Raw genomic sequence first — 139,676 nt, 5'->3', positions numbered from 1 at the left:
CCTGTGCCCCAGGGCAGTGGGGTGTGGGTGCCCTGTGCCCCCAGGGGAGTGGGGTGTGGGTGCCCTGTGCCCCCAGGGCAGTGGGGTGTGGGTGCCCTGTGCCCCCAGGGCAGTGGGGTGTGGGTGCCCTGTGCCCCCAGGGCAGTGGGGTGTGGGTGCCCTGTGCCCCCAGGGCAGTGGGGTGTGGGCGGCCTGTGCCCCCAGGGCAGTGGGGTGTGGGCGCCCTGTGCCCCCAGGGCAGTGGGGTGTGGGCGCCCTGTGCCCCCAGGGCAGTGGGGTGTGGGCGGCCTGTGCCCCCAGGGCAGTGGGGTGTGGGCGCCCTGTGCCCCCAGGGCAGTGGGGTGTGGGCGGCCTGTGCCCCCAGGGCAGTGGGGTGTGGGCGGCCTGTGCCCCCAGGGCAGTGGGGTGTGGGCGCCCTGTGCCCCCAGGGCAGTGGGGTGTGGGCAGCCTGTGCCCCCAGGGCAGTGGGGTGTGGGCGCCCTGTGCCCCCAGGGCAGTGGGGTGTGGGCGGCCTGTGCCCCCAGGGCAGTGGGGTGTGGGCGCCCTGTGCCCCCAGGGCAGTGGGGTGTAAGCGGCCTGTGCCCCCAGGGCAGTGGGGTGTGGGTGCCCTGTGCCCCCAGGGGAGTGGGGTGTGGGTGCCCTGTGCCCCCAGGGCAGTGCGGTGTGGGCGTCCTGTGCCCCCAGGCAGTGGGATGGTGCCCTCCCCTCGGCCGTGCAGGGACCGGAGGTGCAGAGCTGCACAGGCCCCAGCTGCCGGCCTCCGTCCACCGGCTGCCCTCTCACCGGGAACAGGGAGCAGGGAGCAGGCCTTCTGCTCCTCCCACCATAGCCAGGGGGCCGCGCCGCCAGGAATCGATGGCTGCTTCTCGCAAAACCATTAGCTGTTGGGTCTGAGGGCCGAGGGCGGGCGGAGGCACGTCTGCAGGCGGCAGAGACACCGCAAGGTCTGCACCCCCAGGCTCAGGCGGGGGAGGGGACAAGGCCTCGGCCACCTGGCACCCCTGGAGGTGTTACCACTGGCCCGGAGCAGCACCCGGAGGGCAGGAGGGACGAAGGCCCTTTCCAGCCATGGCTGACATGGTTGACCTGCTCCCAGCTCCTCTGCCCGCTGTGGGCGCCTCCTCGGAGCTCTCAGCACCGCCCCCCACCCCCCACCCCGGGGAACAGGCTCTGGGTGCAGCGAGGAGGACAGGTGAGGACCGCCAGGCAGCCACACGCACTCAGGCCGTGCACACACACAGATACACGCACAGGCGCACACACGTGCCCGTGCACACGCCCCGCACACCCCAGACGGTGTGTCTCCACCTGCCAGCTCTCCCGCCCTTTCTGCTGCGGGCGGGTGGCCCCCATCACTGATGCTCACAGATGCGACCCCTACGCGCCCTTTGTCACGCGGAGAACATGCTGTGGCCCCAGGCAGGTCGGTGGAGAGGCTTTAAACAGGCTCATCTGCACGGAGCAGAGCAGGTCCCTGTGTCAGCGCCCAGCACAAAGCCTCTCTCCTCCTGCCCCCCAGGCTCCGACCAGACACCCCGCTTTTCAAAAGGAAAACCGTGGCATCAGCAAATTCTCCCTCTCCCTCCTCCTTCTCTCTCTCTCCCTCCCCTTCCTCCTTCTCCCTCCATCTCCTTCCCTTTCTCTCTCCCTCCCTCTCCCTCCCTCCCCCTCCCTCTCCCTTCCTCTCTCCCTCCCCCCCCCCCAGGCTCCGACTGCATAATTGAAGCCGAGGGAACGGAAACGCACAGCAGCGAACGCACAGATGTTCCCGTGGCAGGTCCCTCAAATGGCTCCAGAGGGCCTCGCCGCCCCGCTAGATCTCATGCGTGGCTCGCAGAGGGAGCCCTGGAAGTCCTCGCTGTGCGGGGAGCTGGATGCATTTCCATCGGCAGGAAGCCGCGCTCCGCCCCAGCTGTCAGTGCAGCCACGTCCCTGCAGACACCGTCTGCGTCTGCGAGGCCGCAGGGGCCGGCGTGTCCTTCCCGACACAGCTCCTCGCCCCTCACGGCGCTGACAGCCTCCAGCGCGGCCTGGAGACATGGGAGGGCCTGCCAGCCGTGGCCGGCCGGGGAGGGGGGAGGGTAGCCTGCTGGCACCTCCATGAAGGGCCCGGGAGGAAAGTGGGTCAGAGGAGGCCTGAGACCCGTCCTCCTGGGACACCCTGTCCCTCCTCGCCCCGGAACAGCGGGTGCCGGGCCTGGGCCGGTTTCTCCTGCTGCATTTTTCCAGATGCCGATTCCGTCCCTACTTTTAACCCCGTGCAGACACCACCAGCGTGGGGAGGGGACGCAGTGCGGTGGCCTCTGTAAGTCTCCCACCAAGGAGGACAGCCCCTCGTCGCCCTGCAGGGGGCGCTGGGCAAGGTTCTGAGCCGGCGACACAGGGACAAGCGCCTACTGTGCGCGATGGTGTTGGAGACAGGCGAGCAAGGCCTGCCGCCTGCCAGGGGTCGCCCTTCATATTGGGAGACGGAGGGCACAGGTATGCATGCGGGCTCTCTGTACACGGAGCACATGCATTCACATGCAAAAACATGCATGACACACGTGTGGTGCTTGGAATCAGATCAAGGATGGAGTCCACTGTCATCGGTGAGGTGGTCTTTCTGAGCCTCAGCGTCTTCACCGCTCAGCCAGCCACCACCCCCCCGCCTCCAGGCGGAGCCGGAAGAGGGGCTGCGTCTCAGGAGCCCCCCCAGGACCCCACTTTGGCACTGAGCTAGAGCACTTAACACTAACATGTCTTCATCATTTTGTTCAAATGAAAATGATTGAAAGCACCCTCCAGAGAATTCGGCCAGGAGTCTCACGTGAGGGAACATTCCGGGGGAACGGTCACCGGGAGGGGAATGAGGGGGCGCCCGAGGTCAGAGGAGAAGCGGACTCGGCACCAGGGGACCCCCACACACTCAGTGAGCACCTGCCCGTCTCCGCTCAGCCTCCCCCTCAGAGGCACCCCGTCTCCGCCCACCTGTCCTGTTCCTCCCAGGCCATGGGGGTGCACTGGGGCTCGCTCAGGCCGGACAGGCCCCCCCAGCAAGTACCCCATCCCCCCCTGCTCCCCCCAGTGTGAGCTGGACGATGACGGAGCGAGGCTCGGCCCCTGCGCGTGTCAGGGACGCCCCGGGCACCCTCACCGCCCGGGGACCCCTGGGAAGGAGCCGAGTTTGGAATCGGGCGTGAGGTGTGGAGAAGCAGGATTTGCTGTGGCCTGCCTCTCAGCGGGCAGCCGAGCCCCAGAGTCGCGCTTGAGACGGCGCCACGGGGTCTGGGAGCGAGGAGAGATGCTGTGAGAGTGGCCCCTGCGCAGCCGTTCCAGGTACTGAAAGGTCGGCAGGGCCGGCGAGGGAGGCATCGGGGAGTTTACCCCACTCGGGGCGAATGCCGCCCCCCCCCCCGCCGGAGCCCAGCCAAGGAGAGTCCCTCTCCACTCCTGGCCCCTGTGTCCTCGGGCCGTGTGTGTGGAGGGAAGTCGTTACCGAGTAAGGATGGAGGGGAACGCACGCAGCCTGCGGGCCTCCTGGGGACCCAACACTGGATTGAGGAGCAGCAGCCAAAGGAACTCCCCCCCGAGAGGGGCCCCGAGACCTCCCCTTGGACCCCGGGGCCTGGGTGTGAGTCCTGGCTCGGCCCCACGAGGACTTTGTGACTGTGGGCAAGACTGCACCGTCCTGGGCCTCCGCGTCCGCACCTGTAACAACACGAGGGGTTTCCTCGGCTCAGTCCCCCGTCAGTGGTGACTCCGTGCGATGCGCCGTGAATATGTTCTGGTGGCGCGAGTCGCCTGTGAAGTCACAGGGCTCTTATAACTGCGAACACACGCACCCACCGCACCCACCGCACCCACGCCAGCCGGTGAACGCGTGGGACCCTGAGTGCCGGGCGGCGGGGACCAGCCGACTCCACAGCTCCCCCCTCGCCCGCCCACAGCCCACAGCCCACGCCACGATCCCGGGAAATGCACGCCCGGGAAATGGGGGAATATCATGAGACACAGCGAGGCCCTCGGTGCGCAACTAGCTTCCGTCGCTCCGCACAGCTACCCGAGAGCCTCCGGACGGCGAACAGGGAAACACCACAGAGAAAAGGGAGGCCACGTCCCGGTTCCTTCACCAGCGTGACAACAGGAGGCTCATCGCAAGTCTGCTGAGTTCCGAGAATCCGGTGAATAGATTTTTATGAAATAAAAGCAAGTATGAGAGCAGGAGGCGTCCTCCCCGGCCATCCTGAGCCCGGGGTTCTACGCGGCACGGCTGCGCCCCAGGGGCTGCGACGCCCCCGTCACGCGCGAAGCCACGGCGCGTGAGCGGGAGGAGACGGAGGCTCGGCGAGGCTGACGCAGAGCCTGGCACACGTATGTGCAAGGCTCGGTGAGGCTGACGCAGAGCCTGGCACACGTATGTGCCGGGCCCTGTGCTCAACGCGGCTCACACGCTCGTGTACCCGTGAGAAACCCTGGGGGGCGCTGTCTCGCCACCGCCTGGGTGTGGGATGGGTGGATGGGTAGAAGGGTGGATGGACAGACGGACGGATGAGACGGAGCAGGCTCACGGGAGTGGAGTCGTGGGCCCAAGGCAGTGCCACGCCAGTGTCGGAGCCGGAGCAGGAATCCCGGGACCCAGCGCAGCGCCTTTTCTAAAAACGCACGCTGCCCGGCCGCCTGGCTCAGGGGTTGAGTGAGCGTCAACCGATGAACCAGGAGTCACAGCTCGATGCCGGGCCTGTGCTGTGGGCTGGAGCAGTAGGGGGCGGGCAGGAGGCAGCTGGTGGAGGATTCTCCCTCCTCATGGATGGTTCTCTCTCTCTCCCTCTCCCTTCCTCTCTGAAATCCATGAAAATACGTTTAGAAACACACGCAAAGCAGAGAGGGAGGTGTGAGCAGATCCGTGTCAGGCAGAGCCCCGAGGATGCGTGCCCGGGTCACGATCGCCTGTCCTCAGAGGAGGGTGCCTCAGGTCGCCTCGCCCAGGTGCTCCCACAGGTGCGGCCCAGCTCTGTGTGCGAAACCCACGGAGACCATCCCGCCCCCAGGAGCGACTCCGGACCATGTCAGCCCAGGGCACCTGGTCCCGGGGCAGGGCCTCGACAGTTGCAGCACCGGCTACAGCACGCGTGTCCAGCCCTCGTCCCTCCTCCAGGCCTGAGAGCGCCGGTGTCACTGGGCACAGAGGCCAGGGCTTGGCGATGTCTGTAGGTCGCCCTCCTGGAGCCTTTAAACGCACACAGCAGCGTCGTTACCCAAAAGCAGTCTGCGCTCCCCGCCCCTGACCGGGTGTGAGGTCGGTCCCGGGAGGCGGGCGGAGGAGCCGGGCTCTGTGCAGCGTAAGGAAATCAGAACGGCGGGGAGGAACATTGGCACAGCCCCGTCCCGGCCTGCAGGCGCCCCCCTGCCCGCACGGTGCTGGGCGCGGGTCCGGGTGAGGCGGGGTGCGAGCAGCGGGTCCCGTCCGCACCTGCCCAGGTGCTCGGAACCGGTGGCGTTGGCTCGGTCCTGTCGACTGGCTGCTGTCTGAAAGGATCTGAGGAGCAGGCCGACTTTACAGGTCCTGGTGGGGACGGAGCCTTCACAGCAGAACACGCAACACGGACACAGGTCTCGGTTCCAGGATAGTCTCCTGCCTCGGGGGGCCCCTCCTGCCCCCCCCCCAGGAAATGTGCAACTCGATCAGCTCCCTCCGCACCACTCCGCCCCGTTTCTTTCTTTCTTTCTTTTTTGTTTCCTTGTTGGTCTTCATTGGAGGATATATTTTTTCCATTGAGTTTTAGAGAGTGGAAGGGAGAGGGAGAGACAGAGAGAAACAGTGATGTGAGAGAGACACATCGATCGGTTGCGCCCTGAGTGGGGCTGGGGGTCGAGCCTGCAACCGAGCTATGTGCCCTTGACCGGCATCGAACCCGGGCCCTCAGTCCATGGGCCGACGCTCTAACCACTGAGCACCAGCCAGGGCTCAATTTCTTTTCTTTAGAGTGAAGGCTTGGTCTATGACACCCTTTCCCCCCGGACAGCCCACTGTTTGCAAAGCCAAGAGAGAGATGAGGGCCGCAGATGTGGCAAAGCCTCCGTCACAGGCACCGGCGCAGCCTGCATGCCATCGGAGCAGAGCCAGCTCCCGGGGCCTTCGGCACGTCCTGGGGAGGGGGGGGGGACAGTGAGGACAGTGACGGGACCGGGACAGACATGCTGGGCCGAGAGGCGTCTCCCTCAGGGGAACGAATCAGGGGCTGCTGTCAGCAGCAGCTAATGGCGACTTGCTCCAATTTTCCCCGTGACAGTGAGTCCGCCGCACACACTCACTCCGGCATGAATATTTAACAAGAAAATATGTCATTAGGACAGGCCCCCACAGCAAGCGCATTAATATTAATGGGACGAAACTGAGCCTCCTCTTGAACCCGGAGAGGACTGCGGGGGCAGCGGTTATTAGAGAACGCGGACGCGGCGGCCTCGGGACTGACCTTGGCCGCGCCGGGCTCTGCAGGAGCCGCCTGAGCAGCAATTAACTCTCCGGCGTGGCCCTCCCTCTGGCCCGGACCCGGCATCTGGGGCGCAGGAGCTCCGACAACTTGCATTTAAGGCTGATCTGTCTGGAGGCTGACAGGGCAGGAGGAGGGGCCGGGGGAGCCTTGATAAGGAGCAGGGAGCCGCGGGCCAGCGGGGCCCAAAGACGGATCAGCACCGGAGTCCGTCCTGAGCCCTCGGCCTGCGGGTGCGGGATCTGAGGCGGGGACCAGGACCCCTGCCCTCAGCAGCAGTGGCGGCCACAGACCGACAACCAGCCCATCTTCCCAAGGCCACATCGTCCCAGACGAAGTGGTGCCAAGGGGAGGTGAGCTCGCCCCTCTGAGACCTCTGACCCCCTGCCAGCGAGGGCGGCTGGCAGGGCCGTTTGCCTCCTGCAGCAGCACCAGGCCTCCCGTTGCGGCATCAGGGTGTCTGGGCTCTCATCACGCAGCCTGGGGACCGCACCCTCCGCCCGCGTGGGACGAGGTGTTCTCGGGCCAGGAGGACTGCAGGTTCGCTTGGTCCCCCAGCAGGTGCTCAGCAAATGAAATGCTCCCATTCGCTAACGTAGTCACTCGATGAATAAGCCGTTATCATATATAATTACTGATCTGGATTCCACACAAACCAAAACCCGCTGCCGCATTACGTGCGGGGTGGGCGAGCGGGACGTCACGCACGCACACCCCTCCTTCAAGGGAACTGGATAAAGCAGGTGTTCGCCGCAGGATGAAGGCAAGTCAGCGAGGAAGGCTCTTCAAAGGAGAGAGAAGTAACTCTTGTTTCTCTTCTAAGGGAAACACAACAGAGAGGGGGGACCGACGGTGCTGGAGTCAGCGTGAGAGTCTGGAAAACGGTGTCTCGGAGGAGGTGAGGCATGTGAGGTCCGAAGAACAGTGGACGGATTGCACTTAGCCAGACAGAGAAAGGCCATGGTCAGTCCAGGAAGAAACATTGTTTGGATGAATGAATAGATGGACAGATGGATAGGTGGGTGGACAGATGGGTGGGTGGGTGGATGGACGGATGGGTGGGTGGGTGGATGGATGGATGGATGGACAGACAGATGGACAGATGCATGAGTGGATGGATGGACGGACGAACAGACAGATGATGAGTGGATGAGTGGATGGATGGATGGACGGATGGATGGATGGGTGGATGGGCGGATGGATGGACAGACACAGATGGACAGATGCATGAGTGGATGGATAGACAGACAAACAGACAGATGATGAGTGGATGAGTGGATGGATGGATGGATGGATGGACGGATGGACGGATGGATGAGTGGATGGATGGGCGGATGGATGGACAGACAGACAGATGGACAGATGCATGAGTGGATGGATAGACAGACGAACAGACAGATGATGAGTGGATGAGTGGATGGATGGATGGGGCAGGCCTCTGGGGATGCAGGTTCATACAGTTTGTTGTCACCTTCACCACATTCTAAGGTCAAGCAAGGTGAGTCCAGACTCAAGGGTGGATGTGGGGGCTGAGGGGCATGGGCCCTACGCTAGAAGGATCGCTACAAAGTCAACATGAGAAGGCTGAGGACACAGGACGGGTGGAGACTTGGGACGTGTCTGCACCAGCCTAGCCCAGCATCCCACCAGGCACCCGCCCACCTCATGGTCACCCCCACCTTCTTTCTCTCTCCCCCTCGCACCTCACTGCTGTGGGTGCCTGTAAGACGTCTTTCCCACACTCCTTCCCCTGGGGCCACAGACCCTCGAAGGACTGTCCTCCCTCCAGGAAGGGCCATGGTTGCCCTGGGCCTGGGTGAGCCCCAGGCACTTCCTCTCCAGACCCTGCCCAAGGCCCTTCCCATCCATGTGAGGTGTGTGTTCCTATCTGTTTCAGTAAACGTTCTCATGACAATCTCATGTTTAATAAAGATGTTGATCTTATTTCAGTCGGCAGCTTGCCCACGACTTTCATCTTCTCTCTCCTGATTCAGTCCTCGTTGGACAAAGTGAAACCCCAGCACAATCTCCTTTGAAAGGGTTTTATACCGATGGACTGTGGTAGCTGGTGCCTAACCCGGTGTGGCCGCCACACTGACCACAGACGTGGACGGCTGAGGGTGATGGGGGCCGGCATCGGCACCGGCACCCTGGGCTGCATGCAGGTTGGGCTGATCTCACGGACCCTGCTTCCCTCGCGAGGGGACAGGTGTGCCCACGTCTGAGGGCTGGCGGCAGCAGGTGCCGGAGCCTTCCTCCCTGCGCTCACCCAGGCACCTGACTCCCGCTCCTCAATCCACCCGCGGCTCAGCGACGTCCTGCCCGTGCCCACTCGGTGGCAGTGCAGCCACTTCAGGGACAGCCTCCGGTGGGGAGACACCCAGTTAGCCGCAGCGAACGCCAGGCCGCCTCGCCCCCGGCAGGGCCACCTGCGTCCTCTCCCCGGCGAGTCCCTCGGGGGAGCAGTGTCCTCGCTGTGACTCCCCCGCCCGCACGCACCTGTGCGGCCTGTGTGTTTTATGTATGTGTGTGTGTGGCATGTGTGCATGTGGCATGTGTGCATATGTGGCATGTAGGGATGTGTGTTTGCATGAGTGTGTTCTGTGTGTTTCTGTGTATTAGTGTGTGTCCTGTGTGTGTGTGCGTGTGTGTTGTGGTTTTTGTTTGTGATGTATATGTGGTGTTTTTTTTGTGTGTGTGTGCGTGTGTGTGTGTTATGTATGTATGTGGGGGGTGTGCATGTGTGTTATGTATGCATGTGTTGTGTGTGCGTGTGTGTGTTGTGTGTGTGTGTGTGTGCACACGCGCGCGTGTGTGTGCTTGGTGGAGTGTCCGGGTGGACATGGGACATTTAGCCACGTGTTCCGTGGCCTCCCTGACCTGCCCAAACTGAGCTTGGACACTCTGCCTGTTCAGCTGACCTCAGTCAGCAGAGAGGGAGGGGACCAGGCTTGTCTGCCTCCATGAGCCCTCTCAGACACATCCGTGAACATCGTGGGGACCTGAGAGACACGGCCCGTGTCACCTGTTTAACATTCCGGACAAGGAAACGGCTCCGAGATGCATCGCCCAGCCCCGCAGGGCCCGCGTGCGGCCGGGGAGGCGTCCTGGGTGCAGGTCCCCGAGGCCGCGGATTACTTCAGGGACACAGCCAGGGACGGAGACAAGGAGAGGGGAGCCAGAGGCGGCAGAGGCGGGAGATTATCTGAGAAAAGCATCATTGATCCCTCCTGCTCCCCTCGACCGCGTTACCATGGAAACAGGAAATCGGCTGGATTTTTCCAACATGCGCTGCGCAGAACTGTGTCCCCTCAGGAGCCCCTGATGTCACGAGGTCGGGGCTGCGGGAGGGGGTGCGGGGAGGGTGCGGCCGTCTGTGTGGGAGATGGGGGGGGGCGGGGAGCGAGGGAGGACAGGGAGAGGGGAAGGACAGGGAGCAGGGGGGACGGGGAGCAGGGGGGACGGGGAGCAGGGGGGACGGGGAGCAGGGGGAGGACAGGGAGCGGAGGGAGGACGGGGAGTGAGGGAGGGCGCAAAGGAACCTAATGTGCTGCCAAGTGCCAGGGGCCCATCTGAGGCAGCCAAGTCTGCAGGCTCCACCCTGATGGTCGGGAGAAGATGCAATGGGAAGACGGGGCGGGATCGGGGTCGCTGGGGGTGGGGGTGATGGGTGAACAGTGGGGCGCGGAGGGCAGTGAAGCCACACGGTGGGTGTGCGCCATCACGCATTTGCCCAGAGTGAGCGCCAGCGTACCCCTGGACTTGGTTACTAACGACCTGTCGGTGGCTCAGCCCTGCACACCCACCAGGCCCCCAGGAGTCAGTGGGGGGAGGGGGAAGGGAGGGGGATTCTCTGCAGACTTAACCCCGACCTAGAAATAGTCTATTGATTGAAACTTGATTGAAAATGCGAATGTCACTGCTGATAACATAAAAGCCTCCGTCCCATGACGGCCCCGGCACCTGACCCAGGAAAGGCGCTCCCTCGGCCAGGAGCGATGCCCGTGTGCCCAGCGTGTGCCCAGCATGTGCCCAGCGTGTAACCAGCGTGTAACCAGCATGTAACCAGCGTGTAACTAGTGTGCCCCAGCGTGTGCCCAGCATGTAATAGCATGTCCCAGCGTGTGCACAGTGTGTAACCAGCGTGTGCCCACCATGTGCACAGCGTGTGTCCAGCGTGTCCCAGCGTGTCCCAGCGTGTGCCCAGCGTGCCAGGCAGCCTTTGTGAACTTCCTCCGTTTTCACGTGGACAAGCAGGTTCAGAGCAGAGAGCAACGGCGAGACTTCACCCGGTTTCCCCAGCTCAGAGCCCACGGCTGCCCCTGCGGACACGCACCCTCAGGCCTCCGGCCAGGAGCGCCTGGGGACCCGTTCTCCCTGGCACCCCGCTATTTCACCATCCAGGCCTCCAGGGTCTCTGCGATTGTCTCCACCCTGTTCCTGGCCTGCGGTGGCCCCCACACCCGGGGCTCTGGCCTGGGCGTCTGGGCTGACTTCCCCCATGCACAGGAGAGCCGCTCCTTCCATTCCAGGCTCATCTCCGTCCTGGCCGCAGTCCTGTCCCTGCGGCGGGAGGAACGCCAGGCCAGGTGCCGAGAGTGACAGAGACGAATGAGATGCCGCCGGTCCCAGCAGCGGTGGCCTTGGCAGACACGCAGGCGGCAGGTGACAGGTTGGAGGAGACGAGGGCCCCGGCTCCCGCGGTGGCCGGCACCTCTCCGCCTGCCAAGGCCCCTCCCCGACGGGCAGGTCCTGCCGTGGGAGCGGCCCACAGCCAGCCTCAGGGCAGCCACTCAGGCCAGGCTGTCGTGGCTCCGTTACCTATGGCTGTGCAGCAAATTCCCCCAAAACTCAGTGACTCAAAACACGTGGTCCCATGGTAGCTCGAGGCTTTGTAGCCCCGAATGCGGGCAGGCCGGGCGGGGCACTGACTGGTCCCGGGCATCCAGCCGGCCGTCCGGAGGGGCTGGGCCGCTCACCCACGGCAGGTCCGAGCAGCAGCTGGTCCCTGGCCCTCACCCTCCCTCGGCGGCCCCCCACGGTCGGAGGGGAGGGGCAGCCAGAGGCAACGAGGCGGAGCTTTGAGTGACTGGTGAACTAGCCTCAGTGGCTCCGCACCTGAGGGATGAAACAGGGAGGACAGAGGGCCAGGAAGGGGAGATCGCCCGGCGGCCTGGCTCAGTGGTGAGCGTCGACCTAGGACCCAGGAGGTCACGGTTGATTCCCGGTCAGGGCACAGGCCCAGGTTGCAGGCTCCGTCCCCACGGTGGGGCGTGCAGGAGGCAGCCGATCCATGATTCTCTCTCATCATGGATGTTTCTCTCTCCCTCCCTTCCTCTCTGAAAGCAATAAAAATATATTAAAACAAAAAAAAACATTTTTAAGAAGAAGAAGGAGAGAATGAGACCCGCCTCGGGGAGGCGTTAGGAGCCGGAACGGGGGTGCAGGAGCCGGGTGGCCGCTCCGAGGGCCGCGTGCTGTGACCTCCACCAACCTCGCCGGGGCCTGGGCGCCGCTGCCTCTCCCCTCGCCCCTGCTCATTTCACAGACGGCTCCGGCCGGCACCTCTGACCTCGTGGGAAACAATTCCCCTGCCCGTCCCGTTCACAACCCACAGGAGGCGTCTCATCAGCCCCGCCAGGCCCCGCGCCCCCCAGCGCCCGGCACCGAGCAGACGCGCTGTGATGGGCGGAGACACACGAAACACGCATGTTTGTGGCCAGTCTGTCCCCTAAAGGACCTGCTTAGGAAACCCCACAGCGTGCCACCCGGTCACCGCGTGGGAACAGGCGTGGGCCCCACGGGACAGCGGGAGGCCCGGGACGGAGGCGCAGAGGCCGCGGGGTCGGCAGCGTCTGAGGAAGAGGGCGGTGTCGCCATCTGTCCCAGAGGCCAGGCCCCCACAGGGCGCCCGGGCACAGCGTCCACACCAGGAGGGCCCTCGGGCAGGGCGTGGACACAGGGACCCGGCCCACGGGGGGCTGCACCGACGGGGGGTCTGAGCAGGGCATCTTATTTACTGATTGATGTCAGAGAGGAAGGGAGAGGGAGAGAGAATCATCATCGGTTCCCTCCCGCACGCCCCACCCTGGGGACCGAGTCTGCAACCCAGTCCTGTGCCCCGACCGGGAATCACACTGTGACCTCCTGGTTCCCAGGCCGACGCCCACCACGGAGCCGCCTGGCCGGGCTGAGCACGGCCTTTTAGTGACGTCCTAGAACCAGCAGCACACGCGCGCGGCTCTGAAGTCGGAGAAAAAGCCGCGCATCAACCGAGCAGTTTCCCGAATCACCAGACAAGAGTGAGTCGAAGAACCTGCTGCCTAAGATCCTGAAATGGGCCGAGCAGACCAGCGCGTGTCCGCCACGTCCTCACCGACAGCAGGAGGCTCACTGAAGGGTCGTATCTGTCCGACGTCCACGGAAATCCCTGCCCACAGCCACTGGGAACGCCCGGACCGCCAGGGAGGCCTCCCGCCCACTGTGGGCTGAGCTACGACCTGATCACACTTAGACACGCGTGGCACACGCCGTCCTCTCCACACTTAGACACGCGTGGCACACGCCGTCCTCTCCACACTTAGACACGCGTGGCACAGGCTGAGTCCTCTCCGCACTTAGACACGCGTGGCACACGCCGTCCTCTCCACACTTAGACACACGTGGCACACGCCGAGTCCTCTCCGCACTTAGACACGCGTGGCACACGCCGTCCTCTCCACACTTAGACACACGTGGCACACGCCGAGTCCTCTCCGCACTTAGACACGCGTGGCACAGGCTGAGTCCTCTCCGCACTTAGACATGCGTGGCACAGGCTGAGTCCTCTCCGCACTTAGACATGCGTGGCACACGCCAAGTCCTCTCCGCACTTAGACACGCGTGGCACAGGCTGAGTCCTCTCAGCCGGAACTGGTTTCCATTCGGGGCTCACAGCCGTGTCTGTAACGTGTCCACAGGCTCAGGTGTCATCACGCACAGGAGGCAGGTGTTTGACGGAAAAGAGAGGGAAGCTAGTGGTGTCACCTTCCGGAAACCCAGCCCGAGCCGGCACCGCCGCTCAGGCCTCCGCGAGCCCCCGCCACACGGTCCACCCCGTGGGTCACGGAGCCCGCCTGGCCCACACCTGGGCCCGTGGGCCTCCTAGAGGCCCCGCCTGACACCTCCGGGAGGCGCCCACACAGAGGGCCCCCCTCACGGCCCATGGTGGCGAGGGCCTTGCAGGAAAGGGGGGCGGCCCCCCGACAGGATGTGGGCTCCTCTGAGGATTAGAGCCAGAGGCCTCTGGGAGACGCTTCCTCCACCTTCCCCTCCCCTCTCCTCCCCTCCCCTTCCCTGCCCCTCCCCTCCCCTTCCCCGCCCCTCCCCTCCCCTTCCCTCCCTCCCCTTCTCCTCCCCTCTCCTCCCCTCCCCTTCCCTGCCCCTCCCCTCCCCTTCCCCTCCCCTCCCCTCCCTTCCCTGCCCCTCCCCTCCCCTTCACCTCCCCTCCCCTCCCCTCCCCTCCCCTTCTCCTCCCCTCCCCTCCCCCGCCCCTCCCCTTCCCCTCCCCTCCCCTCCCCTCGCCCTCCCCTCCACCTTCCCCTCGCCTTTCCCTTCCCCTCCCCCTCGCCCTCCCCTCCCCTCCCCTCCCCCTCGCCCGCCCCTCCGCCATGAGTGCCCGCAGCCGGGAGATGATGCATTAACCTATTTCTGGCCGAGGCTCCGGTCACTCATCAGATTGGCTCTCCTGCCGCCAGGGCAGCGGCTGCACACAGGGCCCTGGGCCGCGGGCGACTGGGGTCCGGGCCAACCCCTCATCCCTCTGAGCCTCAGGCCGTGACTCAGGAAGGGGGGGGGCCCCGAGCTGCCGGCCCTGTGCCTCCTGGGAGTCTGTCATTTTGGAAAAGGGCCCGTGCGTCTCCCTCTTCAGAGACAACCCCCGGGGGGGGGGGGTTTCATGCTGAACCATCGAGGGCCGGCAGGAGGCTGTTCCGAGGGTCCGTCGGCCGCCCCGCCTTCCCTGGCTGGCGGTCGGGGAGGTGACAACCCAGAGGTGGCGAGTGGGAGGCGACAGGACGAGGGCGCCCCTGGCACACAACCCTGTCCTCAGCTCCCGGTGCTGGGACCCACCTGGCTGAGGGTCCGGGCCAGGCCCTCTGCCCTGTGGGCGGATGGTGACAGGGGGACACCCGCCCTCACAGGCCGCTGGCTCCCTGGGGTCCCTCCCGCCCCCCAGCCCCCAGCAGGGCAGGCGGGTGACCTGAAAGTGCCTCCCGCAGCCGGTCGGGTCCCAGAGAAGGTTCCAGAACTGCTCCGGGGCATCTACCCACAGTTGAGGTCACGGACCTCCCCTGGCTGCTGCCGGCCACAGGCAGCGCGAGGGTGCGCCCACCCAGGTCAGGCGCACAGCGGCGGCGCCCGTCCTCTCTGCGTCCCCGTGGATACCAGAGCGGGGATCGGCCGGACAGGGAGCCGGCCTCGTCCATCCGCGGGACACTGACCACCGACTGCACCCACCGCCTCTGCACCGGCCTCCCCCGGGACAGCGTGTAGCCACGGAGGCCTGGTCACTCTCGGCACCACGGCCTGTGGTCGTGTAAATAGCGCCCTGACCCGGTGCGTGTGGACGCGCCGCCCCGGCTCAGCCGCTGCAGGACTCAACAGGCTCGCGTGTTCGCGGCATCTACTTAACTTCCAGCGATGCCCGTCTTGTTGAAAAAAATCACCATCTGTAACAATTACACGGCTCACGTGCGTCATGGGCATAGACTTGTCATCACCTTCCTGCTAAGAACGGCGTTCCCTCCGGAGACTGCGCCGAGCGTCCGTGCAGTGCCCCGGGGGGGGGACACCCTCCTGAGTGTCCCCCACACCACCCTGGGCTGCCGGCCTCCACCGGGCGGCCTGGCTCCAAACGAGCTTTGGGGGGTTCGTGGGAGGTGGACGCTGTCGGAGGGAAGTGGCGAGCGGCTCCATCCTAGTGAGTGAGACGAGGGGCCGGGTTTAACAATTCAGTGTGCGGCCTGGCCACATGTTCAGTGGCGAGCGTCGACCTAGGAACCAGGAGGTCAGGGTTCGATTCCGGTCGGGGCACAGGCCCGGGCTGCGGGCTCCATCCCCCGTGTGGGGCGTGCAGGAGGCAGCCAATCCGCGATTCTCTCATCATTGATGTTTCTCTCTCTCCCTCCCTCTCCCTTCCTCTAAAAATAAATAAATAAAATAAAAACCTGTTGGAAAGACGTCCGTAAAGACGCAGGCGCATGTGCAATGCTCCGACCCTCCTGTGCCAGCCGCGTTTCAAGCTGCCAGTTTACTCGCCTTGTCTGTCCGACCATCCGGCCTCCTGGCCCACGGCCTGCCCACAGCAGAGCCCTGGGGGACCGGGAGGGAGGGAGAGGGAGTGAGGAGCAGCCTCTACCCGGCAGGGGAGGGAGGTTTCCACAGCGAGTCTAAGGCGGCGCTTTCTCCCGGCCCCAGCGACGCGTGCCAGCGACACAGGGACAGGGAGGCCACGGCCCCTGCGACCGACAGCGTTGCTGAAGGCCGTGTGTCATCTCAGGACCAGGCTCCCTCGTTCAGTTTGGGGCCCGTGACTGGGAAGCCGGGATGAACGCATCCTGTCTCGTCGGCATTTCTCAGGAGCCGGCGGGACGCTGCCGGAGACGCGGGGCTCGCATCCACGCGTCTGGTTTTCATGGACACAGCCTTCCGCCCCCCACGTCAGCTCCCGCCCCCGAGAGCACTTCCCCGAAGACGGGCTTGGAAATGAAGGAGTCCAGAGCCCACCCAGGGTGGGGCGAGGTCTCTGACCCAGGGGAGCCTTTAAAAAATAATTTTTAAGACATTTTTATTCATTTCAGAGGAAGGGAGAGGGAAACATCGATGATGACAGAGAAGCATGACTGGCTGCCTCCCGCACGCCCCACACTGGGGATCAAGCCCAAACCCGGGCCTGCGCCCCGACGGGAATCCAACCCTGACCTCCTGGGTCATAGGTCGACGCTCAGCCACTGAGCCACACGAAGGGGCTCATGGGAGCTGCTCACTGCCCGGCTGTCGGGGCTAAAGGACAGGGCACAGCCATCCAGGTGCCAGTGGGGCTGTGGGCAGGTGGGCGTGCACCTGCCTTCCCGCCCCCAATGCCACGGAGAGAGGAAACCCCATGCCTGCGCCCACGGTGAGGGCAACCCTGAGACCAGCATCGCGCTGCCCGTGGCCGACCTCCGACCAGGTTCAAGGGCACTGGAGGGGCCACCCCGTGGTGCCTCCTGTGCCCCCAGCACTGACTGGCCGTCAGCTGTTTCCCAAATTCCATTGGTGGGCGTCCCCGTATTTCTGTACCGCACCCACCCCTAACGGCCCCATCCCCATCACCCTGCGTCTGCGTCTGCGTCGCCCCCACCCCGACGGCGGTATCATCTGTCCGACGGGGCGACCTTATGCAGCGATAGCATCTGAGGCATCGGCAGCTGCGGGCGGCCCTCTGAACCGGCAGAGAATGCGTTTCCTGTCAGCCACGCCCGACCCGTGCTCGAATTTCATTTAGACCCGAGGGAGACGGAGACACGGGAGGTGGTAGGTCTTCGCGGAGCCGGGGCCGAGGGCAGGCGCAGAGGCGGGTCTGGCTCCAGCCAGCAGGCGAGCAGGTTGACAGTGAAAAACCCGAACTGGTGGCACGACCGGCAGCACTGACAGCACCGGCAGCACCTGCAGCACCCCGGCAGCACCGGCAGCACCGCGGCAGCACCGGCAGCCCCGCGGCAGCACCGGCAGCACCAGGCGGCACCGGCGGCACCGGCAGCACCGGCAGCACCAACAGAACAGCAGCACCGGCAGCACCAGGCGGCGCAGGTGCAGGGCTCGCAGGGCGGCCGAGCAATGGCGCTCAGAGGACGAGGAGCAGGGACGGGCACGAGCGGGCACGCGGCCCCATGGTGACCGCAGCCTAAGACGTTAAATAGACTTGGAGGACGTGAGCCGCCACCAGAGCGCAGGGGGCCTGGTGCTCTCGTTACCTGGAAACCACGCGCTCTTGTCTCACCCCTGCACCCCCCCCCGCACCCCGGCATATCCAGGAAAAGTCCAGTGTTTCTTTTTATTGATCTCAGAGAGGAAGGGAGAGGGAGAGAGAAATAGAAACATCAGTGATGAGAGAGAATCATGGATCACCTGCCTCCCGCTCGCCCCACTCTGGGGATCGAGCCCAAACCCGGGCCTGTGCCCTGACGGGAATCGAACCGTGACCTCCTGGTTCAGAGGTCGATGCTCAGCCCCTGAGCCAGGCGGCCGGTCACACGGTCTCCTTGTACTGACCGAGGCGTCCAGGCTTGGGGGGCTGAGTGCCAGTCTCCCCCGCTCCTCTCCCGCGGTGCAGGGGGCACACCTGGGCGTGCGCGGGCCTCCTTTCTGCACCCGGGGAAGGGGTGGCCCCCAGGCTGCTGGGGCCGTTGGAGGAGGTGAGAGGGTGGAGCACCCGGCAGGCGGCTCTGGGCTCCCATAAGCCCCCCCCAGCTCAGCGTGGGCTCCAGCCTGGGCCCCGCCCTTCGTGGCTGACCGGGCACGGCACCTGCCATCCCACCGTCGTCCTCTGTGTCCCGTCACATTCTGTGCTGATCAGGCTCTAAGCAACCGCTGATTTTGGATGAAAACACTCTTGTACTTTCGGGCGAAATCCTATCAACGTGGACAGTGAGCATCTGACCAGAATCCCTGTAAATACGTGGACGGAGCGCGTGGGGAAGAGGAGCTAATCGTCGTTAGTCACGGGCCAGTCGTCACTCCCAGCGCGCTCGGCCCGAACCTTAAGGAGCCGCAGCCCCACGGAGCCCGCGCTGGCGGAGGCGGCGTCTCCGGCCCTGACAGTGACGGATGGACCGCCGCACGGGCACGCTCACGCCCATCGCCCGGCGAATGAGGCCGATCATCGTCACGGGCGGGTTGTAATTCATCCTGAGACGCGACTCCACGCTCAGAGGTGAACAAAGGGCCGGGTGCAGGCGCCAGGACGTCTGGCTCAGCCCCTCACCTTGCCCGCTGCCCACTGCTGCCCGCCCACTGCCCGCCGCTGCCCACCCACTGCCGCTGCTGCCCGCCTGCCCCTGAGGAAGCTCCGGGCGGCGACAGGGCTATGCCTGGTCTCCTGATGCAGAGGAACCCACTCATTAAATGCAAGAGCGACACGGGGGGGGGGGGGGGGCGGGGAGGGATTGCCTGGGGGCAGAAGGAAGACTAGCAAGCCCCTCCTCCCCCACCGTGCGCACAGCTGGGGGGGGGGGGTGCAGCACGCTGTGGGGTGGGAGCTGAGGGGTCCCCCAGAGAAGTGCCTGGGATGAGGGAGCTCAGCTGTGGCTCCAGGTGTAAGAGGAGGTGAGGGGAAGGCGGACCCCAGGAACAGAGGCTGGAGGTTCCAGACCATGAGCCGGGAGGGTCATGGACGCTGCCCCCTACCCCATCCCTGTCCTTGCGTACTCTACCCCCCCCACCCACCCTTGCACAATCTACCCCCTCCACCCCCACCCCCGCCCTCCCTGCCCCCTCCACCCCCCCACCCTCGCGCACTCTGCCCGACGCCCCTCCATGTCTCTCCTCCCGGGGTGATGGGGGACGACACCGTCTCTGGCTCAGGCCCTGAACAGCCTCTGCCCGGGTCCCCCTGGCTCCCGGGTAACCCGCCCCCTGTGATGGCCGCACGCCTGACACGCAGGGCTGGTCACCGCTCCCCACACTCTCCGGGGACTCCCAGGGCCTGCACAGACACAGCCACACCCGCAGGCCAACCAGCCGCACCCCAGCTCTGTGGCCTCCATCGTCCCCCCAACAGCCTCCCCGTCCCCCCCGGGTCAGGCGGATCGGCACACCCGGGCTCACGTCGCCCTCGCTGCTCGCGGGTCTGTGCCAACAAGTCCTCCTGCTCCCCGGGCCTGGGAGTCGCCCTCGTCCTCACTCACGCTGCTTTACCGGGAAAGTCGTGGAATCTGGGACGGTTAATGGTACGTGTCGACGTGGCTGGGCCTGGTGCCCACGTACCTGGTCACGTTACCACGTGAGTTTCCACTTCATTTAAACCGAGAGACTGAGGAAGGCAGATTGCCCTCCTGCTGTGGTGGGCCTCCCCTAACCTGGTGACGGTCTGACCAGGAGAACAGAACGGACGTCCCCCTCCCCGCCCCCCCCCCCCAAGAGAGAATTCTCCGGCAGGTGCTTTGGGCCCTCTGGCCACATGGCCCCTCCCTCAGGCCCCCGCAGAGCGGGCTCCGGCCTCCATAGCTGTGGCGCCGATTCCTTCTGTCCATCCGTCCATCCGTCCATCCGTCCATCCGTCTCCATGCTGCCGGTTCTGTTTCTCTGGAGAAGCCGTTCTGCTTATCGCACCTTCAGTTCCGTTCATGGCGAGAGCTCGAGGCCTGGCTCCGCCCAGAGGTCGTCACTAAGGACTAGCATCTCCTCCGGGCCCCCCTGGCCAAGGGCGGCTGAGGACACAGGAGGCTCGGCCAACGCCATCGCCATCGCAGAGGACGGGGCGAGACAGGCCGTCCCCGGGCACAGCGGGCGGAGGGCTGCCTGCACACGACCTCGGTCACACGGACATCGGGCCCTGCCGATCCCCCGCCTTCTCTCTCCATCTTTGGGACAAGAACCCTCTTCCTTCGTGTCTGGTTATCCCGTTGGCCCCACACTTCGCAGTGCGTGTTCGTTCTTATCCTCTTTGCGCTGCTGCTCCAGTTATCTGTTGGGGATGCCGAGCCCCCGTGTGAGGAAGGGCTGGTGCCTGAGGTTCGGGGCGTGTGGTAACGGGCGCTCAGACGCCGCCTGAAGGTGGGGGGGCAGGCTTCTGTTCACTCTGCCAGCAGCTCCGGGGCCCAAGCACACGGGCAGGCGTCACCTGCCCCTAGCGGGCCTCTCCCAGGTCCTGCGGCCACGGGTCCGGGTTTTGTTCATTCACAGCCGCTGGGCACTGCCTGTGGCCCCTGCCCTTCAACGGAAACCCTCAGATGGCGGTTTCACTGGGTCTCCGCCAGCGACCGCGGGTCCTTGTGAAGTTAGGGACCTTCCCGGACGCGGAGGCCCCCGGCGCTCACGGGGAGGTTCATTTCTCACTCGGAGCGGAACTGGGAGCCGACAGGCGGGCGGCCCGTGCAGGTCTCAGGCCGAGGCAACTCTGCGTCTCCGACAGGGGCCCCCAGGGAGCCGGCCGACTCTGTGTCGGGGCGAGGGGGGACTGACGGGGGGGGCATGCTGTGGAGTCCCCCGGGGCCAGGCCAGCCCCGGCCACAGCACTGTGCTCACCTCCAGAATTAACGTTACACCCTGGCCAGTTGGGCTCCGTGACAGAGTGTTGGCCCGAGGACCGAAGGTCTCGGGTTCGTTTCCTGGTCAAGGGCACACACCTTGCTTGCAGGTTTGATCCCGGCCCCAGTCGGGGCGCGTGCAGGAGGCAGCCTGTCCATGTGTCTCTCTCACATCGATGTCTCTCCCCCTCCTCCTTCCCTTCCACTCTCTCTAAAAATCCACAGAAAAAATACCCTGGGTGACGATGAACAAAAACGCATTAGGTCGCATTGCCGCGCCTCGCCGCAAGGGAGGCTGGGAAAGGTCACGGGTCGGGCAGGACTGAGTCTTGGTGAACAGCCAGAAACCTCGCCGGGGCTGCTCAGCCAATCGGGGACGTCCGCCTTTCGTCTGATTGCTGGGGGGACGGGGACGTCACGACACAGAGAAGAACCCGACGCACAGGCAGGGGCCTCGGAGCGGGACCAACGCGTGTCTCCTGGTGGTCTCAGCGCTCGGGGTCAGCGAACGGGGTGCCTGCGTTGCTCGCGGGGTCCCTGCAGGAGACGAGACTGGGCTCCCACGGGCTGCGTCGCGGACCCACCACGCAGCTCACTAGCCAGGACATGCCACCGCTGCTAAGAACCCTGCAAGCTCGCCCGGCCAGCGTGGCTCAGTGGGTAAACGTCGATCTATGACCCAGGAGGTCACGGTTCGATTGCCAGTCGGGGCACATGCCCGGGTTGTGGGCTCCATCCCCAGTGGGGGGCGTGCAGGAGGCAGCGGATCCATGATTCTCTCTCCCTCTCCATTCCTCTCTGAAATCTGCAAACTCAGAGCGAGGAGCCTATGGGAGAGTCTAAGATAGAACCGAGATGTGTGGATAGAGAAAGGGGAACACATTTGGGGTCACAGGACTGGCTTCGAACCCCAGTTCTGCCTGACATTCTTCTAGCATTCATTCATTCATTCATTCAGCACATACCAGTATTGTCAACCACACTCTGGAACCATTTCAACACTAAGACCAAGTCCCTGGTTCTATTGAGTTGACGTTCCCATGGCGGCTAAGACGGTAACAAGTAAAACCAGAAAAGGGGGGGCAGACGCACATCCAGTCCCTGTCTGTCCCTTTCCCTCCAGAGACCCCCCTGCACTCCATCCCTGTGATGGGGCTCTGGGCGGGGCCTGCGAGCGAGCACTGACCAATCAGAGCTCCGCGTCATTCCATCCAGGCAGCTGGGTGCCAGGGGAGCCCAGACCTCACTGCCCAGTGGGACTCTGCCCGGACCTTCCCGCAATCCCAGGGAAAGCACGGCTCCGACACCAGCTGCCAATCAGGGCAGTGAGGGTACGGTCCTGAGCCCTCCCCCCCACCCCCACCCCCCGCCCCCCGCCCCCGTGGCAGGGGGACCAGGCCAGCACCGAGGGCCCAGCAGGAGATGGCGGGAGCCTGTGAGCCTCGGTCCCCTGGGCTGTGCCTCCAGAACAGCGGCCGGTGGCCCAGCTCCTGAAGCCTCTGCAGGTGGTGGTTTTGTAATTTACAAGCAAGAGTTCCTAACACCCCAGAGGGGGGCGGGGAGGGCGGAAGTGGAGACACCTGAGGATGACCTGGCTGGAAAGCCTTGGGGAGGGCATCGTAAAGAAACAGCAGGTGATGTCATACAAAGGCAACAGATGATGTCATACAAAGGCAACAGATGACATCATGAAGAGGCAGCCGAGTGACATCGGGAAGGACATTCCAGGGCACAACAGAGGTGACCGGGAACTGGAGGAATCTTGGGGTGCTGGGGGAGCAGATAGGAGCAGGGAGGGGGCCTGAGCTGAGTGGGAGGAGCCAGGGGAGGCAGGCGATGGAGTCACCGGGGACTCAGGCCAAGGAGAGCTCTGACCTCACTTCTGTTATTAAAGGGTCACCGTGCCGAGCAGAAGCAGAAACACGACCCAAAGATGGACAGCAGCTGCGCAGGGTGGTCCTGATCGGGTTGGGCAGAGGCAGAGGGGGTGGGTGCAGGCGTCCCTGTGAGGGACAGACAGCGGGACCTGCTGGTGGGAGGGGAGGGACCAGGTGACGCTGAGTCTCCGTGTGAGGACCCGGTGGCTGACTGTCCGTCCCGTTCCCCATCCGCAAACTGATCGCTTATCCATCACTCTGGGTCTTGGTCCCCAATAACAACGATATCGGCGCTGCCGTGAGAACCAAGTCGAGGCAGCAAATCCAAAGTGACAAAGAGAGAGAGCCGGCCGGGCAGGTCACGGAACACGCTGGGGCGGCGCTCAGGGCGGTGCACAGCGGCCGGGGGCGGGGGGGGGGGGGGGTTGCGGGGACACCACACGGAGTCAGCCTGTCAGAGCCACAGGCGCCCAGGCCCAGCCGGGCACCCGCTGCCTGGAAAACCCACCTGGGGCCTCTTCCCTCCCAGCTGCTCCCCAGGTGCTGGGCCCACGGCCCCGAGGCCCCAAAGTGGGGTGGGGTCCCCCGATGTCTGAGGATGGAGGCCTCGCTGCAGGCCTTTCACACCCTGACCCAGCCCTGGCTGTCGCCACCCACCCGTCAGCCCGTCTCGGCGCGGGCAGGGCCTCTTACCGTCCCTCGGTGACACCAGGAAGCAGAGGGACGAGGGCGCCAACGGGGTGTGTCCTGGCATCAGGATTTTCAGCGACGGCCCTTCCGCTGGGGTCGCTTAGGAACACGCTTGGCACCATTTCTCAAAAGTCGCGCCCTCAAAACGTGGTGTTTGCAAGGAGCCGGCTGCAGGCTGACGGACGGTATTCACACGGCCCCACCCCGTCCACGTGCCCACTCTTGTGTGATCACGTGGCCACGTCCCCTTGTTCATGTGACCGCTCCCTCCTGCTGGCACGGCCACACCCCGTGTTCACATGACCATGTTAACGTAAAAAACATACAAACCTGTAAAGAATTTTTGTGCGTTTATTTGATCCAAACTGTGGGCAATCGCTGGGAAGCAGGATCTCAATGGATTGGGATAATGCTCCGGAGAATGGCGGTTTTTCACCTATTTTTATAAATTACAGTCACAGGAGGAGATGTGAGTTACCTGAAATCCATGGGTGATAGATTAGGGAGGCAGGAGAAAGCAAAGGGGAGGGGGTGGACCTCTGGGGTTGGATAAAGAGTGAAATGATAGACACACACTTCTTTTAGGTGAACGCAGTATAGTTAACAGTCAACAATTAACACAACAACAACGAGGACGAGGAAGGAATGATGGTTTCTGTGCTGGTACAAGCCCTGAGGGGTCCGGAAAAGGGAGTTACCAGTTACCCTGACATTTCACAGGTTATCTTAGCTGCAAAAGACAATAGGCTCCATTACAATAAAGACTGACCTTGTCAGGGAAGATGGCGGCCTGGCACCCGACTACCCACCACCACGGCTTTTAGTGAAAGTTTAACGCAGATCACCCTCTGTGGTGACTTCAGGTCTGAGTCTGCAACACAGCCATGCAGGCCTCCCCTGAGCTGTCAGGTGAGCATGTGCTAATTTTGACACAGTTCTGATGAGCCCCTAACTTCTCCGACACCCGGGGACCCAGAACCCAGGCACCCAGCACCCAGGCACCCAGTACCCAGGCACCCAGCACCCAGGCACCCAGTACCCAGGCACCCAGCACCCAGGCACCCAGTACCCAGGCACTCAGCACCCAGGTAACCAGCACCCAGAACTCAGGCACCCAGTTACCCAGGCACTCAGCACCCAGGTAACCAGCACCCAGAACCCAGGCACCCAGCACCCAGGCACTCAGCACCCAGGTAACCAGCACCCAGAACTTAGGCACCCAGTTACCCAGGCACACAGCACCCAGGTAACCAGCACCCAGAACTCAGGCACCCAGTTACCCAGGCACCCAGCACCCAGGCACCCAACACCCAGGTAACCAGCACCCAGGCACCCAGCACCCAGGCACCCAGCCCACAGGCACCCAGGTAACCACCACCCAGGCACCCAGCACCCAGCACGGTCTGTGAGGGGCTCCTCTCTGCCTAGCGGGTGCCCCGGGAGCACAGGGACCGGTAGCCTGGCAGGTGTCAGGTGGGTTGGAGCGAGGCCGGTGGAGCAGAGATGTTTTCTTGGCTTTGGAGCGGGGGCTGCTCAGCAGTGACCCCGCCTAGAAGTGGGGCGCAGGCCCCGAGGGGTCACGGCAGGCGGCCTGTCTGCACAGGCTCTGGGTACCCCTCCCGCCCGCAGGCAGACCCCTGGGTCCTCTCAGAGGCTAACGGACGTGATGTCTCCCCGAGGACAGGGACACCCCTGCCCAGCCGCCAGCAGCCTGGGAGTCCTCCCGCCCGCCCGCCCTCGGCACGGCTCGGACGGACGCCCTCGCGGCAGGGACGGGACGGGCAGCCTCCCCTGGCTCGCGCTGCTCTCCTGTCGTCCAGTCAAAGAGCCGACGGGCGTGGGCAGGCCGCCAACTTGGCCCGGACTCCACTTGGCGGCTGGACTGGCAGATAAACTGGTCCTGAGGGGGCGCCCGCGGGAAGGCCTCCCACTCCCGTCTGCGAAGCCAGCGCCAGCTCGGCGGATCCACAGCTGCGGCCGCTCAGGCTGACGGGCGCCCGCCGGGAGCGGGCAGATGGTGTGGCAGGGCCGTCGGGCCGGACGGAGCAGCCTCCTGGGGAACAGGCCTGTCCACCTGGGAGCAGTGCATTCCGGCGCATTCCGGTTCCATTCTGGCTCTTGGGAGCCAGAGTCGGATCCCAGCTGAGCAGCACTGACCCTCGTCCTCTCGCTGCGGAGAGGACGTCCCCGGCCAGGTGCTCGCACAGGCCCAGCGGCCTGACCTCCCCGCTTGACAGACGAGTGGCTGGTACCAGCAAGACCACGTATGACCCAGAGAAGGCGCGTGGACGACGCAGAGAACGGCTCACGGCACGTGTGTCTGCCAGGCCGCTCGGAGCTGCCTGGGCCTCCTGTCCTGGGGCCCGGACAGAGGTCAGGGGCGCCGCACGCTCTCAGGGGCTGGGCACGCGCCCGGGGTCCGCCCTGGGTCCCCCCGGGGGGGCTCAGTCACCCCTGTGAGTCCGCGGTGGCTTCTCTCCATCCCAACGGATCCCAGGGGCCTCGCAGGGCCATGTCCTGACCCCTGACGGGGGGCGCCTGGCCCTCGCTCACCGACAGCTCCTCCCTGAGGCTGTGGCTGGCCTGGGCCCTGGGACCCACACCCGTGCGGCCTGCTCCCCGAGGTCCGAGGTCGGCCAGAGGGCTCCTGGGCGTCTGTCCACCTGAGTCCCGCCCTCAGGGCCGCCTGCCTGTACGGCCTCTTAAAGGGATGCCGGCCGCGCGGGATGCTGTCCAGGTTGGCGGCTCCCACAGCGGCTGGGACGGGGCCGTGGCCCAGACCTGCCCGATGAGCCAGGTTAAGCCGGAGGGGAGGGTCGCGTGTGCCCACGGGTGACCCACGACCGGGACAGCACCCGGGGCTCCTGCAGGGAGGGTGACCGGCCAGGGGTCACAGGACTCCGGCCGCTGGCCATGCGCCGGCCTGACTCCGCGTCCCGGACTCCCTGAGACCCAGCGCCAGGCGGGAGGGGCCCGGCCCGTGGGCGTGAGGTCAGACACCAGAACAGGGCCTGCAGCGGCGGCCAGGCGGTGCCCACAGCCGGTTGGTGCTGCCGTGTGCTGTGCTCTGTGTGCTGCGTGCTGTGTGCCGTGTGCTGTGCGGTATGTAGTATGTGCTGTGTGCCGTGTGCCATGTGCTGTGTGAGCTCTCCAGGAGCAGATGGCAGGTCTGACTCTGTCCCGTGAGCCACAGGAAAGTTACTCGGCACCGTGACAGGTCCTGACACAGCCAGCGTGCGCGCGCGCGCACACACACACACACACACACACAGCCAGCGTGCGCACGCACAGACACATACATACACTCTCATGCACACGCACTCACATGCACACGCGGCTCTCAGCAGTGTGCAGGGTGGACTCATGGCTCCCTGCACAAGGCGGGCACCTCGCAGATGCACTCATGTACACATGTGCGCACACACGGACACAAGCACACAGGTACACACGAGCATTCATGTGTGCGTGCAAGTGCGCGCTCACTCCCCATCACAGGTCCTGTGCTCCGAGGAGGCTGATTGTGCTCCGGTTCTGCCTGAAGCATCCCAGCCTCCCGCCCTCGTCCGGTCCCCACCCCCTGCAGCAGCTGCCTTTCATCTCCTCCCTCTCCTGCCATCGCTGGGAGCTGGCAGGCAGCCAGGGCGGCAGGGACAGCAGGAGGAGGACAGATAAAAGGCTCCGCCGCTGAGACAGAGCTGGTCACATGTGGAGACAGATCACCAGGTGCTGGCACTGAGCTGGGACTGAGCCAGGGCCTGGGGGGGAGGGAGTGGGGAGAGGGAGGAGGGCGGGAGAGCTGGGAGGAGGAACCCACAGGGGTGGGAGGGGAGATGAGGGCTGCTGGGAGGGGGAGGGGAGCCAGGAGGGGCCCCCCTGGGTGGTGGGTACTCACCCTTTCCCTCCAGACTGTGCTGCTGCCTGGGGAGAGCATCCTGAAGCCCAGGGCCCAGCCCCTTCCCAGGCCATTCTGTTCACCCCTCACTGCTGAGCACAGGCCTGTCCCCCCCCCCCCCCCCGAGTGTGGGGCCACACAGGGCCCTGGCTGTGCCCCTCCCCCTTCCTCCTGCACCCCTCAGCTCGGCCTCTGCTGGCAGCCAGGTGTCGCGCTGTGGCCTGGGGGGTCTGGAGGCAGCCCCCTGCAGCCAGGAGGCAGGTGGGTGTGGGTGCTGGGACCTGCCCCCTCACGCCCCAGGCCGCCTGTCACCCCAGCCTACATGACAGCTAGCAGCCACTGCTGGTGCCCGGGGGCCTGCATTTTAAAGAGCCAGGCCCTGATGGTAATGAGCCTGCAGACTGCCCTCCTGAGCTGGGGAAGGGAGGTTTTAAAGGGGCCGCTTCCCTACAGTCACCCCAATTCCAGGCCATTGTTCCACGGGGAGGTGGGGGGGGGGGGAACCCATTGTGAAGGCATTTTTTCACTTTAAACCTAAAAGGACACTACACAGGCCTGCTGTCCTCCTAGGGGTGTGGTCAGTGAGGGCCTCTCACCCAAGACCAGGGGCCTGCACCCACCCCAGACCACGGGGCCTGCACCCACCCCAGACCAGGGGCCTGCACCCACCCCAGACCACGGGGCCTGCACCCACCCCAGACCACGGGGCCTGCACCCACCCCATCCAGGGGCCCGCACCCACCCCAGACCACGGGGCCTGCACCCACCCCAGACCAGGGGCCTGCACCCACCCCAGGCCACGGGGCCTGTACCCACCCCAGGCCACGGGGCCTGCACCCACCCCAGACCACGGGGCCTGCACCCACCCCAGACCACGGGGCCTGCACCCACCCCAGACCAGGGGCCTGCACCCACCCCAGACCACGGGGCCTGCACCCACCCCAGACCACGGGGCCGGTACCCACCCCAGACCAGGGGCCTGCACCCACCCCAGACCACGGGGCCGGTACCCACCCCAGACCAGGGGCCTGCACCGCGGGGGCAGAAGTGCCTGCATCTCACCTGCGGTCACTTCAGAGCCGGTCATTCCTCTCATCAGCAGAGGGAGCCTCACCTCCCGCCACCCCCTCTCCTCACGCCCCTCGCTAAACCCCCAGCATCGCCCTTTGAAATGCATACTTTTATGTCTCCACCCAACACCCGCCACGGGGCAGACGCGATGTTATTTTATTCCAAAGACGTGGGTAAGGACTTCAACAAGTGGCAACTGCCGTGGAAGCGGCCTCAGGAGGCCGCAGGCACCGACTCGGCCCCTGGGGAGTGTCCGCCTGACGTCCACCTGTGGTTTCTGGGCCACGGCCACGGCTGTGCAGACCGCGAGGCTGAGGCACCCACATGCCCCGCTCACATGCAGACACGCCGAGACAATTCTCGATGCTGCCACTTGCACACGAAACAGCCGAGTTCCCATGATTTTTTACAATTCACGCTACGCTGATACGGCTCCAATTGCCGACTGGCACATATGTCCACCCGTGAACATCAGTAAAGGTCTGGTGCCTTGACCTTCAATACGTGGGGGAATTCCCATCTTATTGTTACTATTTTGGTGGATTTTTTGTTGGATTTTTTAATACGTTTTCATTGATTTTTAGAGAGGAAGGGAGAGAGAGAGAAGGATAAAAACATCAATGAGAGAGAATCATCGATCGGCTGCCTCCAGCACGCCCCCTACTGGGGATGGAGCCCGCAACCCGGGCCTGTGCCCCGACCGGGAATCACGGTGACCTCCTGTTCATAGGACGGCCCTCAGCCACACCAGCCGGGCAGCTTTGTGACATGATGGTGCAGAGCTTCTGGGAGGGGCACCCCCCCCCCCACCCCGTGTGACCCACCCCTGTGGGCGGCGGCCCTGCCGGGGGCCTCCTGACTGCCTGACCCGAATCCTCTGGCTCAGCCTCCGTGGGTGGGGCGGGCAGAGCATGTGGTCACGCAGCTGAGCCGTGGCCTTGAGGAGGGAGGCGTGGCCACAGCAGCAGGGCAGCTCCTGGGCGCTGGGCGGGGGCGGGACCGGCCTGCAACGGGCAGCGACTCTCAATCCAGGCGGGTGACGGTCAGTCCCAGAGACGTGAGCAGAGGTTCGCCTGCGGGAGCCGGGAGGCGGCCTGCAGCCACCACAGGGCTCAGCGGGCACGTGAGGCGGTGAGGACCGGGGCCTGGCCTGGCCTCTGCATGGCCCCAGGCAGAGGTCACAACCAGGCAGAGGTCACGACCAGGCAGAGGTCACGACCAGGCAGAGGTCACAACCAGGCAGAGGTCACACCCAGGCAGAGGTCACAACCAGGCAGAGGTCACAACCAGGCAGAGGTCACACCCCAGGCAGAGGTCATGACCCCAGGCAGAGGTCACGACCAGGCAGAGGTCACGACCAGGCAGAGGTCGGGCAGTTCGATCCTGGGCACGGGCTGGGCGTCCGGACATGGTGTGTCCCCCTTGCTCTGCGCAGAGGAGCAGACACAGGGCTCAGGGCAGTGGGCACCCAGCCTCACAGCCCAGCCCTCCCGTTCCCCACCTGGCTGGGGGGGAGGTGCCGGAGCAGTAACGGTCCCCCTGCCCTGCAAGGGGCCCCCAAATGCAAATCCTGAATAAACACGCTGCTGAGCCCTCGCTGGGTGGTTACCAAAGACCCGAAGACATCAAACAAGAACGTGTGGCTCTCCCCGGAGGGGACACGCAGGGGCACGGCCGTCGGTGGGCAAGTCCCCCAGGCACACGGGCAGCGCGGCCCCGTGGCGCCCCATCGTCCCTGCTGCCTCCTCCCTCCCAGAAACCTCGCTGGGTGTGGAACTGGCCTCTGTTATTTTTTTCTACTGAGAGGCGTTCAGACGTGGAGAGCTGATCAGCATTCCAGGCAGCAGGGCCCTGCCAGCAGCTCGGGGCGTGGAGGCCAGGCTCCCGCGCTCAGAGAGCTCCGCCGGCCGCCTGCCTTTAAAAGGGTCCTGTCCTGCTGTGCGTCCTCTGGGATAACACAGTGGCTCCTGCGTGGAGAGGAGGTCGGGGATCTCCAAGGAATTGCATCCTGGGCCCTTCCCTCGCACAGGCACGCCATTTGCATACATTTGCATAAGCTATGCATCTGTGTACACTCCTCGTTAACCCTGCAACCTAATGAGATCACTGGGAGGCACAGAAGCCCGATGAACGGGAGGCGGACCCTCGCCGGGGCCAGTCCTGTGAGTGATGGTCCGAATGCATCTGCCCAGCGGACGGACGGTCACACGGCCCTGCCCGGGGTCCCAGGAGGAATGGGGCACTGGGCTGCCTCCGGGGAGTGGGCACCTGCCCGCAGTCCCCGAGGCCTCAGGGTCAGGGCCGCGGCGTCCCCGGGCAACGCCAAGCCTTAGGCCCGTGCTCGGGCACACACATGCATTTCCCAGCCTTCAGCGTGGACAGCGAGTCCCTGCCTTTGTAGAGACATGAGGGGCAAGAACGTTACAACAAGCAGAGTGGTGCCAGCCCCCAAGCACGCGGGGTCCTGATATAGAAGAGGTCGCCTGCCCTGGCCAGTGTGGCTCAGTGGATAGAGCGTCGGTCTGCGGACTGAAGGGTCCCGGGTTCGATTCCCAGTCAGGGCACATGCCCAGGTTGCAGGCTCGGTCCCCAGTAGGGGGCGTGCAGGAGGCAGCCGATCCATGATTCTCTCCCTCTCTCTTCCTCTCTGAAATCAATGAGCATATATTTAAAAGAATAATAATAATAAATCAATACATAAAACAAGGCCCCCAGGGAGGTGTGCTCACCTCCCGAGACTGCAGGTCCCCAGCGGCCAGACTGGAGGCGCTGGGCGGGCGCTGGGCGCTGAGGTCAGAAGGCGCGAGCGGCCCCGCTGTCCTGGGTGACTCCGGGGTGACGCTCCCCAAGTCGCCAGCTCAGCCCCGCCCTGGCCTTGTGTCCTGCAGAGCGAGCGGCACACGGCTCGGTTCTCGTTTGCGCTTCGTGAAAACCGTCCATTCGCCGAGAGGGCTGGCCACGCAGATGTGGCTGCCCCGCTCCACTGCAGCCCCAGGCGCCCCCCCCAGCCCCCAGGCCCACCCTCCAGGAGCCCCCCCGCCCCACGTGCTCAGGGAGCGGCCCCCTGGCCGGGAGCCCTTCTCGGGGCAGCGGGTCCTGGGCAGGGCCCTGTGGCTGGGGGTTCGGGCCATTGCCCCGTGTCCTCCCCGAGCGAGGGCGGTCCGGCTGCCCCGTGGGTCGCCCAGCCCAGACGTGGGTGCCTTCCTACAGCCCAGACATGGGTGCCTTCCTACAGCCCAGACGTGGGTCGCCCAGCCCAGACGCGGGGGCCTTCCTACAGCCCAGACGCGGGTTGCCCAGCCCAGACGTGGGTGCCTTCCTACAGCCCAGACGTGGGTGCCTTCCTACAGCCCAGACGTGGGTCGCCCAGCCCAGACGTGGGTGCCTTCCTACAGCCCAGACGTGGGTGCCTTCCTACAGCCCAGACGTGGGTCGCCCAGCCCAGACGTGGGTGCCTTCCTACAGCCCAGACGCGGGTGCGTTCCTACAGCCTAGACACGGGTGCCTTCCTACAGCCCAGACGCGGGTGCCTTCCTACAGCCCAGACGCGGGTGCCTTCCTACAGCCCAGACGCGGGTGCCCAGCCCAGACGTGGGTGCCTTCCTACAGCCCAGACGTGGGTTGCCCAGCCCAGATGCGGGTGCCTTCCTACAGCCCAGACGCGGGTGCGTTCCTACAGCCTAGACACGGGTGCCTTCCTACAGCCCAGACGCGGGTGCCTTCCTACAGCCCAGACGCGGGTGCCCAGCCCAGACGTGGGTGCCTTCCTACAGCCCAGACGCGGGTTCGCCGCCCCTGCCAACACCAGCACCACCAGTGCTGTCAGCCAGGCCAGGCAGTTCCATCCCCAGCTCAACCAAGGCCCGTGCCCATGACGGGAATCGAACCCGGACCCTGCGGCACACGGGCCGACGCTCTGTCCACGGAGCCACGGGCCAGGCAGCGCCGCCGGTCTGTCCCCGAGGCCCGCGGGTGGGAGGCAGGTGCAGTCTCGGGGGGGACGGGGCCTCGGCGTCCGGCTGCGCCCCCCTCGGCGTGCCGCCCCCACGCGCTGGGTCTGCAAGTCGCCGTGAAAAGCGGGGCCTTGACGGGGAAGGTCCCTGCACCAGCGGCCTCTGTGGGCGCGTCTCCATGGCGACCAAGGTCGGCTGCTGAGCACCAGGCCAGCTTTGCACACGTGATGGGGGGAGACGCGCTGCCTGGACTCACGTGAAGGACAGGGCGGCAGGAACCCGCGTGGGCTGTCCCCACGCCCTCGGAGCCACGGCCCAGGTCGCAGGCCCCGCAGTGGAGACTGCCCTCCGCTCACGGCCCGCGTCCTCCGTGAGAAAGCGCGGCCTCGCCTGGGGGAGCGGCTCCCAAACAATCAGCTCAGAGCAGCTCTTGCCAAGCGCCCCAGCGAGGGCGGACCACAGGCGCCCGCACCCAGTATCTGTTCATCGAGCCCACGGGCCCCAGGATCCCCCCCCCACCCCCCAGGTTAGACAGCCAGGGCGCTGGGTTCTCTGGTTGTGCTGGGGAGGCCTGGGGCGCCTGAAGGGAGGGGCAGATGGCCCAGGGCGCTCCTGGGCACCCACAGCTCCCCACGTCCTCTCTCCTGAGGGAGAGCCCACAAGTACCTCCGGGCCCAGGACCAGAGGCGCCAAATTTGAGGGAGTTGGCTCCCTCCTCCCCCGGGGAGACAGACCTGCCCAGGTGATGGGAGACAGACGCTGGGGGGCAGGAGGGGGGGAAGGGGACAGGTGCCCCGTCCCAGGCCAACAGCAGCCGGGCTGGGTCTGCAGGGAGCTGCCTGGGGTTCACACCGTGCTCAGCGGTCCTGTCCCCCGCAGAGCAGCCGAGCACGCCCCACCTGCCTGTCTCCTTGCCAGCCCAGTGCCTCCTGCTTTCTCATCCCCACTTGTTACCAGCGCCCCAAAAACACTTTGCTTTTGCCCCGCCGGCGTAGCTCAGTGGTTGAGCATCGACCTATGAACCAGGAGGTCAGGGTTCGACTCCCTGTCAGGACACAGGCCCGGGTTGCGGGCTCCATCTCCAGTGTGGGGCGTGCAGGAGGCAGCCGATCAGTGATTCTCTCCCATCATTGATGTTTCTCTCTCTCTCCCTTCCTCTCTGAAACCAATAAAAACATATTTTAAAACAACAACATTTGCTTTGAACATGCTGCTCCCCATGCAGCACCTACAGCTCCCACTCCTCCTGCTCCTGGCACCTCCGGACCCAGGGACCACCCTCTCCTCCAAACCAGTCCCGCCCACCACCCTTCATGTGGTTGGACGTGTTTTCGGACCATCAGGACCTGCATTGCCTCTGCCTGGTGCCTGTCTCCCCCGGGGCGGGGGGGGGGGGGGCCTGAGGCGGGGACCGGCTGCCCCTCTGTCCCAGGACCGCACGCAGGGCTGGCATGGAGTCGGTGCCCAGAACCCTGGGCCCACGGCCCTCACTGCAGCCCACGGAGCCCTGCCCACACTCACCCCGCTGGCTCCTCTGGGCCCCTGCACGCTGATACCCACCTAATGCAGACACACCCCCAGGGCCGGCCACCCACCACCTCAACCCACTTCTCAGCCATCAGCCCTGAGGTCAGAGTTTGCTCACTGTGGGTGCTCCAGACCCTGCGGGTGAGTGATGGGCGGTCTACGGACCACCCATGTGTGAGCTCACAGACTCCCGACTGGCAGCCAGAATGAACCGGAGCCCGAGCCCGGGTCCAGCTCACCACGGCCAGTCCTGTGCCCCTGGTGCCGCCTGACAACCTGGCACGTCACTCAGCTTCCATGTCTTGGTTTTCATGTAAAAGTGGGACAATTACCAGTGCACGTTTCTTTGGAGTTTTATGTGAAATTTAATGCAAGACCACTTGTGTGAAAAGTCTAGCACTTTATTCATCCATCCATCCATCCATCCATCCACCATCCATCCACCCACCCATTCATTCATCCATCCATCCATACACCCACCTATTCATCCATCCACCCATCCACCATCCATCCACCTACCCATCCACCCACTCATTCATTCATTCATTCATTCATCCATCCATCCATACACCCACCTATTCATCCATCCACCCATCCACCATCCATCCACCTACCCATCCACCCACTCATTCATTCATTCATTCATTCATCCATCCATCATCCATCCATCTACCTATCCATCCATCATCCATCCATCCATCTATCCATCCATCCATCCATCCATCATCCATCATCCATCCATCCATCCATCCATCATCTAACCATCCATCCATCCATCTATCCATCCATCCATCCATCCATCATCCATCATCCATCCATCTATCCATCCATCCATCCATCCACCCACCAACCATCCACCCACCCATTCATCCATCCATCCATCCATCCATCCAGCCACCTATTCATCCATCCATCCATCCACCTACCCATCCACCCACTCATTCATTCATTCATTCATTCATCCATCCATCATCCATCCACCTATCCATCCATCATCCATCATCCATCCATCCATCATCCATCCACCCACCAACCATCCACCCACCCATTCATTCATCCATCCATCATCCATCCATCCATCCATCATCCATCCATCCATCCATCCATCCATCATCCACCCATCCATCTATCCATCCATCCATCCATCTATCCATCCATCCATCTATCTATCCATCCATCCATCCATCCATCATCTATCCTTCATCCATCCATCCATCCATCATCCATCCATCCATCCACCCATCATCCATCCATCTATCCACCCATTATCCATCCATCCATCCATCCATCTATCCATCCTGCCTCAGAGGGTCCCCTCCAGGGGGAGACCTCAACAGGCCTGAGGCTGAGATGTGTCCTGAAGGATGAATTGTTTTTAAAAACTGTGACTTGGCCAGTTTCCAAAGAACAGTGTGAGCCAAGCCGCTGGGGAAGGAGGGACAACTGGTCCCTGTGGTCTGGACCCGGACTGACTGAGTCTCAGTGGGAAGAACAGCAGGTTTGGAGCCAGAAAGACCTGGGATGTGAACCCTGGCTCCACCTCTTCCTTCCAGGGCAAATCATTTAACCTCCGGGAGCCTGGGGTTTCTCGTCGACAGAGCAATGGGAATGGGTGCTCCCACTGTTGAAAGATCCTCACAGAGACGAAGCCCCCAGCAGGGCTGTGGACCCACGTCCACGCTTAGCAAAGCGACCTCAATACACCCCGACTCCTGAATTAAGGTGCTTTCTTAAATTGTACAGCAATGTCTTCTCTGATTAGCACAACAGAGTGTTAATAGAAAGGTTCTAATTTTAGGTTTTTAGTCTGTGGATTCCCTTGAGTTTTGTAGAGCCTGGCACTGGTCTTCATGCCTCACGTGGTGTAAGACTGTGACTTCACCTGAAATTACAAGTCACGTGCAATCCATGGGGCGGGGGCACCCTGACCCCAGCGCCCGCTCCCTGGACGAGTGTGAGCCTCCTTCTGAGTGAGGGGACCAGCACCAGGCACAGGGTGCACGGCCACGTCGGCTCTGACCACCGATTTGTCCCAGGAAACTGGTTGGATGCATTGGCTGTGACTCCAAATTCACTTCCAGGGCAGCCCTGTGTCACATGGAGGGCTGCTGGGGTCCCCCAGGGGAGGGGCGCCCCGGCCACTGCGCCCCCCATCCCCTCGTCTAACACACAGGTGCCCACTCCCCACGCCCACCCCCATCCGCTCATCCATGAAAATGCTCCCGCCCCCCAGGCAGCCCCGCCTTCCTCGCCACTGCCTCCCGCCCACACTCAGCCCGTAGAAGAGTCTTCCCCCCAGTGCGCTCCCCGAGGCGGCGGCTCGCTGTCTCCGAAGTGAGTTTAGGTTTGGGGGGCTCGGGTCTGCTCCACGTGAAGCCACGTGTGGAACGTCATCGTTCAGTTCCTGTCGTTCAAAACCAGAACTCGGACTCACATGACTCGGAGGCCGCTGAGCAGGCCCAGCGCCTTGGGAACCAAACCTCTGGGCAGAGAGACAAGAACCCGCAGCACGACTTTCCGGAACTTTCCCTCCCCCGGCACCCCCATGGTGAGAGCCCTGGGCGCTCCCCCCCACCCAGGAAGACGGAGGAGCAGGACAGGGACAGAAGCAGGATGCCGGGGGCCCGCCATGCCTGTGAGAACACGCATCCTGCTGTGAGCCGTGGCGGCTGTTCTGACTAGAGAGGCGCAGGCTCACCTGCTGGGAGCGCCCCTGGGAAGGCGGCCGTCCTCCCGTCCGGGAGCTGCCTGTCACCGTGGATGGAGGAGCCACTTGGTGCAGAAGCCAGAGCTGCCAGCCCTTTGCAGACCGGCCCAGCCTGTGCGAGTCTCCCGGCCTGTGAACGGCCATGTGCGCACCCTCTGCCTGCTTCCCATGGAGTCTTTGTCCTGCTACCCAGTACAAGCAGCGGCTGACGGGGTGTGGGGGGGCGGTGCAGATTTTCGTGGGTGACCTGCTGCTCTCCCTGCTGCTCTCCCTGCTGCCGGCAGGACTGGAATAAACGCGCACAGGACTCAGCCCCGTCTCTGCTGAGTCGGCTCAGGTAGTGACAGGCGGCCGACCCCTTGGTTGTCCAGTTACAATCACAGTGAGCGCTGCGGCAGAACCCCCTCCGCGTAGGGCCCTGGGCTGAACCCGGCCTCCCTGCTGGACCCTCGGCGCCTTCAGAGCCCCTGAGAGACGGGCTGGCCCTGCCCGGGCAGCCAGCTGGAGACTGGGCCTGAGGCAGCACAAAGCCGATCCGGGCAAACCCTGGGCCCCCCGGGGAGGCCCCTGCGCAGCGCGAAGAGGCTCCGGAACCCACAGATCAGGAAAACGGGCCCAGAGAAGTAAACCCACCACCGGAGGCCGGTTCCTGTTTAACCAACGTCCCTGCAGAAGGAAGGCCAGCCGCCACTCAGCCTCCAGGCGCCGCGCCCCGCAGGCCAGGAGGCAGCCCCTCCCGCGGTGGGGGGGGTGGTGGGAGCGGGCGGGGAAGTGGGGTGAGGCCCCCCCAGCCCAGGCTGCCTTTGCTGAACGTGACCTTGTCAGCCACCTCCTCCAGGGCCCTATTTCTCTCCTCACCATCAAGGTGTTGGGTTTGGACGTGGGAGGGGGCCCGGGAGAGTGCAGGGGAGAAGGCGGACGCAGGAGTCCAGTCTCCCGGGGCCTCCGTGCCTCACCTTCCGCGGCCCGAGCCCCCAAGGCTCACTCCATAGCCTCCCTCTTCCCCTTGGGCACCTGGTCTGGCGCGTTTCTCTCTTTATGTATATTTTTAATTCCTTCCTCCCCGCAGCCTGCATCACCATGACCAGGCCTGGCTCCTGGCGTGACCCCTCTCCCCGATCTGAGGGCGCTGGACTCAGGCCAGCAGTGGGGTCCTGGGGGGACACTCTGTCCTCCTCCGACCTCCACCTGCTCCCCAGCCTCCCCTCCCCGGGAGGTGGTAGGGAGACCCGTGCACACAGGGAGGCACCCCCTTTGCTCACAGCAGCCCTGGGCAGGGACCGCCAGCCGCCGGCTGGGAAAGGGTTAAGGTTCGTTCGCGGGAGGAACCCCTCCTCCTCCCAGATGAGCTTTGGGCCAAATGCTCCTTTGATTTCATTTTAATTACAGCCCCTCGGCTCCCGGCTCAGTGACAGGGACGGTGGCCCGAGAGGTGACACGGCGACACATTGGGAGCAGCCGCAGCCGCGCCTCCTCCTGCCGCTGATGAGAGCTCAGCGGGGCCCAGGGCGCTGAGCCAGGACCTCAGAGCACACCCTGCCGCCTCGGCCCACCCACCTCCCGTCCGATCCAGGCAGGACCAGGGGTCACGGTGCCGGGGCCGTAACCAACGCCCCACAACCACCCAGCTCAGGCCTGTGCACCTGTCACCGTCAGGAGCCATCACCTGTCCCCACGAAGCAAACAGGCCCTCACCCCGCCCCGGGCTCAAGGTGACTGCACAAGGCTGGAGCCGCCCGCCTGCTCTGGCAGCTCAGGCAGGGGCAGAGCGTGAGGCGCGCACGCCCTGGGGCCCTGTCACTGCACGGGGAGCATCCACCACCTTCTAACAGAACCGGGAAGCAGCCAATCAGCCGACGACAGGCTAACGCCAGGAGGCTGCACGGAGGCGCTTCGGTGAGGTTCCCGTGACCCCCCTGAGACAAGCCCTCGGGCGACAGAATTCATTACGCCGGACGGGCCGTCCACAGCCGCGCGGGAGGATTATAGCGTCTTCCCGGGAACCGGGAGGCCATCAATTACCGATGCACCATCCCTTCATGAACAGCTTTTCAGGGGAAGGAGGAGAAGGCCGTTAAAAGCAACCATCAATTACAAGCTGCGTTTGGAGTTCAGAAACACTTGCAGGTGAAAAATGCACGTGAGGATCGAGAAACGTGGCGTTTTCGTGCAAAGGTCATCCTCAATTAGTCCTCTTAATGGACCTGAGCGAACGTGCTGGAGTGAGGTCGCCCCGCAGGCAGGCAGGGCCCCTGGGGAAGCGTGGGCTCGCGGGTGAGCCAGGAGGGAGGGAGACAGAGGGAGGCGGGAGCATCTTCTGTGACTGTGCCTGTCCCTTAAAGCTGTCAGACACATCTCTAGGCCCAGCTGGTGTGGCTCAGTGGTTGAGCGTCAACCTGTGAACTAGGAGGTGAGGGTTCGATTCCCAGTCAGGGCACAGGCCCAGGTTGTAGGCTCGATCCCTAGTGTGGGGCGTGCAGGAGGCAGCCGATCCATGATTCTCTCTCATCATCGCTGTTTCTCTCTCCCTCTCCCTGCCTCTCTGAAATCAATAACAATATATTTTTTTTAAAAAAAAAAACAATAAACAAATGAATCATCCTATAGAATAAAAGGCTAATATGCAATTGTCCCCACGGGCGGGAGCAACAACCTACCGGGTGTTAGACGTGCGCTGACCACCAGGGGGCGGCACAGAACATGGCGGGCGTCAGCCCCGTGGTGCTGGCAGCGGGTGGCAGTGGAGACGCTGCCGCCCCGATGGGCCCGGAGGAGAGAGAGATCGTGGCGGGATGGTGGAGCAGGTGAGCGGGCGGCGCCAGGCCAACGCACAAGCGGGGGCCGTGAGCACCCCGCTGGTCACCCCGGATCGGCCCTGATGGCCAGCCAGGCCTAGGAACCCGACTGGTGCAGGAATTTCGTGCCCGGGCCTCTAGTCGTCCAATAAGATCTATCCTGTGTCCCTCAGGCAGCAAGTCGTGTTCGGGGGAGCCTCCCGCCTGCAGCCAGGACCCCCAAACCCTGCAGGCGCTCAGACACCAGGACTGAGGGCGAGGACCTGCCCACGGCTGCCGAGCAGCCATGAGAGGACTGAAGTCTCGGACGCCGGGCCCCTGATCCCCGCCTCACACACCGTCCGGCACCCCAGCCCGGCGAGGAGAGGCTTGGCTCACGTTGGTCTCCAGCCGAGGGCAGTTCCCGCTGACGACCCACGTGGGCGGCGAGCACCCGCCTCCAGCCTGACCCGGTTCCGGACCCAGAGGCGACCAGGGGGCCTCTGGTCCCACCGAGAGGGTTTCTGGGTCGGGGAGGGAGAGAAGCGACTCCGGCTGCTGAGCATCCAGATGGCGCCGCTCACGCGCCAGCGCTGCTATTTTAAACACGGGGAACATTCTTGGCAAAGATGCCGTCAGTCCTATTGGCAGGCAGAGCGACGTCGCCCGTGGTGTCGAACTCCTCTCACATTAACGTTATTATTTCTATCAGGAAACGGACAAGGTAGGGAAGGTCACAACGTTTCCGCTGCTGCAGCCTCCACGCCGCCCGGGGCCAGCCCAGCGGGGCCTCGACACCCTGCACGGCCGAGGCGAGACGTGGTGGGGCCACACTTTAAAAATCAGAGGATTAGCCCTGGCCGGTGTGGCTCAGTGGGTAGAGCGCCGGCCTGTGGACTGAAGGGTCCCGGGTTCGACTCCGGCCAAGGGCACAGGCCCAGGTTGTAGGCTCGGTCCCCATGGGGGGCATGCAGGAGGCAGCCGATCCATGATTCTCTCTCATCATCATTGTTTCTCTCTCTCTCTCCCTCTCCCTTCCTCTCTGAAATCAATAAAGAAATATATTTTTTAAAGTATTTAAAAATCAGAAGATCAGAAGTGAGCTTTCAGGTTGGAGAAAAGCGTTAATATATAATATCCACATAGTACTCATCTTTGCACCAATAAAGATGCAGTTGGGCCTGCAGGTCCAGTCTGATGGCTGGACGAGAGGGGGTGGGGGGGAGGGGGGGAGAAAGAGGGGAGCACAGGGGACGAGGAGACAGCTGAACAGACAAGAAGAGCACCAAAGTGAACGTTCAAAACCGCCTCTCGCCTGCCCGGAGCTGAACAGCAGGTGCCGCCAGCCCCTCGACGCCCCAAGCCCCAGGCGCGGCTGCTGGAGCTGACGGAGCAGGAGCAGCGGAGGCTCTGGCCGGGCCCAGGCTGCCGGTGCCCCTCCCTGGTCAGAGGCCCCAGCTGCGGGGGAGGGGGGTGCAGCGCAGATCAGCCCGGGAGGCGGGCAGCACGGCTCCCCCGCGGCGCCCGGCCGGCGTGATTGGCCCGAACACGTTCCCCATCCGAGCCGCCCTGACACGGGCTGATTGATGACCCGCCGCCTGACAACAGGCCCACGGCCGTGCTGGGCGGTCATTTCTCAAGCTCCCTGCACACGCGTGCCTCCCCCTCCCCCAACGCGTGAGCCGCAGCCGGCCGGAATGCTAAGAGGCTCCTGGCGGGGGTTTAAGAGCTGAATGAAGAGCCTAATCGAGGGCAGCCAGGAGCTGCCCTGCCGCCCGCAGGTAGACACCGGGATGAAGGCGGCAGCGCTAGCGGGCGGTGCCGGGCCGGGGACCCCGCCAGGCGGCAGGAGGCGCCTGAAGCCCACGGGGACACCTGCCCGGGTGGGGGTGCCCCCACACGTCTGACCTCACAGAACAACACGGCGGTCACGGCTGCAGCCTCCTCGACTTGTGTTTGCGGTAAAGCTACCCGGGTGGACGTCGCTAACTCAGAGCGGAGGTCAGCGTGGTGCGAGCGCGAGTCTCCGGTCAGCGAGGAATCGGGAGCGTGAGGCACAGAAGACAAACAGCTCCTGGGGACGCGGTGTGGCGCTCACAGGTGCCCCTGAGGCGGGAGAGTCCGGGAAGCCCCCTCGATGATCCCTCCCGGGAGGGGCGGCTCTGAGCCAGCCCAGCCCGAGGGTCAGGGAAGCCGCCTGATTCAGGCGGATCCTGCCCCAGATGCAGCCAGGCCCCCACGCGAGTCCCGCGGCCGCCTGCAGGGCCTGCTCCGTAGGTGGGGCCTCAAGGTGCCCGCAGTTCAGTGCTCACACACACGGAGGGGCCCGCCCGATGGTGGACTCGAAGGGCCTGGTGAGGGGCAAGCCTGTGCGAACGCTGGTGACGGGCGAGGCAACGGCCCCCGAGGATCTCTCATACCGCACCCCGTCTCCCCCGACGGGGGCCCCTCCGTGGCCATCTGCTGCCGCATGTTGTGGGCAGCCCCTCCACAGGGCATGGACCTGCTGAGAGGGTGGACACAGCTGCAGCAGCACAGCCTGGAGCCGGCCGCGCCCCACGCAGGAGACAGGGCTGCGGCCGCTCGGCCTCCTCCTCACTTATCTTTTTTTCTTAATTTCAGAGAGAGGGGGAGAGAGAAGGAGAGAGACATCCACGATGAGAGAGAATCAGGGATCGGCCTCCTGCACGCCCCCAGCGGGAAATGAACCCTCAACCCAGGCCTGTGGCCTGACCGGGAACTGAACCGGTGCCTGGGACGATGCTCACCCACTGAGCCACACCAGCCAGGGCCACTTGGGCATTTTAAACAAGTACCACCCTCCAGCTTTGGGATAAGAGTGAAAAAAACAGAAAGAATGAGAGGAAGACTATTCCAGAAAGACCTTCGTGAATCCCCTTGTCGTTCAAATAGGACCCAGAGGGGCCCCCCCCCCCCCCCCCCAGTGCAATTAAAGTTATAAATATATTTTATTGCTCTCAGGGAGGAAGGGAGAGGGAGAGAGAGAAACATCAATGATGAGAGAGAAACATCACGGATCGGCTGCCCCCTGCACGCCCCACACTGGGGATGGAGCCCACAACCCGGGCCTGTGTCCTGACCGGGAATCCAACCAGGGACCCCTTGGTGCACAGGTCGACGCTAAGCACTGAGCCGCGCCGGCCGGGCCGACCACAACTTTTAAAGAGACATTTAATCTACAAACAGTTTCCTTGAGCCCAACCCGGAGACGTGAGGCCCAGACGGGGATGGGGCTGTGGCCGTGAGAAAACTGGTGAATCCAACAGGCAACAGGACAGAGTGATCCAGAGATCAACCATTCACCTGCGAGGCAAAGCCTTGGTCGGAAGGCCGCGCTGTGAGCGAGAAGCTCTCCATCGCCGAGCGTTCTCTCTGGGCCTCAGTTCGCGTCTCTTCCAATCAGGAGAAGGCACTTCCGTTTCTCATCGCCAGGCAAACACGGCAAAGCGACTCCCTGCGACTCGTCTGGAACGCGGCCCTTCTCTGTCCTCCCGGCAGATCTATTCTCACGACGCCGCTGGAAACCCGGCCCCTGAGCTACACACGGTCACACGTGGGGACCGAGAGGCCCGCGGCCCCGTGGACGCGTGGCCCCTGTGGCGTTCACGTTGTCCTTTGAAGCGAGTATGTGTAACTGCCCAAAACACACAGGGAGCCCTGGCCGGCGTGGCTCCGTGGACAGAGCGTCAGCTTATGGACCCCAGGCCCCGGTTCGGTTCCGGTCAAGGGCACGGACCTCGGATGCAGGCTCCTCCCCAGCCCAGGCCCGGTCGGGCTCGTGCAGGAGGCGACCCATCGATGTGTTTCTCTCCCATGGTGTTTCTGTCTTTCCCTCTCCCTCCCACTCTCCCTGGAAACCAATGGAAAATATCCTCGGGGAGGATTAACCAAGAGCCACACACACTCCAGAGGCACGGCAGGCGGAGCGGAGCTGGGCAGGGAGAGACCTGGAACGAGAACGTCTTATTCGGACCCAAGGCAGCGCCAGGCGAGGGAGAAGCCGCAGTCGGGACACCAGGATCTCAATCCGCGCTCGGCCCCCTCCCTCACCCGGGAAACGGACCCCCTCAGCCCAGGTCTGGAACCCCGGCGGGCGCCTGGCAGCCCCGGGCAGGGGGTTGTCTGTGCGGACGGCAGCTCGGGCGCGCTCGGGACACGCACAGCAGGTGTGCGGGGAAAGAGGCGTGAAATCCGGGCTGCATCTCGTCACCCTCCATTTCACCAGCCCAGACGGCGCTCCCGCCCGAAGCAAAGCGGGGACATAATCCAGCAAAATTGGATTCCTGAGCCTCGCAAACGCACTCTGGGTTCCAGCGGCAGCCGTGAAATCTCAGCTCACGGAGCACGCGTGACCAGTTCCGGGGAGGGCCTGTCTGATGGGGCTCCCGGGTTAGGATGGAGCCGCCAACGCGGAGCCAGCGACACCAGGTCCTGGGGACAGTGTCACCTCCTACACCTCGAACCGCTTGTCTGGGTCCCACAATCTCAACCAGCACAAGGAGGCTCCTACCATCTCCCCCGCAAGCTCCTCTCCGCACGGACACCAAGCAAGGTCGTGGGGGGGCCATGAGGGGTCCCAGAGGGAGGGGTGGGGTGTGCCCCATGAGGACCGTGGGCCCGGAGGGGGCGGGGTCGCCCAGCACCTCAGGAAGATCGAAGCTGACCTTTGTCGGGGAAGATACTGGCCTGGGACGTGACTCCCCACTATCAACTGCTCTTTAATTAAAGGTTTTAATCTCAGACCATCCTTAGTGGTGACTCTAGGTCTTTGAGTTTGCTAAACGGCTACACGGGCCTCCCCTGAGCTGGTCAGGTTAGCATGTGGCCTCTTTTCATCCACAACCGCAACCCATGGTCATGACCACACATGACCACACCTGTCCACACCCCGTATTCATGTGGCCCCTCCTCCATCCTCACCTGGCCCCTCCTGTGGTGGGGAGACCGGGTGTCAAGCAAGGTCACCAAGCAAGGTCGTGGGGGGTATGAGGGGTCCCAGAGGGAGGGGTGGGGTATGTGGCTCCGGGCGTCCTCTGTGCCCCATGAGGACCGTGGGCCCAGAGGGGGGGGTCACCCATCACCTCCAGCAAAGCCTCCTGGGGTCCCAGGCCCTCAGGAAGGCAGGGCGTGCACTGAAGTCAGCCTCTTGGGCCCTATGGGCTCCACACCCCAGTCCTGCCCGCCCAATATGCACATGTGTGCATGCACTCACTCGCTCACACTACCCACACACATGCCCTCTCACACTCACACTCACACTCACACTGGCCACTCCTTAAAGCCATTCGTGCCAGACACCCTCCCCTTCCCCATCCAGGCAGCAAGTGTTGAAACAGCCCCTTCCTGGAGGCAGGACCTCCCTTCCCCTGCTGCCCCCTCCCCTCCCTTCCTCTCCCCTGCTGCCCCCTCCCAGCTGAGCGGTGAGTGGCCATCAGCCCATCACAAAGCCTGTGGGAAGCAGGGACCCAGTCATGTCCTCACCCTCCGCCCCCCAGGGCTGCCCACGCCTTCCTCCCTCCAGAGGCTGACAGTGCTTTCCTAAGAGGGCCGGCGTCCCAATCCGCTCCCTGTGCTGATGAAACAAAGGCGGGGGGGGGGGGGGGGGGGGGGCTGTGGAGCTGCTCTCCTCCTTCCGGCGTGGGCAGGGACGGGGCGTCCTGGGGCGGTCCCCAGTGGATTTGGCGGTGGATCCTCTGTTGTGCGGTATCTCTTGGCACAGTGCTCTCTGGAACGTTCTAGAGAACGCGGTCTCTGTGCGGTGGGTTCTTCGGGGCACGCCCGCCGTGTGGGACCCGCCGTGTTTGAGAGCCACTCGCCTCTGGAGCGTGAGCCCGAGCTCGCCGTCCAGCTGCCCGTGAGAGGCTGAGCGGCGGCCCAACCGCTGGGGGCAGGCAGCTCTCTTCCAGAAATGCTCGAGTCCCGGACCAGGTGGGGCGCTCTGGCCGGGGGCGGGGTGCCTGGCGTGAAATCGCCCTCGAGGCTTGCAGATTAGGGGGGCTTCCTTTGCTCCGGACAGGCCAGCAGCCACACGGACACAGCGTGGAGAGCGGCTACAGCAGTGATGGCGAACCTGACACGCGTGTCAGAGGTGACACGTGAACTCATTTTTTTGGTAGATTTTTCTTTGTTAAATGGCATTTAAATATGTAAAATAAATATAAAAAATATAAGTCTTTGTTTTACTATGGTGGCAAATATCAAAACATTTCTCTATGTGACACGGTGCCAGAGTTAAGTTAGGGTTTTTCTTTTTTTTTTTTTCTTTTTCTTTTTCTATTTTTTTATTTTATTTTATTTTATTGATTTTTACAGAAAGGAAGGGAGAGAGATAGAGAGTTAGAAACATCGATCAGCTGCCTCCTGCACATCTCCCACTGGCGATGTGCCCGCAACCCAGGTACATGCCCTTGACCGGAATAGAACCTGGGACCCCTCAGTCCGCAGGCCAACGCTCCATCCACTGAGCCAAACCGGTTTCGGCTAAGTTAGGGTTTTTCAAAATGCTGGCACGCCGAGCTCAGAAGGTTCGCCATCACTGGGCTACAGCGTTTGGACAGGTTCAAGCCTCGGACTGAGGCAAAGCCCCCCAGCACGATTATAGCCAAGTCTGTGGTTGTAAGCTTGATCCTGTGGTCAGCCCTGGGTCCCAGGTGGCTGAGGATGTGGGCTGCGGGAGGTGCAGCAAGTGCTGCCAAAACAAAGAGTTCTCAGGTGCCGGTAATTAAGTAGATCTGACACTCACGAGGACATTGTAAGCGTCCTTGTTTTGCCTTGTGTGCTCTGACTCTAAAATAAAGACTCGGCTTACGCGCTGCCGCCGTGTCCTCATCCAGGCGCAGTGACCCACCTGGCCCCAACTGTATTCTCTTGTCCGTTTCCTTCAATCCTCCACCGCCCTCCTCAGCTTCACCCCTGGCCGTGCTGCACGCGGGTCAGCACAGAGGTGTCCTGAAGTCTGGGCGTCCGTCCGTCCAATGTGACCTTGACGTGACCTCCAGCCCATGGAAGCCTCTCCAGGATCTGAGACAAACCGGCTGAACAGACCTCGACTGACGGCGACTCGTCACTTGTGCCGCACGTTACCCGCCGAGAAGATGCCCGAGGAGGCTCCCATCGCCAGACCCGCCGCTCCCTCCAAGGCCAAGGGGTCCGTGTTCTTCTGATCCGCTCCCAGTGCAGCTTTCTCCCCATGTCACTCCCGCTCCTCCCGCCCGAAGGTCTTTCCTCTGTGACTCCAAGACCATCCGCACTCAGAACCTCCGGTAACAAACACGTGACGAAACGGGGCCACACGCCACCCGGACCGGCTCCGGAGGCCAGTGTGGCAGCCGTGCAAACCCAGGCCCTGGAGGCACCGCACAGATGGTCTGAGATGAAACCTTCCACCTGAAAGCAGTTGATGGCGGGGAGGCAGGTCCTTGGCCAGAATCTTCCCTGACAAAGGTCAGTCTTGGCCTTCACTGAGCCTGACTATTGTCTTCCACATCTCAGACCACACGCCTGGGACTGTCAGGGGACGACCTTTCTCCCGCCTCAGGCCTCCGTCTGTCCCAGAGCCAGAGCCCTGGGCTTTTCCAGAAACAGGAGTGAAACCGGGAGCTGAGAGCCCCGCCTCTGACTGTTACGCGGCCCCATTTCCGGCCTCTGGGCCCCCACCCACTCCCCAGAGGAGGGATTTCACAGCCGACCTCCCGCCGCCCCTGCTGGGGAGACCCCCTTTAACCCTGGCTCCCGGGGGAGAAGGAAGTGTCTCTAGGTGACGCTCCCGTGGGCCCCCACGCCTGTTCTGCCCTTGTTCCCAGTGGAACCCCACTTCCTCTCATGGTTTGTGCCTGCACCCCTCCGCTCAGGCCCACCTGCCGCTCTGCTGTCCAGTAACAGGCTAAGCACACATCCTGCTTCTATGACACCGCCAAGCCAAGGCCTCCACGCCCAGCTCCGTGGTGCATGCCCGTCGGCCATGGGCACCGTGACCCCAGGACCGGCTCAGCGGCGCTGAGCTGCGGGGGCACCGCCTGGACCTGGTTAATGACCAGGGGACACGCGGCCGATACAGGCCACGGCGGGCAGCTCACGGCTGCCGGTCCCTTAGCCATGCCTCCGGCTCCCGGCACCTGGCACTCCCCCCATCCGAGGCTCCCGGGCACCTGGCAGCGCCGAAACGGGGATTGACGGCCAGTTTCCTGTCGGAGGGCGAGGTGCGCAGCGGAGATCCACAGAACGACAAGGAACAGCCTCCCCGCTCCTCTCCGCAGCCCTTCCCTTCCTGCCGGAGCGGGGACTGGGGGTCTCATCACCCCGCCCCCGACTCCGAGCGACTTTCTCCCCAACACCACGCCCCAGGGGACCCTGCAGGGCTGCTGTCTGGCCCCCAGGCCGACGTCCACGGAGCAGGGGGTGCGAGCAGCCGGCCGCGCTCGGGTAGGTCGGACGAACAGTAGCAGCAACACAGGCAATTAGGTTCCCCTGAACCCCACCCGGCAAGCACCCCGCCGCGGGTCACCCCCCCTGTGGTCACCCCGCCCCCACGGGTCACCCCCACCCCCGTGGGTCACCCCGCCTCTGCACGCTGGGGGCCGACCACCCCCTTCACGACAACAGGCGCAGGAGGAGCAGGCCCCGCGGGCTTCCAACAGGGAAGGGCAGGGGCCTCACGGGCCCAGGTCACCGGGCAGGGCCGGGGTGGGGGGCACTCGGCACCCCAGGCCTCGCCCTCCAGGGAGACCCCGGCTCCCAGCACCGCGTGCACCCACCGGCGCCGCGTAGCTCACGAGAACACAGGCCCGGGTCCTGGAGACCTCAGCGCCCACACCACCCCCCGGATCCTCACGGCCCCCGCGCACCCCCTCCCCCTGCGTGTCCACATCCTACCCTCTCCACGCTCCTCCGTGCACCCCGGTCACACGGTCTCCAGTGCCCGGGGCTCCGCAGGTCGCGTCCCATCCCTGTGGCCGCGGGGATCTGCCAACTCGTCCGAAAGGCGCGGGGAGGCCCTCAGGTGAGCCTCCTGCTCGGCCACGCGGTTTCTTCTCCAACAGGTTTTACTGTTAAAACGTGATGGGCCCTGGCCCGTGTGGATCAGTGGATAGAGCGCCGGCCTGCAGACCCGAGGGTCCCGGTTCGATTCCGGACAAGGGCACGGACCTCGGTGGCAGGCTCCTCCCTGGTCGGTGCGTGCAGGAGGCAGCCAGTCCATGGGTTTCCCTCACGTGGATGTTTGTCTCTGTCTTTCCCTCTCCCTTCCACTCTCCCTGAGAGTCACTGGGAAATATCCTCGGGGGGTGGGGGTGGGGGGCGGGGATTACAGAAAAGGTGCTGGGGTGGCCACGGGCGCCCAGCAGCTGACAAGGATCCAGGTGCCCGCTCCCCTCCCCGCCCTGGGGCACCAGCGCCCAACTCCACGCCAAATATGGCAACCTGGAGGGAAGCCACGGGCGAGCCTGCAGCTGGGAGCGGGCGTGGACCAGGGGGAGGGGGTGCAGGTGGGCAGGGCCGCTCCTGCCCGAGGGCGAGGGCGCGATGCCTGCTCAGCGGGCGCAGACCCCTCCTGGGAAGGGCGGCTCTTCCTCCAGCAGCAGCGAGCAGCCACCACACGCAGGCACATCCGCGGTGCTCAAGTTTGTCCTTTCGCGGTGGTTTCTAGCCCCACCCACTCATGCCAACCCCACTGTTACACTCGTCAGAACCTCCGTCACGTGGGAGCCTGGGCGCCCACAAGAAAGAAACCACGGGAGGGAAGTGGTTTTCTACGTTCTCCCTGAATCCATTGAGATCCTGCTTCCCGGCGACTGTCGACAGTTTGGCTCAAATAAATGCACAAGAATTCTTTACAGTGTGAATGTTTCTGACGTTAACACCTTACAAGTGAGGTGCCCCCTTCCCTCCCCCCCCACCCGCCAGAACTAAGACTGGATCGGGCTGCGTTTCCCTCAAATCTCGGCCCCGGGCCCCTCCTTCCTGCGTGGAGACGCGGGCTTTGCCCTGCTCCGTGTTTTTGCGTCGCATTAAATTAACCGGCTGGATGCTGAGCCAAAAATCAATAGGAGCCCGAAACCCTTGAAATATTCATGTGCACGTGTCCCCGGGAGGCGCGGGGAGCCGATTGGACGCCTGCCAGGGAGTTTGAAGGTGTGCTGCCGCCGCCTGGGTTTTCCTCTCCCTCCCGCTTCCCGAGGTCCCACGGGTTGGCCGCGCTCACTAATTCCGGCTGCAGATGGGGCTGGAGAGTCGCAAGGGATTCATTCATTACAAACAGGGTGATGGTGATGATGGTCATGGTAATGATGGTGATGGTGGTGGTGGTGATGATGGTCATGGTAATGATGGTCATGGTGGTGGTGGTGGTGATGGTAATGGTGGTGGTGGTAGTGTAGGTGGTGGTGGTGGTGATGGTGATGGTGGTGGTGGTGATGATGGTGGTGGTGGTGGTGATGGTGATGGTAATGGTGGTGGTGGTGGTGATGGTAATGGTGGTGATGGTGGTGGTGGTGGTGGTGGTGGTGGTGGTGGTATTGGTGGTGGTGGTGATGGTAATGGTGGTGGTGATGGTGATGGTAATGGTGGTGGTGGTGGTGGTGATGGTGATGGTGATGGTAATGGTGGTGGTGGTGATGGTGATGGTGGTGGTGGTGATGGTGATGGTAATGGTGGTGGTGGTGGTAATGATGGGTTGGTGGTGATGGTGGTGGTGGTGATGGGGTTGGTGGTGATGGTGGTGGTGGTGATGGTGATGGTAATGATGGGGTGGTGATGATGGTGATGGTAATGATGGTGATGGTAATGGTGGTGATAATGGTGGTGGTGGTTGTGGTGGTGGTAATGGTGGTGGTGGTGGTGGCGATGGTGGTGGTGATGGTAATGGTGGTGGTGGTGGTGGTGGTGATGGTGGTGGTGGTGATGGTAATGATGGTGATGGTGGTGGTGGTAATGATGGGGTAGTGGTGGTGATGGTGGTGGTGATGATGGTGATGGTGGTGGTGATGGTGATGGTAATGGTGGTGTGATGGTGATGGTGGTGGGGGTGGTGATGGTGGTGGTGGTAATGGTGGTAGTGTAGGTGGTGGTGATGATGGTGATGGTGGTGGTGGTAGTGTAGGTGGTGGTGGTGGTGATGGTGGTGGTGATGGTGGTGGTGGTGGTGGTAGTGTAGGTGGTGGTGGTGATGGTGATGGTGGTGGTGGTGGTGGTGGTGGTAATGGTAGTGTAGGTGGTGGTGATGGTGGTGGTGGTGGCAGTGTAGGTGGTGGTGGTGGTGATGGGGGGTGGTGGTGGTGGTGGTGATGGCGGTGGTGGTGGTGGTGGTGCTGGTGGTGGTGATGGCGGTGGTGATGGGGTGGTGGTGATGGTGGTGGTGGTGACAGTGGTAATGGTGGTCGTGGTGGTGATGATGGTGATGGTAATGGTGGTGATGATGGTGATGGTGGTGATGGTGATGGTGGTGATGATGGTGATGGTAATGATGGTGGTGACGGTGATGATGGTGATGATAGTGATGGTGGCTCACGGCGCCCGTCTTTCATCCGATGAAGGAGACACTGGAAGTCAATACGCTCCCTCAGCGGAGGAGCTCACCCACAACCCCAGCTTGGAGACGCGGCTGGCAGAACACGGAAAGCCGGGCGTTCCAGCTCTGAACACGGTGGATTAGTCAGTGGTGGTCACACAGACTCAAAGGATCTGAGATGGAAATATAACTCCTATCGCCTGTGATCACAAACAACAGGACGGTGATGAGCTTTCCCTGAACACAGAACGGGCTGCGTTCCTGCCTCGGCAAACAGGTCTCACTCGGAAGAACTTCACTCTGACAGCCTCCATTGTTGGGTTCTGTGGAGTTTAGGGCGGCGACTAGATGTACGAGGTGACGTCCACGCGTGCGGAAACCCGGCCTCAGAGGGGAGTGACGCCTGTCGCCTCACGCCTTCGCGTCGACGACGCTCCCTTTGCCCAGGTCCCCGGCCTTTCCGCAGGGCCCGGGTTCGGGTGAACGTTCTCCTGCGTGTTTTCCTCGCTCTCTTCCTTTACTTCCGTGGAACCGTATGTCACCAACCCGGGTTATTTATCAAGTGACCACGCTCTGAGGAAGCCACAGGAGAGGCGGGAAGAGAAACAGAAAGGCGACTTTGGGGGGAGCGCTGGGGTATTTTACTCACTGAAGGTCACACCGACCTTTCTAACGTGGAGCATCATTTACTTTTATCACAAAATAAATACACTCGCGTGCCCTCAGGCCCAGCCGGCCGGGGCTGGCCCGCCCGCACTCAGGATGTTCGCCCAAATACCCGTGAGAAGGGAGGTCCGCGGCAGCCGCTTCGGCATGGACGTGAGCAAGTCCCTTCCCGCCAGTGACCCCGCTCCTTCCTGAAGCAGCGACGGTGCACGGATGTCATGTGTTTAAGCCTGATAAACATAATTACTATCAACATCCAATTGATCCTTGATTACAATCAATTATATTTCTGAAACAATCAAGCATCCGACAATTAAAAATAATTGATTCATTAGCCACCCCTTACTTGACAATTACACAAATGCATTATTTATGTAATTAAGCACATTTACAGTTCATTATTCCGAGTTTCAGGCTATTGTCACAAAGCTACTAAAACTAAGCGGCTTCCTTTCTAATCTTCCTTCGGCTAAGACCGAGGTCAGCGCTCAGTGCGCTCAGAGGGGCTGGGTGCGCTCAGAGGGGCTGGGTGCGCTCAGCGGGGCTGGGTGCGCTCAGCGGGGCTGGGTGCGCTCAGTGGGCTGGGTGCGCTCAGAGGGGCTGGGTGCGCTCAGTGGGGCTGGGTGCGCTCAGCGGGGCTGGGTGCGCTCAGAGGGGCGGGGTGCGCTCAGCGGGGCTGGGTGCGCTCAGAGGGGCTGGGTGCGCTCAGTGGGGCTGGGTCGCTCAGTGGCCGTGCTGGGTGCGCTCAGTGGGGCTGGGTGCGCTCAGTGGCCGTGCTGGGTGCGCTCAGAGGGGCTGGGTGCGCTCAGAGGGGCTGGGTGCGCTCAGAGGAGCTGGGTGCGCTCAGAGGGGCTGGGTGCGCTCAGAGGGGCTAGGTGCGCTCAGTGGGGCTGGGTGCGCTCAGTGGGGCTGGGTGCGCTCAGTGGCCGTGCTGGGTGCGCTCAGTGGGGCTGGGTGCGCTCAGTGGCCGTGCTGGGTGCGCTCAGTGGGGCTGGGTGCGCTCAGAGGGGCTGGGTGCGCTCAGTGGGGCTGGGTGCGCTCAGTGGGGCTGGGTGCGCTCAGAGGGGCTGGGTGCGCTCAGAGGGGCTAGGTGCGCTCAGTGGCCGTGCTGGGTGCGGAGTGACCTGGAGCAGTACAGTCACCTTATCAATCAAAAGCCTGGGAAGCAGGTCAGCTCCAATGAGTCACAGACTAATTCACCTCTGACCTTTGCAGAGGAAGGTGCGAGGGCCAGGTTAGCTGGGACCCGATCATGTGTTTCGCCAGGTAAGCAGAATGATGACGTCATCGAACAAAAGCCTGCATCTGAGGAGGGGTGAGCGACAGAAAGAAACACGGAGCCAGGTGACCCTGCGCGGCAGCCCGGCCCTCACAGCCCCGGGGGGGCCCGGCCCCCCTGGAAGCAACACCAGGCGGAGAACATGAGATGAGGTGTCAGGGGCACCGAGGGCCACTGGCCACCAAAGGCCCAAGGGCCGCGTGTGGGGAGCCGGACGCAACCCCAGCTGGACCTGGTCTGCAGCCAGGACCCCCACCCCGGCCGAGGCAGCTCCAAAATATTTTTTTCATTCGTGAATTTATCTATTTGGGATGTCCCAAAGAGGTTTAATAAATCATATGCATGTATATGTTAATGAAGCAGGTTTGTTACAAAAATAAAATTTTACGAAGTCAGAAAAGAGCCCTTCACTCCGGAACTCATCGCACACATGAGCCGTCCGCTCCGCTGTGGCCTCCCTGGACCTGGGTCTCTGGAGGGGCCTTCAAGGTCACCTGTGAGGAGCTGAGGGGCTGGAGACAGGCAGGTGAACGAGACCCACACTGCCCTCCAGGAGATGCTCACGGAGCAGACAGACGCAGGCGAGGTGCCCACGCGCCGGGGCCTGCATGGTTTCCTGTCGTCGTGAACCAGTGACCTCACACGAGGGGCCCACACCAGGGAGTGTGAGCGGGGGCTGTGGGTCAGAACCCCTCGGCGGGCCCACGGGGCAGCCCTGGACAGGCCTCCTCGGAGAAGCACAGGACGCCGTGTGTGGGGGTCACGCTGTGGGTGCAGGGGCAGGGAGGGCACACCTGGCCGCCCCGCCTCTCACATGCCTGAGGGCGGCGGAGCAGCCCCCCAGGTGCCCAGCCCCTGCAGCTGGGATGGACCCTGCATGGCGCCTGCACCCCCAGCGCACGCAGCCCCGCGAAGGAGGCAGCTGAGAAGTGCAAGGGCTTAGAAGGGGGGCCTAGTCTACCTGTTTACATCAATACACGTTTTCACCCCGAATAACTGACTCCCTGTGATCACTGCTGTCACCGAACATTGTAGAATTTACCTTCTCAAATGCTGATCTCGGGGCGACGTGTCCTCTACGGGACGCAGGTCAGAAGTGGGAGCAGCGTGTTCGAGGCCATCCGTGTCTCACTGGGACTTGAACTGCATCCCAAGAGGAGACCAAAGGTCTAATTTAAGGCTTGAGGTTACAACGAAGAACTCCCTTCCCAGGCGCGCACGTGCACGCGTACACACACACACACACACACACACACACACACACATTTCATACACACCCAATCATTCATACACATCGACACTCACATGCACACACTCATCACACACACACACACACACACACGTTCACACATTCACCCATCCCAACAGTCACATGCATCCACACATAGTCACACACACACACACACACACCCCTGCTGTGAGGGGCTGGGTGGGCGCCCGTCACCGCTGCCCCTGGCTGCCTGCACCTGGGTTGGTCCCAGCCGCTCCTCCTGCTCACTCTTCAGACCTGGGCCACTGTCAGGATCTCCCGCTGTGACCCCATCAGCAGGTCCCTGGGTTCCTCACAGTCCCTCCCGGAGCCGCCCTGGCTGTCAGGTGACAGTCCCCCCTCTTCCTGCCCTCCCCCCCACATAAAAAGAAAGGAAAGAGAAAGGCCCAGGAAGCTGGTCATGGAACCCACACGTCATAGGACCATTAGGCTCTGACGACCATGGGAGCTCTGCAGGTTCCACCTCTCCTCACGGAGTCTCCTCCTTCCTGCTCCTGCTGTCTCAGGAAATCATCTTCCATAAGAGACAACAGTTAGAGCCCCCGCCCCCTCCCACCCCCCGACCCCCACCCCCCCACCCCACCCCCCGTGCGAGAGGGAAAGGGTGCGGCCTGGCTCCCTCCTGGGGTCGTGCGGAGGGTGGAGGCCGCCCCAGCAGACCCTGCCCATCTGCTTTCACAGTCTCCTGGGACAGGTCGGAGCTGAGATGCGGATGTAGGACCATGTGTCCCACATGCACACCCACAGGCAGCGTCACTGGAGCCAACGAAGACGGACACATCCGTGACGGTACAAGGAAGACGGAATGGTTCCGGGCATCCCCTGAATCGATTCAGCTTCACTGAAACCTCCTAACGGCCTTGGGCTTCTCACCAGCCCAGCGTGCAGATGCGGAGGCTGAGGGCTAAACCTCCTCCTCGGGTGTCAAACTGCCTGGCCCCAGGCCACCCTGTCCCGGATTCACACACGCGTTCCCACCCGGCGCCCTGATGAAGGCCTTCCCTCCATCTCCCCCTCGCAGACCCGGGAGCTGCTGCCGGCCTGGCCCCTCTGTCACTGGCTAAATGGACGGACACACAGATGGACAGACGGGTGGACAGAGGGGTGGCAGGGGATTTAAGGAGAGGGAAGCGCATGCAGACATCATTCCACTTTCTCTACGTCGGGCTCCTATCAGAGGACTGCGATGGCAGCATTTCCAGGCCCAACAGGGACCCCCGACGACGGCCAGGAAGGGCCCCCTACTCCGTGCACTGGGTCACTGTGAAGGGAGCCATCACGGGCCCACGGGGGGCCGGACAGACTGACCGTCTCCACTGCACAGGCGGGTCTCGCGAGAACCTTGTGACGCCACTTCCCAATGGCAGTGCCCCCAACGTGGCCTCACCCCTGCACCAAAGGGGCAGGGAAATGCGGTCCCACCTCAGGCACCTCTCGGGGGGGATGGGGTGGGATGGGGACGGACGGACAGGGGGACAGGCAGAGGCAGTGTTGCCCGGACGGCAGGGGCCGCGGACGAGTGCTCCCCGTTAACAGACCTCAGCCTGCCCACGGCCAGCCCAGTGTCCTTCAGCGTGCCTGACTGACCATAACTGACCGTCGCTGCAGTGCAGACGGGGGCGTGAGGTCAGCGGATATCGCTCCGTAATCTCCACTTTGCTCTGCAGATTCAGATCAATGTGGCTGCTTCCAGGGCAGCAAATTCGAATTCTTTCTCTTATAACAAGAAAAAAACCACTTACGCACAGACGAAAGGAGAAAAAGTTAGGATTCTGTCTTCCTTAGAGCAGGAGGACTAGAGGAGGGGTCTATGCAGGAGGATGACTTTCAGGACGTGGGCTGCTGGGTTTGTGGTTGTCATCTTAAAGGGAGTTAGGAGGCCTTGTGGCCGCGGGGACAGTGATGGGCGCGCTCGGCTGACGGAAGCCCAGAGCGCTCGCCCGGCCGCCCTGCAGGGCCCGATTTCAGGAGTCAGGAAGTAGATGGACGGACGTCAGACCGGCGTTTTGCTGAACCTAATGCATCTGCTTCTTCTGAGCCTCGGCCATCATCACCATGTCCATTATCGAGTCCCCATGCTCTGCAGGTGTGAGCAGCTCAGGGTGGAATGCCGACAGGAGGGCTGCATTCTGGTGCCATTATTCCCACAGGCGTTGGGGGAGTGTCTTCCTGGGTTGCTGAGATGGGTCTCGTCTCTGAAGTCCCTCTCCATCTCCCACACCCCCTTCCTCTCTGATTTCCTGAAATCCTGCAGAATCCACACGGCCTGGACCCTCCCGGGAGGAGCGCAGACTGCGGACTGTCGCGTTTCTCCCAGCAACCTGGACGGGTCGCATTGTCCCTCTCACCTGAGCTCCTGCACTGGGCGCACAGACCCCTCGCGCCTCCCTGCGGGTCAGGGACACACCCCAGCTTGCAGCTCACCCGCCCGACACCCCTCGCTGCGCGCCTCCACTTTCACGGTGCCTCACTGGCCTCCCTGCCACCCCCATCTGGTCTCAGGCTGCTGAGTGTCAGCAGGAGCTGGAGTAATGGCTGTGAATGGAGCCCGTGGACACCGGGGCCACGTCCGCAGTGGGCTCGGGGCCCCCGCGGCACAGCCGGCACATTCGGAGGCAGCAGGCGCCAGGTGCCAGACCCACGGGCAGTGATCCGAGAGAGCCAGCCAGGAGCCCGCCCGCCCGCGTGCGGCCTCGTGTGTTTATTTCATTTTTAATCTCAAAAGAAAGACGAGTTAACATCATGGAAATGAAGATTATTTTTGAAGTGAAACAAGCCTCACCGTCCCTGAAGGAGAGAAAGGGCAGAGAGACGGGGCGGCAGGCAGCCCGGGGTGGAGGCCGAGGTCTCCGCTCGGCGAGGGGACTGGGTGCCCGGAGGGCCGTGCGTGGCGCCCTCGCTGTTTACAAACGCTGCGTCGCGGGCGGGTCCCCAGGGCGGGGCTGCGGCCTGACCCGGACGTCAGAGCAGAATGTGGTACTTTAGCGCCCGGGGGACCCTGTTGATCACAAGCCGCCCGTCGTAACTCAGGGACGCAAAGAGCCAGGGGTCGGCTGAGGACCAGTCCACGGCGTACACGCTGTCCTCGTGCTCCTCGTACGTGGCGATGACGCCGTCCTGCGGGGGCTCCTGGCTCCTGGGGGGACCAGAGACACGTGTGAGCGAGCCACGGCTCCAGCTGCTCATCTGCCCGACGGGAGGGAGGAGCACGGGGACCGCGGGAGCGCGTGGAGCCCACTCAGCCTGACAGCGCCTTATCCCTGCGGCCTGGACAGTAGGCGCTGGCGTGATCAGCGAGGGGCCCCAGGTTCGGGGGTAACAGGGAACCGTCCCCGGGGGATGGAAACGAGGCCGTCAAAATGAGGAGGAGACGCTGCTTGTGACGCTGAGCAGAGGGACCTGGGCCGGGCCAGCGCAGCTCGGTCCTGGCAGGGCGGGGCGGTGCCCGTTTGGGGTCTCCTCCCTTTACGCTCTCCTTCCCGGGAAGCCTGCCCGGATGGCACAGGGTGCCATGAGTGTGAGCCCCCGTCCCGGGGCTGACTACCCCGGCCACAGCAGGGCTCCCAGCACGTGCCGGAGGCCGCAGCCTGGCCCAGCCCAGCGGTGCCGGTCGGAAAGGCAGCTCCTACTTGTCCTCTGGGCGGCGCTCCTCCTGGTCGCTGAGGTCGTCGTCGTCCACCAGGTGGCCAAAGGGCTCGGAGGAGATGGACACCATGTTGGAGAGGATGACCCGGCTGTCGCTGCTGCCCGTGAGGACCAGCTGGTCGTGCGAGTGGTTATAGCGGACGTTCCACACCCTGGGGGCAGGGAGACGGCGCTCACAGGGCTGGGACCCCTGGACAGGGAGCAGGGGTCGCCCGGCACCCACCCCAAGCTGCCCGGGCTGACGCTGGGCAGCATCCCCCAGTGGGCAGGCTTAGCGTGTTTCTCTGAAACCTCCTCGTCTCGACTCCCAGCAGCAGAGACGGGGCAGTGGCGGCACAAGCCTCCGTCGGGGGAGGCTGGCTGCCGGAGCTGCAGACAGAAGCCGCGCCCGGGCGCCCCGAGCAGCAGCCTAGAGGGTGAGCGCAGGGCCTGGGCACACACCAAGGGAGCACAGAGGGCTGAGCGCCCGCTGGCCGAGTGGCAGTGGAGAGGGCCCGCCCGCCCGCATGCCCGCCGCAGGGCCGGCGCTCCTGCCCGCACAGCGGTGATTACCGAACCTGTTAAAACTGTGCAGGGATCTGGGCTTTTAAGTTTCTGGCTGCAGGACAACAGCTTCTGGTAAGTAATTCCAAGAACTCGGGGAGACCCCAGCGAGCCCCCTCGGCGACACGGGCCAGCCTGGGTAAGGCCCCCGACAGCACTGGGCTCTCACTATTCCATACAATCCCACTGTGCACACATGTGCGTGCATGCACACACGTGCACAAGCGTGCACACACATGCTTTAATAAAAACCGCTCCTCCTATGCACTGTGCTACAGCTGATTCCACCTACTCGGCCGAAGCATCATGGCCCACATTCCCACCGCGTTTCCGAGGCAGGACGCTGGGCACGGTGTGCAGTGCCCACAGCCGTGCCCTGTCCAGGGGCACTGACCAGCCTGGCCCGCTGCCAGCACTGAGCACCTGAGCACACTCCTCTCCGACGTCTGAGCCAGTGCCTCCCTCCTTCCCTGCGTCCCACCTCACAGACACTCCGGCCGGAGTGAGTGTTATTCAGGAAAAATAAGCCGGCCTGCCTGGCTGACTCGCAGCACACGCTGAGCTGTGAGCCTCTCCGAGCGGCGAGGCCACCAGCACAACAAACTACACTCACCCCCACCCACCCTGCCCGCGGCCCTACCAGTGCGAGTGCTCCTCCAGGGTCCGCACGGGCTCCGCGACGTTGCGCGTGTCCCAGAACTTGACCTTGCAGTCGTCCCCGCAGGTCGCCAGGTAGTACTGCTTGTTGGGGTTGAAGTCCAGGTCCCGCACCAGCTGCCCATGGGCGTTCTCCATGCAGTAGATCTGCCTGGGGGAGGCGCTCGAGCGTGAGGCGGGGCGGCCTGGCGCCAGACCCGCGGCACCAGCGCCCAGGCCCCGGGCACCCAGCGGGGCTCCGCTCCAGGAGGCCAGGGAGCCGGCGCCCACCGCAGCACCCCCACTGTGGCGACGCGGCTGCGGCCTCTCCAGCAGCCCCCGGGGAAGGGATGCTGGTCTGGCTGTCAGATGTGACAGGTCCCTGGGGAACTAGAGTGGCAGAGGGCCTGCGTCTGCCATGGAGGACACCGGGGACGTGTCTGGGAAGCATGAGGTGAGAAGGACACAAGGACAGGACGGGGGACGCAGAGCACTGCTGGCACCGGGAGAGTCGGGGAAGGGGAGCGAGAGGGAAGAGCTGCCGCAGACGGGAGCAGCGCTGGCTGTGGCCGGGATGCTGTCGCCAGGGCTGGGGTCAGACTCACACCACGCGGGCCGACACCGCAGGACCTTCGCCGGGTCCCTGCAGCCCGCCCGCCCTGCACCCGGCAGCCAAGGGCGGAGACGTGCAAATGTGCACACACCTGGCGCCGCCCTAGGCTGCTCTTCACAGGGTCTGAAACCACCGTCCCATCCAGCCCCGCCTGTGCATCCTTCCTGCCCACACTGCCCGCTCCGCTCTCAGCCGCAGCTGTGACCTGTCCCACCATCAGGCTTATCACCCGTGGCCTCCGGGGGGCGGCGAACACCACGCAGAAGCCAACCACCAGGGCGCCACGTGTCTGTGCTCCAGGGCAGCCCTCGGTCCCTGTCACCTCGTCCTGTCCTCCGGGTGGATCCCCTGCCCTGAGCCACGTTTAAGTCTGGAGCCGTGTTTATATCCTGTGCCTTCCCCGGGTGCCAGTATGTTTTCCTAAAATACCATGTCCTACGCCCGGCCAAGGCTCTTCCCGTGAGAGAGGGGACGTAGGAAATAGGAACGGGGACTGGGGGCCGTCGCGCGTGCGCGGGCATGGCCTGGCTTCTGCACGCGGCGGGGAACCAGGCTCAGGACAAAGCACAGCACAGCGGACAGCAAGCCCGAAGGCGCTGGCGCGACAGAAGCTGGAGCACCTGCACAGAGCGACGCAAGCGGAGCCCTCAGCCACTCAGGGGCCCGCAGAGCCGACCCGCGGAGGCGGGAGCTGCAGGGTGACACCCCCACACCACAGCCGCCAGGTCTGCGTGGGGTCTGCCTGTCACTCCACGAGCCTCCTGCCTCCAGACACTGCAGCTCTGCACCCCTTTCCAGAACGGTGGCCCGAGGAGGAGGCAGCGTGGGGCCTGGGGTGGGGTCGGGGCACCGGCCCTGTGGACAGAGGGCACAGGCCGCAGCGGCAGCCGCCTCCTTGCCGGGTCTGCAGGGGCCTCGGGACTCAGCTGAAAGCCGTGCCCCGGAAGGCAAGCCCAGGCACTCGCTGACACCGTCCTCACAGCTCAGTGATAAACGACGTGTGCTGAGGGGACAGGCTGCATCTCACAGAGGCTGGCAGGGCTCCGTTGCCATGACAACAGACAAGGCTCCATTGCTCGCTGGCCTATAGACCCCACCTGGAACGGAAACCGCTCCTACCTGCTCCCCCAGCACCGCAGGCTGCTGCACCTCACGAGGGAGACGGCAATCTGTCACCGACAGCACAGAGACGTTGGCAAACCCGCCACCAGGGCCCGACTGTCCCTCGTGTGCCCCACCCCGGGGGACAGGAGCGGACGGTGTCCCAGGAGCCCATCTCCATCTCATCAACAGCCAGGCTGAGGGGCCCCCGCGGAGCCCTGAACAGCCAGCGGAGCCCCCGCGGCCACGGCCATGACACACCAGCTCACGATGGGAGGAGACAAAACGCGACGCAGACAGACAAGCCACGTGCCCCACACCCATCTGCTGCGGGCGGCCTCGTGGGGGAAGGGGCGGCAGGCCGAGGCACCGGGCGTGTCACTGACCTCATGCTGCGCGTGTCCCAGCCTCGGACGGCGGTGTCGTTGGCCGTGGCCACCTGGGTGCAGTTGTGATGCGGGCTCCAGCGTCCCGAGGTGAACCTCAGCTGCCCCTTGCCTTCCAGCGACGCCGAGCTGGCCAGCTGCGAGGGAGGGAGAGAAGGAAGTGCACCCGCAGGACAGAGCGGGCGTCACTGAGACCGTCGGGAGGGCGGCTGGGTTTCCGCCCTGAGAATGTGTGAGCCTTCACTGAGGAAAACTGTAAGCCCAGCACAGCAAAGACAGACAGCGTATTAGTAACCGCCAGGAACAGGCTGCAAGGGTGTGGTGAGAGGTCATCTGCTCCCACGTGAAAGAACAACAGGAAATAAACACCTGGCTGCCCCCGAAGAGCAAGTGGGTCCACAGGGTCCCCTCCAGGCAGAGGACACAGCTGGGCCTCATCACATGTCTGAGCCCCCTGCCCCCCACCCCAAGTCTGTCACACGGAGGTGAATACACCTCAGCAGGTAATGAGCTGCTCCTCAGACACCCACCTCCCGGAAGGGAGGGGCCAGGCTGGAGTCTGGGGAAGGGCTCCTCCTCATCTCACTTCCGCCCGCCCGCCCGCCCGGGATTCTGTGCCCAAACCCATCACACTGGCCACATCCTCTTCCCATCAGGGTTGAGGGCCTGTCCACTCAGAGACTGCTGCAGGCAGGGAGAGCGTGTGGCCGGCGTCTCTGCCCCCTGTCCCCCCGCACACAGCCCTGTCGCTCCATCCTTGGGCACAGGCCTCGCAGAGGAGCACGCTGAGGGGGGCCCAGGGCCGGCCGCAGATCGGACAGAGGCCGAAGGAGGCTGACGCTGTCGCCAGGGCTGTGTGTGTCCTGTGACTCCCGGGTCACAGCCCCTCCTAGTGGTCATCGGGGGCTCATAGCTCAGTGCAGGGCAAGCGTCCAGACGGGAGACAGACAGGCCTGCGACACCCCAAGGAGCTAGGGGCAGTGCAGGGGACCGGACTAGAAACAGGGAGACCCCGTCTCCTCTCTAGGGCAGTGGCAACACGTTTGGACAGGACGTCAGGACGACTCCTTCACTCTGTGACCGCTCAGTGGCTGCCCGCCCAGCAGAGCCGGGCCCCTCCTGTGGGCCTGTCCAAGCTCCCCTCCCAGCTCGCACTCAGCACCCCAGGCAGACGCCCTGGGCACTGCTGAGGGCGGCCCAGCCTCCAGCCACACGCCCAGCACAGCGCCTGGCCAGGCCGGGCCGGCGTCAGCTGCAGGTGACGGGCTCCTGAACCCCAGCCCCCCACCCCGCGGGTATGGTTTCAACTGGGAAACGTCTAAAAGCACTAGTGCCCTTGGCACCCACTCTCCTCCCTCAGAGAGGCGTTCCTGCAGGTGCTGTGGCTCAGTGGTCAGCTTTGACCTATGAACCAGGAGGTCACAGTTCGATTCCCGGTCAGGGCACATGCCCTTCCTCTCTGAAATCAATGAAAATCCTTTTCTAAAAAGGCGTTCCTGCCTCAGGTCCTAGCCGAGCGGGGTTCCTCTGCGGGAGCTCCAGGTGGATGTGCGGCCGGGAGGGCGCCGAGGCTCGCGGCACCTTGTGCCTTGGGCTCTGCCGCTCGCTGCACCCTGCAAGCAGCTATTTATCTCTAGAGCCAGTGAAGGCTGCTGGAGCCCAGAGATGAGCGAGCACAGATCACAATGGGGGGCACCCCTCTGCCTTCGCCGGGCCGGGACCCCGCGGACCCGCCCCCAGGCCTCCCCTGGGCTCTCGCTAATGATTATAAATGGCAGGGAACCTCCCGTCTAATTGCAAAGGGTAATGATGCAGCCAGCCTGAGATGAGACTCGCCACGCAGGGCAAGATCCTCCAACAATAAAAAAATGGAGGAGCTGGGTGTGGAGACGCGGATCGATCAGGGGCTCAGTATTAAACGCCACGGCCCAGGGTCACAAAGTGGGACTGACAGAGTGCTGACGCTGACAAAAGAGGGGCCGGAGGACTAAATCGGTCTCTGCAGAAAATAAGTGACAGGCTAATCGCCCACCACAGAGCGCTCTGCGAGGATGGGCCGGAGCTGTGTGCAGCGGGGCCACGGCCGCGGCAGGACTGGAGCCTGGGTCCTAAAGCGTGCGACTCCGCCACTGGCCTCTGGGCTCCTCCTGCCGGGGGGCTCCTCTCAGGGGCTGCACCCACACCTGCCAGACCAGCAGCGAGCTCGGCACCCACCGCCCTATGCCTTCCACCAGGAGACACCCCCTGCCCGTCCCCCAGCCTACAGGCCCCGGACCTCCCGTCCCCCAGCCTACAGGCCCCGGACCTCCCGTCCCCCAGCCTACAGGCCCCGGACCTCCCGTCCCCCAGCCTACAGGCCCCGGGCCTCCCGTCCCCCAGTTTACAGGCTCCAGACCTCCCTTCTCAAGTCTGCAGGTCCTGAGACACCTCCTGAGACACGGCGAGGCCTGGGGGCCCCACACCCACGTGCACGGGAACAGCCCACGTGTCTGATGACCCAGCTCTGAGCTCTGTGCATGACGGAGCGAGAGGAGGTGAGCTGAAGGGTCTGGGTCTCGTCCAGCGTCATTTCCACACTCGGGGGACTTGGGAAGGGCTGCCTGCACCATGTCGTCAGCACCTGAGAGGTGACCTAGCCCAGCCCTAGGGACAGGCTCCTGAAACAGAGGGGACGCGGGTGGGCATCTCCCTGCCTCACGCGCACAGATGTGACGAAGGGGCAGTTTGTCCATTCTCGGGGTCCATGTCCATCTGTGCTCGGCCCGAGGCCCAACACCGAGCTGCTTTCACCTGACAGAGGCAATCGCTCTAATACTCTGATCAATAACTAAATTCGTTCACTAACCACTTCATCATTAATGTAAAATCCTGAAGACATGAATCGAGAAGTATATCTAAGTTTAGTCAAATCTCTCTCTCTAAAAATCAATAACCTTTAAAAAATCCCGTTAAGAAATTAAAAGCGGGAAACGGCGCTTGTTACCTACCAGGGCCCGGCTGGAGCTCGCCTGCAGGTCCCACAGCAGAAGGTGGTTGTCCGCCAGGGAGATGACTCGCGTCCCGTCGCCCGTGGGCTCCCACACGACGCTGACGGGGAGGAGCACGTGTGAGCACAGAGGACCCCGAACCCAGCCCGCCTCCTGCCTGCGCCAGACAGGCCGCAGCCCAGCCCTTGTGGGCGGGCAGATCGGGAACACGGGCGGCTCAGGGTGGCACCCCAACCTCCGCGCTGGGGGCGGACATGTGTCCTCCCCATCCACCTGCTGTGAGGACGCGGGGCTCTGGGGGATGAGGTGAGAGGAGGTGGTGAGGTGGGGCCCTCGATGGGATGGGTGTCCGAGTAAGGACTGACCCCGAGCAGACAGTCCTGGCCCCACCCTCCCACGGCAGATCCTCCCACAGAGGCCAGCACCCCATACGCAGCCTGCCACCCAGCCCTCAGGGGCCTCACAGGCCCCAGGCCCCGCCCAGGAGAGCAGGCCCCGCCCAGAGCTGGCCCCAGCAGAGGCAAGACACCCCTCTACCCCTGGTGGGGCGGTTATGTCCGCCCCTGAGCAACACCTGACACTCTAGAGCAGTGGTCGGCAAACTGCGGCTCGCGAGCCACACGCGGCTCTTCGGCCCCTTGAGTGTGGCTCTTCCACAAAATACCATGTGCGGGCGCACATACAGTGCGATTGAAACTTCGTGGCCCATGCACAGAGGGCGGTATTTTGTGGAAGAGCCACACTTTGCCGAGCCGTGGTTTGCCGACCACTGCTCTAGGGCACGAGGAGCACACGCCGGCCGGTCTGTTCCAGGTCCCCAGAGCCAGGTGCACACGCACACCGGCCCCGGCACCTCTCGGGCTGGCCTGGGAGCTGCAGTCAATGCCAGGTGCCGTGACAACTCGACCCCCATCCCTCACTGCCCTTGGCCGGGAAGAGGCCGACAGGCACACGTGCATAAGCATCGACTCCACGCCCAGCCACGCTCCTCGGGAAACCGAAGCCCACAGCTACGGGAGCCACCGGAAGCAGCGAGCCGCCCAGCGAGCCTTCCCCAGACACCGGCCAGCGCACCTTCTCCCGGCTCAACCAAGCGGCCACCTCGCCTCGTCCGGTCCCAGGAGTGGAGGGGGTGGCGGGTTTCCTTCAGGAAACTGCTCACTGTGCCTCGCTTTCTCCTCATTCAGCCCTCCTCCTGCCTCCGCGGGGCCAGGGAGAGCTTTCTCTCAGAGAAGCTTATGTTTCTCAGTGAAACTATCAGAGGAAACAAGCAAATGCATTTCAAGTGGCCGTAGAAGTAACGCTTTACATCTAAAAAGGAAAATTATATAATAATTTAAAAAGAAGCAGGAGGAGCCTGAGAACACAGGAGGAGCCTGAGAACCTGCGCTGCTTCAGACATCACGTGGCGCCGAGTCCTGGAGGGGGGTAAGAAACGCCGCCAGTGTCTCCTGGGGCGTCCGTGCCTCTGTCACCTAAGTGTCCGCGGCGACGACTGCGAGACGCCCTGGAGAACGGGGAGGCGAGGGTCCCGCAGCGGCGCAGACGCAGAGGCCCCGGTCACTCGGACTGGACCCTGCGTGTCGCGGGTCAGCCTCGCTGTGATCTGAGACCAGCTGCCCAGGACGAGGCTGAGTGCGGGAGAGGCCACAGTCCCCTCTCCTGCTGGCGTCCCTGTGCTGAGTCTCACACACACACACGCGCACGCCTGCACACGGATACCAGGTAAGGGAGCTGACGCCTTCATGAGGAACTTGCTGTGAGGACCGCGGCGCCAGCTGCACCAAAGCTCCCCACGCTCACTTCCTGCCTGAAGGGGGGCCTCGAGGAGCCACCTCGATGAAGCCAGTGGCCGTCCCGGTGCACAGCCACGAAGAAGGTGATAGGGGTCCTGCCCATCCAGCCCTCTGAACACGGGCAGCAACCTGCAGACCTCCCGTTCCCACAGTGCCAGGAGCACCCACGGAGCCGGGCAGGCGTGGTCGCACCCGGGGAAGCTCCCGGCAGCCGTGGCACAGGCACTTGTAAGGACAGAACTGGGGCTCGCCCTGCTGCGTGGCTGACAGGCGGGCCTGAGATCGGCCACTGGTGACTTGGCTGCTAAAGTCCGACGCCTCCACCTGCACAAGCTGACAGCCCCCTCCCCGATGACCCCATCCCCATCCGATGAAGGCACCAGGGTTTCCAGTCAGCCGCACAGGAGGGAGGGAGACGGAGAGAGGCAGAGGCATCAGCGATGAGAGAGGACCTGGACCGGCTGCCTCCTGCACGCCCCACGCTGGGGATTGAGCCCACACCCTGTCATGTGCCCTGACCGGGAATCGGCCCATGACCTCCTGGTTCCTAGGTCGACCCCCACCCCGAGCCAGGCCGGCCGGGCTTCAGGTTTCCTCTTTTCGGAGGGGGCTCCGCCCAGGGAACGGCGGTGCCTGCAGCTCAGCAGGAGTAAGCACTGACACTGACCACGGGACGAGAAGGGGCCGTTGGCTGGGTGAGGGGTAGACCTGCAGGACCTGCGTCCCCAAGCCTCCCTCTGGTGGCCATGGTCCAGGGCCCGCACGCAGCACCGGGAGGGGCAGATGTGGGTGAGGACAGACACAGCGGCGCTGGCCCCTCCTGGAGCGCGGCTCCTGGCCGAGTCCCGCCATCCTGTCCTCTCCCAGAGCGAGCCTGGCAGCGCCGAGGCTGACACGTCCTCTGAGGGATGCATCCGGCCGGCCCTCAAGTCCACAGTCCACAGGCCTCTCCAGTCAAGGCCGATCCTCAGGCCCAGGGGGCCCGCTGCCTCGCCAGGTCCCTCCTGGGTGGGAGGACACAGCCCAGCGATGCCAGGAATGCGGCACCCACAGGGCGGCTCGCTCAGCAAGCCCAACCTCTCCCTGGTGCTCCTGCAAGCCCAGGAGCTGAAACCACATTTTAAAGCAGATTCTTGATCTAAATGCCAAACAGCAGTCTGGCTTCTCCTCACCTTTCCTCCTTCTCTCCCCGCCCCCCATGTTTTAAAAGCAGGCGGGGAAACACCAAGCAGAGCTGAAAACCCTCACGCCCAGAGCTAGCACACCTCCAAGCTTCCCCACGGCACCTCTGCCGGTGTAGCTGGGCCTGCCGAGGTGGTGGGGAGCCAGCCCCCCGGCCCTTTGGCTCCTGGTGCCCGGAGCAAGCTCCCTCCCCTGAACCCACCCCTCTGCACTGGCCAAGGGCCCGGAGGCATCTGTACACAGCGACCGCCCCAAGTGGCTGCAGCCTGCACCCTGTCTCACTGCCCTGCCCCCCAGTGCTGGTACCTCCCAGAACACGCACACGTGCGCATACACACACACACACACACACACACACACACACACACACGCAGAGAGGCGCACACGTACTGACACAAAGGCCTGCAGGGAACAAGGTGCTGTTTGAAATGTGAACTAACAGCCTGTCATTCACACAGATGCGCTCTGCCCTCGACCATCCAGGCGATTCCTCCTGGGCCGGGGGCCTCCCCCGCCGTCCCCCCCCCCCCCCCACGGCGTCCCCTCGCTCTGTAGGCCCGCCCTGCCCTCAGTCAGGACTGTGCTCAGGCGCACCTGCTAGAACCACCGGACCTGCCACTCTGCTCCCTTCCAGCTTCCAGACCCGCCACTGGCGGGACCGACTGGGCCCAGCTCCAAGTGTCCCTCCTCAGCACTCCCTCTGCAACCATCCTCCCGGGCCCACGGCCCACAGGCCCTCCCACTCCTCCCGGGCCCACGGCCCACAGGCCCTCCCACTCCTCCCGGGCCCACGGCACACAGGCCCTCCCACTCCTCCCGGGCCCACGGCCCACAGGCCCTCCCACTCCTCCCGGGCCCACGGCACACAGGCCCTCCCACTCCTCCCGGGCCCACGGCACACAGGCCCTCCCACTCCTCCCGGGCCCACGGCACACAGGCCCTCTCACTCCTCCCGGGCCCACGGCCCACAGGCCCTCCCACTCCTCCTGGGGCCCACGGGAGGGCGCAGGGCTCCGACGACGCGCACAGTGCACCCAGGTCCAGTCCCAGAATTACAGGCTCCACCTGAAGCGACAGCCGCTCCAGAGGCTGCCGATCGGTCGTAGTGCACGTGCGGCTACGGTCCCTCAGCCTAGGGCCGCGCACAGCCCAGCGTCACCCCTGGCAGCCCCCACGGGTCAGCCCATCAGGTGTGGGCGGCAGGGTTTCTGTAACGTGTCCAACCTGGAAAACAACTGGCACTAAAACAAAAAGAAAGCGAGCAGCATACAGCCAGGCTTCAGGGAGGAGAGGCCGGCGCCCGCAGCTCGCCCCGCAGGCGGACCCCGGGCTGCACGGGGATGGGCCCCGGACCTACCAGGCCACGCTGCCGTGTGCCGCCACGCTGTCCAGGTCACACAGCAGCTCCAGGGCGTGCGCCGTGCTCGACGACTCGTCGGGGGACTCGTGGCTGCCCGGCTCCGACTCCTCCGGCATCCTCCACACCGCGGCGCACGTCAGCACTCTGCTGTCTGCGACTGGGGACAGGGGGTGTCAGAGGCGTGGGCGGCCCGTCCGCAGACCCCCGGTGGCCCAGCGCCCGCAGGGCAGGCGGCACGGCCGAGCAGCAAGCAGAAGGCCCTGCTCCCGCTTAACCGCCTCTTCCCGGCTTGAAAAGCATGTTCTGTTTCAGAACAAATTTAATTTCCTCAAAATCGATGTCCTCCCGTTCTTCCTCAACAGTTCTCCAAACAATAGAGCCAACGGGGCCGGGGGCGGGCATGAAACTGGGGGGCATGAAACTGCGGGGAACCACCCCCACTGGGTGCTGAGGCTCCTGGCCCTGAAGATGCTCCTGGGATCTGCGTGTCCTCAGGCACCTGGGCGGCCGCTCTGTGGTGAGAGACTCAACTTGGGTCAGAAAGACGGCCGCTTGGTTTCTGCTAGAAAGAGTCTCAGTAAGACAAAGGGAGGGGACTTAACATTATATGATAAGAGTTAGTCGTGAACTCCTGAACACAAGTCCTTTCACACCCGCTTCCCTTTTAGCTCTAACGTACACGCGCGCACACACCTCCCCGTTCAGAGGAGAGAGCTGTGGGGTGAGGAAGAACGCTCCCCAGGCGTATTTCCTGTGCAAACATACGAAGGAAATAAAGGGCCTGGCATCCCATTCGAAACGCTCACTTCCTGGCGGCCACAACGGCCCTTCAATCCAAATGCCAACAAATCAGCCAAGAAATAGGGCCGGGAACACGCGAGCAAGCTGCCTGCCTTCCAGGAAGGACCAGCGTCGCCACTGTCGCCGTGATCGTCAGTCAGCAGGTGAATCCGATTCCAGCAGGCCTTCTGACCCCCATCCCAGCGCGCACGTCACAGACCTCGCTGGGTCTGACCTCGATGGAGCCAAGGCTGAGAGAGAAGGAGTCCGAGTGTCACACAGACACTTAACGCCAACACGTCCATTTCAACCACGAAACGCACAATGGCTTCCGTCTACAGAAGAAATTAATCGTTGCTGAAACTTTCCATTAGTCTTTCTATAGAGCCTAGGAGACCGGCAATGGCGCTCCTGAGTACATGAGCATCGCCGCAGAGAGAGCTGGCAACTGCGAGCTGGAGAGGACTGAACCTGAAGCCTTCACCGACAGCGGCCCAGACGGTCCTCGTCCTCCTCAGCGACAGGAAAACGTCTCATCTGAAGCGAGGGGACGAATAGCGTGAGAACCAGGTCGTGGCACCGCACAAAACGAATGGAGTGCGCAGGACAAAAGGTGCGGGGCAGTAAAAACAGCTCTTACTGGGAGGTGGCTGGGCCAGGTTCTCACTGCAGATTCCTTCCGGAGCATTCTGCTCAGGCGTCAGGACATCGTCCTTTCCTATACCTCCCGTTCACCAGGCCCACGTCATAGTGGGGGTGAGACATTATCACCTTCCCCTCGAGAAGTAATGCTGCATATTCCCACGCCCAGTTAGCACTGCCCTAGAGCTACATATGAACACGCCCAGTTAGCACTGCCCTAGAGCTACATATGAACACGCCCAGTTAGCACTACCCTAGAGCTACATATGAACACGCCCAGTTAGCACTACCCTAGAGCTACATATGAACACGCCCAGTTAGCACTGCCCTAGAGCTACATATGAACACGCCCAGTTAGCACTGCCCTAGAGCTACATATGAACACGCCCAGTTAGCACTGCCCTAGAGCTACATATGAACATGCCCAGTTAGCACTGCCCTAGAGCTACATATAACACGCCCAGTTAGCACTGCCCTAGAGCTACATATGAACACGCCCAGTTGGCACTCCCCTAGAGCTACATATGAACACGCCCAGTTGGCACTCCCCTAGAGCTACATATGAACACGCCCAGTCAGCACTGGACCAGAGCTGCATTTACCACGCCCAGTTGGCACTGGACCAGAGGTCCTGACTGCTTCAATCCGGCAGGATGATATGTGTAGGAAATTAGAGACCTTCTACACTACAGCATGAGAAATATGTTGGAAACTTCAGCAAATTGCTGAACACAATGGTGCTATGTAAAAATTAATTGGCCATCTATAGATTAGCAAAAATTTAGAACACAAAATTTGAATAAGTACTAACAATCACATTAAAAATCAAACATCCAATAATGTCTGAAGCCAGAGGCGTGAGGCCCGCGCGTGGCCAGCGAGGAACGTGTGGTGAGAAAGCGGCCTGCAGAGGCGGGCGGACAGCTCGGCCGGAAGCTGCTCCCGGGCAGAGTCCCGGCCGCCCTCGAGCTCCAGCATCTTCTGAGAATCCAGCGACCTGCTTCCGGAATTCTAGTTTCCATGGGGACGTGACCGCCAGACGGGCAAGACCGTCACGAAGGAGGCCGGAGTGGGTGGCTCCCACTCTAGCACCAGTCGGCATGACAGGAGGGCGAGAGCCACAGGCCTCAGGGCGACGGCCACCTGGCTTCCCACGGAGCCCTGCGCTGGAGCGGCGGCCGGAGGGCTGCACGTCCGCAGGAAATGAGCTCGCCCCTGCCTCACAGCACACTCCTAGGCCAGCTCCAGGCACACTGAAGACCAGACAGGAAAGAAAATAGGCCAGGCTTTTCGAGAACGCATGGCGGAAGGTCCCCTCAGCCTTGGCGTCAGCACAGACTTCGCCAACAGGAAGGAAAGGCACCAATCACAGCGGAGAGACTGACGACGCGGCCACGCTCATGCAGAGCCTCGGTCACCAGGGCACCGGACCTCATCAAAACTAGAACCTGTTCTCTCGGAAACACTGTTAAAAACGAAGCAAAGCTGGGAGAACATATGCGTGATACTTATGCCTGACAAAGGGCTTGCATCCAGAATATATTTTTTTAAAAAAACCTCTTATAATTTAAGACAAATGAGCCAATTTTTAAAAATGGGCAGAAGACTGCCCGGCCGGTGTTGTTCAATGGTTGAGCATCGACCTATGAACCAGGAGGTCACGGCTCGATTCCTGGTCAGGACGCGTGCCTGGGCTGTGGGCTCGATCCCCAGCAGGGGACGTGCAGGAGGCAGCCGACCCATCATTCTCATCACTGATGTTTCTCTCCCTTCCTCTCTGAAGTCACTAAAGAGATTCTAACGGGCAGGAGTCTGAGTCCGACGCTCCTCAAAGGAAAACACAGGGATGGCCAGCGAGCAGCGGGAAAGATGCTCAACAGCCACAGGGACTGGAGAAACGCCAAGTAACACAGCGAGCCACCCCCCTGCGGGGCTGGGTCTCCTGGAAAAAGACCGGCCACGCCGAGTTCTGGCAGCCACGCAGAGCAGCGGCCCTCCTGGCTCCGGGCGCGTGTGCCCGCACAGGCGCGGCGGCACCCACTGACCAGACGCCCATCGCTCTCAGGAGAGCAGGCGTGGCCTGGCGACGGTAAGCAGCTGCCAGAGTCGGGGCGGCAATGATCACAGCGACCAACCAGGCCAGGTGCCAGCCAGGGAGGCTGACTGGCCGAGGACGGCGGAGCCGGTACCCCGGGTGCAGGCAGAGGGCCCGGCACAGAGCGCCGCTGGCCTAACATGCATGACAAACGCACAGACAATCGCAGAGGGAAACTAGCGCGTGAGGGCGCAGGAGGCTGAGGGGAGCGCCCTGGGAGGTGGGGTGCTTCCTGTCGGAGCCAGCCAATGGCGGCACGGCAGACACGCCCCAGGCCAGGAGGCCCTCCACGGGCAGCCGAGGCCTGGCCCTGCTGCACTGGGTCGGCGGCTCTCCCTGCCCCCTGCCCCCTGCCTCCATCCTTCCACCCATTACAGGCCCCACCTGCCAGCCAGCCAGCCGCACCCCTGGCTCAGCGTGGCTCCCAGGAGGCGACCCGGCAAGTGTGCCACCTGCACTGCGCCTGGCACCTCACATTTTACTTACATTCTCCCCAAAAATCTCTTTTACTTTCAATAAATCCCCTCAGTCTCAAAACTCAGAAACCAGGCGCTTGGAAAGCGGCTCTCGTGTCCTCCCTGCTGCCGCCTGCCTGGGTCTGTGCCCTCGACGGCACGGCAGCCCGTCCCACCGGAGGCGGATGCCTGCTCCTGCTCTTGGCTCTGCCTTGGGCCATGGCACTTGCTTTGCCAACGGGGTGTTAGCAGCTGTGAAACAGGCAGAGACTTGACTCGCCCTTGCCCAGTCGAGCAGACTAGTGCTGTTGCCATGGGAGCAGGGATGGAGAACCACTGTTCCTGGGAGGATGGACCCAGCTGGCGGCTGGCACTGAGCCAGACACGCCCACAGCTGGCCAGCCAACCCCCAGCCAAAGAGGAGACAGAGCGGACAGAAGAAAGGCTCTAGGACAGCGGTTCTCAACCTGTGGGTCACGAACCCTTTGTCGGTCGAACGACCCTTCCACAGGGGTCGCCTAAGACCATCCTGCATATCAGATATTTACGTTACAATTCATAACAGTAGCAACATGACAGTTATGAAGTAGCAACAAAAATAATGTTATGGTTGGGTCACAACATGAGGAACTGTATTTAAAGGGCCGGAAGGTTGGGAACCGCTGCTCTAGGAGCTCCGAGCACTGTGGCGTTTGTTAGGCAGCAGTACGCTGACTTATAGCATCATGTGGCCACTAACAAAAGCCATACGTGTGTGCAGGCTACTAACCATCATGTGGCCACTAGCTAAAGCCATACATGTGTGCAGGCTACTAACCATCATGTGGCCACTAGCTAAAGTCATACGTGTGTGCAGGCTACTAACCATCATGTAGCCACTAGCTAAAGCCATACATGTGTGCAGGCTACTAACCATCATGTGGCCACTAGCTAAAGTCATACATGTGTGCAGGCAACTAACCATCATGTGGCCACTAGCTAAAGTCATACATGTGTGTTACTATCATGTAGCCACTAGCTAAAGTCATACATGTGTGCAGGCTACTAACCATCATGTGGCCACTAGCTAAAGTCATACGTGTGTGCAGGCTACTAACCATCATGTGGCCACTAGCTAAAGTCATACATGTGTGCAGGCAACTAACCATCATGTGGCCACTAGCTAAAGTCATACATGTGTGCAGGCTACTAACCATCATGTGGCCACTAGCTAAAGTCATACATGTGTGTTACTATCATGTAGCCACTAGCTAAAGTCATACATGTGTGCAGGCTACTAACTATCATGTGGCCACTAGCTAAAGTCATACATGTGTGCACGCTACTAACCATCATGTGGCCACTAGCTAAAGTCATACATGTGTGCAGGCAACTAACCATCATGTGGCCACTAGCTAAAGTCATACGTGTGTGCAGGCTACTAACCATCATGTGGCCACTAGCTAAAGTCATACATGTGTGTTACTATCATGTGGCCACTAGCTAAAGTCATACATGTGTGCAGGCTACTAACTATCATGTGGCCACTAGCTAAAGTCATACGTGTGTGCAGGCTACTAACCATCATGTGGCCACTAGCTAAAGTCATACATGTGTGCAGGCTACTAACCATCATGTGGCCACTAGCTAAAGTCATACATGTGTGCAGGCTACTAACCATCATGTGGCCACTAGCTAAAGTCATACATGTGTGTTACTATCATGTAGCCACTAGCTAAAGTCATACATGTGTGCAGGCTACTAACTATCATGTGGCCACTAGCTAAAGTCATACATGTGTGCAGGCTACTAACCATCATGTAGCCACTAGCTAAAGTCATACATGTGTGCTAGTAACTATCATGTGGCCACTAGCTAAAGTCATACATGTGTGCCAGTAACTATCATGTAGCCACTAGCTAAAGTCATATGTGCAGCCCTAGCTGGTTTGGCTCAGTGGATAGAGCATCGGCCTGTAGACCAAAGGATCCCAGGTTCAATTCTGGTCAAGGGCACATGCCTGGGTTGCAGGCTCAGTCCAATGTGCAGGAAGCAGCTGATCAATGGTTCCCTCTCATCACTGAGGTTTCTCTCTCTCTATTCCTCTCCCTTCCTCTCTGGAATAAATAAAAATAAAGCCATACATGTGTGCAGGCTACTAACTATCATGTAGCCACTAACTAAAGTCATACATGTGTGCTACTATCATGTAGCCACTGCCTATAACCAGATGTGTGCTGCCATCATGTAGTCACTACCTATAATCACGTGCGATACTGTCATGTAGCCACTACCTATAACCACGTGTGCTGCTATCATGTAGTCACTACCTGTAATCACGTGCGATACTGTCATGTAGCCACTACCTATAACCACGTGTGCTGCTATCATGTAGTCACTACCTGTAATCACATGTGTGATACTGTCATGTAGCCACTACCTATAACCACATGTGTGCTATCATCATGTAGTCACTACCTGTAATCACACGTGTGCTGCCATCATGTAGTCACTACCTGTAATCACACGTGCGTGCTGCCATCATGTAGTCACTACCTGTAATCACACGTGTGCTGCCATCATGTAGTCACTACCTGTAATCACACGTGTGTGTTGCCATCATGTAGTCACTGCCTGTAATCACACGTGCGTGCTAGCCTCCATCTGGCATGACAGCACACAGCTGAGTGGGTCCCTCCCCACAGGCTGTAACCATAACCACGTGGTGACACAGCACACGGCCGAGGGGCAGATGCCTCCGGGCCCCCAGGGCCCCACGGAGAGCGCCTTCCCCAGGAGAACATGAGGGCGCGGGTCGGGAATGTCAGGGTTAAGGGGTCCTTTCCATCAAAGTTACAGTCCCCTCAGCACCTGGCAGGTCTGAACAATCGAGGAAGCAGCCGGGCCTGCCAACATTCCTGAAGAGGAGGAGTCAGGCCCTAACGGAAGCCATACATGCAGGCTGCTGACAAGGCCTGGCCGGCCCGTCTCCTTCCTCACTGCAGACATTCGCGCCCACCTGAGGCCACGCCCGGCCAGTCCGCGTGGGCAGGACGTCCGGGAGCAGGTGGAGGAGAGCGAACCCTCGCTGTGCGTGCTCCCCCCACGGTGCTGGGCGCCGCGCCCTCCTGCGCAGAAGGAGACCTGCCTTGCCGGCCATCTTCCAGCGTCTGTCATTCCCGACACCGCTGAGGAGCTTTCTGACAAGACCCGGCCAGGCCCCGCGCAGAGGCATCCCAGAGGCTGGGTCAGCCCCGCGGGAGGAGGAGAGAGTGGCCAGGGGTTCACCCTGGGGTGCGACAAGGGCATTAAAGCCGTAAGAACGGAGGTGCGCGCCTCCGAGGCCAGGCCGGCAGGGTCGTGTGTGGAGGTCTGCTCCGCACACGGCGTGGAGACGCAATTTCCAACGAGGACCAAGTGCCTGCAGAGAATCCGTTCAATCAACACAAAGAGAGATGATGAGAGGCGGGTGCTGGGCTTTAGAACGGACGGCCTGGCATCACCCGTAAGGTGGCTGAGCAGGGCCAGAGGCTACAGCAGGGACGCGTCAGGGTCACGCGACATTTATCGTCAGAGCGCGCTTAGCACAGGGAAGAAATGGCAGTGCCTGGGAACCGCAAGGCAGACCTGAGCAGACCCCTCCCTCCTCATTCCGAGCCCCGTGCTCGCACCTGCTGTGCGGTCCCCGGGACACGTCCCGTCCCTGCTTGCTCGGCAGGGCCACCCGCAGGGAAAAGGGCCGCCCAGGGACCTGCATGACTGAGTGATGACCGCCCAGGGCCAGCACACAAGGAGCTCCTGGACCCGACAGGCTTACACGAGGACGAGAGGCCACAGGGGCTCCATGGGCAGGTGGGATCCGGACAAAACCACCACCACAGCAACCGAAACATCAGCTCCGTTAGCAAGAGAGGAGCTCGCATAACACAAAAGGAAACGAGGTTCCTTCCGAGAATGTGGGGAACCAAAACAGTTTTTAAGTATACATTTTTATTGATTTCATGGAGGAAGGGGGAGGGAAAGAGAGAGAAAAACATCAATGATGAGAGAGAATCATTGATTCACTGCCTCCTGCATGCCCCCTACTGGGGATCAAGCCCACAACCCGGGCCTGTGCCCTGACTGGGAATCGAACTGCAACCTCCTGATTCCTAAGTTGACACTCAACCCCTGAGCCACACTGGCTGACCAAAGTATTTTTTCTAAAAATTGGAAAAAAAAGGAAAAAGGTCAAGGAAATGTCTAGCGTATGGAAAGTTGAGCTGGATTTTCTAAAAGATGCTAACATTCCTTCCCAGAACCGAACCTGAACATGTGGTGCAGAAGGTGAGCCGAAACCGGTTTGGCTCAGTGGATAGAGCGTCGGCCTGCGGACTGAAGGGTCCCAGGTTCGATTCCGGTCAAGGGCATGTACCTGGGTTGTGGGCACATCCCCGGTGGGGGATGTGCAGGAGGCGGCTGATCGATGTTTCTCTCTCATCGATGTTTCTGACTCTCTCTCTGTATAAAAACAATAAAAATATATTTAAAAAAAAAAAAAAAAAAGAAGGTGAGTCCAAGTCCCTTCCTGAGAACCTCGCGAGGAGCAGGCACCTGAGGGAGACAGTGACGGGCACGCAGGAGCGCCGCCCCGCCCGCCATGTGCACCTGCAGAGCCGGCGGAGGACCGTGCGGGGCAGGCCCGCCATGTGCACCTGCAGAGCCGGCGGAGGACCGTGGGGCAGGCCCGCCATGTGCACCTGCAGAGCCGGCGGAGGACAGTGCGGGGCAGGCCCGCCATGTGCACCTGCAGAGCCGGCGGAGGACCGTGGGGCAGGCCCGCCATGTGCACCTGCAGAGCCGGCGGAGGACCGTGGGGCAGGCCCGCCATGTGCACCTGCAGAGCCGGCGGAGGACAGTGCGGGGCAGGCCCGCCATGTGCACCTGCAGAGCCGGCGGAGGACAGTGCGGGGCAGGCCCGCCATGTGCACCTGCAGAGCCGGCGGAGGACCGTGCGGGGCAGGCCCGCCATGTGCACCTGCAGAGCCGGCGGAGGACCGTGCGGGGCAGGCCCGCCATGTGCACCTGCAGAGCCGGCGGAGGACCGTGCGGGGCAGGCCCGCCATGTGCACCTGCAGAGCCGGCGGAGGACAGTGCGGGGCAGGCCCGCCATGTGCACCTGCAGAGCCGGCGGAGGACCGTGGGGCAGGCCCGCCATGTGCACCTGCAGAGCCGGCGGAGGACAGTGCGGGGCAGGTCCGCCATGTGCACCTGCAGAGCCGGCGGAGGACAGTGCGGGGCAGGCCCGCCATGTGCACCTGCAGAGCCGGCGGAGGACCGTGCGGGGCAGGCCCGGGGAACACAGCAGGCGCTGCCAAGGCTCCGGCCTCAGAGCAGAGGAGGCTGAGGAGAGCAGCCTGGGTCAGAGGCCGCCCGCACACCCACCCGACACGCAAATCGGGCTCCACTCCCCGGACCCCGTGTCCGTGGGTCTCAGCAGAGCCTCCACACCCACAGCAATCACAGGGACCAAGGTGCTTTCAAGGAGGGAAACGTTCTCCTTAGCAGGAACCTGCTAAACAACCAGAGAGGCTTCTCCTTCCACATCTCCTTCAAAGCTCCCTGGAGCCGGATCCTGAATTCCCGCTGAAATGACAGGAGCCAGAGGGCAGGGCCCTGCTCCCTGCGCCCCAGCCACGGCCACGGCCGAACCGCGACGTTGCCCCGCACGCCACCCCAAGGCCACGGAGGCCCAGGGGCAGGGCTGGCTTGCAGGGTCGGAGGGAATGAACTCTCCTGCTAAGGAACAGCACGGCTGACAGAAAGAGGCGCTGCTCCCACGTGAGTCTTTACGGCCGGGCGACTGGAAGCCACTGTCTGTTTCCCACACAGCACGTGAGCTACAGGCACTTAATGAGACCAGGAGATAGGCCCGCAGTGGGGATCACCCCGCGAGGCTTACAGGCCTGCAAAGGGGATAAGCGCCTCGGTGAGCCTGCACAGCCACTCCAACAGTGCCGGCAGGGGCAGGGGCAGGGGCAGGGACTGGGGCAGGGGCAGGGGCAGGGACAGAGACAGGAACAGGGGCAGGGGCAGGAATAGGGATAGGGGCAGGGGCAGGGGCAGGGGCAGGGGCAGGGGCAGGAATAGGGACTGGGGCAGGGGCAGGGGCAGAGACAGAGACAGGAACAGGGGCAGGGGCAGGAATAGGGATAGGGGCAGGGGCAGGGGCAGGGGCAGGAATAGGGATAGGGGCAGGGGCAGGGGCAGGGGCAGGGATGAGGCAGGTCAGGCTGAGGGGAGGGGAGGCTGCAGGCCTGAGGCAGGCGGCTGAATCCAGGATCTGAGGGCTATTTTTAGAGACCTCTGCCGTCTGCGTCTGCTGCAAGCTCAGCGGGAAGACGGGCAGAATCCAGCTCAGAAGCCGCCCCCGTCCAGCCGAGCGTGGCAGCCCACGGGAAGCAGAGCGCTGGGCCTGCGCCGGGGTTTAAGTGGCGTTAGTGTCTGACGGGCAGTCCGAGTTCAAATACCAGAATGCTTTAAAAGATGAACTGCTCGAAAATTCAAATTTTATATCAACATTGAAAAAAAAAATAATCAGCACACGCCAGTCAGTGCAGCTGCGTGGGAACGGGAACCCCGGCCAAATCAGCTCAGTTCCCGGAACTGCAGGGCAGCCCCTAACACTGTGGTCCTGGCCCTGCTGGACCGCGGGCATATCCCCCCCACCCCCCACCCCGGCTCGGCCCACGGGCCCCGCCCCTCACCCTCCTCCACGGGCCCTGGGCGGTGGCCTGGCACCTGCCCTGCTGCTCACAGCGCTGGACCTGCTAAGGCCGCGGTTCTCAACCTGTGGGTCGCGACCCCTTTGGCGGTCGAACGGCCCTTTCACAGGGGTCGCCTAAGCCCATCCTGCATATCAGATATTTACATGACGATTCATCACAGTAGCAACATGACAGTTATGAAGTAGCAACGGAAATAATGTTATGGTTGGGTCACAGCATGAGGAACTGCATTTAAAGGGCCAGAAGGTTGAGAACCACTGTGCTAAGGGCTGCCCTGGACCAAGGGGTCAGGCAGGTCGACCTTTTGTCTGGAGCCAACACGAAGCCCCACAGGCTCCCACTGGCTACGCGTTTCCAATCCTCCTCCCGGTACCTTGCCCGGGGCTACACCCAATGGTGGTCCCTGTCTGCCGGCCGTCTCGCTTAGCCCCTCGGTTTCACCTGGAAACGGGACTGCAAGTGCTCCCACAGCCGAGCCACGGACGGCCCAGCCGAGGGCGCGGCACGGGCGCCTGGGGGGAGTGCGCCTTGATGGGCTGGGGGCAGAGCCAGCTGGCTGCGTGGTGCCGTTGCCTAGGGAACGGGCACTGAAGTGTGTGCGGGAGCCCACAGGAGGCGCCCTGCCGCCCGCCAGGCCAGAGTGCGCAGGGAGGCCCAGCTGGTGCCCATTAATGCTCGAGGGGTGGGGGGCAAGAGCCACTTCCAGGAGCCTCCCTCTTCCCACTGACAAGCAGGCTCATCTCGCCGCCCCCTCATGAGCTCCGCATCCTCACCCACCCAACAGCACCGCCTGCGAGAGGCTCTCAGGACGCGCGCTCATTAAGCAGCGCCCGGCGGTGAGAGCGCGCGGCGGCCGGGCCTGTAGAACAGCCCTCCACGTGCTCTGAGCTCTTCTCCATCCTCCATTTCTCTTAAAATGGCTGAAAATGCAGGAAGTGGGGTAAGGGTCAAGGTGGGTTCTGAATACGCAAAAGGAAAAAGACTCATGTGAAATACACCTATTTGCTCATCAACCCTTTTTATTATCTTTTACCGTTTTTAATATGTTTTTGTTGATTTCGAGAGCAGACAGAGCCAGACCGGGCTCCTCACCAAACGGGGGGCCAGGCGTCCTCGCTGGGCGCCGCAGTGCGGGTTGGGGAGCGGAGAGCAGCTGCGGGAAGAAGCCCTGAGCTGCTCCCACCGAACCAGGCTCCATGCGGGCAGGGTCTCGGTCAGTCCTGGGCTCCAGCCTCCAGACCCACCAGACATGTACCATGTGCCCCGTGGTAGCTGCCGGCGGTGGAGGGACAATGGACACAGGCTCTCCTTTCCTAAGCCTGCAGCTCGGGGAGCGGGAGGCGGCCTCCCCTCGGGACTCTGCTCACTGTGTGCCCTTCCCGAGGCGCCGGCAGCTCTGCACGGTCACGGCCATGCCTCGCCCCCTCTCCTCCTCTCCAGGAACCACACTGTGGCCGCCCCGGACGGCGTCTGCGTGGCTATGGACAGGGGGACCCGGGGCGGTCCCCTGCCGCCCTCCTGCTGTGTGATGCTCCCCAGCTTGTCTCAGGTTTAACGGGTTGAGGGAACCTGGGGCTGGGGGGGGGGGGGGCGGGGGAGGCAGGGAGGCGGCCGAGACCGTGAGGCGCTGCTTCCTCTCTGTCCTCCAGGCTCCTCTGGAGCACGAGGTGCTTTCTGCCCACTCCCCTCTAACCGACTGCTGGTCCTCTCCCACACAGACCCCATCTCAGCGCAAAGCAAGCACATGCCAATTCTGCTTCGGAAAGCCATCTGGGAGCCATTGGTCAGTTTCAGAAATTTTGATTAAAATTATCTAAGTCCGGCCCCAGCCGGTTTGGCTCAGTGGAGAGAGCATTGGCCTGCGGACTGAAGGGTCCCGGGTTTGATTCAGGTCAGAGCACAGGCCCGGGTTGTGGGCTCCATCCCCAGTGTGGGGCGTGGAGGCAGCCGATCCATGATTCTGTCTCATTGATGTTTCTCTCTCTCTTTCCCTCTCCCTTCCTCTCTGCAATCAGCAAAAGTCTATTTAAAATAAATGAATGAAATGATCCAAGCCCTCTGACAGCCAGCCCGGGGCAGACCGACGCTGTGGGCCGCCAGTGTCCCCGAGAGGAGTGCCCTTGGCCCTGCCTGCAGGTGCGGAAGCCCCTCCTGCTCTCTGGCCGGATCCAGGCAGTGACCGTCCTCAGTGACGGAGGAACACATCGTGACCACAAAAGCCGGCCATCCTGACGTCCTGGGAAGAATGGATGCAAACTGCAACTGGTTGCTTAGCAACAGGGCCAGCCGCCCTCCCCGCTCCCCAGGTCCCACCTGCAGATGCCACTGGTGGGCCTGTCAGCCAGTGGGAGGCGGCAGCCACTGGACCGGAGTCCAGCTGCGCAGATCCCCTGGACAGGACCAACCCTTCATGCCTCAGAGTGGCGTCTGCCCCAAAGCCCGGCCAGACCCCGTGGCTCCGAGAGGCACACCTTCACCCGACACGACACGCGGCCTCTGAGATAGACGGGTCCTATTCGAAGCACGCCCGCAGGGACGTGAGCTTCCCAAGGTCCCCAGGGAGGGGCCTGAAGGCGCGAGTCCACTCTGCCAGTCACTGTTGCCAGACGGGGTGTCCACAGCACCCCCACCCTCAACTGAGCCCCACCCCCGCCTGAGCGCCCCTCCGAGCCGCGTGCCGTCCGTGCACCGGTCCCAGGCCTCCACTCCCTTACCCCCTTGACTGGCAGGCAGCCTTTCGGAGCCAGCACGCCCGGCACCACGCAGCTCTGGGGTTTAGCTGCCCACTCTGCTTCCTGCCCCGGCAACAGCGCTGCCTGTTCATGTCTCCACTGGTCTCGGCGAGGGGACGGGCCTCCACCGCCGTGCTAACCGGCAGGCCCCTGGCCACCGCTGGGCCTGGCCGCCTCTGTCCGCCCTGCCACTCTCTTCCTCCACCCACGCTGCCCCTGAACTCCAGTGGGAAACAAAGACCTCAGCCCAGAATGCTCTGTTTGTGCAGACAGAGGGGGGTTGATGTGCCCCAGACGCCAGAAAGGGGGTCGAGGGACCACAAGTCCGCCCCTCCCCCAGCCACCACACCGAAGGGTGAGATGCAAAAACCACTATACTTCTTGCTGTGAATCCTCACCCGAGGGTATTTTTCCGCTGATGTTTAGGGCGAGTGGAAGGGAGAGGAAAAGACAGAGAGAAACAGTGATGAGACGGGCTGCCTGCTGCACACCCCCACCAGGACCAGGGCCTGGGCCGGGGAGGAGCCTATTGCCAAGGCAGGTGCCCTCGACCGGGATCGACCCCGGGAGGGACCCTTTGGTCCACAGGCCAACACTCTCTTCTGAGCCAAAACGGCTGGGGCCAAAACCCTTTTTAAATGACCCTTATGCAACTGTCTTCCCACCAACGTGTGAGGTGGGCAGAGAGGGGTGTCGTGTCCCCAGGAACCGAAGCCACAGTCAAGAGGAAATCCTTCCCCCGAGACACGGTGCAGCCATCAGCCACGGTCCACGCTGCACTGGGAACTGCTCCTCAAGGTCATGTATCCAACTCCGTCTTCACAGCGGCTTCCCATCTGGGCCTCCGCATTGAATGCCCGGTGCCCCTGGCTCCCCAGGAGGAAGCCAAGGGGACGGGAGTAAAACGGGGCAGATGAGAGGGAAGATGGACATGGAAGGAGACAAATGTCCTCAACATGCAGGGCAGGTGTGTTTGGGCTCAGAGCAGATGCCCCTCAGAGGGACAGGGACAGGCCAGGTAATCGTGGGTCACGGGGGTCCTCTCCACCGACCAGGCTCACTGCCATCCAGGCCACAGGTGTGCCAAGCACAGGCGGGCTCGCTCCCCTCTGAACCCGAGGACACAGGGCACCGCCCTACCTCCTCCTGCTCCAGCGGGCGAGCCCCGCCCCAGCTGGGAGCCACCGCAGGCTCTGCTCAGGGGGCAGAGCAGCCGAGTTCCTGCGGCCTCCGCCGCGTCACTGACGGGGACACTGGGAGGCCTGGAGCCCGGTCTCGGAGGAGGAGCGCCTCTTCCACCAGGTCTGAGCGCCAGCGCCCACGGGAGGGGTGGGAAGAGCAGGGGGGCAGCTCAGAGCGGAGTGACAGTCACACCCTGCGTTGCCACACAGATATTTGGAGGTCAAGAATTCAATTTATTTGTAATTAGGATTCACACGGATGCAGAATGGGGCGCCGTCTTACATGAATAGTACACAGTTCATTACACACCCGAGTGCCTTCTCCGCATCAGATTCTGCTAGGCACAGAGTGTTTATAATTTATAACCTACCTACTTCCAAAAGGATCTAGGAGACAGGGCTATGCTAATGCATTACGCTGTAGGTCAAAGTTATATGATAGAAAATAAGATACGTCATACCTTTAAAAGCCCTTTTATCTAAATGCTCCCCTGCTAAGACTCTGGCTTTCCGAGTGACCAGCAGGCAGGCCCGTTAGCCGGCGGCATGTACAACGAGTGGGGTGACCCCAGAGGAGAGGGGAGAGGCGCTGCACCTGGTACCTCCTCGCACCCTCTCCTCCTATCCTTTTACATTCTGGTACCTTCTACATCCTTCTTAAACAGCAAAACCCAAGTTCTTACATACTAACCACCCTGCCAGCTCCAGACTGTCTTGGGGAGCGAGCGTGCGATCGGCTGTTACACAGGCCCGCAGCCAGCATCCCAATTGGTGGGTGACCCAGTCAGGATGCGGCTCTCAGCCCGGCTCCTGAGCCTGTCTGCGCCCTGGGACTGCGGCCACCCCAGGGCACCATCCCAGGCATCACTAACGGACAAAGGTCTTACGTCAAGTTCAATCCTGGCAACCTGCTCCGCCCACTCGGGGAAGGCTGGAAACTCCTAATGCCAAGGCCCTTTTGCAAATGCTCTGTTTCTAGGGGCGGCCCAGGGACGGGGCCTCTACGAGGAGCTCAGGGACGCTACCGTGCTGCCCGGTTGAGAGTTGTCGTTAATCTCACATCAAGGGTGTGCCATGCCCAAGCACTCGCCATCCGTTACGCATCCAGGGAAGGCCACGTGCCTACCGATGGGGATGATGGTCTACAGCTGGCCGGCCACGGGAACCTCTGACGAGCCTCAGTCCCCATGACAACCTTCCCAGTAGGTGCTGTTATCCCTGAGGCTCAGAACCTGGGAACCCTCGCGGGAGCTGGGACCTATGCCAGGTGTATCTGGCTCTCAGTCGGTGGCCCCTGGGACCCACCCGCCTCCTTGGAGAACAGACAAGCCCCCCACAGCCCGCAGCTGCGTCGCGGCAGCTCTCGCCAAGGTGAGGAGTTACAGCTGTGGGTAGAAGATGAAAATAACGCCTATGTCTCTGTAACAGATTTCACAGACTAAACGTGTGGCCCCCCTTGCAAATTCCTAGGCTGAACTCCTGCCCCCACGGGCTGGTGTTAGGAGGTGGGCCTCCGGGGCGTGGGCAGACAGGCAGGCGGATCTGTGCGGTCAGAACCTGGTCCCGGGGCCCACGTGTTCCCCACCGCCACCCGTGCGGACAGTGAGGGACGGTCGTCTGGGAACCTGGAGGAGGGGCCTCGCCAGACTCCGGATGTGCCTCAATTTGGACCCCCAGCCTCCGGAACCTGAGCCATCACCGCCGGTGGTTAATGGCCTGGCCTGCGGCGTTCTGTTACTGCAGCCCAAACGGAGTGAGACATGGATCTGACTCTGACAAAAATAAAACGGGAGGCAGAGGGGAAATGTTTTGCCAAAAAAACTAAAGTTAAAAATAAACTTAGTGGTTAGATCTAGAAACAAAAATGCCATCAAAACAAAAACAAGCCGAAACCGATTTGGCTCAGTGGATAGGGCGTCCGCCTGCGGACTGAAGGGTCCCAGGTTCGATTCCGGTCGAGGGCATGTACCTGGGTTGCGGGCACATCCCCAGTGGGGGTTGTGCAGGAGGCAGCTGATCGATGTTTCTCTCTCATCGATGTTTCTGACTCTCTATCCCTCTCCCTTCCTCTCTGTAAAAAATCAATAAAATATATTAAAAAAAAAAAATGAACAGGAGTCTCCTTTTCACAGGAAACAAGATGAGCTAGGCTGGGCCTGCAGGATAAGCCTTTCCGGGTAAACACGGCTCCCAGGCCAGCAAACGCCCCTCAGCTGTGCGCCCCAGTGCGCACTCAGCCCGCCTCCTCTCAGCGCTGCTCGTCCCTCTCCGCCATCGCAGGTGGACAGACTGATGGCCGCAGCCGACAGTGTGCCGAGGACGCTAGCTCAGAACCTTCCAGCACACGCGAGCCTCCACCTGCCCACTGTCACGGGAACTCCAGGCCGGCTTGGCGGGCACCCGGGGAGTGGAGACCTGGTGGGTGGGTCCACTGCAGTGAGACCTCGGACGGCTGTCAGAGGCGCCCGGCCGTGGCGGGCGATGTCCTGCCGCCCGGGCTGGGTCTGGTGGAGGGACCTGGCTCTGTCTCACGACAAGGCTGCACGCTCAAGGGGGCCGCTGCCTCCACGGGTCCTGACGCCCGGAGACCCACGTGGACTCTGAGAAGAGCAGGCAGAAAGCCTGCGACAAAGCCTGGTCCGTCGGCAGCTATGGGACTGGCTACCGCCTCACCTCCACTATCACCTCCTCTCAGGCCGTCTCACCCTAGATGCACTACGACATCCTCCTGGGCTTACAGGTGAGCAGCAGGCCTCACAGGTGTGAGGCAGGTGTCCTTTTTCTTTTTTAAAAAATGTATTTTTAGTGATTTCAGAGAGAAAGGAAGAGGGAGAGAGAAACATCAATGATGAGAGAGAACCACTGTCAGCTGCCTCCTGCCCGCCCCACACTGGGGATCAAGCTCACAACCTGGACATGTGCCCTGACCAGGATTCAAACCAGTGACCTCCTGGTTCATAGGTCGATGCTCAACCACTGAGCCATGAGGCCAGGCTGAACACTGCAGACTCTGAACAAATATTAACCTTCATGATTCTTTGATGATATCCAATGTGCAAATGATGTTTTCACTCTTCCACTTTAAAAAACCAAAGAACAATCATTATATATAATAAACATTCAACAAATATTTTTAAGGCATAAATAAAAGTGAATTTTACTGTACAGCAGTGGTTGTTTTCATGTCTAGTGCCAACTACAAGAGGCGTCACATAACCATGTGAGTGCCTTCAACCAGCTCAGCGGGCCTGAGGGCCTGGGTTTGGAGAGACCTTGACTTGACCTGTGCCCTCTCTCCTGTAGGCGCCCTCCCCAGCCCTCCCTCTGGGCCCAGGGCTTGTCTCTGACTTCCTCCCTGGGGCTTGCCGAGTGGCACGGCTCCGTCTTCTCCCCGCACCCTGGGGTGCAGGTGGGCAGTCACCGTGCAGGGTAGTCGCCTCTCTGCCTGTGACCCTCACTCGTCCCTGTGGCCCCAGCTTCTGGGTCAAGGTGGCAGCCAGGAGCTCAGCATGTGCTGGTGACAGGACAGGGAGAACGGCTCTGTGAACTTGGTAACGGGATGAAGGGGTGGGTGGCAGGACGGGCGGTGGCAGGCAAGCAGGGAGTGGGGCCGCAGGAGCGCCCTGGGCTTGAGGCAGATGCACCAGGATGCAGGCCCTGGACCACAGCCATGGAGCGGCCTGAGCACCTCACCTCACTGTCCTCCCCCACAGACGGGCCTCACACTCACTGCGCACGCACTGTGACCAGCAAGCAGTGTTCAGTGAGCAGCAGTGTCTGCCCCCCAACCAAAGAAGGGTGCAGACTCGCTGGTTCTGACGTCCCTCCTGTCCCTGACAGCCCTCGACGGGCTGAGTCACTGGAACTGACCTCAGAGCCCAGTGCGTGCTCGGGCCACCACACTCCTGCTCTCCGGCCCAGGCGGCCGGCCTTCCGGAAGGGCCACAGCCACTGTTTCTGACTCTGCGGGCCATCCGGTCCCTGTCCTTGTAGCCTGAAAGCAGCCATGATGCTACATAAATGAGTGTGACTGTGTGCCAGTAAAACTTTATTGACAAACAGGGGAGGGGGCTGCTTTAGCTGGCTGGCTGTGGTTTGCTGTTGTCCTAGACCAGGGGTGGGGAACCTTGTCTGCCAGGGGCCATTTGGATATTTATAACATCATTTGTGGGCCGTACAAAATTATCAACTTCAAAATTAGCCTGCTGCACTTGGTCAAATTCTTAATGAACTCACCCCCAACGCCTTGGCAGGGCCAGACCAAATGATTTCTTGGGCCTTATATGGCCCACGGGCCGGACGTTCCCCACCCATGTCCTAGAGACCTAGACCCTGAGGAGGGGGTGTGGTTTCATTGCCAAGTAGCCCCAGGCAAGCCCCCATTGGCTCGTTCACTCCCGCAGCACTGTGTTCAGCCTTTCGAGGTGAGCAGTGACTCCCAGACAACGTCCCAGCAACCGCCCGCCCCTCCCCTCACACGCTGTGGACAGAGGGCCACGTGGTGAGACTGCACGCAGCCCCCTCTCTCGGCCAGATCCACAGCTCTGGTCTCAGCCACTCCCTGAACATGGGAAAATGGGTCTGTGCCTTTAAAAAAGAAAGGTTTGAAAATGTCAGGTCTGGGCCCAGATATTGCTGTTCTATGGATGGCTGGGTGCGTGGGACAGAATTCAGAGTCTGGCCAATGTCAGATTTCACCTGTGGCTTCCCTGGCTCTGTCCGTCAGGCCTACCGCTGTGCCGCTCGCGGGAGATGAAGTTACCCTGAACACACTGCTTCCGAAGGCACTCCGGTGTCACCCGGGGCTCAGCAGGCGCGGCCAGCACGGCGCTGCGAGCCGGGACCCTCCTGCCCGCTGCCCCTGGAGAGCGCGCTTCTCCCGCCAGCAGGCCAGCTGGTTACCGAGTGACTCGTAACTGCCCCGGACTCGCCACGGCCGTGCGCACACGGCCACACACCTGACCTGGGTTAGCGTGAAAACAAAACAGGTGTTTCTGGCTTTGAGCATTCAAAGCTCCTTCCCATTAAAAGGTGACCCAGTGTAAGCTGAGAGTGATGACAGGAGGCGGTCGGATAAACTAAGGTTACAGACGAGGAATGGGTCAGCCCTGAAGTCTGAACCCGCCAGGGCAGGTGTCCCACCAGAAACACGAGGGAACAAAAACGACTCTAGGAGCCCAGGTCGGAGCCTCACTCTGAAATGCAGGTGGAGAGCAGGAGGTGAGCGCCCGCCAAGGGACTGCCCGGGACCCCCGAGCTCGGGGGAGGGACCCCAGCTGCGACCTCAGGGCTCCCGCGTCTGCACGGCAACTGAGTCTCCAGGTGGGAGAAACAAGAAAACCCTGCGAAGGAGACCCCCCAGCGAGGGAGGGGTTCCCTCCCGCCATTGAACACCCCTGGTCCACAGCAAAGCTAACTCCTGACTCAGCGGCTGCGTCTCCAGGGACCATGGCCTGACGCGGGCCTGGGAGAAGCACACGCGCCTCCTACACCACACAGAGCTGGCTCAGCGGCCGGGCACAAGCCAACACGACACCTGGGAGCTCCTCCGCAGGCATTTCTAGAAGGGGCTCCGTTCACACCACTCACCATGAAAACAAGGTCTGAGCCCGTGCTGTCGATGGGGAGCCAGTCAGTGTCTAGTCCAGGGGTGGGCAAACTTTCTGACTCGAGGGCCACAATGGGTTCTTAAGCTGGACCGGAGGCCGGAACAAAAGCATGGATGGAGTGTTTGTGTGAGCTAATATAAATTCAAAGTAAACATCATTACATAAAAGGGTACGGTCTTTTTTTTTTAGTTTTATTCATTTCAAACGGGCCGGATCCGGCCCGCAGGCCATAGTTTGCCCACGGCTGCTCTAGACAGTGGTTCTCAACCTTGGCTGCACATCAGAGTCACCTGGGAATCTTTTTAAAATCCTGATTCCTGGGCCTCATCCTCCGGAAATTCTGTTTCTTTGTTACTCATGTTGTGGCCCCACCCCGTCACAAAGAAACAGAATTTCCGGAGGATGAGGCCCAGAAATTAGGATTTTAAAAAGATTCCCAGGTGATTCTAATGGGCAGCCAAGGTTGAGAACCACTGCTCTAGGACAGTGGTCGGCAAACTGCGGCTCACAAGCCACATGTGGCTCTGTGGCCCCTTGAGTGTGGCTCTTCCACAAATACTGACTTCTGCGCATGGGCCACGAAGTTTCAATCGCACTGTACATGCGCGCCCGCACGTGGTATTTAGTGGAAGAGCCACACTCAAGGGGCCACAGAGCCGCATGTGGCTCGCGAGCCGCAGTTTGCCGACCACTGTTCTAGGATGAAAGGCCTGTCCCGAGTTAGGCCTGGGCGTGGTCAGGCCCCAGGTCCCTCCTCCCGGCCTTAGCGGCTCGCTCTCTCTCTCTCTCTCGGTTTTCTGTGTGGACGTCTCTCTTGCGCTGCCTGGCGTGAGGAAGCTGGTGCTGGGGAAGCCTGTGCCGTGGCAAACGCTCCGTGACAGAACCGGGATGCCACCGGGATGCACTGACGCACAGAGGGCTGAGCCGTGTCCAAGAGGCGTTGCCAGGGGAGCTCAGTGCTGGACTGGCCCCCCCCAGACCACCTGCCACGGCGTCATCCCACCCACGTGTGAGTTCGGGGGTCAGGTGGGCCTCTCGGGGTCAGGAACTCGCCCCCATTGCCCCCACGGCCCCCCCACCCCAATGCTGAGGGCAGCAAGGCGCCCACACCGCCCACAGCGGGAGTCCCCGCCCTCTCACGGGCCACCTCTGACCAGCAGAGCCTAGGTCACCTGCTGGGTCCCTAGGAAACTGGAGACTTGGTTTCTTATTTCCCTCATGGAAAATGGGACTAACGGCCAGGAGTTCCTCCCAAACACAGGAAGGCTGCTCAACAGGCATGAGCACCCCCAAAGATCACAGAGGCGGCCCAGGACTTGACTGCCAAGTGTCCCCTCAGGCCCAGTGAGCGCACGGGAGCCAGAAGCGGAGGAACGACGCCCTCTGCTGGCTAGTCCTGCCGTCAGACGGCCCGGCGGGAGCTCGAGTCTGTTTCAGAGTCTGACAGGCAGGACAGGCACAGCCCATCAGTCACAGGCAGGAACAGCACCCACGGCTGCTGCTGGTTCTCAACATGCAAGCGCCTATGAACCGCACGAATCACGCTGGACGGAATAACGGAGGTTAATTATCCTAAAACCCCATCATTCCAAACTCCTTTGCAGAGGGGGTTTCATGGCTTAGAACGAAGGCTGGGTGAACTGCACCTCCCACCGCAGAGCTCTACCTCTGCCAAGTGCCCTGTCCTGTCCCCGAGGACGTGCACAGGCAAGGACATCACGTGGCCGAGACAGGCCCCAAGGGCAGCCCACCTGGGGTCAAGGTTAAAGGCCTGGCTCACACCTCCCTTCTCTTCCAGCACCTTTACCAGGAGGTGAGTCTGGAGGCAGAGGGGGAAGCAAGGAGAGGGCCGGAGGCCGGGGAGGCTCGGCGCACGTCCGGCAGCCTGCTCCTGGGCCTGGGCCGTGTGGCTGCAGGTCCTGCGGCTGCAGCACCAGCGGTCGGGGCAGCTCCTGGACCCTTCCCACTGGCACGTGCAGCCCTCAGCACCGCTTCCCTGGGGACGGGGCGCCTGCAGCCCTCTGCGAGCGGGGCCACCGAGGTGGCGTCAGGCAGAGGTCACTGCTCCGGGAGAGCGGGTGCGGGGAGCACTCTCAGCCGGAGCTGAGGGCGGAGCAGCCTCGCAGGGTCACCCAGGCGGCCCGCAGCCTCAGTGTTTGCCACGTTCTCCCCGAGAGCCCCCAGGCGCAGTGGTTTCTGGAGAATGTTTAGGAGACCATGGGAACCTCCCTCCAATCCTTTGTTAGGAAGAGGAGAAGCACCAGCACATCCTCAGAAGCTGCACACGTGGATAATTTATAAATAATAAGTTCGTCTGAACTTTAGAGCGGGCTCGCATTATATCACACGGAACATAAGAAATCCACAGGGCACACTTGTATTTGGATCTGACACCTCTCACGGGCACACAATGCCTAAAGTTGTTTTTATCTATTAAATCTGGTACAGTATTAAATTTTTATGATTCTTTCCTCCCAAAGCATCTGATTTTTTTCAAGTAAACAGATCAGCCTAGTTTTCCATACATTAGGGGACATATCGCTAGAGGAGAAAAGCAGATTTATTTTGGAAACTTGATTCTGGCACATCACCCGAGTCCCTGAGCACATGCACTCTCTGAACCTGCACGTCCTTATCCGTAAAGCAGGCGTGAAGATGCCTGCGCTCAAAGGACGACCAGAAACACCAACGGACGCTGGCCAGCAGCCCTACCACTGCCCAGCACGTCAGCGCAACCAGGCCCGTCTGTGCGGGTCCAAGCGCCTCTCCCCTTCCACGCGCTCCTGATGAGACCAGCAAGGACACGGGCCTGTATCCTCCTCGGCCTCGTATCATCCACTCTCCAGTTAACCTGATTTTCAAAAGCAACAGAGAAGTTCCCAAACCACACTAATGTGCGGCCCTGTGGCTCTGGGGGGCGGGGTGGGCGGCAGGGGAGGGCTGATTAAGACCTGAGGGTGAGGGGAGGGTGTGCGGAGACACAGCCGATGACTAATTCAGCATCTTTTAGTAACTCCTCCCCACACACAGCTGATAGTCTGGATGAATGATCTGGGCCCTGGCTTTCTATGGGTTTTTAGCGGTAACTGACAGTTTGGGGAATCTAGGTAAAGCTTGTCCCGGTGCCAGCCCATCAAAGGTCAGGCCCTGTCCACAGTCAGGTGTCTGTTATAACTGAGATGATAAAGCACGATTCTTTCTCGATTCTTCTTTCAACATCAAATGGAGAACTCGTGCGGAGACCCCAAGTCCTAAATTCTTCAGCGCCGTCCATGTCACAGGGAAGCAACACGGCGACCCTGACAGTCAGCAGCCAAAGGCACGAGGCACTGAATGGGCCACCTCAACACACTCGCAGCAGCTTGGGGTTCTGGAAGCGGTCTGTTTTCCCATTTTAAAAGGATTTTCAGGAGCTAATTATAAACCACGTGGGTTTGGGGTGAACTGCACACAAAGCCCATGAGGTCGAGGACCTGGATTTGGTCACATGCCATTCTCTCCCTTCCCTTCCTTCGTTCGGCAGGCCCGAGGCATAGGACGGCTCCCGTCACCACCTGTCACGTGTGCGAGCAGCCCAGCAGGAGTTTGCGGGAACACAGGCTGCACGGTCACCCGACAGACACGGAGGCCCAGCAGCCTCGGAGGAGAGGGTCACAGTGTCGGCGGGTCGCCTCTACAAGGGCTGAGACCGGCTTCTTCAGGGGTGGCCGTCCCCTCGGGCTGACAGGCAGCGGGGACTCTGAAGACAGTCTCCGGGCGGCCCCCCAGCTCGGCCATCACCCCTCCGTAACATGAACTGAGGCCGCTCGTCCCCTCGTCGGCCCTGTGTGTGGAGGGCGAGGGCTCACGTGCTGGCCAGCAGGCATGAACTTTCACCCCCATCCCAGCAACGTCTGAGCGACAGGGCAGACGGCACGGGATCAGGTGGCTGCGGCGTGGAATCGATTTTGCTGGAGAAGGAAAACCCCCATCAGGCCATGCTCCTAAGGACCCACCCACTGCTCCCCACTGTCTGTCGCTGGAGACACACACTGAGCTGTGATGCCGCCATCAGGCCCTCCTGGGAGAGGACCGACAGGCAAGCCGACCGCCAAGTCCAAGCCGAGTGACAGGCGGTAAAAGGCCCAATTAAAGGGTGCAGACGAGAGAGGCACCAGCCGAGCCCGGAAAGGCTTCCCCGAGAGGTGGCATCTGGCTGAGCGGGGGGCGCACAGGGCCGGCATGGGCGCTGGGAGTGCGGCAGCGGGAAGAGCTTCCTGGTGGTTCCGCTCCGTCCGGTGCCGGGGGAAGAAAGTTCCTCGCGGTGACGGCCGGTCGGCAGGAGCGGGCCACGCAGACCAGCAGTCCACAGTGGGCGGCATCTAAGCCTCCTGGGCGTGCCCTCTGACAGGGCTGCCAGATTGGAAAACAAAAATGTTGTGAACAGCACCTGCTTACACTAGAAGCTATTCCTGTGTATCTGATTTCAAGTTTAATGGGGTAGCCGGTGTTTTCTAGGGCAACCCTTCTGATGCACACGCCCATCTCAGCTCTGCCAGGAATTGGTAAGAAAGGCGATGAATATATTACCTACCCACCCAGCTGGGGACCCAGCGACCCAGTGAGGCTGAGTGGCCAGCCTGTGATTACAGGGAACAGTAGCCCTTCCCGCCCACCCCAGAGTCTCCTACATGCTGTAGGGGGGAGAGGAGGTGACAACCAGGCGGGTGATAGACTGACCCCTGAAGGGAGCGGGAGACTGTGACAGGCAGAGACGGAGGAAGCACGGTTAAGGCAGAGATCAGCCAGGAGGGCAGCAGCAGAATTCCAGAAGCGTGTGGGGTACATGGGGCCCAGGACGTGGGGTTAGGCAGCAGATGAGGGTGAAGGACGCAGTGTTAGAGCATCTAACGTCACCACATCTCATAATGATCCTCCCGGGTTCACAGACACAACCAAGGCTCACGGAGGGTCTGGCATTGCCCAAAGCTGCGGAGATGATGAACGGCAGGGCCAGGACAAGACCCCATTGCTCGGGCTTCGCCACGCAGCCACGGGGAGCAGTGCCAGCTTCCGAGACGCAGGGCAGAGAGCCTGGATTTATGCTTTAGGAAAATTAGTTGTAGCCCTGGCTGGTGTGGCTCAGTGGATAGGGCGTCAGCCTGCAGACTGAAGGGTCCCAGATTCGATTCTGGTCAAGGGCACATGCCTGGGTTGCAGAATTGATCCCCAGTGGAGGACGTGCAGGAGGCAGCCAATCAATGATTTTCTCTCATCATTGATGTTTCTATCTCTCTTTCCCTCTCCCTTCCTCTCCAAAATCAATAAAGTATATTAAAAAAAGAAAAGAAAAGAAAATTAGTTGTAGGAGTCAAATTCTAATCGTTGAGGTGAGAAATGGAGGCCCAGGCAGGAGCATGGGCAGAAAAGAAAGGAGAAAATGGGCTCCCTGTGGGAGGGGGGGGAGGCGAGCCTGACCCCCAACCTTTCACCCTGGGGTCTTAATCAGTCCCTCCCACGCCCGCCCCCCATAGTCACAGCAACAGCACGGCTGTCCCCACACTGCGGGCCTGGGTCAATGACCAATCTGTCCTCTGCTTTGTCCCCGGGAGCAGAGCGGGCCGGGCTGCCTGCCAGCCGGGGACGCGCCAGCCGTATTTCACAGGCCCGCGGCTCCGTCAGCCCCTTATTGTTCTCATTTCCCAAGGACCCTGCGCCGGCATGATCTACAGCCTTCCTGACATTTCACCTTCCTCTGCTGAAAAATTCATCCCGGCCGAGTGTGGGAAGCTCCCTCCCAACGCGGGGGACGAGATTGATTCCGGTGCCGGTAATACCAGCTGCCACTCAGCCCCCTTCCACGGGGTCACAGGATGAGTTAAGCCAGCGCCAAGTCTAGGGAAGACTTCTGGAATCTTAATTGAGAAACCATTTTGCCACATATTTTACCTTTATTCTCCATTTGCCTTTATTTATTTTTATTTTTTTATTTTTAAAGGCCCTCTTACCTCCCTGAGATTACATTTCCCAGCATGTTGAGAGGTTTTTCTCATTCCCAGAGCCCCTGTCCTCTTCAAAGACAGTCGCACAGTCTCAGGGCTGGTGAGTCCCAGGGCCAGCGTGAGGTAAATGATACTGACAGCGCCCTCGGTCCGCGGGGCGAGCTGCCACCTCCCCTCCACCTCCCCCCACCCTCCCGTCCCCAGGGACCTTCTGAGAATGCAGGTCTGAGGCCGAAGCCCCCTGCCTGGGGCGTGATGCCCTAAGGGACACTGACATGCCCTCCGCCTCATAGTCCTGCGTGGGGAGGACCCCGGGCCCAGCGTGGTCACGGCTGCGCGGCTGGGCCACGGCTCGCAGGCGCCTGCCCTGTGCTGCGCCGGCCCCTCGCCCCGGGCACCCCCACACCTCGCCCTGCGGTGTGTTTATCCTGGAGCCCAGCCCCGCTGCCCGGCACCCGGCACCCCACAGGCACTGGGAAGAGGCACAGGGCAGAGGCTGGTCTTCTGCTCAGGCTTCGGCCACAACCCCTCCGGCCACGCCCCCGGCCGCACTCCACACCAAGTCTCAAAGGCAGCAGCTCCGGCCTCGCAAGTGGATGGCGGGGCAGGTCTCCCCGAGAGCTAAACGCAGAAGCAGCGCGTGCAGCTGAGCGCCTCGGCCTCACCCCGTGGAGCACGGCGCCCGCGGCCACGGCAGGCTGGTCCGGGAACCTAATTCAGATGGAACCCACCCCCGCCGCTGGCACGATGAACAAGTAGAGAATCCACGGTTCATATGGCGGAACTGTGTCCCCCAGATCCACGGTGGCGTCCTGACCCCAGCACCTCAGGATGAGCCCCGTGAAGAGGCGACGAGGTTAAAACGGGGTCACTAGGGAGAGAGAGGACACACAGAGGGAAGACCACGTGAGGACACGGAGAAGCCGCTGTCTACACGCCAAGGAGGGGCTCAGAGACACCAGTGCTGCCGCACCCGGTCCCCGACTTCGGCCCCAGGACTGAGAAAATAGCTCTCTGCGTCACTCCGACCCGGGGCATTTTCCATGCGACTCGAGCCGACCAAGACCGTGGGAGGCACCTCTGTGCCAGGTGCACAGCGCCGCAGCCAGGAATCGCCACGAGACGGGGTCCTGGCCTCCCCGTGCGGAAGCAAAGTGCTCCCCTTCGGCCTCTCCAACACAGGATTTCTGGGCCTGGGGTGTGAGCAAGTCACTGGGCCGGGGAGGAGCAAGCCAGGAGCACATCTGGGGTGCGGGAAGAATTCGGCAGTGTTCCCCAGTCTTCCTGGAAAAACTGGCTCAAACTGGGCTTTGTCTGAGCACCCCCTTGTGGCCAGAAGCCTGGAGGAAGGACGCAAGCCCGGGCACAGATAAATGACAGAATGTTAAGCTGTGAGGTGTCCAGTGGGGTGCCCTGGGGACCAGGTCTTAGTTAACATCTTCATTAGTGATCTGGAAGGAGCAGTAAACAACACATTAATTAAATTTCCAGATGACACTAAATTTGGAGGTGCCACAGAAAGTCAATGAGGACAGAGAAATGGTGCAGATGGGATCCAACGAGGTCAGTTAGGAGAGTATCCAAAAAAAAAAATAAAAGCTAATTAAGAACGTCCCTGTATCTGGAACCCCGTCTGCTCTCTACCCGACGACTGGAAGAACAATGCAGGTGTCCCTCGTTGTCTCGGCTCTCACGGAAGCCGTCTCCACAGTCAGGAACGGGCGGATTCAGCAGTGCTCCGGCAGCCCCCTGGCACTCAGAATTCTCCTTCCGCTAGTCAAAGCCCAAAGCCACACAGACTGGCAACATGTGCATCTGGGCCTGCTAGGAGTCCACACTCGGGAGGGCCTGTGCAGACACACACGTCTGAGCGCACCTGCAGCCCATGCACCCAGCTGGGAACGGAGCAAGTCCTGGCGCAATATGTTCACAAAGACAGTCATGGAACTCTGTGCCCAGAGGGTGATGCCAACGCTCAGGACGCACCCGAGCAACAAAATATCTGGGTCCAAAGGTCCTAGGTAATTTGCTGCACTCCCACGTTCACTGCAGCGTCACTGACAGCAGACAAGACACATCCCAAGTGTCCATCGATGGATGAATGGAGATAAAAAACACAGGTAGCACACACCCTCCACACGCACAGCACACCCACACACACAGCACACACCCTCCACACATGCGCAGCACACCCTCCACACGCACAGCACACACCCTCCACACGCACAGCACACACCCCCACACGCACAGCACACACCCTCCACACACAAAGCACGCACAGCACACACCCCCACACGCACAGCACACACCCTCCACACGCACAGCACACCCACACACACAGCACACACCTTCCACACATGCGCAGCACACCCCCCACACGCACAGCACACACCCTCCACACGCACAGCACACACCCCCACACGCACAGCACACACCCCCACACGCACAGCACACACCCTCCACACACAAAGCACGCACAGCACACACCCTCCACACGCACAGCACACACCCCCACACGCACAGCACGCACAGCACACACCCTCCACACGCACAGCACGCACAGCACACACCCTCCACACGCACAGCACACACCCTCCACACGCACAGCACACACCCTCCACACGCACAGCACGCACAGCACACACCCTCCACACGCACAGCACGCACCCTCCACACGCACAGCACGCACAGCACACACCCCCACACGCACAGCACACACCCTCCACACGCACAGCACACACCCCCACACGCACAACACACCCCCCCACACGCACAGCACACACCCTCCACACGCACAGCACACACCCCCACACGCACAGCACACACCCTCCACACGCACAGCACGCACAGCACACCCCCCCACACGCACAGCACACACCCTCCACACGCACAGCACGCACCCCCACACGCACAGCACACCCCCCCACACGCACAGCACACACCCTCCACACGCACAGCACACACCCTCCACACGCACAGCACGCACAGCACACACCCCCACACGCACAGCACACACCCTCCACAAGCACAGCACACACCCTCCACACGCACAGCACACACCCCCACACGCACAGCACACCCACACACACAGCACACCCCCCCACACGCACAGCACACACCCTCCACACGCACAGCACGCACAGCACACACCCTCCACACGCACAGCACGCACCCTCCACACGCACAGCACACACCCTCCACACGCACAGCACGCACAGCACACACCCTCCACACGCACAGCACACACCCTCCACACGCACAGCACGCACAGCACACACCCTCCACACGCACAGCACGCACCCTCCACACGCACAGCACGCACAGCACACACCCCCACACGCACAGCACACACCCTCCACAAGCACAGCACACACCCTCCACACGCACAGCACACACCCTCCACACGCACAGCACACACCCCCACACGCACAGCACACACCCTCCACACGCACAGCACACCCACACACACAGCACACACCCTCCACACGCACAGCACACACCCTCCACACGCACAGCACACACACCCACACGCACAGCACACCCACACACACAGCACACACCCTCCACACGCACAGCACACACCCTCCACACGCACAGCACACACCCCCACACGCACAGCACACCCCCTCCACACACAAAGCACGCATAGCACATTCCCCCACACGCACAGCACACACCCCCACATGCACAGCACGCACAGCACACACCCTCCACACGCACAGCACACCCCACACACACAGCACACACCCCCACACGCACAGCACACACCCTCCACACGCACAGCACACACGCACAGCACACACCCCATACACACGGCACCCCCCCACACACGCACAGCACACCCCCCATACACACGGCACACACCCCCCACACGCACAGCACACACCCCCACACGCACAGCACACCCCCTCCACACACAAAGCACGCATAGCACATTCCCCCACACGCACAGCACACACCCCCACATGCACAGCACGCAGAGCACACACCCTCCACACGCACAGCACACCCCACACACACAGCACACACCCCCACACGCACAGCACACACCCTCCACACGCACAGCACACATGCACAGCACACACTCCCCACACGCACAGCACACACCCCATACACACGGCACCCCCCCCACACGCACAGCACACCCCCCATACACACGGCACACACCCCCCACACGCACAGCACACACCCCCACACGCACAGCACACCCCCCATATACATGGCACACACCCCCCACACGCACAGCACACACCCTCCATACGCACAGCACACCCTCCACACACAAAGCACGCACAGCACACACCCTCCACACGCACAGCACACACCCCACACGCACAACACACAGGCAGTGGGTGAGCCTCCAAGAGGCCTCCAAGGGGCGGTTCTCTTGCCATCACTTCCCAACTCCTCCTTTTCAAGGTGCAATTTCTTGGCCCCGGATGATAAGAAAGCCCACCTCTCTCCTGGCTGAGCACCGTCCACCCTCCGTGCCTGCAGAGCACACGGGGGGTTCACCAGACGGCAGCGTGTGCCTCCGAGACAGTGGCTGTGCGTGCACTGGGCTCCCTCCTGTCGTCCGCAGACCAGGGGCAGTCTCCATGGATTCCAACTCTCTCCCCGCCGCTCCTGCCTCCGTTCGCCAAAGGGATCCCGATCGTTCTATCTCCCGACTGGTTGTCGAGAGAGGCCCTGAGAGAACTGCTGTGCTCCGACCGCTCTGGGGGCTCTAGGGCGTCGCAGGAACCGGGGTCAGAACCTCCCCCAGGTGACATGCAATCCGCGAGTGTGAAGGTGGCAGCTGGAGCTGGCGGGGCTCAGAGCATCCCCACAGCTTCCTGGTGGTGGCAGCGCGGCCAGACCCTCCCTCACCCCTCAGGGCGGAGATCCCGGTGAAGCCCACACGTCCCCCTGGCCCAGGCTCCTTGTCATCACACAAGCCCCGAGGCACTGGCTCCGCTCATCAGCATGTGCTCACCACCGCCATCGACCGACCCGAACCCCAGGGGGCAGAGGCGAATCCACCCTCGTGTGGGAGACGCCCGAAGACCCCCCCCCAGGCAGCCGCGGCCCACCCACCGCCTGGGGGTCCAGCTGCTGCCCCACAGGGGGGCCGGGGGCTGAGCAGGTCCCCGGGGCCTGGGTGTGGGGTTAGGGAACGGGCACCCAGACCTTGAGGTAGGCACCCCATGCCTGTGCCACGTCAGCGAGAGGCCAGCAGTGAGCCTTATCCTGCCGTGTGCATTCCAGCACCGTCTGCGAGTCCGTGGCAACATTTAGAGAAATGCCTGGGAAGAGCCAGAAAGCTTGGCAAACGGATCAGGCCAAGGGCACAGCCCACGGGCGGAGGGAGGGCGGAGGGAAGGACCAGAGTGCGAGGCACAGAGAGGACGCTGGCGCCCCCTGCTGCCCAAGAGGCGCCATGGGTACAGCCAGCCACCACATGTGCACCCACACCACACACAGACACCACACACACCACACGCAAACAGACAGACGACACACATAACAAACACACGACATGCACAACACATGACAGACACACGACACACCCCGCAGACAGGTACGCACACAGCATACATATGACAGACACACACGACACGTAGGTAAGACAGGCACACACAAAACACATGCAACAGATACACATGACACACACATGACCCATGTGACAGGCAAATACAACAGATGCTCACACTAACAGACACACAGCACACAACAGACAGAGCAGCGTTGTGAACCGTTTCTAATGCAGAAAAAGAGGAAATGCTAATGACGCCGAGACTCTAGGTCAGCGGTTCTCAACCTGGGGGTCGAACGACCCTTTCACAGGGGTCGCCTAAGGCCACCGGAAAACACATCTATAATTACGTATTGTTTTTGTGAGGAATCACTACGCTTTAATGATGTTCAATGTGTCACAATGGAATTGGGGGTCACCACAACACAAGGAACTGTATTAAAGGGCTGCGGCGTTAGGGAGGCTGGGAACCACTGCTCTAGGTGGTCTGCTCAAGTTCCACTGGCAGAAAGGCAGTGAGGGTCAGGCACCGGGATGTAGCTCTGCTTTGCCACTTAGAAGCTGTGTGACACCAGGCAAGTAGCTTAGCCTCTCTGAGCCTCTGCTACCTCATCTGTAAACTGGACAGACTAATTCCTATGTCCAAGGGTCACTGAAATGATTATACAAAATCACAAAGAAAAAAAGGAAATGAAGGTAGTAAAGCCATAGTTTTTCCATTAAAGATTATCTGAAACACTAGAGGCCCAGTGCACGAAATCTGTGCAAGGGGTTCGGTCCTCGCAGCCCAGCTGCCTCAGCCCTCACAGCCCCGGCTTCGTCCAGAAGGTCGTCCGGACGGTGGCTCTGCTGTTTGGTCTAATTAGCATATTAGCTCTTTATTACATAGGATGCTTTTTTCCCAAAGCACCGTCGGAGACCTGTGAGGACCTGAACCTGGGAGTCCGAGTGCCCATGCAGATCTCACAGATCTGAAGTGGACGTGGGAGGGGCAGGTGTCAGGACCCACAGTGTGACTTCCCTGAGTGACAGCATGTTCCCGGGCTCAGAGGCCTGGCCCCCCGGGGGACGTCGGCAACGATGAGGGTGTGCTCCTGTCTGCAGGGAGCGCGGCCCATCGCCCGGGGGGCCGCTCCCTGTCGCCGCCCTGTGCAGACTCCAGGCTGCAGGCGACCGTGGTGTAGCCTCGCCCTCCCTCCTGCCCTCCTCTTGCTTCCACACTGAGGCATTCTTCTTGTAAAGTTATCAGGAAGAAAACCTAGAGGGTTTTTTTAAAACCTTCACCCATGTAGAAGTTCCGGAAGAATGTACTGAATGTACAAAGCCCACCACCACCCTGATGCCGAGACCCGATTTCTCACACTCGTCAGAGCGATGGTTAAGCTCAGACGACGGCAGCGACCGCCCTGTCAGTGAGCCAGGACAGAGGTAAGCGAGGCTGCACGGTGTGGCTGGACGGACTGGGGGAATTCAAGGTCACTCACCTCCTGCAACGCGCTGCCATTCCTAGGCAGTGTGAGGGGAGCAGAGCTCGGAAAGCAGGAGCTGCTCAGGCCGTGCAGGGCGACCGACGGCTACCTCTGTCCACCTCCCTCCCACGGGGACCAGAGGAGGGCTGGAAGGAGGTGGATGGTGAATGTCACACGGAGGATGGAGTACATGGCTGTCAGGGCCACAGACCCGCAAACCATCCACACCAAGCGGGGGAAGGGCACTTACGTGATAAACTAGTTAAAGCTACTCCCACACAAGTACAGAGGACGTTTCCATCCCAAACAGGCCGGGGAAGGTGGGGGTGGCGCCCCAGCCGCCAGGGACCACAGCGCAGGAAGTGACTTTCCTCAAAGGCGACAAAGGAGGAAGAAGGGCCTCCCTGGAGAAGCTCCACCGACAGGGACGACGGAGGAAGAAAGGGCCTTAGCGTGGGTCCCGGGACGCTGCGCCCCATCAGCCAATGGCACAGAGAAAAGCTAAGGAAAGAGACAGAGAATCAGGGCAGAAAGGCCGTTCAGAAACCATCCTCCTTCCCTGAGAGACGTGTTTTTAGACCGGGGGTGGGATAGGGGAGGCGCACGCAGGGTTCTATGACGGCAGACGGGCAGCCCTCAGGTTCCAGAGCGGCGCCTGGAGCCCACAGAAACAGGGAGACGCCCCACTGTCACATTCCAGAGCCCACGGGAAGGTGGGTGAGCGTGTGACGCCGTCTAAGGTGACAGAGGCTAACGACGTCCTGCTCCCTGAACAAAGAAAGAAAATATTTCAGAAACTCCTCACACAACCCAGAAGGCTCTACGCGGGCCCACGTACAAAAAAGGAAAAGCAGGCGGTTTCCCCGAAGGCAGAATCTGAGCACTGGTTGTTGGCGATGACCGAGGGGAGGATGAAGGGAGCGTGTCACAGACGCTTGGGCTGGCACCGTGGGCACGGTCCCCGGACACGAACACCCAGCGCGTGTGCGAGGAGAAGTGAGCAGCGCACTGACAGGCATGTCCGAGCCGCGATCACACACACAGGCAGCAGGGAAGACGCCGCCCTGCGCCTTCCTGGGCGGTGCCGCTAATTGCCATCCTGTATCCCAGGACCTCCAGCCCCCCCTGCCCGCCCCGAGGGACCAGATCCAGGAACAGCTGCTTCCAGGCCCGAGTCTTGACTTGGGGCTCCATCACCCCTGCACCATCGGCCCACAGGAGCCCAGCCTCTCTGTGGACACAGCGCCCTCCCTGACCACAGATCCTATAAATCGTGCACCATCCACAAGGGACACAGAGCCACCTCACGAGGGCGCCTCTCGGCGCGGACCAAAGGCTGGGTACTCACTCTTGTTGTAGCAGGTGGCCAGCACGCCTTTGTCCGCGGGGCTGGCACTAATGTGCCAGATTTCACCCACTTGGTGGAGGAGGACATTTTTGTTTATGATGTTGTTTTCGTCGTCAAAATCTATGATGTGGATCTACAGACACAAAGAGAGCAAGCAGGTCAGGACCTCATGTGGTAAAGCAGCAACAGAAGCGAAGGCATCTGGAGCGTCGTCAGTGGTGTTCCTGCTCCGCTAACAGTGCACAGTCTGCACAACCAGCTTACTACGCTCCTCTCAGAGACAGGCGTGACGTCCCTGTGTTGTTAAGATGGCAACCACATCACACGGCCCGCCATTCCTGGTCCTAACGAGACGAGACCCCCCCCCCCCCCAAGCTCTGTGCCAGGTGGCTCACTGAGGCCGCAGCTCATGCCAGGGTGTCATCCAGGGCAGTGCAAATCGGCCCAGAGCCTCTGGAACCTGCTGGACGGCTGTGGGGAAAGGAGGGGGGGCCTGGACGGACCAGCTCTGCCCACTCCTCGGTGGGCAATGGCACATCACCCCGCCCCCACAGTTGAGGACTGGGATGGGACTGTACACCAGTACACCTTGAACTTCTTTTTAAAAACCAGTCCAGCCAAAACCGGTTTGGCTCAGTGGATAGAGAGTCGGCTTGTGGACTGAAGGGTCCCAGGTTCGATTCCGGTCAAGGGCATGTACCTGGGTTGCGGGCATATCCCCAGTGGGAGATGTGCAGGAGGCAGTTGATCGATGTTTCTCTCTCATCGATGTTTCTAACTCTCTATCTCTCTCCCTTCCTCTCTGTAAAAAAATCAATTAAAAAAATAAATAAATAAATAAATAAATAATAAAATAAAAACCAGTCCAACAGTTGTCAACCCTCTGGTCCTAAAACATCTACATATATAAAAGGCTAATATGCTAAGTGTCTGACCATCTGACATGTCGCTATGATGCGCACTGACCACCGGGGGCAGACGCTCAATGCAGGAGCTGCTGAGCTGCAGTGACTTGGCAGCAGCGGTTCTCGGGTGATGCACCCTGAAACCAGAGAGGAGGGAGCCCGATTCCTCGTGGGGCGCATCAGCCGTGGGCTATGTTGTTGCTGGGGCACCGTCAGTCCTGAATCTGGTCACTGCACACTTGTGTTTGCGTTCCATACCCTGTACAGCAGCTTTGCAGAGCGCCCTCTCCCACTCCGGGACCCCTCGGGGGGGGAGTCGGAAAGCTGGTTTCGACCCGATCCCCACAGGCCAGGCCGAGGGGCCCCACCTGCCGGAGGGACCCCGCTCACTCCGCAGACGCCATGGAGGGACCGCAGGAGGTTGGCTCCAGGGCGTGTCTGGCCTGTCTCCCCCAGTCCCACCCCACCGGCCACGTTCTAATTAATTTCCTTTCAATGTGCACAAATCCGTGCACTGGGTGACTAGTTAATTATAATAATCACTAGAGGTCCAGTGCACGGACTCGTGCACCAGTGGGGTCCCTCGGCCTGGCTTGTGGGGATCGGGCAGAAACCAGCAGTCCGACAACCCCCGAGGGGTCCCAGATTGCGAGAGGGCGCAGGCCAGGCTAAGGGACCCCACCGGTGCATGAATCCATGCACCAGGCCAGTTTCGGCCTGATCCCCGCAGGCCAGGCCAAGGGACCTCACCAGTGCATGGCACCAGGCCTCTAGTCTATAATAATAAAAGCATAATATGCTAATTAGACCAGATGTCCTTCCGAACGACCTTTTGGACGAAGCTGGTGCTGGCAGCCAGGGGAAGGAAGGCCTACTCCTGCACTAATTTCATGCACGGGCCTCTAGTATGCATATAAGACCTTTGGTTAATCTCTTCCCGCCCCCCACCTCCCCCTTCCCTCTGAGATTCATCAGTCTGTTCCATGTTTCCCTGCCTGTGTGTTGAGCATCTGCCCCCTGGTGGTCAGTGAGCATCACAGTTACGGGTCGCTTAGGTTTTTATGTATATTAGTGTAGATACTGCATTTTACCTACTAAATGCAAAGTTAAACATGCTGTCTCCATGCTTTTCTCGATAAATTTTCGAGGAATTAAAATGATTTCCACTTTCACTCTCTTATCAATACTCCAAGCCAATGAGAAAGATAAAACATTAACTTCAAAAATAAATTTATACTAAGAAAATAATCGTGGGCCTGCACAAAGATTTCAATCAGAGAATGTTGGCTGCGGCGTTGATTACAGTAATGAAAACTCAGAAGTCCCCTCAATGTCCGGGGTAAGGAGGCTCGGCTAAGCTGTAGACCCGACTGGACACAACACATGCGCCACTCTGTGCGGAGAGACTGCGGTGCCGGACGGGCCATCGTCACTGAGGCATGAAGATAGGCTGGGCGAGCTGCCTGCATCCTGTGGACAGCAGGCACGTCCCCGTGACAGAGGACCTGGAAGTGACTGGTTCTCTCCTGATGGCGAGGACAGACTGACTCTCTCCTTCTTTGTGGTTTGTGCTGTGCACCACAGGCATAGGCTAGCATGCGTTGCTCTGCCGTCAGGACAAGCGTTAAGTGCTATTTTTAGCAACATGCCCTTGACCCCGGAAGCCTCTGCACTCCACGCCTGCTACATGAGCCCGTGCTGCCCCGACACGTCCCCTCACAGGGCCTGCATGGGATAGTAACCCCCAGGCCCCGCAGGGGTGGCTCTGGACTCAGAGCAGAATTCAAACTCCCCACTGCCACTTATCGCCGTGTGACCCTGAAGCTGCTTCCCCGAGAGCACCCTGAAGACGAGCTGTGTGCTCCTGGGCCCCCGGCCCGCACTAGAACCACGGAGAACTGTCCTGTTGGAAAGGATAAGCAATGCGACGAGAAGGCACCGGGATAAAGGCGAGTGGGAAAGACCCATTCATGTCGGCCCAGAGGCAGGGAGCACCTGTGCCGGCTGGCAGCGCTCAGCCGCGTCTGAGTTCTTTAACAACAGCTTATAACGCAGACCACGCTCACAGGCTCTGAGTCAGCACTGTCAGGGTTGTCAAAGTCGGTTCATCAGGCAGGGCGATGGACATCTAGGAGTGAGAGCTCTAGGATTCATGAGGAAGCAGGGCCCAGACCACAGCTGGGCACGGGAGTCCAGCCAGTCTTTCTGCTTCCTCTCTTATTGAGCAAAGATAAAATCTTGAAAAAAAAAGTGTTTAAAATTGAATATGGGAAGTCAAAAGCTTCCCTCTGAGGGACAGGTAAGGTCCCCTCTGAGCAAGATGCTGCCTGGCATGGCCCTGCCCTGGCTGGAAGGCTGGCTCACTCCCACAGCAGGTACCCCCTGGCCTCCGCCACCCCACCCCACCCCAGCCTTGGCCCCACCATTAATGCGCCCCTGACTTGTCGTTCCTAACAAAACACCCCGCTGGCCTGGCCTTTCCTGAAGAAGACACGACAGTGCAGGCAGGTCGCCAGCACCAGCCTCCTCACTCGGTCCCACTGAGGCATCGGCCTCGGCACCACAGGCCATCGGGGCCAGGGGGCCATCGGGGCCAGGGGACCATCGGGGCCAGGGGGCCATCGGGGCCAGGGGGCCATCGGGGCCAGGAGGCTGGGTCCCGTGCTGATCCTGCCACGTCCTGGCTGAGTGATGCTGGGCGAGCCCTCACAATCTGGGCTCCCGCTGCAGCATTTGTAAATTCGGGGAACTGAGTCCTAAGATCCCTGTGACACAGAAACCGGTCCTTCAGCTGAGCCTTTAATGACCGGTGACGGTTACATATGATCGAGCCCCTCGTCATGCCACAGTATGGCTACCACCCACCGTCCGGATCACAGGCTCTGCTGGAGCAAAGGCCCGCACGCCCACATCCCGTCCCTGACCCAGGACGCGCTCCCCATTCCAGCCTCACCGTGCCAGCAAGGGCGGTTCTGGGAACAGAAGGGGTGCAGTCCATCCGGGCCAACCCCAGACAGCGTCTCAGGCAGTGCGTCCTGGCCACTGAGTGTGAGGGACGGAGAGAAATGTCAGAGCCCCTAAATCAGCAGGCCGTCCAGAAAAGTACAGGCGAGAGCGCCATGGGGTCTCAGCCGCACTGCGGAGCCCTGGGTCCAGCCTCGCCCAGATCAGCCTCCTGGCAATGCTTCCATGACACAGGGCAATACATTCCGGTCTCGTTAACGGAATGGGGGGGAGGGGGCAGGGAGAAATGGAGGGTCAGTGAGCCTGGCCTGGGGCCCCAGACTCTGCTTCCCAACAAGGGTGGCCAAGGACAGAACCTGCCGGCAGAGGGGCACCGTGTGGCAAAGCCGTCCTTAATCAAAATGCAAGCACAGGACACTGGAGCTCACAAATTAAAGAGGAAAAGATTTACAGGGCGAGAGCTGCAGAGGGAGCCAGCTGTGCTGTCATCCCTTGAGGGCCGTCAGCCTTTCCACAGCCCGCGGGGCTCGTCAGGGCTGTGTGGAGAGAGGGCAAGTCACAGCCTCCTCCTGGCCAGCCTGGCCCTCCTCCCCCACCTGCATAAGAAACGGGTTTGCAATAAGCAGTGAAGCCCATGGAAAAAGGACAGTGCAGAGGCCGACCCCTCCCATCTGAACCCCTGGTTCCCAGCCTCTGCCGAGCTTCCCCCACGGCCCATGTGCACACCCCCCTCACGAAGGAGAACCCAGGAACAGACTCAGAAGTGCGCGTCTGCCCATGGGGAGCCTGTGCAAAACCAAGGGCACAGAAACAAAGGCTTCCCGCAACAAGGAGAGGCAGCCACTGTGACAGCTCCGACATTCTTCAGAAAACCGGGGCTGAGCTGAGTAGCAGCCCTTTCTAGGGAACTGATGGCTGCGGGAGGAGCTGAGGCCCGAGGCACAGCCAGGGGCATCAGCCAGCACAGCCACCCTCCCCCGGAAGTCTGGAGAGCAGGAAAGGGGGGGCAGGGGGTGGGGGGCGGAGATCCATGGTCACAGCTCCCGAAGCACAGCCAGACCTGAGCTGTCACCACCTGGCAGGGGCCGGGCCTGGGCCTGGGCCAGCTGTCTGACCTTGGGACGTGTAGCTCCCACACAGGCCCTGTCTGCATGGGGGCTGCACAGACAAGCACAGCAAGTGTTCAGGGCACACGTGCTCAGGGCACAAGCTCTAGGAAGTGCAAACTGAGCGGGGGGGGGGGGGGGGGGGGGGGGGGTGTAGGGTGTCTGAGTCACAGGTCTGCCCCATTCTGCTGGGTCACCTTGGAAAAACCATGTGACTGCTCAGGGCCGTCCCCCCACCCCCCACTCCACCAGCACCCGGCCATCCTCCCCCCACTCCACCAGCACCCGGCCATCCTCCCCCCACTCCACCAGCACCCGGCCATCCTCCCCCCACTCCACCAGCACCCGGCCATCCTCCCCCCACTCCACCAGCACCAGGCCATCCTCCCCCCACTCCACCAGCACCAGGCCACCCTCCCCCCACTCCACCAGCACCAGGCCACATGTCCCGCCCCCCCCCCACCACCACCACCACCAGCACCCGGCTGTGCCCGCTCCAGGTGCGCCCCCAGTGCATCCTCAACACCAGCAGCTGGAGGACGACACGAATGAGGCTCCGGTGACCGCCCAGGAGCCGTGCAGCTCGTCCCGCACAGGAGGAAACAGCCCAGGGAGCGGGTGCGGAGACGAGGCTGGTGACAACCTCTGCCATCACCATGCACTTGACAATCAGGGACGACATCGCTGGGAAGCCCCTCTGCAGAGAGAAGCGGGGCCGCGAGGCTGTGCTCCCCCCACGCTCCCCTCCCAGACGCAGGCCACTCCCGCCCAGCACAGGACACAGCGGCGCCTGCGGGAGCCCCTGCAAACATCTCTCGGGGGCGGAAACACACTCACATGTGCGAGGAAGAGGCACACGAGAATAGCACAGGCCGTCCACAGAGAAACACGCACGCTGCGTGTGGGGGGAAACCAGTCCCATGTGGGAAGGAGCACTGTGCTGTGTGCACCGGATGTGTCACATATGAGAACCGGGTGTCGTGTGGTAGGAACCCATGTGTCACATGGGGAAACACACGTCTCATTGAGGGAGGCCCGTGTGGTGTGAGGCGTGAGGGCTGCTTCCGGCAGCGCAGGGGAGCAGAGCAGGCGTGTGCAGCCACCCTAACCCCCCCCCCCACCCCCCGCGCTCCTGGCCAGGCTCCGCCGGGAATGACCCCACCCTGAGGAAACAAGGCCACGGCCGGTGAACGCATTCCATCCTGGCCCGAGGCCTCGGCCAAAGAGCCACCTTCCCCTGATGCTGGCGCCAACGCCAACAGACCGAAGCGAGGGCGCTTCCCCTGGGTCCCGCGCCCCTTGCGCGTGCTGTCACCACGGCCACAGTGTCCGCATTCCCGCCGCCATCTCCCTGAGAGCGCAGCCCTGAGCAGGACGCATCTGCTCACGCTCTGAGGACCCGGCACACCCCCCGCGAGGGGAGCACCCAGCGCTTGCTGAGCGAACCGAAGGAGCCTGTCCCAGCCACGCCCAGCGCCTTTCCCAGGGCAGCACGGGGACACGCAGGTCCGGCGCTCTCGATACCTGTCCTTGGAACCGTGTGCAGTCGTGAGACCATCCTTCCCGCCACCCTCGCGGGAAGCGGACCAGGAGCCGGAGCACAGGCTGAGTTAGCGGCTCAGTGAGGACGCCTGAGGGGCCGAGACAGGAGCAGTGGTCCCGCCGGCAAACAGCACCGCCTGCTGGAGGGCAGGGGAGCGGCTTCCCCCCAGGTACGTCCTTCTGACCCTAAACTGCGGCTGCACAGAGCTCTGACACCTGAGCCCACTTCCCGTGTGACCGTGATGGCTGGGCGAGGCCCTGCCTCTCAGACACGGCCCATGTGCGTCGCGTGTCCCCGTCAAGGACAGCGCTCATCCTCACGTCACGGCGCCTGCGAGGTGCCGACCGTCCGCAGCCTCACCTCTGCTTACAGTGAGGAAGCGAAGTCCAGCAAGGGCAGTCCATTTGCTCAAGGTCACAGTCAGTGTCAAGCTGGGCACTGAACCCTGACCTCAGGAGTATCCAGCACGCTTTCTTCTAAAGTGGACAGTCCAGCAAACGGGCCCCTCCTGCATGCCCATGGGGTCAGCTGGCCCGAGGCCTCCTCCAGGCGCGGAGGAGAGCGTGCTATGAGCAACGAGAGGTCGTCACTGGCCAGGAGAAGGGCTGATGGCTGATGCTGACCACAGGCCCCAGGCTGCTTCCCAGTCACTCACACAGTACGTCCTACGCAGCCACAAGAACGACCACAGCGGTGCCCACGGGAGGCATTTGAATCACTACACTCAACCAGGACCTACAGCTGGATGTTAACATCCCAATGAAAGTTTTCTTTTGTTCGTGTGGCATTGATTTCCTCAAATGTTGCTTGAAAAATCAAGAGCAAAATGGTCACCAAGTCAGAATAGGTTTAATGGACGCATCTGCCAGAAACAGTTACCTGATTGTCGTATTTCAGAGACTGCGTCCCGACCAGAAACCGGATGGCGTCCGTCTCTGCCGTCTGCGGGGTCAGCGCACGTGCCTGCGGGAGGGAGCGCACACCGTTACCACCCTGGGCTTCGGACGGCAGCTACCACCCGCTCACCGCCGCCCACTCCCATTGTGTGCACGGAAGGACTGTGAGTGGGCACAGCAGTTAGGCAGTGAAGATGTGAGTGTGTGTCAACAAAGCCGGAATTGTCAACAGCGACAGATTGGTTGAGCAGGTTTTTCTGCAACAGAACAGCAGACAGTGGCTCCAGCACGGCAGAGCAGGCGTGGTCAACCGAGGCAGAACGGCGACAGCCACAGAGCCCCGGGCGGCAGGGTCCTGCCCTGAACCTCGCATGGAGCGGGCTGTCCCAGCATCGGGAAACGAGCACTGTTCGCGGAGTGGGCCCTGCCGGCGCCCTTCCTCCCACCGCAGCTGGAACAGGCTGACCCCACCTCCTCTGGCCCCTGGAGTCCCACAGGCTCTCAGTGCCTTGATCCATCCTCTTCAAGGCGGAAATGAGCGAAGCTGACAGCTGTCCTGACCACTGAGTCCGGGACAAGCCACAAGTCTCTACCGGAAAAGGTCTGGAGACGACAGGAAACACACGGATCCGTGTTCCCACCTTCCTCCGAAGCGCCAATGGCGCAAAACCATCGACGGCTGAGATACCTCAGTGCCACCAGGCAGACACGGCGGCGGCGCACCAAGTGCCAGACGCCGGAGAACAAGCCCCTTCCTCCCCTCCGACGACCTAAAGGCGCTCAGGCTCCACTGCCGGAGCCTGCCCTCCTCGGCAGACGTGGCTGGACAAGTCCTGGAGTCTTAGATTTCTTTGCAAAGCTCATGATTCTTTATGAATCTATAGATCTTCTGCCAAAAATGTGCATTCACATTCACAGAAATTCATGTGTATCAGCAAATTCACTCCCTGAACCCTACCCGACCTAAACAACCCGGCTTAGAGAAAGCGACTCATGACGGAGGGTCCAGGCCATTCCTGAAAGACACGCCCCACAGCTCACCTGAGGCAGAAGCAGGATAGGCGCCCCCCGTGTGGAGGAGAAGATGCCCGTGCTCGGGGCGTCAGACGCCGCCGAGGGGCAGGCCAGGGCGCAGGGCCCACGCGTGGGCGAGGAGGAACCAGGACACAACGGGCTTCCTCCTAACCAGTGACGGCGAACCTTCTGAGCTCGGCGTGCCAGCATTTTGAAAAACCCTAACTTAACTCTGGTGCCGTGTCACATAGAGAAACTTTTTGATCTTTGCAACCATAGTAAAACAAAGACGTATATTTTTGATATTTATTTTATATATTTAAATGCCATTTAACAAAGAAAAATCAACCAACAAAATGAGTTTGCGTGTGACAGGATCGCCATCACTGGCCTAGGCGCTGACGGGGCCAAGCACCATCCGAGGAGCAGCAGCCGTCACGCACAGGCCACGTGTTCCCGGGGGAGCCGCCCTTGAGAAAACGCCACAAGCCCGAACCACCTTGTCCTGCTCACACAGGAGACGCCTTTCTAATCGAAGAGGAAAATCGTTCTTCTCCAGAATCTAAACTGCATCTTTAAAATACAGTGAAACTCATAAAAGTGTAACTGAAGACCTTTCTAGTACATTATTGGGTAAAATTACAAAAATAACTAAACTCTGGCCATTTTGGTGACAGAGTGATATCCGTGTCTGTGATTCTGCTTCTTTAACTGAAAAATAAAATGGCCTTCCCACGTGCAGTCATAGCGACGGTTTGAGGTGTTCCAATGACCCTAATACAGTAAGACGGAAGTTCCATAGTGTAATAGGTCACCAAAAATGCCCCTGACTTTATCTTGGCTCATCCTCACAATTCAACGAAGCAGACAGGAAGGCAGGACGGATATACCTCCACAGACGACAAAGGCACTGGGGACCAGGGAGGGCGACTGGCTACAGTCACACAGCTGAGACAAGAGCCCAGACTCCCAGCCGAGGCCAGTTCTTTCTGTTACAGTAAGCAGGGAGCTGGCAGCACAGGGAGACATTTGTCTAGCTGGTTATGTGGGACCACAGGTCACCTTATTATAATTCCACTAGACCAGCGATGGCGAACCTATGACACGCGTGTCTGAGGTGACACGCGAACTCATTTTTTTGGTTGATTTTTCTTTGTTAAATGGCATTTAAATATATAAAATAAATATCAAAAATATCAGTGTTTTACTATGGTTGCAAATATAAAAAATTCCTATATGTGACACGGCACCAGAGTTAAGTTAGGGTTTTCCAAAATGCTGACACGCCGAGCTCAAAAGGTTCGCCGTCACTGCGCTAGACGCCTGGTGCACGAAATTCGTGCACTCAGGGGGGGTCCCTCAGCTCGGCCTGTGCCCTCTCGCAGTCTGGGAGCCCTCGGGGGATACCTGACTGATGGCTTCGGCCCACTCACAGGGAACGGGCCTAAGCCGGCAGTGGGACATCCTTAGTGCTGCCACGGAGGCGGGAGAGGCTCCACCACCGCCGCTGCGCTCACCAGCTATGAGCCCGGCTTCTGGCTGAGCGGCACTCCTCCTGTGGGAGCGCACTGACCACCAAGGGGCAGCTCCTGCATCAAGCATCTGCCCGCTGGTGGTCAGTGCAAGTCATAGTGACCAGTCGTTCTGCTATCAGGCCGAAACCAGCTCTCGGACATCCCCCGAGGGGTCCTGGATGGTGAGAGGGCACAGGCCAGGCTAGGGACCCCAGTGGTGCATGATCGGGGCCAGGGAGGGACGTAGGAGGGCTCCAGGGCGTGTCCAGCCCATCTCACTCAGTCCCAATCTGCTGGACCCCAGCAGCAAACTAACCTACCAGTTGGAGCGTCTGCCCCCTGGTGCTCAGTGCAGGTCATAGCGACTGGTCGACCGGTCGACTGTCTGCCCCTTGGTGGTCAGTGCACGTCACAGCAAGTGGTTGAGCAGCCTTAGCATATCATTAGCATATTATGCTTTGATTGGTTGAACGGCCAACCGAATGACAGGACACTTAGCATATTAGGCTTTTATTCTATAGGATTATATAGGATAGGCTGTGTCTTGCCCAGTTTTCCAAAGGAAAGCCATGGCCTTCCTCACAGAGCTGTCTCCTCGCCTGCCATCACCACTGAGTGAGCCCAACCAGTAAGAGGCGACGGAGACGCCCAGTCCAGAGCCCAGCAGGGAAGAGCCGTGGGAACGTGCCGACCAGGTCTCCTCGGTCGCAGGAGGCCCCAAACCGGGACCTGAGTCTGAACTGAGTACACAGATGCTTCACCACGAGGCCTCTCTCTGCCCGTCCCTTCCCCCCTCTACTCTCTCTAAAGACTAATGGGAAAGCGTCCCTGTGAGGATTAACAAACACAGCCAGCTGGTGTGGCGCAGTGGGTGAGTGTCTACCATGGACCAGGCGAACACGGGACGATGGGACCCTTTGGGGGAGACACGGGACGATGGGAACCCATTGGGGGGGGGGGGCACAGGACAATGGGACCCTTTGAGGGGAAACGGGACGATGGGAACCTTTGGGGGGGACACAGGACGATGGGAACCCTGTGTGGGGGACACGGGACGATGGGAACCTTTGGGGGGACACGGGACGATGGGACCCTTTGGGGGGGACACGGGACAATGGGACCTTTTGGGGGGACACGGGACAATGGGACCCTTTGGGGGGACACGGGACGATGGGAACCCATTGGGGGGGGGGCACAGGACAATGGGACCCTTTGAGGGGAAACGGGACGATGGGAACCTTTGGGGGGGACACAGGATGATGGGAACCCTGTGTGGGGGACACGGGACGATGGGAACCTTTGGGGGGACACGGGACGATGGGACCCTTTGGGGGGGACACGGGACAATGGGACCTTTTGGGGGGACACGGGACAATGGGACCCTTTGGGGGGACACGGGACGATGGGAACCCTTTGGGGGGACATGGGACGATGGGACCCTTTGGGAAGACATGGGACGATGGGATCCTTTGGGGGGGAGACACGGGACGATGGGAACCCATGGGGGGAGGACACGGGACGATGGGAACCCTTTGGGGAGACACGGGACGATGGGAACCCTTTGGGGGGACACGGGATGAAAATGAAACAGAGCGTCCGTGGGACGCAGGCGACCTCCGAGCAGCCCGTGCTTCGTCCCCACGTGTATCTGAGCTCCCCACGCGCCGGGTCACGCAGGACGTCAGCCCGGGAGCTGGTGCGGGTCCGCGGGGACGCCCGTCCGTCCTCCCGACTCGGGGAGACGTGGCTGCCGGGACTGAACGACGGGAGGAGCCAGAGCTCCGCCGCCGGAGCCCGGGCGCCGCAGGAACAGGGACCGGGCGAGTGCGCGGGGTCGCGGGGGAGCATGAGGCCGCGCCAGCGCCGGGACCGCGGAGTGAGGTGGCGGGGCTGTCGCGCTTCCCGGCCGATCCCCGGGCGACCAGCTCCTTCGGCCCCGCAGCCCCGGCCCCTTGGCTGCCAGGGAGGCGGGGACCGCGCCGGCCTCGCTCCTCACACTCGGACGCGCCGGCCGCGGGGACCCACCTGGAATTCCAGCCCGTAGATCACCGGCGCGTCGTCCTCCATGCTGCCGCCCCCCGCGGGTCCCGAGAGCCGGCGCGCCCCCTGCGATGCGCGAATAGGTTCCCTGCCGCGCGCCGCGCGCCGCAATTCGATCCTTTCTGACCCGCCGCGGCCTCCGTAGGGCTCACTTCCTGTTTTTCTGTCGCGTCATCGAGACGCTCCTCGCCGGCGGCCAATGGCGGCAGGACTCGTGTGGTGCGCATGCGCACCGGAACCCATCCGGGCTCTCTCCTTGGCTGGCCCCGAGAGGCCGGGTTGGTGGGAGGGGCGTCGGCTGGGGGCGGGGCCTCGCCTGGGCGGTGCTACCCCCACCTCGCCATTAGGGGCCGCCAGAGAGTCTCCTGCAGGAAGCCCCATGCTCCCTCATCCCAGAACCGAGCACCTGGGGCAGGGGCACTGTGCTTTGTTATCATTAGTACTTTCCCGAGCGAGAGGGCAAGTGCATTCCATCCACTGCCGTGAACTTCTTGGCTCCAACCTTAAGAGTAAGGAATCATACTTCAAAAAAAAAAAAAATCACACTTCCATTTACCGATGAGCTGCGGCCGCGTGGGCAGCTAGGATGCACGGAGCAGCTAAGATGCGTGGAGCAGCTAAAGGAAGAAAAAGAAGAAAGAAATGGCGGGGTCTGATTTGGTGTTTGACTCAGATGCATTCCAGCACCGAATGAGTGACATGACAGGCCTGGTGAAGTTAAGCCTAGATCAGTGGTTCTCAACCTTGGCTGCACATTAGAATCCCCTGGGAATCTTTTTAAAATCCTGATTTCTGGGCCTCATCCTCCAGAAATTCTGTTTCTTTGTTACTAATGTTGTGGCCCCACCCCATAACAAAGAAACAGAATTTCCGGGGGGTGAGGCCCAGAAATCAGGATTTTAAAAAGATTCCCAGGTGCTTCTAATGTGCAGCCAAGGTTGAGAACCACTGGCCTAGATGGATATTTGCTGGGTGAATGAGGGGATCTGGGTATCACTGTGTTATTAGTACTGACTAGAGCAGTGATGGCAAATCTTTTGAGCTCGGTGTGTCAGCATTTTTAAAAACCCTAATTTAACTCTGGTGCCGTGTCACATAGAGAAATGTTTTGATATTTGCAACCATCGTAAAACAAAGACTTATAATTTTGATATTTATTTTATATATTTAAATGCCATTTAACAAAGAAAAATCAACCAAAAAAATGAGTTCGCGTGTCATAGGTTCGCCATCACTGGACTAGAGGCTTGGTGCACGAAATTCGTACACTTTTTGGGGGGGGGCATCCCTCAGCCCAGTCTGCGTCATCTCGCAGTCCAGGACCCCTCAGGGGATGTCTGACTGCCAGCTTAGGCAGGGATTGGGCCTAAGCCGGCAGTCAGACATCCCTCTCACAGTCTGGGGCTCTTGCAGTCCAGGACCCCTTGCTCCTTACTGCCCGCCTACAGCAGAGGTGGCAGGAGGGGCTTCCACCACCACCGCAGCACTCGCCAGGTGAGCCTGGCTTCTGGCTGAGCAGAGCTCCCCCTGTGGGAGTTCACTGACCACCAGGGGGCAGCTCCTGCATTGAGCGTCTGCCCCCTGGTGGTCAGTGCAAATCATAGCGACCGGTCGTTCCACAGTTTGGTCGATTTGCATATTACGGTTTTATTATATAGGATAGGATAGGATGTTGTAGGTAGATAGATGGGAGCAGAGCAAGGACGATGGGCCAGGTACAGGTCACCAGGGTGGAACTCCTGGACACCTAGTGATGAGAAAGAACTGGTAGTGCAGATATTGGAGATAATCAATTCAAGACCATGCCCCTAGGACTGCTCTCCACCCTAGAGTGGCAGGCATTGCCGGAGGCCCTCTCTCCACCTAGAGAGCCTCGGGTCATGCAGGCGGGATTTCCCCGGCCTTCTGTCCTCTTGCACTTGGTTAGTCAGGTGGTAGACCCTCACCCATAGATGACAACAGGGAGAGGGGCTGGAGAAAAGTCCCACCTAACTTCCATGCAAGGATAGGTCAGTCTGAAGAAAGCAGTGAATTCCGCCCCGAGGCTTTAAAAGGAATCCTAGCCATTCCCCAGGGCAGCTCTTTGAGCAGCCGCTTGAGATTTCTCTTCGAATGTCCTTTCTCTTGGCTCAAATGGATCGTCTCTAGCGAGTTTGGCTCTTGGCTCTGAATTCTTCTCTTAGCCGGAACCCAAGTAGGAGGTTGCTGAGCCCCGCTTTGGTCTGACCCCGCCGGTGAGACGCCTGGTGCGGTTCCCACGGCCGACAACGGACACTTTTTATCATTAATGTTATTACGCAAATAGTGCCGATGTGCAGCAGGAAGAGTCGAAGGCACAGCAAGGCACGAAGACAAACCCTGAAGATAGTCTCCAGGGCGCTTTGGCCCCGATGAAAGAAGCCTAGCTGTGTCCCTTCCAGCTGCGCCCCCCGCCGGCGAGGTTTAGAGTTACTCCCGCTCCAGCCCCAAGATCGCCCCGCCCACCCCGCCGCGTTCACGCCCCCAGGCTCAGGCCCCGCCCCGTGGCCCCGCCCCCACCTCCGGGCCCCGCCCCCGCTGCGTGAACCGGAAATGCAATGCGCTTCCGGCCGCCACCATTGAGAGGTCGGGGAGGAGGCTGCACTGGGCATGCGCGCAGGAGAGGCGGCGCGGCCGGCGCAGTAGGCGCAGCGTTCACGCCCCCTTCCCGCTTCCTCCACATTCTCGCCGACCCCGCGGTCGCAGGTGAGGCCCGCCGGCTGCAGGGACGGCTCCCGCCGCCTCAAGCTCTCCCCGCTCCTCCCCGGGCCCCGCCGGCCGCGTCTGCCGCGGGGACTTTGGCGCGTCGCGGCGGGGGGCGTCGGCGGCTCAGGCAGGGGAGCCGGGGAGCAGGCAGAGGGCGGACCGGGGCGCAGGCAGAGGGCGGACCGGGGCGCAGGCAGAGGGCGGACCGGGCTGCAGGCAGAGGCATCAGGGCGCAGGCAGGGGGTCTGGGGTGCAGGCAGAGGGGTTTCATTAATGATGTTACCTAAAACAAGGTTTCCGAGAATCTAAACATCGTTACACACTTAAGCTGTGACTTGAAAGATTGTTGCTTTTTGCTCGCTTTGTAATTTTCAGATGATTTCTTTTAAAATGTCCTAGGTAGCCCTGGCCTGTGGGCTCAGTGGTTAGAGCATCATCCCGTGGGCCGAAGGGTCTCAGATTCGATTCCCGTTCAAGGCACACCCCTGGGATGCGGGCTCACTCCCAGCCCGGTGGGGCCCCTGTGGGAGGCAGCAGTCAGTGTGTCTCTCTCACGTCTATGTTTCTCCCTCCCCCCTCCCTCCTCTAAAAAGCAATGGGAAAATCTCTTCGGGTGAGGATTTAAAAAACGTTTAAGGAAATTCTGATCTTTGCTACAACATGGCCTTCTAAGCCTTGAGGACGTGCTCCGTGAAGTGAGGCAGCCACAGAGAGACAGCACTGCTGGTTCCATTTCCGTGAGGCCCCCGCAGCGTCAGGTTCCTAGGAAGGCGGGTGTGGGTGCCGGGCTGGGAGAGGCGTCAGCTTACCGAGCGCACAGTCGGTTTTACAAGATGAGAGGAGTTCTGGGACGGATGGCGGTGATGGTTGCACAACCTGAACGTGCTTAATACACTGAACTGTACACTTGGAAATGACTAAGGTGGTGAGTTTTACGTTGCCTGTCTTTTACTACAGTAACATGTAAGTGGCTGGAGAAATGGAGTCTTTTGAATATGGATGTGAACATATAACTGATAAACGCTGTTCAGTGCAGTTGTAGGTTCACTGCAAAACTGAGCAGCAGGCGCAGGGACCCACGGTTTCTCAGCCTCCCTGTGATCAATGTCCACACCGGCCGGGACAGGTTGCAGCCTGAGGACAAGTCCTTATCACCCAAGATCCACAGATGGACAGTAGGGGTCACTGGCTGTTGCACTTTCCATGGGTCTCTAGAGCCAGCGGTTCTCAGCCTGTGGGTCGCGAACAATGAAAATACATCCTGCATATCAGAGGTTTACATGACGATTCATAACAGTAGCAACATGACAGTGATGAAGTAGCAACGGAAATACTTTTATGGTTGGGGGTCACCACCACATGAGGAACTGTATGAAAGGGTCACGGCATGAGGAAGGTTGAGAACCACTGGTAGACAATTGTAAGATGACGTGTTTACCATTTTTATAAAGTAGCCCGGCCGGCGTGGCTCAGTGGCTGAGCATCGACCTATGACCCAGGAGGTCAGGGTTCGATTCCCGGTCAGGGCACATGCCCAGGTTGTGGGCTTGATCCCCAGTGTGGGGCGTGCAAGAGCCAGTCAATGATTCTCTCTCATCATTGATGTTTCTGTCTCTCTCTTTCTCTCCCCTCCTCTCTGACATCAATAAAAATATATTTAAAAAGAAGAAAGAAAAAAGTAGGATAAAACGAGCTTCATAGTAACGGGAGGAAAAGCTGCTGAGGTTGGTGTATCTGCCTTTGTTTCAGGGACCATGGGGGACGCTCCGGGTGCTGAGCAGAGCCTGACCACGGAGCCCCGGCTGGCCGAGGGGGGAGCAGGAAGCATCGCCCCGGAGGCACCCCAGCAAGAACCCGGGCTGCTCTACCAGGAGGAAACCATTGATCTCGGGGGCGACGAGTTTGGGTCAGAGGAGAATGAGGCCGTCTCGGATGATTCCAATAACTTTGCAGACAAGCTCAGCGAGCACATGATGGAGAGCGTCCTCATTTCGGATTCCCCGAACAACAGCGAAGACGACACAGGCGACCTGGGCGGTGACCTTGGTGGGGCGCAGGATGTCCGGGAGCCTGCTGGAGGCAGTGCTGATCGCAGCCCGGACAGTGTCCCGGGCCAAGGCAAAGGCGCCGCGGACACGCCCAGTCCTGACAGTGAGAGCGATGCAGACAAGGCACCGAAGGGCGTCTCGGAAGGCACTCCTGGCGACAGGGTGGCCTTGAAGGCAGACCCGGAGCCGGAAGGGAAAGGCTTGCCCGCCTGTGAGCATGAGGATGCCGGGGAGCCGGGCCCCAGGCACCAGGGCCCACCCCCTCCCAAGGACACGCCCGTGCCCGTGTGCACCATCTTCAGCCAGGCCCCGGCCGCGGCCGCCCAGCCCAGCCCCTTCCTGCAGGACGGCTTCGAGTCCCAGATGGTGAAGTCGCCCAGCTTCAGCGGCCCCAGCCGGCCAGCCTCCGGGACGCCTCCCCCGGCGGTCCAGCCCAGCCCCAGCCTGAGCACGTTCTTCGGGGAGACCGCCAGCGCCAGCTCCCTGGCCTCGGACTTCTTTGATTCCTTCACCACCTCTGCGTTCATTTCCGTCAGTAACCCCCACGCTGGCACGGCGGTTCCCGGGCAGCTGTCTCCACTCGCCTCCCCGGGGACGGAGAGCTCAGAACCAGCTGTGCCCACAGCCTCGCTGGAAACCCCTCCGTCCCCAAAGCCCTTCTCCCAGATCCAGGCCGTGTTCGCAGGGAGCGAGGACCCCTTCGCCACCGCCCTGAGCATGAGCGAGATGGACCGCAGGAGCGACGCCTGGCTGCCCGGGGAGGCGACCAGGGACGTCCTGGTCTCAGTGGCCACGCAGCAGTACCGCACCGTGTTCGTGGACAAGGAGAACCTCACCATGCCGGGCCTCAAGTTCGACAACATCCAGGTGAGGCCGGGCACCTCCTGGGAAGAGGCAGCGCTCGCAGGTGATCTCCCCCAGGAAGTAGGTCGTTCTGCCCACACCTCAGTCCCCGGCTGCTTGTCGCTTATATACATGTGTTACCGTTCGCACATTTACTGCGTACGTGCGTATAACACTTCCTGTGCACGTAGCTGCTGTGTACAAGCAGCATACCTTTTATACGCACATGCCATATATAAGTGAATACCTTTCAGGCATTGGAAAGTCCTGTTTTTAGGAGTCCTAAGGTTCTGATTGTCAGGGTCCGTGTTGTGTCACTGGGTGATTTCGGGCCCTGTTGATGTCCCTGATGTAATTTAAGGAAATAGTCCTGGTCTTAGGGGTGACTTCAGCAAGGGAGCTGGTTACCTCGCAGTTCTCAGAAGTGGCTCGAGACTTGGTGTGATCGGCTTCTCGGTGACATCCGGGCTGCAGCACAGGATAAGTCTCCCACCCCCTTTATTTTTAAACAGGCTTCATTCCCTTCGTTTTTCTTGAATCAGTTGTGCTGGCCACAGCTGGAGCCGGGGTTCTCTGCTCAGAGACGCTGGGCCTTTACGAGATGGTCGGGTGTGTGTGTTGTGTCTGATGTGCTCAAGTGGACAAAGCTCTCGCAGACTCAACAAGGAGATAGGAGTGCCCCAATAATCATCATAAAAGCAGAAACGTCATGTGTGCGAGTAGCAGTGTCAGCTCAGTCCACTAGAGGATAAAACCATTCCCTGTCCCTGATCCACTTCCTTCCTGTGCTGTGCAGTTAGAGTGGGAAGCAGCCTGTCTCGGGCAGCCCTGATGGGACCATAACTTGGTACAAACATTTTAAAATAAAGTTTTAAAAACTGCCCCGGAATCCCGCTCTTGGGAATTTGTCATCAGGAAGAAGTCTCACCCTGTGCCCTGGAAGGCTGCGGTCTGACACGTCAGGGCACGTGCGGGAGGCACCCATCGATGAATCTCTGGCTCACCAACGTCTTCTCTCTCTCACATTAATCTTCTTAAAAAAGGAGGAGGTAGTCTCGCTAGTTGCAGATGCCCAGCGTTGGGATGTCTGCAGAGAACCGAGCACCCACAGCCCACAGTCGGGAGGCAGCTGAGAGCACTGGCTCCCCTCTCTACCCTGGGGCGTGTCCACACAAGCGATGTCACAGTAGATGTTTACTGAGCGGCGCCTTTTATTGGTAGATTGGAAAACCGGATAGGAGACAGCGCAGTGAGCACCTCCTCCCTGCCCCGCGGTGGCCCGTGACCTGCGCCCTGTCTCTCCCCTCCAGCCCTCCTGGGGAGTTCCCTTCACAGCCGGGGGTCTGGCCTCCAGCACCTGCTTTCCAAGGCGCTGCCGTTTGCAGGTCTCCCCTCCCCCCCCTGTAATTCTGGGAAATGGAAGGTTGCCATGGAAGTGACTTGACCCTGAACCCGGTGGCTCTCGGGAGCTGGGACCAGGGGTCCTCGGGTGTTTGGAAATGTGCCAAAGGGACGGGGCCGGCACGTGGCCTTAGGGTCGGGCCCAGAAGCTCACTCCCGGCCGCAGCATCGCACAGCACTCACTCGGCACTCCGTTGAGAAAGGGCTGCTGCTCTGTGGTTTAACGTAGGCCGGTCAGGGTCAGGGTCAGGGTCGGGGCAGCTATGGATCCTAACCGCACGGTGACCTGGGGTTCCGGGTGGCCTCTGGTTAGCTGAGTTAGGGAACGCCGCGCTGCCCTGACCTGCCTCGCACGTTCTTCCCAGGGAGATGCCGTCAAGGACCTGCTGCTGCGCTTCCTTGGGGAGAAGGCGGCGGCGCGGAGGACGGTGGCGGACGCCAGCGCGGTGGAGCAGTCCTTCGTCGGCTTGAAGCAGCTCATTGTAAGGAGCAGAGTGTTTGGTTCCAGGTTGTGTGTTTTCTTGATGAGTCCTGCCTTCCTTCCTGATGTTGTCCTGGGAGTCATTACCTTGCACACATTATCCAAAGCCCTTGCGCGTAACTAGAATTTTGTTAGCATCGGTACCAGGCCTGTGTAGCAAAAAGCGTCATATCAACACGCTTTCAGTGTGCAGTCCAATGAGCCTAAAGGCCATTGTTTGAAGTGGTCGGGTTACTCGAAGCAGCGTGTATGTGGGTTAAATAAGCTTCATCAAATAGAATGTCTAGAGGGAAATAGTTTTATGTTATTTTTCAAAATGTTCTGTCTTCTGCACTTAGTGTAGAAGGCTCGTTAGTGCACGGGTGCCCGCGGTTCAAGTCTCGGCAGGAAATAGCGCGGAAGTGCCGCGTGTTGATAGACTGGCCTGTGACGGGCCGCAGCAGTGCAGCTCATCGAGGCTTTCCTGTTCATAATGGGAGCATGCAAACGTACAGCACTCCTCACACCACGTGCAGCCTCACAGACACACGCACACGTGGCCAGCACAGCCTCCCATTCGAGTGTTGATCTTAAACTGGAAGGTGAAGCAGAAAGAGCTCACAGGTGGTTATCTTGGGAGAAAGGCGGGCAGCTCGATGTGGCTGCGGCCAGCTTTCCCCCGGTTCTCACCGTGGCCGTCGGCAGTGACGTGCTGGCGTCCTGCGCGTTCTCCTGGGCTGCGTCGCGTGCTGATGGACGTGTGGCGAGGACCTCAGCCTCGCCCGGTGGCCTCCGCTGGGCGGGCTACCTGGCGCTACCGCTGCGTCCAGCACACAGCCTGGGGCTCGAGGGCCCGTCTTGCCTCTGCCTTTCAGAGCAGCAGAAACTGGAGGGCGGCGGTGGACCTGTGCGGGCGCCTCCTCACAGCCCACGGCCAAGGCTACGGCAAGAGTGGGCTGCCCACCAGCCACACGGCAGACTCGCTGCAGGTACAGCCGGGCGGGCACTGGGTTGTTGTTTGTTGTAATTGGGGTGGGGGTGGGGGGGCATGGGAGGGGCCGGGACCTTTCGTTCCAATAAGAACAGTGGGAACAAAGCGGGTTTCGAACCCCGAATTCAGTCCCAGGGTGAGAATGCTCTGGTCCTGCTTTGTGACAACACAGGTGTGACCTGGACTTGTCTCTCTGGAGGCTGGGCACCCAGTGTCCTTGCAGAGTTGCTGGGGGAGGGGCTGGGGGAGGGGCTGGGACGGGGCCCACAGGGCGGGGCCGGCCTCCTCAGGGCTGCTCTCCCTGGTCACAGCAGTTCTCGGATAAGGATGCAGAACTAGTGTGAGGAGGAAGAGCCGGCGGGGGGCGGGGGTGAGGGGGGCACGCCGCGGAGGCCCTGGGATCCTGCCTCCTGGAGCTCTCCGTGTGGGCACAGGTCCCCGGAGCAGTTAAGGGGGTCCCTGGGGGAGGGGGATCAGGCCGGCCCGTCCCCAGGTCCACCCTGCGGTGACCTGTGCCTCCACGTGCGCAGCTGTGGTTCGTGCGGCTGGCGCTGCTGGTGAAGCTGGGCCTGTTCCAGAACGCGGAGCTGGAGTTCGAGCCCTTCGGCAGCCTGGACCAGCCCGACCTCTACTACGAGTACTACCCGCACGTGTACCCGGGGCGCAGGGGTAAGGGCCCTGCTTTGCACTCAGCTGGTGTTCTCGTTCCCTTCTTTTCCCGGTCCTGGGAGAGTAGGCACCTGGCAGTGGGCCTGAGAGCCTCGCCTGCTTGTCATACCCCGACCTGGACGCGCTCACGGGGCCGCGGGTCCATCCCCCGTTTCCCAGGCAGCTCCCGTGAGAGTCCAGTGAGGACGCTGGGGGCCCGCAGGCTGCCTGGCCTTGCTCCAGAGTGAAAAGTACTTTGCATTGTAACCGGTTCAGACGTGCACAGGGAAGGGACGCACACAGTCCGTGCACCGTGCTTGTTCTGTGCCGGCTCTCAGCCTCCGCTGTCGTTTAATTTATTGAAAAATGTGGGCGACGTGAGACAGAGCGGCAGGAAACGAGAACTAGGCAGGGTGGCAGGGGCAGTTTGGAGGTGTTTTGTCGAGCGAAAGGCTGCCCAGACCTTCATGGTCTGCAGGGCCAGCTCACTGAACCGCCATGTCTGGTCTCCTGTCCTGTTGAGTCCATGAGCCGGGCACTCAGAACAGCAAGTCACACACCAGCGGGTTAAGAGGAAGGGACCGCCTCGTTGTTCTGCCCTCCGCCTGGGCGCTGGCGCCGCTGGTGCTGTCTGCAGTCCCTGCTGGCCAGGACGGTGTGGTGGCGCCCCCGGGACCCTGCAGCTTTGGGAGTGGAGTCCGGGTTCAGGGGGCGCGCTGCTGAAGCCGCGGAAATTAAACCGCGTCGGAACTCGGATGGAGAGCAGACGGTGGCCACGCGCCATCAGGCAGTTACCGCAAACCGTGAGGGACCGTAGGCCTCCTGAGTGTGCGACACCGGCCACAGTGGTGTCTGGGATGTGGACCGATTTTTCTTCTTGCTCTGCGGTCTGACCGCATCAGTGTCCGATTCTGATTCATTTCCTTTAGCTGCAGTATGTGAGCAAACACATGACGTGTATGAATAAGCTTCAGGGCCTTCTATTAAACACTGGGCGCAGTGTACCCACTGAGCACATTCACCCCAGAAGGCGGAGGGGCCGGACCCAGAAGCTCCTCTGTTGTTGCTTGGAACTGTTCCTGGGGGAATGTCAAATTTTCTTTTAAAAAACACCTCTTAGAGTTGAATTCTGAAAGAGTTTTGCTACGTTAATACCGGCTCTGTGACTCTTCACCATGTCCCCGCATTCAAGAAAGAAACGTGTAAATTGTTTTACTCCCGAATAGCAGTGGTGCTCATTCCCCCTCGGCACTGACCGATGGAGCTGGGGGCGCCGGGGTCCCCATGTCTGAGCAGCCCTGATGCTGCCGTGCCTCCTGCTGGGACCGTTCTGAGGCACAGCTTTGGCTCCAAAGGCACACGCATGTGCACACATGCACACGCATACATACATAGACTCTGGCTGAAGCGGCATCCTCAGGACCTGGGCCCGACGCACGCTGGCTCCGCCCGTCCTGGCTCTGGGTCCCCCACGCCCTCATCTGTGGCCGATCCTCCCTGCAGGTCCCGGGGACCTCGCCGAGCACTTCTAGGCGAGCTTGCCGTGGACGGTGCTGAGCCGAGTGAGCTGTGTGGTCCTGTGTTGGAGGAGGGCCCAGCTGTCTCGTCAGTGTGACAGTCTACTCGGCTGCAGGAGACACCCCGGCCCTCTGATGCCTGGAGCATGCTTACTAGGACACGCTAACAGCGGTTCTCAACCTTCCTCATGCCGCGACCCTTTGATACAGTTCTTCATGTTGTGGTGACCCCCAACCATAAAAGTATTTTCGTTGCTACTTCATAACTGTAATTTTGCTCCTGTTATGAATTGTAATGTAGAAATCTGCTATGCAGGATGTATTTTCATTGTTGGCGACCCACAGGCTGAGAACCGCTGCTAGAACATGCTTACACTCTGCAGTGGGCACCATGGGGAACTTGACAGTGCCAGGCGGTCCTGTGGTGCCCGCTGTGGGGGGTCTGCACAGCTCGCATGCACGCACGGGGCAGGGCGCGCTCTTCACGGCACCGCTGACGCTCTGGCCTTGGCCGCAGGCTCCATGGTCCCCTTCTCCATGCGCATCCTGCACGCGGAGCTGCAACAGTACCTGGGGAACCCGCAGGAGTCGCTGGACCGGCTGCACCGGGTGAAGGCTGTCTGCAGCCAGGTAGGCTCCCGTCCCCCGGTCCCTCCCCCGTGCCCACTGTCGCCCCTGCCGCCTCAGGAAGGCAGGCCTGGCCTGCTGGGACCCTGTGCTGTCTGCTCGCTGACATCATGGCGGGCAGGGGGCAGGCTTGGGGAGCTGGAGTCCTGAAGGCCTCGGTCTTTAGTGGCATTGTGGGGGAAGCAGAAGAGCTCCGTCGTAGAAGTCACCTGCGAGTTGTGCCCAGGCACCGGGAAAGCTCGGACGCGTACCAGGCCCCCGGCTCCTGCAGTGCCCTGAGTGCCTGCTGCTGCCAAGCAGGCCCTGGGCAGCATTAGACAGTGGTCTGAGGTCCCAGAGCCCAGGCACATCGCCCTGACCCTGCCACCTGCACCTCTGACTCAGGACAGTCGGGCCGGAGTGCCCCCCAAATCGCCCCCCGAATCGCCCTGGGTTGGGAAGTAACATTGTGTGGCGATGAGATCGTTCCACTGGTGACGTTAGGAAGACCTGGGGGCCAGGGCTCCGTTCCCAGGCCGCCGCCTGCCTCCCAGCGCTGGTCCTCAGTTCTCGCAGGGCATGTGGTTCGAGGGAGCAGTGCATGCGGTTGGGGTGGAGCTCGTGTGCGGAGCCGCCCTCACACTAGACAGCACGCCAGCAGGAGCAGCAGCTTCCGGCGGTTAAAGAAATGAGGTTGCATCTCAGGGGCCTTCTCAGTCCCAGCTGCTCTGGGGGAACTGGTATGGGGTTCCTGGAGGGTGCAGCCCCACAGCCACAGGTGGGGGACGGTGATGTAACCCTTACTTGCAGCTGCCAGCAGCCCGACCCCAGACGGTCTCAGCGCAGGCGGCAGACCCACTGAAGGAACGACACCACCGTGTGCTGGTGGAGTGGGGGTGGTTCAAGGTCATCTTGTCCTTTTACTTCCGAGCCTCCCGCGCTGCAGGTGGCCGCCACCTGGGTGCTGGGCAGCGAGCGGGACGGGGTGTGCGGGAAAGGTCCTGAGGCCCGGCTCTCGGGAGAAAGCGGCTCCCGGGCAGGTGTGACGGCCCAGGCCCAGGCCCAGGCCCAGGCCCACCTGCGGGGCTTTGTCCTTTGACTGCAGATCCTGGCCCACCTGGAGCAAGGCCTGGCCGAGGACGGCAGCATGAGCAGCATCTCACCCGAGAACAGGCAAGGTCCGTGCGCTTCCCTCCTGCGCAGCTCCTGGGGCTCTCGGAGCGCAGCCCGCTGGTTCTGTGGTCTCACCCCCTTTTCCTTGTCCCTTAATCAGCCCTCCCCTCATCCCAGGGCAGCTCCTAGGGACCTTCAGCCTGGGACTCCGTGAAGAGATGGGAGAAAGGGCAGGCCCATGCCGGTCTGGACCCAAGGCGGGTGGGCAGGCGGGGGCGGTGGGGCAGGCTGTGGAGGTTTGAAGATGCCCTGTGGGGAGTTGGCTTCAGGTGGCCTCACTTGGCGGGCGTGTGACCTTCCAGCAGCACCTCTGCCTGTGCCGCGTGAGGTGACAAAGCCCCTCCCGCCCCCCCCCCCCCCCCCCCAGTGGAGCGGGAGGAGGTAGGAAACAGGCCTGGGACCTGGGGAAGGCAGAGCCCAGTGCTGACCCCGTGGGGCACCTCGCACGGGCCATGGGCAGCAGGCCTTCCCCCCTTTCACGGTGAGGAGTTCTCGGGGTGCTGACGCTGGCCCTGGCCCTGTGGTCTGTCCCCCGAGGCGGAGCCCTGCCTCTGCTGCTGTGTCCTTTCCAGGGGCGGCCTCCACCCGGAGCCCAGAGCGCCGGCCTCGGGAGTGCGGGCCCCACCCCAGCGCCGCGTTCGCTCACCGCCCTCTCTTGCAGCCTCCGTGCAGCTCTGGCGGTCCCGCCTGGGCCGGGTGACCTGCTCCATGGCCAACTGCCTGCTGCTGATGAAGGTGCGTGGGGCTGGGCACGCGGAGGGTCTGCACAGCAGGCACACACTCCGCCTGTGCTGTGACTTCTGTGCGAGGAATTCCACAGAACGGAGAGTTTTCCTCGTCCCGAGTAATTGTTAAACGTGGGTCTGGTGATTCAGTTTAAATCATGGTTCACACTCGTGCCCCCCTCTGTTCCCGTGCTCTCCTTGTGCTCCGCCCGGAAGGTGGCTCTGTGATCCTGTGGGAGAGGGCCTTCTCGACCAGGGGTGATGGGCTGGGTGCCAGGACAAGACACTGCACCCCGGTCCAGGGGATAGCCTACCAACCACAGGGCACGGCCAGGCTGCACCTGGGATGGGGGGGCCTTGTCTCCTCCAGTCCCCTCCTCAGGCAGGCCCTGCAGCTCACAGCCTGTCCTGGGGCCTCTCCCTGTGTGGGGACCTGCAGCCCCTTCCCCATCCCCCTCCCACCCCCGCCCGGCCCACACCTGCCCCAGGGTGACCTGCTCTGGGGCTGAGGAAGCTGCTGCAGGAACCCATCAGCCACAAGGCAGCAGCCTCGCTGTCCACACCTGGGCCCTATGAGCGGTGGGGGCTCCCCCACGGCCCCCAAGGCCATTCCGAGCTGCAGTGCAAGCAGGCAGGCAGTTTACGGAGTGGAGGAGCGTGACCGTGGCGCTCCATGCCTGCGGGCCGCCGCAATGTAGCCATGGATCCATGTGGGCGCGGGGAGGGCTGGGAGCAGGGGTAAGTTCAGAGCCACAGCCGCTCATCCGCTGTCACAGAGGTGTGGCCGGGACCACTGGAGGAGCCAGCCCCAGCATGGTGGTGAGGACGGGTGGGGGTGGGGGTGGGGGTGGGGGTGAGGAGCGCAGCGCTATCGCTCACAGCGGTTTCCCTTCAGGCTCACGTGTCCTCAGAGGCCGGCCGGCCGGCCTTGGTAGTCCTGTCCCTGTCCCCTCGCACCTCAGCCACACCTGCCCTGGGCCGTGTGGGCAGGAGGGGGGTGGCCCTGAGCCCACAGCCTCCGCAGTGACCAGCTGCTCCCCGAGGCTGCGGTCCTGCCCCTCTGCCCTCCACAGGCCACTCCCACCCCGTCCCGTCAGCCAGCTCTGACCCTGCTGCCCCCGCTCTTCGGTCCCAGCGCAGAGAAACCAGCACAGCCCTGAGGTCACAGGCAGACGCTGTGCTCACCGTGGGCCACACCCACAGGAGGGAGGCACTGTTCCCAAACTCGCGGCTTTTCTGCATTTTAAGACACGAACAGAAAATTATGGGACGAAAACGCGTTTCTTTGTTGTATCGTCATAATACCTCGGCACAAACGGCCTCCTGCCCGCCCGCAGGTGGGATGTGGGCGGTGTCGGCGTTTCAGAATGCCGTCGGGCGAAGGTGGGACTGGAACTGCAGCTTAGCCTTTCCTGTCCGGGTTTAAAGAGGGACCCTTGTTGCCGTCAGGGCCGCTCAGGCTCCTGCTTTCTGAGCCCATCTGGTGGCCGTGCCGGCAGCGCAGGCCTGGGGTCTGCCGCGTGGTGTCACGTGAACCTGGTGATGTGGGCTAACGGGTTATGTCCTCAGCACTTAATGATTTTGAATAACATTTCTATGACAGAGAATAAATATTAATTCAACGTTTCAACGATGAGAAATGTATTCGTGTGCTCCCGCCCGAGTGTGTGCATACGCCCTCCCGCACAGCCATGTGGCACGGGGCTGGGAGAGCCCTCCTCTCACTTTATTTTACTTATTATCGTTTTATCCTCACCTGAGGATATGTTCATTGGTTTGAGGGAGAGAAATATCAGTGAGAGAGAGGAAAATGGATCGGTTGCCTCCCAGGGATGGAACCCACAGCCTGTTGGGGCACAGGACGACACTCCCACCTACTGAGCCACCGGCCAGGGCTCACCTCACTTTGTTGTTTGTTAATCCTCATCTGAAGGTATTTCTCCACTGCTTTAGATCACTGGTTCTCCACCGTGGCTGCACGTTAGAAGCACCTGGGAATCTTTTTAAAATCCTGATTTCTGGGCCTCATCCTCCGGAAATTCTGTTTCTTTGTTACTAATGTTGTGGCCCCACCCCATACAAAGAAACACTGCTTTAGATGGAGGGAGGGAGGGAGAAAGATACCTCAGTGTGCAAGAGGCACATTAATTGGTTGCCTCCCGACCAGGACGGGGAATGAACCTGCAACCCAGGTGCATGCTTGACGAGGAATCTAACCTGGGAGCGTCTGTGTGCCTGACCACTGAGCACCAGCCAGGGCTCACCTCTTTAAATGTCACTGCCTCCCCTTAGGTTCACAGAGGCCTGCAGGCGGGCAAGGCGGGCGCTGGGTGGGCGGGGGTTCCTACTGGGCCTCCTGCTTCCTGCCACGCATGTGTCCCCGTGTCCTCCACACGGGGTCCACGGGGCCTTGGGCAGAGCCAGTCCTCACCTGACAGCCGCTGCCCCTCGCAGGACTACGTGCTGGCCGTGGACGCCTACCGCTCCGTCACCCAGTTCCACCCCGAGCAGGAGCCGCAGCTGCTCAGCGGCATCGGCCGCATCTTCCTTCAGGTGGGCGCTGCCCGCAAAGGCGCGTGGGAAGGCCGGGGCCACTGACCACCCCCGGGCTCTGGCAGCTAAGGCACAACCGAGAAGTGAGCTCGTGGGACAAAGAACTCGAGGGCCCAGGCGCACGGGGAGTGCGTGCCTGTCATTTCACTGGTCAACCAGACCAGAAAAATCGATGGGGCTGCCACAGTTCAAACTGTCCCTGCTATACTTTTAATTTTAGTCTTTAATTTTATTTTTATTCTGTGTAACTGCTGCTATGCCAAGATTCTTTCAGAAAGTATAGACTGCAGACCGTGCGTCTAGCGTGGCCCGCGTGTTAGGTTCGACTCGGCTGCAGGGAGTCCACCCACTGCATCCCACCGTCTCCGGCAGCTTGAGCAGGAAATGATACTTAGCAAGTGGTTAGAGTCCCCCTGCTCGACACGAACGTCTTCATGACGTGACGCCGGGCGCTGAGCTGTGCGTGGCTGCAGACTTGCCACCTGAACTGACTGGTGACTCTGTCAGAGCAGATTGGAGACATAAAAACGGCCGAGAAGTATTTTCAGGACGTGGAGAAAGTGACACAGAAGCTGGACGGGCCGCAGGGGAAGACGATGGTGCTGATGAACAGGTACGGAGTTCACACAGTGTTTCCCGCAGCTCCCGGCGCACACAGCCCTCAGGACGCGGCCCCTTCCAGGTCTCAGAATCGGAACAAGTCACAGCCCCAGGAGTGGACGGGTTTTCTTGAATCACAGTCATTCTTTTAGCCGCAAGAATTGACTTTAAGCATTTTTCTTTGTTTTTCAGAGTATTCACATTGCCCCCATTTTTCACGTAAATTAGCGTCTGTACGTACTCCCCCCAGCGCTCGCCGCTGTGTCCCGGGGTGGCTCTTACGGGCCAACACCCATAGCACCGTGAGGCCGGAGATGCTCCCTCGGGAGCAGAGAGAAGCTGAGGCAGGAAGTGAAGGCGCAGAGCCATGTCGGGATTAAGATCGGTTAGACCGCTTTTTTTTTTTTTAAGTGAAAGTTTATTTAGAAAGTTACAGAGACAAAAGGAGGGCCTTGGAGCTTAGGAGAAAGAAGGTAAGGTAATGACTACGCCAGGGAGAGGAGGGGAGGGCCAGGCGGGGTGCTCCCAGCACCTTACTTTCTATCCAGAATGCGAGCTATGGGCCAGCCGGCGGCACTCACTGTCCGGCTGGAGGTCACCGTCCCAGGCGGCTCAAGGTCATACGAGGGTGAACATCGCCCGTGCCTCTGCCCTGGGACGCTGACGCTTTACTGTCGCTTCTGTCGCAGAGCTTTCCTTCACCTCGGCCAGAATAACTTCGCAGAAGCCCACAGGTTCTTCACAGAGATCTTAAGGATTGACCCCACAAATGCAGTGGTAAGGCGCTTCGGCAGATGTGGGCTCACACCTGGGGCCCCTGTCCAGCCCGCTGGCCTGGGCGGTGTCCGTGGGGGGTGGGGACCCCGGCCCTGCACGCCCCGTTTTGCCCCAGGCACATCCCCAGTCCTGATGCCCGTCCTCTGAGGGGGTGCGGTCCCGGCCACCCACCCGGGCACAGCAGTCCTGACGTCCGTCCTCCAGGCCAACAACAACGCGGCCGTGTGCCTGCTGTACCTGGGCCGGCTCAAGGACTCGCTGCGGCAGCTGGAGGCGCTGGTGCAGCAGGAGCCCGGGCACTGCCTGCACGAGAGCGTGCTCTTCAACCTGACCACCATGTACGAGCTCGAGTCCTCCCGCAGCGCGCAGAAGAAGCAGGCGCTGCTCGAGGCGGTCGCCGGCCGTGAGGGCGACAGCTTCAACACGCAGTGCCTCAAGCTGGCCTAGCCCTGCTGGCCGGCTGGGGCTCCGGCTCCTGGGAACTGCGCACGGGAGCCACCGGGCGGGGCTGGCGGTCCCGGTCCTGTGAGGCCTCGCTAACCCTCCCGACTGGGGTGTCGGGGCCTCGTGCTGCTGATTCCTGGAGGCGGGGCTGCTTGGTTTGTCAGTTCTCAATGTCCTCAGAGGAGAGTGGGAAGATGGACTATAAACTGTTCCCATACGCCTGGGCGTTGGGGCGTTTGTAACTGCAGGGGACACCACGGGACGACACCCCTCCTCCCAGCCCCAGAGGGACCCATCGTCTCGCCATCGGCGCTTTCCAGCCCAGGCACGAAAGGAGACAGCTGCTTACTTATTTCTAAAGTTTATTGATGAGAGAGCCCCATTGGCTGGTCCACTTATTTATGAGCTCGTTGGCGCAGTCTTGTCTGAACCCACAGCCTCGGTGCATTGGGACGGTGCTCTAACCAGCTGAGCTACCGGCCAGGCAAGGCAGCTGCTTTATTTTAAACAAGAAAGTGGGTGAGTCCCCCTAACGTGAGGGCTGCCCCCCACACCCCTGGTGGTGGGAAGAGTCCTGTCACCTGCTTACACCTGCGCACAGGCGGCGTGGCCTTGACGGCAAGGCATCAGGTCCCAACGGGGCGGCCCGGCAGGGACACGGCACGCGGCGCGAGTGCAGCGTGGGTGCCGGCACAGGGCCACGGGAGTGCAGACGAGGCTGCCCACAGTGGCTTCTACGTAAAAATCAGATCAGGCTACGGCTCCTTCCACTAAAACAGACTGATCAGACAACCTCCCAGAGGGACAGAAAAGTGAGGAAGACACGGTAGGTTTCCTGCCGCTGTCACGCCAGGACCGTCCCGGGCAGGGGTGTGCTGGCTCGGCACCACTATGCCCTCTGCGCCAAGAACGTCAGGTACTGCCCCCGCGCCTCCACGTGGTCCGCTGGCCGGTTGTGCGCCGTCCACACCGGCTCTCCCACGAACAGCCGCATGGCCTTCACGTAGTTCTGGGGACAGCACACAGCCCCGGTGAGACCGGCCAGCGAGGCCTTTACCTCCCGCGTCTGTCTGTCAGTCACACCCTACCCTCCCACCTCCGAGCCACATGGGCCCACCTGCTTGTCCAGCGTGAAGCGGTGATAGATCCCCGCGGGGAGGGTGATCATGTCTCCCTTCTCCATGGCGATGCGGATCCACCTGTCCTCCGCGTCCCTCACGTCGAAGTACCCGCTGCCGTCCAAGACATAGCGGATCTCCTCGTCCAGGTGCAGATGCTCCGTGTAGAACATTTTGATCTGGGCCATGAGGGACACGGTGAGTCGCCTGCAGACCAGCCTCAGTGACAGAGCTAAGTGGGCAGAACTCTCCCAGGAAAGTCGGGGCATTACAGCAAGTGTAGGGGGACCTGGGGTGTTATGAGTCCTCCCGGCCAGCCAGCACCTAAAGGATTCACACCGATAGCACCACCCGTGCCAGGCAGAGCTCCCACAGTTCCCTGTGCAGCGCCTGGTGCCCTATGGTCCCCACTGACAGACAGGACCTGTGGCAGAGGCGAGGTCGCTGGCCCGACGACAGCCTGCGTGTGCAGAGCCGACACTCCCAGATACCCTGGCTCCTGCTCATAACCCACCCCACACGGCAGTCACACGATCACATGCAGTCACATGATCACATGCAGTCATGGCAGTCACATGTCACAGGATCACACGTGCAATTACATGACTGCAGGCACACAGTCATGCTCACACTGGAATGTCAGAAGCCACATGAAAATGTGTTGAAGGTAGTCACCTTCTTAAAGAATTTCTATTTCAAATCTACTTTTCTCTTCCCCCTAATATCTTATTAATAAAAAATTCAAATATGCATTACTCTGATATAAAATCCAAATGGAAACAGTAAAAGTCTAAAAATTTTAAAAACTAAAGAAATAAAAATTTAAAAACTGTACTGGGAGCGAGTCTAACGACTCCCTCTCCAAACCGTCCGGAGCCCCTGACCTTCTCCTCGTAGTCGGGCAGCTTCTCTCTGCTGATGGTGACGATGTCCATCCAGGAGTAGTTTCGCTCCTTCCGGATCTTCTCCAGCTCTGGGTCGTTCTCGTACTTGTCAGCATCCAACTAAAGGATTGAACCACGGAAAGGAGGCCCCGTGTGCAGGAGGCACAGCCTGTCTGGGCCTCCCATGTGCTTGTCTCCAGACAGGTCACCAGGCCCCTCCGTTCCCGCCTCTGCGAATGATTCTCCCTAACAGCTGTATTAATTCCTGCTCCCCAAGTCCTGCCTGGGGTTCCTCTTCACCCCTCGGGTCCCGGTGCCAGGGGCTTCGGTGGAACGCACATGGCCTCAGGTCTGCCCGCCCACCGCTCAAGTCCAAGCCCCAGGCTGCTGCGCCCGACAGAGCCTTCTGCTGTCAACCCAGTGCCTTTTCTCCCCTGTTCCTATTCCCTGCCAGCCGTGTGCTCAGTGGTTGAGCATCAACCTCTGAACCAGGAGGGCACAGGCCCAGGTTTGGGGTTTGATTCCAGTGGGGGGGAGATGCAGGAGGCAGCCAATCAATGATTCTCATCATTGATGTTTCTATCTGTCTCTCCTCTTGCCGGGAGCCGGTCCATGCTTGCTGTTTCAAGGGACCTGGCATATATGGCATACTGTTCTTAATATGTTTGCTCATCTTCTTGGCACTATGTGTTTTAACCAAGGTCTCTGAGAAAGGTTGTTTCCCCAGGTAGGGATTTTCCCCTGAAGTTAGGGAGGGAATAAAACCTCTTAACTAGTGCCAGGTGGGTAATTAATCACTTTAACTACGAACAATCATGCTTAAGCTACATAATCTTTACTCCCTGGAATGGAGATAAGAAACGCCCTAACCTTTGTAATAGAGATTGATAGGATTGAATCAACTGGTATAAATACAGATGTAATAAGACAGCAAGAGTCAGAACTTAGAACACAGAACTTAGAACACAGAACTAAGAAGACAGAACCTACAGAGAGAAGAACTTCGCTGGAGAGAACATGGCAAAAGATCCTGGACTGAACCTGACTACAGAAATTGGCAAGAGAACCTGACTAGAACCTGGTGACTGAACCTGGCTGGAGAACCTGGACAGAACCTGGCTGGAGAACCTAGCAAGACAACATGGACACAGAACCTGGCTGGAGATCCTAAGCAGAACTTCGCTGGAGATCCAGACCAGAACTTGGCTGGAGATCCTGGCTAGAGATCCTGGCTAGGCTGCTGATCAACTGAACGCTGTCTCCGTGTCATTCCTTCTTCGCCGACTCCGTCCTCACCTATGGGGACCCCTGGACCCGCTGGGGTTGGACCCCAGCATATGGCGCCCGAACAGGGACCCCTAGGTAAGCGCCCCACACTCGGGACGGATAGGACTCCACCGTAGGAAGAGGGTGGATAGTCTTTGCCGACTCCGTCCACACCTTTGGGAACTCCTGGAACAGGATTCCCCTAGGTAAGCGCCCCCCCCCCCACATTGAGAACCCCACACTCGGGACGGATAGGACTCCACCAGGGTACTGCAGACCCCCCTACAGAGGATAAGTAGGGTAAGAAGGTGGATAGTACAGAACTTAGATTGAGAAGATGTGCCATACTGAGTCCAAAGAAAAAAGACTCTGTATTGATTCTTAGACTAAGAAGATGTGCCATACTGAGTCTAAAGAAATAAGACTCTGTATTGATCTTTTAACACATATGCTTGCTAGCAGAGGAATTAAGGTTACTCCCAGTCAGATGGAACATTTTATACAAGAAATACGTCCATGCTTTTCTGAGGAAGGAAAGGTGCCCGAAAGGTAAATGTAGAGGCATGGGAGAAGGTAGGCCCAAGGATCTGTATTCTTATCCCACTGCAGCCTTTCCACCCCGGGAAAGTGCAGGATTGGTAAGTTCTCCCTGGGGTGATAGATCAGGACTCAGGTAATAGCGGATTTCTTAAAATGGATACAAGAGAGCATTTGGGGTTTTTCTTTTTAATGCCTGGTTTTAAAAAATAAAAAAGGGGGAATTTGCCGGGAGCCGGTCCATGCTTGCTGTTTCAAGGGACCTGGCATATATGGCATACTGTTCTTAATATGTTTGCTCACCTTCTTGGCACTATGTGTTTTAACCAAGGTCTCTGAGAAAGGTTGTTTCCCCAGGTAGGGATTTTCCCCTGAAGTTAGGGAGGGAATAAAACCTCTTAACTAGTGCCAGGTGGGTAATTAATCACTTTAACTACGAACAATCATGCTTAAGCTACATAATCTTTACTCCCTGGAATGGAGATAAGAAACGCCCTAACCTTTGTAATAGAGATTGATAGGATTGAATCAACTGGTATAAATACAGATGTAATAAGACAGCAAGAGTCAGAACTTAGAACACAGAACTTAGAACACAGAACTAAGAAGACAGAACCTACAGAGAGAAGAACTTCGCTGGAGAGAACATGGCAAAAGATCCTGGACTGAACCTGACTACAGAAATTGGCAAGAGAACCTGACTAGAACCTGGTGACTGAACCTGGCTGGAGAACCTGGACAGAACCTGGCTGGAGAACCTAGCAAGACAACATGGACACAGAACCTGGCTGGAGATCCTAAGCAGAACTTCGCTGGAGATCCAGACCAGAACTTGGCTGGAGATCCTGGCTAGAGATCCTGGCTAGGCTGCTGATCAACTGAACGCTGTCTCCGTGTCATTCCTTCTTCGCCGACTCCGTCCTCACCTATGGGGACCCCTGGACCCGCTGGGGTTGGACCCCAGCATCCTCTCCCTCTCTGAAATCGATTTTTAAAAAAGAAGAAAACTACATTGTAAACCAAAGAGGAGTATTTGCTACTCTTCAATTTTTGATGCTTCACCTGGCAGCCCAGGCACCTGACCGCCTCCCCCGCCCACCGGGCACGCTCTCCTTCGCACCCTCTGTTCTTTAGGGTCCAATTTTAATGTCGCTCCCCAGGGAGGGAGCCCGATTTCGTCTGAACTAACTGAAGCCATGGGCAGTGCGTTCAGCATGCTGGCCTTGCCCTGGAATGAAACACACCTGGTACATGAGACCTGAACAGCAAACTCGAGTACCTCCGAGTACTAGCCATCACACGTTCATTTCTACAAAGATGGCCCCAGGTCAGCAGATCCGCCTGGCCATGTGCAGAAGTCAAACCTCACACTGCGAGCTCTAGGCTCTGCCGCGGGACCACGGGCAGACTGCACGCCTGCTCCCTGTTCCCCGACCAAGAACGGGTGCTGGTAGGAACACACGACACACAAGGGGCGCTCGGAGCAACCAGCAAACGGCACTGAGTTCGGGGCCTTGGGACCCGCCCTCCGGGGAGAAGTAAGGGTAACCCTTTAGCTCATCCCCTGCGCACATCTGCAGGTTCACAGTATCTGCTTCCGCTTAAATGCCAAGCGCGGACCACGTCACGGGCCCTCAGAATGCTTCAGGTTGTGGATGCATTAACCCTTCCATTGCTCTGCAGTGTCACATCTCAGCCCAGGAAAGATAAACCCGTGTAAAAATTAACACACAAAAGACAGTTTGAATTCCAGAACGCGGACCTCACAGCCATGGGGCAGCCTGGGCCCATCCCCATCCCCGCTGACCCCTAGCCCTGCCTGCGCGGAGCCACCAGTCCGTCCCGGCCGGCACGCCCCGACCCAGCGGGGTCCCGTCTGCAGCTGGAACACCGAGGGGCGTGGGACAGCTCCCTGGACCCGCCTGCTGCTGCTTCTGCGCATGCGCGGCGCCCCGGGCCGCCCACCACCCGGCCCCCGGCTGAGCGTGCGCAGTGCGCTCGGTGGCGGACCACCAGGACTCGCTGCGGAGCGTGCGCAGTACCCCTGGCCGCCCACCACCAGGACTCGCTGCGGAGCGTGCGCAGTGCGCTCGGTGGCGGACCACCAGGACTCGCTGCGGAGCGTGCGCAGTACCCCTGGCCGCCCACCACCTGGCCTTGCTGCGGAGCGTGCGCAGTGCGCTCGGTGGCCGACCACCAGGGCTCGCTGCGGAGCGTGCGCAGTGCGCCCGGTGGCCGACCACCAGGACTCGCTGCGGAGCGTGCGCAGAGCCGGGTCCTGTCCCGGCCGCGGGGCCCGGGACTGAGAGGCACCCCGCCCGCCCCCCGGCCGCGCGCCCGCGTACCTTCCAGTACAGGACCCCGAGCCGGCGCAGCTGCTCCAGGCCGACCGGGCGGGCGGGCTCGGCGCGGTGGGGCCGGCGGGGGTCGTCGGCGGAGGCGTCCATGTACCAGGCCTGCACCATGGTGGCTGCGAGGAGCGAGCGGCCTGCGACCTGGGCCGGGGCGGCGGGCGGGGCGGGGCCTGCGCTCCGGGAGGCCCGCGGCGGGCGCGGCGGGCGGGGCGGGCGGTTCCGGGCCTCCTGGCGGCCGCAGCCCGTGCACGTCCGAGCCCTGGAGGCTGAGATCTCCGATCGTCGCCGCCGGCCCGAGGCCAAGCCGATGGTTTTGTTAGGTCCGCTCAGCCGGAACCGGCCCCCGGGGAGGAGGGTGCGCCCGCCTGCGCCCGGCTCACCCCTTTCCAGTGGTTCCTGCAGCGGGACGGGCTGCCTTCGGCCCCATGGTGTTAAATAGAACGTGTCCCCCAAAATAACAACATCCCGCCCGCCCGGCGACCTATGGACGGGAGGACACGTTTCATAACCGGCGCGTGCAGGAGGCTGCCGGTCAATGGTTCTCATCATTGATGTTTCTTTTTTTTTCTTTTTTTAATATATTTTATCGATTTTTTTACAGAGAGGAAGGGAGAGGGAGAGAGAGTTAGAAACATCGATGAGAGAGAAATATCCATCAGCCGCCTCCTGCACACCCCCGACTGGGGATGTGCCCGCAACCAAGGTACATGCCCTTGACCCAAATCGAACCTGGGACCCTTCAGCCTGCAGGCCGACGCTCTAGCCACTGAGCAACACCGGCCAGGGCTCTTTTCTTTTTTAAAAATATTTTTTTAGCCCTAGCCGGTGTGGCTCAATGGATAGAGCTTCGGCCTGTGGACTGGAGGGTCCTGGGTTCGATTTCGGTCAGGGCATGTGCTGGGGTTGTGGGCTCGATCCCCAGTCGGGGGTGTGCAGGAGGTGGCTGATGGATGTTTCTCATCATGAATGTTTCTCTCTCTCTCTCTCTCTCTCTTCCTTCCTCTCTGAAATCAATAAAAAATATACAGTATATGTATTTTATTGATTTCAGAGGGAGAGAGAAACATTGATGAGAGTCATCGTGAGCTGCCTCCTGCACACCCCACACTGGGGATCGAGCCCACAACCCGGGCCTGTGCCCTGACCAGGAATCAAACCCCGACCTCCTGGTTCATAGGTCAACGCTCAACCACTGAGCCATGCTGGCCGGGCTATCATTGATGTTTCTATCTCTTTCCCTTACTCTCTGAAAT

The 139,676-nt window shown here is 61.3% G+C and overlaps 3 protein-coding genes across 9 annotated transcripts; 1 reads left to right on the top strand and 2 right to left on the bottom strand.

Annotated features, from left to right (window-relative positions):
* Positions 1-56,621: 56,621 nt before the first annotated feature.
* On the bottom strand, positions 56,622-114,920 carry EIPR1 (EARP complex and GARP complex interacting protein 1). 5 transcript variants are annotated; one of them, XM_036335443.1, is made up of 9 exons: positions 114,740-114,908; positions 110,170-110,253; positions 102,773-102,905; positions 68,217-68,376; positions 63,882-63,981; positions 60,895-61,031; positions 58,799-58,962; positions 57,600-57,767; positions 56,622-57,106 (listed from the first exon to the last, which is right to left on the bottom strand). In XM_036335443.1, exons 1-9 carry the CDS (start codon positions 114,779-114,781, stop codon positions 56,997-56,999), a joined length of 1,098 nt encoding a protein of 365 aa, XP_036191336.1. In that variant the 5' UTR covers positions 114,782-114,908; the 3' UTR covers positions 56,622-56,996. The 5 variants fall into 5 exon arrangements, with proteins under 5 accessions (XP_036191336.1, XP_036191335.1, XP_036191337.1 ...); XM_036335442.1 differs by having other exon boundaries at positions 58,799-58,966; positions 114,740-114,906; XM_036335444.1 differs by lacking the exon at positions 110,170-110,253 and having other exon boundaries at positions 58,799-58,966.
* Positions 114,921-117,356: 2,436 nt separating this feature from the next.
* On the top strand, positions 117,357-132,641 carry TRAPPC12 (trafficking protein particle complex 12). 3 transcript variants are annotated; one of them, XM_036335440.1, is made up of 13 exons: positions 117,412-117,478; positions 118,072-118,403; positions 119,228-120,393; positions 122,136-122,252; positions 123,106-123,219; positions 123,752-123,890; positions 125,904-126,016; positions 127,098-127,170; positions 127,827-127,900; positions 130,345-130,443; positions 130,956-131,056; positions 131,733-131,820; positions 132,025-132,641. In XM_036335440.1, exons 3-13 carry the CDS (start codon positions 119,233-119,235, stop codon positions 132,265-132,267), a joined length of 2,322 nt encoding a protein of 773 aa, XP_036191333.1. In that variant the 5' UTR covers positions 117,412-117,478; positions 118,072-118,403; positions 119,228-119,232; the 3' UTR covers positions 132,268-132,641. The 3 variants fall into 3 exon arrangements, 2 of the variants coding, with proteins under 2 accessions (XP_036191332.1, XP_036191333.1); XM_036335439.1 differs by lacking the exon at positions 118,072-118,403 and having other exon boundaries at positions 117,357-117,478; positions 119,144-120,393; XR_004971958.1 differs by lacking the exon at positions 118,072-118,403 and having other exon boundaries at positions 117,360-117,478; positions 127,098-127,165; positions 132,025-132,167.
* ADI1 (acireductone dioxygenase 1) lies at positions 132,610-138,609 on the bottom strand. The gene is made up of 4 exons (XM_036335441.1): positions 138,415-138,609; positions 134,267-134,386; positions 133,382-133,561; positions 132,610-133,273 (listed from the first exon to the last, which is right to left on the bottom strand). The coding sequence occupies exons 1-4, from the start codon at positions 138,532-138,534 to the stop codon at positions 133,154-133,156; spliced, it is 540 nt and encodes a 179-aa protein (XP_036191334.1). The 5' UTR covers positions 138,535-138,609; the 3' UTR covers positions 132,610-133,153.
* Positions 138,610-139,676: the final 1,067 nt, after the last annotated feature.

The sequence above is a fragment of the Myotis myotis genome, unplaced genomic scaffold, assembly GCF_014108235.1.
Source record: "Myotis myotis isolate mMyoMyo1 unplaced genomic scaffold, mMyoMyo1.p scaffold_m19_p_14, whole genome shotgun sequence".
Taxonomy (NCBI): domain Eukaryota; kingdom Metazoa; phylum Chordata; class Mammalia; order Chiroptera; family Vespertilionidae; genus Myotis; species Myotis myotis.
Note: the sequence above shows the minus strand (reverse complement) of the source record. Positions and strands in the feature narration are given on the sequence as shown.

What these genes read in the sequence shown, in the direction of transcription:
- ADI1 (XM_036335441.1), bottom strand. Translation starts at nt 138,534, where the DNA reads ATGGTGCAGGCCTGGTACATGGACGCCTCCGCCGACGACCCCCGCCGG. An exon ending in TGCCCGACTACGAGGAGAAG is followed by an intron (nt 133,562 to 134,266) that starts GTCAGGGGCTCC and finishes CTCATGGCCCAG; the next exon opens with ATCAAAATGTTCTACACGGA. An exon ending in GCTTCACGCTGGACAAGCAG is followed by an intron (nt 133,274 to 133,381) that starts GTGGGCCCATGT and finishes TGCTGTCCCCAG; the next exon opens with AACTACGTGAAGGCCATGCG.
- EIPR1 (XM_036335442.1), bottom strand. Translation starts at nt 114,781, where the DNA reads ATGGAGGACGACGCGCCGGTGATCTACGGGCTGGAATTCCAG. An exon ending in GCACACGGCAGCGTGGCCTG is followed by an intron (nt 63,982 to 68,216) that starts GTAGGTCCGGGG and finishes CCTCCCCGTCAG; the next exon opens with CGTCGTGTGGGAGCCCACGG. An exon ending in CTGGAGGAGCACTCGCACTG is followed by an intron (nt 57,768 to 58,798) that starts GTAGGGCCGCGG and finishes CCCTGCCCCCAG; the next exon opens with GGTGTGGAACGTCCGCTATA.
- TRAPPC12 (XM_036335439.1), top strand. Translation starts at nt 119,233, where the DNA reads ATGGGGGACGCTCCGGGTGCTGAGCAGAGCCTGACCACGGAGCCCCGG. An exon ending in CGTGTACCCGGGGCGCAGGG is followed by an intron (nt 123,891 to 125,903) that starts GTAAGGGCCCTG and finishes CCTTGGCCGCAG; the next exon opens with GCTCCATGGTCCCCTTCTCC. An exon ending in TTGACCCCACAAATGCAGTG is followed by an intron (nt 131,821 to 132,024) that starts GTAAGGCGCTTC and finishes TCCGTCCTCCAG; the next exon opens with GCCAACAACAACGCGGCCGT.